The sequence below is a fragment of the Pleurodeles waltl genome, chromosome 4_1 (assembly GCF_031143425.1).
Source record: "Pleurodeles waltl isolate 20211129_DDA chromosome 4_1, aPleWal1.hap1.20221129, whole genome shotgun sequence".
In the NCBI taxonomy this organism is placed as follows: domain Eukaryota; kingdom Metazoa; phylum Chordata; class Amphibia; order Caudata; family Salamandridae; genus Pleurodeles; species Pleurodeles waltl.
This window is the reverse complement of record NC_090442.1, coordinates 37975180-38119358: the sequence shown is the minus strand read 5'-3', so window position 1 is coordinate 38119358 and position 144179 is coordinate 37975180. Positions and strand designations below refer to the sequence as shown.

The window sequence follows — 144179 nt, the reverse complement described above, 5'->3', positions numbered from 1 at the left end:
ACCTAATCATATTGTTTACTCTTCCTCGTAGCAGCTTGCCAGGGTGATAGTATATTGCAACAGAACCATTCCACTTCTTCAATGAAAAGTTTCATGCTGGTTACCCAAATGTGCAGCGTGTCATTTTATACAGCTTTCTTTATTGAAATTAAACTTGGACTCACTTGAAATATTCTCTTTCAAAATGAATGTTTTGAGCTGCTGTCAATTTTATTTCTAGAGGTGGTGACAGGCTTTCAGGTACGTGCTTAGGTCAAGGCCCTGTTCATGTCACTTGTATAAGCTAATTCAGGGAGCAAATTAGCAAGTCAAGAAATGGGAAGTCTGAACTACTGTCAAAGCAGTTTCATTCTCTTTTCAAAAATTCCAAAAATACCATTGCAGCATAAAACAGAGTATTCAATAAAAGAAGAAAGGAGGATTAACGGCAAAAAAGCACAGCATAAGATATGAAACTTTGGAAATTATCTAGATATTGTTTGAAAAAACTCCTTTGATGGAAAGAAGATGAAGAACGGTATGGGATCCTGTCCTGCGCACCTGTAATTGATATGTTCCACATCCATTCATACCACCTAACCCTAAACACCCAAACATATTGCAGTCAGTGACCATGTGCCTAATGGATGAGGCGTCTGACTTCGGATCAGAAGATTGAGGGTTCGAGTCTCTTCATGGTTGAGTCTTTTTCTCACAGCACCCAACTTATCTTTACATACAAACTGGAAACACACTCTTACAATACTCCTTTCACTCTCACTTATTAAGAAAGCCCAATGCAAACTGCACAATCAGTCACGTTATGCCTTGAGCATTGCTACTTTTCTGTCTTTCTGCCATACCAAAGTACCTCTTCATAAATGCCACGGATATGCAATACGTATACAACAATATGACATGGCACAATCATTCCGAACAGAACTGTGGGTAGATTCAGTGCAGGGAGTGTGTGCGTGCAGAAAGCAGAAACTATGCATGGGTAGAAGCTCTATGATTTTCTCCAGGAATAATGCAAATTGTCCCTCAGAAAAAGTATAGTACTAGAGAAGAATCATAAAGGATTGACACAATTGCTGCCTTTGCTGTTGCCCCAGTTGTGTAATCTGTCAAGGACTGGTCTCTTGCAGATTGAGGCACTTAGTTGCAATTGTGTGGTAAAAATCACCCTTACAACCATTTTTGCTATAAACTTGAGATCTTTCTGAGATACTATCTCACAGACTTCTTATGAATGAGGAACTCTGAAATTGTCACATTCCAATTTGTACGTCCTTAAAACTCTGCTGGTTATTCAAATGGGCAGATTGTTTTTTAAATTCCTTTCTGTCTCGAGATGTAGTTATATTGATACAGAGGCATAATTGTTGAATTATATTTATTGGTTTGATTGAAATATGTTCGTAGAGGTGGTGATAGGCTTTCTGTGTCTGTCTGAGAGCAAGGACCGGTTAACGTCTTTTTCCAAGAGCAATTTGTTGTGAAAGGTATCAGGCAAAGGAGTATGTATTGTGATGTGGTTCTCTGACTGCTTCTGTCCACTTGCCAAAAGTTCCAAGGCCCTATGATAGCACAAAAACGGTAAGATTGAAGTGGTGGGTGCCGGATGTTTAAAATGGTCAGTTTAATTAAAGACAGAAAAGTGAAACGAATGACTGCAGAAATACTGTATGTGGCCATGAACTGAGATGAAAGGATGATTTTGGAACTCTTTCTTGCAGATTACCCTCAATGCCGCAATGGATAGGGCACTACTCTCACAGACCAGGGGGTGTAAGTTTAAGTCTCTCTGAGGTGCACACCCTGAACTAATGCATTTTTGCTGAAACCTAATCATATTGTTTACTCTTCCTCGTAGCAGCTTGCCAGGGTGATAGTATATTGCAACAGAACCATTCCACTTCTTCAATGAACAGTTTCATGCTGGTTACCCAAATGTGCAGCGTGTCATTTTATACAGCTTTCTTTATTGAAATTAAACTTGGACTCACTTGAAATATTCTGTTTCAAAATGAATGTTTTGAGCTGCTGTCAATTTTATTTCTAGAGGTGGTGACAGGCTTTCAGGTACGTGCTTAGGTCAAGGCCCTGTTCATGTCACTTGTATAAGCTAATTCAGGGAGCAAATTAGCAAGTCAAGAAATGGGAAGTCTGAACTACTGTCGAAGCAGTTTCATTCTCTTTTCAAATAATCCAAAAATACCATTGCAGCATAAAACAGAGTATTCAATAAAAGAAGAAAGGAGGATTAACGGCAAAAAAGCACATCATAAGATATGAAACTTTGGAAATTATCTAGATATTGTTTGAAAAAACTCCTTTGATGGAAAGAAGATGAAGAACGGTATGGGATCCTGTCCTGCGCACCTGTAATTGATATGTTCCACATCCATTCATACCACCTAACCCTAAACACCCAATCATATTGCAGTCAGTGACCATGTGGCCTAATGGATAAGGTGTCTGACTTCGCATCAGAAGATTGAGGGTTCAAGTCCCTACATGGTAGAGTCTTTTTCTCGCAGCACCCAACTTATCTTTACATACAAACTGGAAATGCACTCTTACAATACTCCTTTCACTATCACTCATTAAGAAAGCCCAATGCAAACTGCACAATCAGTCACGTTATGCCTTCAGCATTGCTACTTTTCTGTCTTTCTGCCATACCAAAGTACCTCTTCATAAATGCCACGGATATGCAATACGTATACAACAATATGACATGGCACAATCATTCCGAACAGAACTGTGGGTAGATTCAGTGCAGGGAGTGTGTGCGTGCAGAAAGCAGAAACTATGCATGGGTAGAAGCTCTATGATTTTCTCCAGGAATAATGGAAATTGTCCCTCAGAAAAAGTATAGTACTAGAGAAGAATCATAAAGGATTGACACAATTGCTGCCTTTGCTGTTGCCCCAGTTGTGTAATCTGTCAAGGACTGGTCTCTTGCAGATTGAGGCACCTCGTTGCAATTGTGTGGTAAAAATCACCCTTACAACCATTTTTGCTATAAACTTGAGATCTTTCTGAGACACTATCTCACAGACTTCTTATGAATGAGGAACTCTGAAATTGTCACATTCCAATTTGTACGTCCTTAAAACTCTGCTGGTTATTCAAATGGGCAGATTGTTTTTTAAATTCCTTTCTGTCTCGAGTTGTAGTTATATTGATACAGAGGCATAATTGTTGAATGATATATATTGGTTTGATTGAAATATGTTCGTAGAGGTGGTGATAGGCTTTCTGTGTCTGTCTGAGAGCAAGGACCGGTTAACGTCTTTTTCCAAGAGCAGTTTGTTGTGAAAGGTATCAGGCAAAGGAGTATGTATTGTCATGTGGTTCTCTGACTGCTTCTGTCCACTTGCCAAAAGTTCCAAGGCCCTATGATAGCACAAAAACTGTAAGATTGAAGTGGTGGGTGCCGGAGGTTTAAAATGGTCAGTTTAATTAAAGACAGAAAAGTGAAACGAATGACTGCAGAAATACTGTATGTGGCCATGAACTGAGATGAAAGGATGATTTTGGAACTCTGTCCTGCAGATTACCCTCAATGCCTCAATGGATAGGGCACTACTCTCACAGACCAGGGTGTGTAAGTTTAAGTCTATCTGAGGTGCACACCCTGAACTAATACATTTTTGCTGAAACCTAATCATATTGTTTACTCTTCCTCGTAGCAGCTTGCCAGGGTGATAGTATATTGCAACAGAACCATTCCACTTCTTCACTGAAAAGAGTCATGCTGGTTACCCAAATGTGCAGCGTGTCATTTTATACAGCTTTCTTTATTGAAATTAAACTTGGACTCACTTGAAATATTCTCTTTCAAAATGAATGTTTGAGCTGCTGTGAATTTTATTTCTAGAGTTGGTGACAGGCTTTCAGGTACGTGCTTAGGTCAAGGCCCTGTTCATGTCACTTGTATAAGCTAATTCAGGGAGCAAATTAGCAAGTCAAGAAATGGGAAGTCTGAACTACTGTCAAAGCAGTTTCATTCTCTTTTCAAATAATCCAAAAATACCATTGCAGCATAAAACAGAGTATTCAATAAAAGAAGAAAGGAGGATTAACGGCAAAAAAGCACAGCATAAGATATGAAACTTTGGAAATTATCTAGATATTGTTTGAAAAAACTCCTTTGATGGAAAGAAGATGAAGAACGGTATGGGATCCTGTCCTGCGCACCTGTAATTGATATGTTCCACATCCATTCATACCACCTAACCCTAAACACCCAAACATATTGCAGTCAGTGACCATGTGCCTAATGGATGAGGCGTCTGACTTCGGATCAGAAGATTGAGGGTTCGAGTCTCTTCATGGTTGAGTCTTTTTCTCACAGCACCCAACTTATCTTTACATACAAACTGGAAACACACTCTTACAATACTCCTTTCACTCTCACTTATTAAGAAAGCCCAATGCAAACTGCACAATCAGTCACGTTATGCCTTGAGCATTGCTACTTTTCTGTCTTTCTGCCATACCAAAGTACCTCTTCATAAATGCCACGGATATGCAATACGTATACAACAATATGACATGGCACAATCATTCCGAACAGAACTGTGGGTAGATTCAGTGCAGGGAGTGTGTGCGTGCAGAAAGCAGAAACTATGCATGGGTAGAAGCTCTATGATTTTCTCCAGGAATAATGCAAATTGTCCCTCAGAAAAAGTATAGTACTAGAGAAGAATCATAAAGGATTGACACAATTGCTGCCTTTGCTGTTGCCCCAGTTGTGTAATCTGTCAAGGACTGGTCTCTTGCAGATTGAGGCACTTAGTTGCAATTGTGTGGTAAAAATCACCCTTACAACCATTTTTGCTATAAACTTGAGATCTTTCTGAGATACTATCTCACAGACTTCTTATGAATGAGGAACTCTGAAATTGTCACATTCCAATTTGTACGTCCTTAAAACTCTGCTGGTTATTCAAATGGGCAGATTGTTTTTTAAATTCCTTTCTGTCTCGAGTTGTAGTTATATTGATACAGAGGCATAATTGTTGAATGATATATATTGGTTTGATTGAAATATGTTCGTAGAGGTGGTGATAGGCTTTCTGTGTCTGTCTGAGAGCAAGGACCGGTTAACGTCTTTTTCCAAGAGCAGTTTGTTGTGAAAGGTATCAGGCAAAGGAGTATGTATTGTGATGTGGTTCTCTGACTGCTTCTGTCCACTTGCCAAACGTTCCAAGGCCCTAAAACGGTAAGATTGAAGTGGTGGGTGCCGGAGGTTTAAAATGGTCAGTTTAATTAAAGACAGAAAAGTGAAACGAATGACTGCAGAAATACTGTATGTGGCCATGAACTGAGATGAAAGGATGATTTTGGAACTCTGTCTTGCAGATTACCCTCAATGCTGCAATGGATAGGGCACTACTCTCACAGACCAGGGTGTGTAAGTTTAAGTCTATCTGAGGTGCACACCCTGAACTAATACATTTTTCCTGAATCCTAATCATATTGTTTACTCTTCCTCGTAGCAGCTTGCCAGGGTGATAGTATATTGCAACAGAACCATTCCACTTCTTCACTGAAAAGAGTCATGCTGGTTACCCAAATGTGCAGCATGTCATTTTATACAGCTTTCTTTATTGAAATTAAACTTGGACTCACTTGAAATATTCTCTTTCAAAATGAATGTTTTGAGCTGCTGTGAATTTTATTTCTAGAGGTGGTGACAGGCTTTCAGGTACGTGCTTAGGTCAAGGCCCTGTTCATGTCACTTGTATAAGCTAATTCAGGGAGCAAATTAGCAAGTCAAGAAATGGGAAGTCTGACCTACTGTCAAAGCAGTTTCATTCTCTTTTCAAATAATCCAAAAATACCATTGCAGCATAAAACAGAGTATTCAATAAAAGAAGAAAGGAGGATTAACGGCAAAAAATCACATCATAAGATATGAAACTTTGGAAATTATCTAGATATTGTTTGAAAAAACTCCTTTGATGGAAAGAAGATGAAGAACGGTATGGGATCCTGTCCTGCGCACCTGTAATTGATATGTTCCACATCCATTCATACCACCTAACCCTAAACACCCAAACATACTGCAGTCAGTGACCATGTGGCCTAATGGATAAGGCGTCTAACTTCGGATCAGAAGATTGAGGGTTCGAGTCCCTTCGTGGTTGAGTCTTTTTCTCACAGCACCCAACTTATCTTTACATACAAACTGGAGGCACACTCTTACAATACTCCTTTCACTCTCACTCATTAAGAAAGCCCAATACAAACTGCACAATCAGTCACGTTATGCCTTCAGCATTGCTACTTTTCTGTCTTTCTGCCATACCAAAGTACCTCTTCATAAATGCCACGGATATGCAATACGTATGCAACAATATGACACGGCACAATCATTCTTAACAGAACTGTGAGTAGATGCAGTGCAGGGAGTGTGTGCGTGCAGAAAGCAGAAACTATGCATGCGTAGAAACTCTATGATTTTCTCTAGGAATAATGCTAATTGTCCCTCAGAAAAAGTATAGTACTAGAGAAGAATCATAAAGGATTGACACAATTGCTGCCTTTGCTGCTGCCCCAGTTGTGTAATCTGTCAAGGACTGGTCTCTTGCAGATTGAGGCACCTAGTTGCAATTGTGTGGTAAAGATCACCCTTACAACCATTTTTGCTATAAACTTGAGATCTTTCTGAGATACTATCTCACAGACTTCTTATGAATGAGGAACTCTGAAATTGTCACATTCCAATTTGTACGTCCTTAAAACTCTGCTGGTTATTCAAATGGGCAGATTGTTTTTTAAATTCCTTTCTGTCTCGAGTTGTATTATATTGATACAGAGGCATAATTGTTGAATGATATATATTGGTTTGATTGAAATATGTTCGTAGAGGTGGTGATAGGCTTTATGTGTCTGTCTGAGAGGAAGGACCGGTTAACGTCTTTTTCCAAGAGCAGTTTGTTGTGAAAGGTATCAGGCAAAGGAGTATGTATTGTGATGTGGTTCTCTGACTGCTTCTGTCCACTTGCCAAAAGTTCCAAGGCCGTATGATAGCACAAAAACGGTAAGATTGAAGTGGTGGGTGCCGGAGGTTTAAAATGGTCAGTTTAATTAAAGACAGAAAAGTGAAACGAATGATTGCAGAAATACTGTATGTGGCCATGAACTGAGATGAAAGGATGATTTTGGAACTCTTTCTTGCAGATTACCCTCAATGCCGCAATGGATAGGGCACTACTCTCACAGACCAGGGGGTGTAAGTTTAAGTCTCTCTGAGGTGCACACCCTGAACTAATGCATTTTTGCTGAAACCTAATCATATTGTTTACTCTTCCTCGTAGCAGCTTGCCAGGGTGATAGTATATTGCAACAGAACCATTCCACTTCTTCACTGAAAAGTTTCATGCTGGTTACCCAAATGTGCAGCGTGTCATTTTATACAGCTTTCTTTATTGAAATTAAACTTGGACTCACTTGAAATATTCTCTTTCAAAATGAATGTTTTGAGCTGCTGTCAATTTTATTTCTAGAGGTGGTGACAGGCTTTCAGGTACGTGCTTAGGTCAAGGCCCTGTTCATGTCACTTGTATAAGCTAATTCAGGGAGCAAATTAGCAAGTCAAGAAATGGGAAGTCTGAACTACTGTCAAAGCAATTTCATTCTCTTTTCAAATAATCCAAAAATACCATTGCAGCATAAAACAGAGTATTCAATAAAAGAAGAAAGGAGGATTAACGGGAAAAAAGCGCAGCATAAGATATGAAACTTTGGAAATTATCTAGATATTGTTTGAAAAAACTCCTTTGATGGAAAGAAGATGAAGAACGGTATGGGATCCTGTCCTGCGCACCTGTAATTGATATGTTCCACATCCATTCATACCACCTAACCCTAAACACCCAAAGATAATGCAGTCAGTGACAATGTGGCCTAATGGATAAGGTGTCTGACTTTGGATCAGAAGATTGAGGGTTCGAGTCCCTTCCTGGTTGAGTCTTTATCTCAAAGCACTCAACTTATATTTACATACAAACTGGAAAAACACTCTTACAATACTCCTTTCACTCTCACTCATTAAGAAAGCCTAATGCAAACTGCACAATCAGTCACGTTATGCCTTCAGCATTGCTACTTTTCTGTCTTTCTGCCATACCAAAGTACCTCTTCATAAATGCCATGGATATGCAATACGTATACAACAATATGACATGGCACAATCATTCTGAACAGAACTGTGGGTAGATTCAGTGCAGGGAGTGTGTGCGTGCAGAAAGCAGAAACTATGCATGGGTAGAAGCTCTATGATTTTCTCCAGGAATAATGCAAATTGTCCCTCATAAAAAGTATAGTACTAGAGAAGAATCATAAAGGATTGACACAATTGCTGCCTTTGCTGTTGCCCCAGTTGTGTAATCTGTCAAGGACTGGTCTCTTGCAGATTGAGGCACCTAGTTGCAATTGTTTGGTAAAAATCACCCTTACAACCATTTTTGCTATAAACTTGAGATCTTTCTGAGATACTATCTCACAGACTTCTTATGAATGAGGAACTCTGAAATTGTCACATTCCAATTTGTACGTCCTTAAAACTCTGCTGGTTATTCAAATGGGCAGATTGTTTTTTAAATTCCTTTCTGTCTCGAGTTGTAGTTATATTGATACAGAGGCATAATTGTTGAATGATATATATTGGTTTGATTGAAATATGTTCGTAGAGGTGGTGATAGGCTTTCTGTGTCTGTCTGAGAGCAAGGACCGGTTAACGTCTTTTTCCAAGAGCAGTTTGTTGTGAAAGGTATCAGGCAAAGGAGTATGTATTGTGATGTGGTTCTCTGACTGCTTCTGTCCACTTGCCAAAAGTTCCAAGGCCCTATGATAGCACAAAAACTGTAAGATTGAAGTGGTGGGTGCCGGAGGTTTAAAATGGTCAGTTTAATTAAAGACAGAAAAGTGAAACGAATGACTGCAGAAATACTGTATGTGGCCATGAACTGAGATGAAAGGATGATTTTGGAACTCTGTCTTGCAGATTACCCTCAATGCCGCAATGGATAGGGCACTACTCTCACAGACCAGGGTGTGTAAGTTTAAGTCTATCTGAGGTGCACACCCTGAACTAATACATTTTTGCTGAAACCTAATCATATTGTTTACCCTTCCTCGTAGCAGCTTGCCAGGGTGATAGTATATTGCAACAGAACCATTCCACTTCTTCACTGAAAAGAGTCATGCTGGTTACCCAAATGTGCAGCGTGTCATTTTATACAGCTTTCTTTATTGAAATTAAACTTGGACTCACTTGAAATATTCTCTTTCAAAATGAATGTTTTGAGCTGCTGTGAATTTTATTTCTAGAGGTGGTGACAGGCTTTCAGGTACGTGCTTAGGTCAAGGCCCTGTTCATGTCACTTGTATAAGCTAACTCAGGGAGCAAATTAGCAAGTCAAGAAATGGGAAGTCTGAACTACTGTCAAAGCAGTTTCATTCTCTTTTCAAATAATCCAAAAATACCATTGCAGCATAAAACAGAGTATTCAATAAAAGAAGAAAGGAGGATTAACGGCAAAAAAGCACATCATAAGATATGAAACTTTGGAAATTATCTAGATATTGTTTGAAAAAACTCCTTTGATGGAAAGAAGATGAAGAACGGTATGGGATCCTGTCCTGCGCACCTGTAATTGATATGTTCCACATCCATTCATACCACCTAACCCTAAACACCCAAACATATTGCAGTCAGTGACCATGTGCCTAATGGATAAGGCGTCTGACTTCAGATCAGAAGATTGAGGGTTCGAGTCCCTTCATGGTTGAGTCTTTTTCTCACAGCACCCAACTTATCTTTACATACAAACTGGAAACACACTCTTACAATACTCCTTTCACTCTCACTTATTAAGAAAGCCCAATGCAAACTGCACAATCAGTCACGTTATGCCTTGAGCATTGCTACTTTTCTGTCTTTCTGCCATACCAAAGTACCTCTTCATAAATGCCACGGATATGCAATACGTATACAACAATATGACATGGCACAATCATTCCGAACAGAACTGTGGATAGATTCAGTGCAGGGAGTGTGTGCGTGCAGAAAGCAGAAACTATGCATGGGTAGAAGCTCTATGATTTTCTCCAGGAATAATGCAAATTGTCCCTCAGAAAAAGTATAGTACTAGAGAAGAATCATAAAGGATTGACACAATTGCTGCCTTTGCTGTTGCCCCAGTTGTGTAATCTGTCAAGGACTGGTCTCTTGCAGATTGAGGCACTTAGTTGCAATTGTGTGGTAAAAATCACCCTTACAACCATTTTTGCTATAAACTTGAGATCTTTCTGAGATACTATCTCACAGACTTCTTATGAATGAGGAACTCTGAAATTGTCACATTCCAATTTGTACGTCCTTAAAACTCTGCTGGTTATTCAAATGGGCAGATTGTTTTTTAAATTCCTTTCTGTCTCGAGTTGTAGTTATATTGATACAGAGGCATAATTGTTGAATGATATATATTGGTTTGATTGAAATATGTTCGTAGAGGTGGTGATAGGCTTTCTGTGTCTGTCTGAGAGCAAGGACCGGTTAACGTCTTTTTCCAAGAGCAGTTTGTTGTGAAAGGTATCAGGCAAAGGAGTATGTATTGTGATGTGGTTCTCTGACTGCTTCTGTCCACTTGCCAAACGTTCCAAGGCCCTAAAACGGTAAGATTGAAGTGGTGGGTGCCGGAGGTTTAAAATGGTCAGTTTAATTAAAGACAGAAAAGTGAAACGAATGACTGCAGAAATACTGTATGTGGCCATGAACTAAGATGAAAGGATGATTTTGGAACTCTGTCTTGCGGATTACCCTCAATGCCGCAATGGATAGGGCACTACTCTCACAGACCAGGGTGTGTAAGTTTAAGTCTATCTGATGTGCACACCCTGAACTAATACATTTTTGCTGAAACCTAATCATATTGTTTACTCTTCCTCGTAGCAGCTTGCCAGGGTGATAGTATATTGCAACAGAACCATTCCACTTCTTCACTGAAAAGAGTCATGCTGGTTACCCAAATGTGCAGCGTGTCATTTTATACAGCTTTCTTTATTGAAATTAAACTTGGACTCACTTGAAATATTCTCTTTCAAAATGAAAGTTTGAGCTGCTGTGAATTTTGCTGTGAGGTGGTGACAGGCTTTCAGGTACGTGCTTAGGTCAAGGCCCTGTTCATGTCACTTGTATAAGCTAATTCAGGGAGCAAATTAGCAAGTCAAGAAATGGGAAGTCTGAACTACTGTCAAAGCAGTTTCATTCTCTTTTCAAATAATCCAAAAATACCATTGCAGCATAAAACAGAGTATTCAATAAAAGAAGAAAGGAGGATTAACGGCAAAAAAGCACATCATAAGATATGAAACTTTGGAAATTATCTAGATATTGTTTGAAAAAACTCCTTTGATGGAAAGAAGATGAAGAACGGTATGGGATCCTGTCCAGCGCACCTGTAATTGATATGTTCCACATCCATTCATACCACCTAACCCTAAACACCCAAACATATTGCAGTCAGTGACCATGTGGCCTAATGGAAAAGGCGTCTGGCTTCGGATCAGAAGATTGAGGGTTCAAGTCCCTTCATAGTTGAGTCTTTTTCTCACAGCACCCAACTTATCTTTACATACAAACTGGAAAAACACTCTTACAATACTCCTTTCACTCTCACTCATTAAGAAAGCCCAATGCAAACTGCACAATCAGTCACGTTATGCCTTCAGCATTGCTACTTTTCTGTCTTTCTGCCATACCAAAGTACCTCTTCATAAATGCCACGGATATGCAATACGTATACAACAATATGACATGGCACAATCATTCCGAACAGAACTGTGGGTAGATTCAGTGCAGGGAGTGTGTGCGTGCAGAAAGCAGAAACTATGCATGGGTAGAAGCTCTATGATTTTCTCCAGGAATAATGCAAATTGTACCTCAGAAAAAGTATAGCACTAGAAAAGAATCATAAAGGATTGACACAATTGCTGCCTTTGCTGTTACCCCAGTTGAGTAATCTGTCAAGGACTGGTCTCTTGCAGATTGAGGCACCTAGTTGCAATTGTGTGGTAAAAATCATCCTTACAACCATTTTTGCTATAAACTTGAGATCTTTCTGAGATACTATCTCACAGACTTCTTATGAATGAGGAACTCTGAAATTGTCACATTCCAATTTGTACGTCCTTAAAACTCTGCTGGTTATTCAAATGGGCAGATTGTTTTTTAAATTCCTTTCTGTCTCGAGATGTAGTTATATTGATACAGAGGCATAATTGTTGAATTATATTTATTGGTTTGATTGAAATATGTTCGTAGAGGTGGTGATAGGCTTTCTGTGTCTGTCTGAGAGCAAGGACCGGTTAACGTCTTTTTCCAAGAGCAATTTGTTGTGAAAGGTATCAGGCAAAGGAGTATGTATTGTGATGTGGTTCTCTGACTGCTTCTGTCCACTTGCCAAAAGTTCCAAGGCCCTATGATAGCACAAAAACGGTAAGATTGAAGTGGTGGGTGCCGGAGGTTTAAAATGGTCAGTTTAATTAAAGACAGAAAAGTGAAACGAATGACTGCAGAAATACTGTATGTGGCCATGAACTGAGATGAAAGGATGACTTTGGAACTCTTTCTTGCAGATTACCCTCAATGCCGCAATGGATAGGGCACTACTCTCACAGACCAGGGGGTGTAAGTTTAAGTCTCTCTGAGGTGCACACCCTGAACTAATGCATTTTTGCTGAAACCTAATCATATTGTTTACTCTTCCTCGTAGCAGCTTGCCAGGGTGATAGTATATTGCAACAGAACCATTCCACTTCTTCAATGAAAAGTTTCATGCTGGTTACCCAAATGTGCAGCGTGTCATTTTATACAGCTTTCTTTATTGAAATTAAACTTGGACTCACTTGAAATATTCTCTTTCAAAATGAATGTTTTGAGCTGCTGTCAATTTTATTTCTAGAGGTGGTGACAGGCTTTCAGGTACGTGCTTAGGTCAAGGCCCTGTTCATGTCACTTGTATAAGCTAATTCAGGGAGCAAATTAGCAAGTCAAGAAATGGGAAGTCTGAACTACTGTCAAAGCAGTTTCATTCTCTTTTCAAAAATTCCAAAAATACCATTGCAGCATAAAACAGAGTATTCAATAAAAGAAGAAAGGAGGATTAACGGCAAAAAAGCACAGCATAAGATAAGAAACTTTGGAAACTATCTAGATATTGTTTGAAAAAACTCCTTTGATGGAAAGAAGATGAAGAACGGTATGGGATCCTGTCCTGCGCACCTGTAATTGATATGTTCCACATCCATTCATACCACCTAACCCTAAACACCCAAACATATTGCAGTCAGTGACCATATGGCCTAATGGATAAGGGGTCTCACTTCGAATCACAAGATTGAGGGTTCGAGTCCCTTCATGGTTGAGTCTTTTTCTCACAGCACCCAACTTATCTTTACATACAAACTGGGAACACACTCTTACAATACTCCTTTCACTCTCACTCATTAAGAAAGCCCAATGCAAACTGCAAAATCAGTCACGTTATGCCTTCAGCATTGCTACTTTTCTGTCTTTCTGCCATACCAAAGTACCTCTTCATAAATGCCATGGATATGCAATACGTATACAACAATATGACATGGCACAATCATTCCGAACAGAACTGTGGGTAGATTCAGTGCAGGGAGAGTGTGCGTGCAGAAAGCAGAAACTATGCATGGGTAGAAGCTCTATGATTTTCTCCAGGAATAATGCAAATTGTACCTCAGAAAAAGTATAGCACTAGAAAACAATCATAAAGGATTGACACAATTGCTGCCTTTGCTGTTGCCCCAGTTGAGTAATCTGTCAAGGACTGGTCTCTTGCAGATTGAGGCACCTAGTTGCAATTGTGTGGTAAAAATCATCCTTACAACCATTTTTGCTATAAACTTGAGATCTTTCTGAGATACTATCTCACAGACTTCTTATGAATGAGGAACTCTGAAATTGTCACATTCCAATTTGTACGTCCTTAAAACTCTGCTGGTTATTCAAATGGGCAGATTGTTTTTTAAATTCCTTTCTGTCTCGAGATGTAGTTATATTGATACAGAGGCATAACTGTTGAATTATATTTATTGGTTTGATTGAAATATGTTCGTAGAGGTGGTGATAGGCTTTCTGTGTCTGTCTGAGAGCAAGGACCGGTTAACGTCTTTTTCCAAGAGCAATTTGTTGTGAAAGGTATCAGGCAAAGGAGTATGTATTGTGATGTGGTTCTCTGACTGCTTCTGTCCACTTGCCAAAAGTTCCAAGGCCCTATGATAGCACAAAAACGGTAAGATTGAAGTGGTGGGTGCCGGAGGTTTACAATGGTCAGTTTAATTAAAGACAGAAAAGTGAAACGAATGACTGCAGAAATACTGTATGTGGCCATGAACTGAGATGAAAGGATGACTTTGGAACTCTTTCTTGCAGATTACCCTCAATGCCGCAATGGATAGGGCACTACTCTCACAGACCAGGGGGTGTAAGTTTAAGTCTCTCTGAGGTGCACACCCTGAACTAATGCATTTTTGCTGAAACCTAATCATATTGTTTACTCTTCCTCGTAGCAGCTTGCCAGGGTGATAGTATATTGCAACAGAACCATTCCACTTCTTCAATGAAAAGTTTCATGCTGGTTACCCAAATGTGCAGCGTGTCATTTTATACAGCTTTCTTTATTGAAATTAAACTTGGACTCACTTGAAATATTCTCTTTCAAAATGAATGTTTTGAGCTGCTGTCAATTTTATTTCTAGAGGTGGTGACAGGCTTTCAGGTACGTGCTTAGGTCAAGGCCCTGTTCATGTCACTTGTATAAGCTAATTCAGGGAGCAAATTAGCAAGTCAAGAAATGGGAAGTCTGAACTACTGTCAAAGCAGTTTCATTCTCTTTTCAAAAATTCCAAAAATACCATTGCAGCATAAAACAGAGTATTCAATAAAAGAAGAAAGGAGGATTAACGGCAAAAAAGCACAGCATAAGATAAGAAACTTTGGAAATTATCTAGATATTGTTTGAAAAAACTCCTTTGATGGAAAGAAGATGAAGAACGGTATGGGATCCTGTCCTGCGCACCTGTAATTGATATGTTCCACATCCATTCATACCACCTAACCCTAAACACCCAAACATATGGCAGTCAGTGACCATATGGCCTAATGGATAAGGCGTCTGACTTCGAATCAGAAGATTGAGGGTTCGAGTCCCTTCATGGTTGAGTCTTTTTCTCACAGCACCCAACTTATCTTTACATACAAACTGGGAACACACTCTTACAATACTCCTTTCACTCTCACTCATTAAGAAAGCCCAATGCAAACTGCAAAATCAGTCACGTTATGCCTTCAGCATTGCTACTTTTCTGTCTTTCTGCCATACCAAAGTACCTCTTCATAAATGCCATGGATATGCAATACGTATACAACAATATGACATGGCACAATCATTCCGAACAGAACTGTGGGTAGATTCAGTGCAGGGAGAGTGTGCGTGCAGAAAGCAGAAACTATGCATGGGTAGAAGCTCTATGATTTTCTCCAGGAATAATGCAAATTGTACCTCAGAAAAAGTATAGCACTAGAAAACAATCATAAAGGATTGACACAATTGCTGCCTTTGCTGTTGCCCCAGTTGAGTAATCTGTCAAGGACTGGTCTCTTGCAGATTGAGGCACCTAGTTGCAATTGTGTGGTAAAAATCATCCTTACAACCATTTTTGCTATAAACTTGAGATCTTTCTGAGATACTATCTCACAGACTTCTTATGAATGAGGAACTCTGAAATTGTCACATTCCAATTTGTACGTCCTTAAAACTCTGCTGGTTATTCAAATGGGCAGATTGTTTTTTAAATTCCTTTCTGTCTCGAGATGTAGTTATATTGATACAGAGGCATAATTGTTGAATTATATTTATTGGTTTGATTGAAATATGTTCGTAGAGGTGGTGATAGGCTTTCTGTGTCTGTCTGAGAGCAAGGACCGGTTAACGTCTTTTTCCAAGAGCAATTTGTTGTGAAAGGTATCAGGCAAAGGAGTATGTATTGTGATGTGGTTCTCTGACTGCTTCTGTCCACTTGCCAAAAGTTCCAAGGCCCTATGATAGCACAAAAACGGTAAGATTGAAGTGGTGGGTGCCGGAGGTTTAAAATGGTCAGTTTAATTAAAGACAGAAAAGTGAAACGAATGACTGCAGAAATACTGTATGTGGCCATGAACTGAGATGAAAGGATGACTTTGGAACTCTTTCTTGCAGATTACCCTCAATGCCGCAATGGATAGGGCACTACTCTCACAGACCAGGGGGTGTAAGTTTAAGTCTCTCTGAGGTGCACACCCTGAACTAATGCATTTTTGCTGAAACCTAATCATATTGTTTACTCTTCCTCGTAGCAGCTTGCCAGGGTGATAGTATATTGCAACAGAACCATTCCACTTCTTCAATGAAAAGTTTCATGCTGGTTACCCAAATGTGCAGCGTGTCATTTTATACAGCTTTCTTTATTGAAATTAAACTTGGACTCACTTGAAATATTCTCTTTCAAAATGAATGTTTTGAGCTGCTGTCAATTTTATTTCTAGAGGTGGTGACAGGCTTTCAGGTACGTGCTTAGGTCAAGGCCCTGTTCATGTCACTTGTATAAGCTAATTCAGGGAGCAAATTAGCAAGTCAAGAAATGGGAAGTCTGAACTACTGTCAAAGCAGTTTCATTCTCTTTTCAAAAATTCCAAAAATACCATTGCAGCATAAAACAGAGTATTCAATAAAAGAAGAAAGGAGGATTAACGGCAAAAAAGCACAGCATAAGATAAGAAACTTTGGAAATTATCTAGATATTGTTTGAAAAAACTCCTTTGATGGAAAGAAGATGAAGAACGGTATGGGATCCTGTCCTGCGCACCTGTAATTGATATGTTCCACATCCATTCATACCACCTAACCCTTAACACCCAAACATATTGCAGTCAGTGACCATATGGCCTAATGGATAAGGCGTCTGACTTCGAATCAGAAGATTGAGGGTTCGAGTCCCTTCATGGTTGAGTCTTTTTCTCACAGCACCCAACTTATCTTTACATACAAACTGGGAACACACTCTTACAATACTCCTTTCACTCTCACTCATTAAGAAAGCCCAATGCAAACTGCAAAATCAGTCACGTTATGCCTTCAGCATTGCTACTTTTCTGTCTTTCTGCCATACCAAAGTACCTCTTCATAAATGCCATGGATATGCAATACGTATACAACAATATGACATGGCACAATCATTCCGAACAGAACTGTGGGTAGATTCAGTGCAGGGAGAGTGTGCGTGCAGAAAGCAGAAACTATGCATGGGTAGAAGCTCTATGATTTTCTCCAGGAATAATGCAAATTGTACCTCAGAAAAAGTATAGCACTAGAAAACAATCATAAAGGATTGACACAATTGCTGCCTTTGCTGTTGCCCCAGTTGAGTAATCTGTCAAGGACTGGTCTCTTGCAGATTGAGGCACCTAGTTGCAATTGTGTGGTAAAAATCATCCTTACAACCATTTTTGCTATAAACTTGAGATCTTTCTGAGATACTATCTCACAGACTTCTTATGAATGAGGAACTCTGAAATTGTCACATTCCAATTTGTACGTCCTTAAAACTCTGCTGGTTATTCAAATGGGCAGATTGTTTTTTAAATTCCTTTCTGTCTCGAGATGTAGTTATATTGATACAGAGGCATAATTGTTGAATTATATTTATTGGTTTGATTGAAATATGTTCGTAGAGGTGGTGATAGGCTTTCTGTGTCTGTCTGAGAGCAAGGACCGGTTAACGTCTTTTTCCAAGAGCAATTTGTTGTGAAAGGTATCAGGCAAAGGAGTATGTATTGTGATGTGGTTCTCTGACTGCTTCTGTCCACTTGCCAAAAGTTCCAAGGCCCTATGATAGCACAAAAACGGTAAGATTGAAGTGGTGGGTGCCGGAGGTTTAAAATGGTCAGTTTAATTAAAGACAGAAAAGTGAAACGAATGACTGCAGAAATACTGTATGTGGCCATGAACTGAGATGAAAGGATGATTTTGGAACTCTTTCTTGCAGATTACCCTCAATGCCGCAGTGGATAGGGCACTACTCTCACAGACCAGGGGGTGTAAGTTTAAGTCTCTCTGAGGTGCACACCCTGAACTAATGCATTTTTGCTGAAACCTAATCATATTGTTTACTCTTCCTCGTAGCAGCTTGCCAGGGTGATAGTATATTGCAACAGAACCATTCCACTTCTTCAATGAACAGTTTCATGCTGGTTACCCAAATGTGCAGCGTGTCATTTTATACAGCTTTCTTTATTGAAATTAAACTTGGACTCACTTGAAATATTCTCTTTCAAAATGAATGTTTTGAGCTGCTCTGAATTTTATTTCTAGAGGTGGTGACAGGCTTTCAGGTACGTGCTTAGGTCAAGGCCCTGTTCATGTCACTTGTATAAGCTAATTCAGGGAGCAAATTAGCAAGTCAAGAAATGGGAAGTCTGAACTACTGTCAAAGCAGTTTCATTCTCTTTTCAAATAATCCAAAAATACCATTGCAGCATAAAACAGAGTATTCAATAAAAGAAGAAAGGAGGATTAACGGCAAAAAAGCACATCATAAGATATGAAACTTTGGAAATTATCTAGATATTGTTTGAAAAAACTCCTTTGATGGAAAGAAGATGAAGAACGGTATGGGATCCTGTCCTGCGCACCTGTAATTGATATGTTCCACATCCAATCATACCACCTAACCCTAAACACCCAAACATATTGCAGTCAGTGACAATGTGGCCTAATGGATAACGTGTCTGACTTCGGATCAGGAGATTGAGGTTTTGAGTTCCTTCGTGGTTGAGTCTTTTTCTCACAGCACCCAACTTATCTTTACATACAAACTGGAGGCACACTCTTACAATACTCCTTTCACTCTCACTCAGTAAGAAAGCCCAATACAAACTGCACAATCAGTCACGTTATGCCTTCAGCATTGCTACTTTTCTGTCTTTCTGCCATACCAAAGTACCTCTTCATAAATGCCACGGGTATGCAATACGTATGCAACAATATGACACGGCACAATCATTCTTAACAGAACTGTGGTTAGATGCAGTGCAGGGAGTGTGTGCGTGCAGAAAGCAGAAACTATGCATGCGTAGAAACTCTATGATTTTCTCCAGGAATAATGCAAGTTGTCCCTCAGAAAAAATTTTGTACTGGAGAAGAATCATAAAGGATTGACACAATTGCTGCCTTTGCTGTTGCCCCAAATGTGTAATCTGTCAAGGACTGGTCTCTTGCAGATTGAGGCACCTAGTTGCAATTGTGTGGTATAAATCACCCTTACAACCATTTTTGCTATAAACTTGAGATCTTTCTGAGATACTATCTCAAAGACTTCTTATGAATGAGGAACTCTGAAATTGTCACATTCCAATTTGTACGTCCTTAAAACTCTGCTGGCTATTCAAATGGGCAGATTGTTTTTTAAATTCCTTTCTGTCTCGAGTTGTAGTTATATTGATACAAGGCATAATTGTTGAATGATATATATTGGTTTGATTGAAATATGTTCGTAGAGGTGGTGATAGGCTTTCTGTGTCTGTCTGAGAGCAAGGACCGGTTAACGTCTTTTTCCAAGAGCAATTTGTTGTGAAAGGTATCAGGCAAAGGAGTATGTATTGTGATGTGGTTCTCTGACTGCTTCTGTCCACTTGCCAAAAGTTCCAAGGCCCTATGATAGCACAAAAACGGTAAGATTGAAGTGGTGGGTGCCGGAGGTTTAAAATGGTCAGTTTAATTAAAGACAGAAAAGTGAAACGAATGACTGCAGAAATACTGTATGTGGCCATGAACTGAGATGAAAGGATGATTTTGGAACTCTGTCTTGCACATTACCCTCAATGCCGCAATGGATAGGGCACTACTCTCACAGACCAGGGTGTGTAAGTTTAAGTCTATCTGAGGTGCACACCCTGAACTAATACATTTTTGCTGAAACCTAATCATATTGTTTACTCTTCCTCGTAGCAGCTTGCCAGGGTGATAGTATATTGCAACAGAACCATTCCACTTCTTCACTGAAAAGAGTCATGCTGGTTACCCAAATATGCAGCGTGTCATTTTATACAGCTTTCTTTATTGAAATTAAACTTGGACTCACTTGAAATATTCTCTTTCAAAATGAATGTTTTGAGCTGCTGTGAATTTTGCTGTGAGGTGGTGACAGGCTTTCAGGTACGTGCTTCGGTCAAGGCCCTGTTCATGTCATTTGTATAAGCTAATTAAGGGATCAAATTAGCAAATCAAGAAATGGGAAGTCTGAACTACTGTCAAAGCAGTTTCATTCTCTTTTCAAATAATCCAAAAATACCATTGCAGCATAAAACAGAGTATTCAATAAAAGAAGAAAGGCGGATTAACGGCAAAAAAGCACATCATAAGATATGAGCCTTTGGAAATTATCTAGATATTGTTTGAAAAAACTCCTTTGATGGAAAGAAGATGAAGAACGGTATGGGATCCTGTCCTGCGCACCTGTAATTGATATGTTCCACATCCATTCATACCACCTAACCCTAAACACCCAAACATATTACAGTCAGTGACCATGTGGCCTAATGGATAAGGCATCTGACTTCGGATCAGAAGATTGAGGGTTCGAGTCCGTTCATGGTTGAGTCTTTTTCTCACAGCACCCAACTTATCTTTACATACAAACTGGAAACACACTCTTACAATACTCCTTTCACTCTCACTCATTAAGAAAGCCCAATGCAAACTGCACAATCAGTCACGTTATGCCTTCAGCATTGCTACTTTTCTGTCTTTCTGCCATACCAAAGTACCTCTTCATAAATGCCATGGATATGCAATACGTATGCAACAACATGACATGGCACAATCATTCTTAACAGAACTGTGGGTAGATGCAGTGCAGGAAGTGTGTGCGTGCAGAAAGCAGAAACTATGCATGCGTAGAAGCTCTATGATTTTCTCCAGGAATAATGCTAATTGTCCCTCAGAAAAATATAGTACTGGAGAAGAATCATAAAGGATTTACACAATTGCAGCCTTTGCTGTTGCCCAAATTGTGTAATCTGTCAAGGACTGGTCTCTTGCAGATTGAGGCACCTAGTTGCAATTGTGTGGTATAAATCACCCTTACAACCATTTTTGGTATAATCTTGAGATCTTCCTGAGATACTATCTCACAGACTTCTTATGAATGAGGAACTCTGAAATTGTAACATTCCAATTTGTACGTCCTTAAAACTCTACTGGTTATTCAAATGGGCATATTGTTTTTTAAATTCCTTTCTGTCTCTAGTTGTAGTTATATTGATACAAAGGCATAATTGTTGAATGATATATATTGGTTTGATTGAAATATGTTCGTAGAGGTGGTGATAGGCTTTCTGTGTCTGTCTGAGAGCAAGGACCGGTTAACGTCTTTTTCCAAGAGCAGTTTGTTGTGAAAGGTATCAGGCAAAGGAGTATGTATTGTGATGTGGTTCTCTGACTGCTTCTGTCCACTTGCCAAAAGTTCCAAGGCCCTATGATAGCACAAAAACGGTAAGATTGAAGTGGTGGGTGCCGGAGGTTTAAAATGGTCAGTTTAATTAAAGACAGAAAAGTGAAACGAATGACTGCAGAAATACTGTATGCGGCCATGAACTGAGATGAAAGGATGATTTTGGAACTCTGTCTTGCAGATTACCCTCAATGCCGCATTGGATAGGGCACTACTCTCACAGACCAGGGTGTGTAAGTTTAAGTCTATCTGAGGTGCACACCCTGAACTAATACATTTTTGCTGAAACCTAATCATATTGTTTACTCTTCCTCGTAGCAGCTTGCCAGGGTGATAGTATATTGCAACAGAACCATTCCACTTCTTCACTGAAAAGAGTCATGCAGGTTACCCAAATGTGCAGCGTGTCATTTTATACAGCTTTCTTTATTGAAATTAAACTTGGACTCACTTGAAATATTCTCTTTCAAAATGAATGTTTTGAGCTGCTGTGAATTTTATTTCTAGAGGTGGTGACAGGCTTTCCGGTACGTGCTTAGGTCAAGGCCCTGTTCATGTCACTTGTATAAGCTAATTCAGGGAGCAAATTAGCAAGTCAAGAAATGGGAAGTCTGAACTACTGTCAAAGCAGTTTCATTCTCTTTTCAAATAATCCAAAAATACCATTGCAGCATAAAACAGAGTATTCAATAAAAGAAGAAAGGAGGATTAACGGCAAAAAAGCACATCATAAGATATGAAACTTTGGAAATTATCTGGATATTGTTTGAAAAAACTCCTTTGATGGAGGGAAGATGAAGAATGGTATGGGATCCTGTCCTGCGCACCTGTAATTGATATGTTCCACATCCAATCATACCACCTAACCCTAAACACCCAAACATATTACAGTCAGTGACCATGTGGCCTAATGGATAAGGCGTCTGACTTCGGATCAGAAGATTGAGGGTTCGAGTCCCTTCATGGTTGAGTCTTTTTCTCACAGCACCCAACTTATCTTTACATACAAACTGGAAACACACTCTTACAATACTCCTTTCACTCTCACTCATTAAGAAAGCCCAATGCAAACTGCACAATCAGTCACGTTATGCCTTCAGCATTGCTACTTTTCTGTCTTTCTGCCATACCAAAGTACCTCTTCATAAATGCCATGGATATGCAATACGTATGCAACAATATGACACGGCAAACTCATTCTTAACAGAACTGTGGGTAGATGCAGTGCAGGAAGTGTGTGCGTGCAGAAAGCAGAAACTATGCATGCGTAGAAGCTCTATGATTTTCTCCAGGAATTATGCTAATTGTCCCTCAGAAAAAATATAGTACTGGAGAAGAATCATAAAGGATTGACACAATTGCAGCCTTTGCTGTTGCCCAAATTGTGTAATCTGTCAAGGACTGGTCTCTTGCAGATTGAGGCACCTAGTTGCAATTGTGTGGTATAAATCACCCTTACAACCATTTTTTCTATAATCTTGAGATCTTCCTGAGATACTATCTCACAGACTTCTTATGAATGAGGAACTCTGAAATTGTCACATTCCAATTTGTACGTCCTTAAAACTCTGCTGGTTATTCAAATGGGCAGATTGTTTTTTAAATTCCTTTCTGTCTCGAGTTGTAGTTATATTGATACAAAGGCATAATTGTTGAATGATATATATTGGTTTGATTGAAATATGTTTGTAGAGGTGGTGATAGGCTTTCTGTGTCTGTCTGAGAGCAAGGACTGGTTAACGTCTTTTTCCAAGAGCAGTTTGTTGTGAAAGGTATCAGGCAAAGGAGTATGTATTGTGATGTGGTTCTCTGACTGCTTCTGTCCACTTGCCAAAAGTTCCAAGGCCCTATGATAGCACAAAAACGGTAAGATTGAATTGGTGGGTGCCGGAGGTTTAAAATGGTCAGTTTAATTAAAGACAGAAAAGTGAAACGAATGACTGCAGAAATACTGTATGTGGTCATGAACTGAGATGAAAGGATGATTTTGGAACTCTGTCTTGCAGATTACCCTCAATGCCGCAATGGATAGGGCACTACTCTCACAGACCAGGGTGTGTAAGTTTAAGTCTATCTGAGGTGCACACCCTGAACTAATACATTTTTCCTGAATCCTAATCATATTGTTTACTCTTCCTCGTAGCAGCTTGCCAGGGTGATAGTATATTGCAATAGAACCATTCCACTTCTTCACTGAAAAGAGTCATGCTGGTTACCCAAATGTGCAGCGTGTCATTTTATACAGCTTTCTTTATTGAAATTAAACTTGGACTCACTTGAAATATTCTCTTTCAAAATGAATGTTTTGAGCTGCTGTGAATTTTATTTCTAGAGGTGGTGACAGGCTTTCAGGTACGTGCTTAGGTGAAGGCCCTGTTCATGTCACTTGTATAAGCTAATTCAGGGAGCAAATCAGCAAGTCAAGAAATGGGAAGTCTGAACTACTGTCAAAGCAGTTTCATTCTCTTTTCAAATAATCCAAAAATACCATTGCAGCATAAAACAGAGTATTCAATAAAAGAAGAAAGGAGGATTAACGGCAAAAAAGCACATCATAAGATATGAAACTTTGGAAATTATCTAGATATTGTTTGAAAAAACTCCTTTGATGGAAAGAAGATGATGAACGGTATGGGATCCTGTCCTGAGCACCTGTAATTGATATGTTCCACATCCAATCATACCACCTAACCCTAAACACCCAAACATATTGCAGTCAGTGACAATGTGGCCTAATGGATAACGTGTCTGACTTCGGATCAGGAGATTGAGGTTTGGAGTTCCTTCGTGGTTGAGTCTTTTTCTCACAGCACCCAACTTATCTTTACATACAAACTGGAGGCACACTCTTATAATACTCCTTTCACTCTCACTCAGTAAGAAAGCCCAATACAAACTGCACAATCAGTCACGTTATGCCTTCAGCATTGCTACTTTTCTGTCTTTCTGCCATACCAAAGTACCTCTTCATAAATGCCACGGATATGCAATACGTATGCAACAATATGACACGGCACAATCATTCTTAACAGAACTGTGGGTAGATGCAGTGCAGGGAGTGTGTGCGTGCAGAAAGCAGAAACTATGCATGCGTAGAAACTCTATGATTTTCTCCAGGAATAATGCAAATTGTCCCTCAGAAAAAATTTAGTACTGGAGAAGAATCATAAAGGATTGACACAATTGCTGCCTTTGCTGTTGCCCCAATTGTGTAATCTGTCAAGGACTGGTCTCTTGCAGATTGAGGCACCTAGTTGCAATTGTGTGGTATAAATCACCCTTACAACCATTTTTGCTATAAACTTGAGATCTTTCTGAGATACTATCTCAAAGACTTCTTATGAATGAGGAACTCTGAAATTGTCACATTCCAATTTGTACGTCCTTAAAACTATGCTGGTTATTCAAATGGGCAGATTGTTTTTTAAATTCCTTTCTGTCTCGAGTTGTAGTTATATTGATACAAGGCATAATTGTTGAATGATATATATTGGTTTGATTGAAATATGTTCGTAGAGGTGGTGATAGGCTTTCTGTGTCTGTCTGAGAGCAAGGACCGGTTAACGTCTTTTTCCAAGAGCAATTTGTTGTGAAAGGTATCAGGCAAAGGAGTATGTATTGTGATGTGGTTCTCTGACTGCTTCTGTCCACTTGCCAAAAGTTCCAAGGCCCTATGATAGCACAAAAACTGTAAGATTGAAGTGGTGGGTGCCGGAGGTTTAAAATGGTCAGTTTAATTAAAGACAGAAAAGTGAAACGAATGACTGCAGAAATACTGTATGTGGCCATGAACTGAGATGAAAGGATGATTTTGGAACTCTGTCTTGCACATTACCCTCAATGCCGCAATGGATAGGGCACTACTCTCACAGACCAGGGTGTGTAAGTTTAAGTCTATCTGAGGTGCACACCCTGAACTAATACATTTTTGCTGAAACCTAATCATATTGTTTACTCTTCCTCGTAGCAGCTTGCCAGGGTGATAGTATATTGCAACAGAACCATTCCACTTCTTCACTGAAAAGAGTCATGCTGGTTACCCAAATGTGCAGCGTGTCATTTTATACAGCTTTCTTTATTGAAATTAAACTTGGACTCACTTGAAATATTCTCTTTCAAAATGAATGTTTTGAGCTGCTGTGAATTTTGCTGTGAGGTGGTGACAGGCTTTCAGGTACGTGCTTCGGTCAAGGCCCTGTTCATGTCACTTGTATAAGCTAATTCAGGGAGCAAATTAGCAAATCAAGAAATGGGAAGTCTGAACTACTGTCAAAGCAGTTTCATTCTCTTTTCAAATAATCCAAAAATACCATTGCAGCATAAAACAGAGTATTCAATAAAAGAAGAAAGGAGGATTAACGGCAAAAAAGCACATCATAAGATATGAAACTTTGGAAATTATCTAGATATTGTTTGAAAAAACTCCTTTGATGGAAAGAAGATGAAGAACGGTATGGGGTCCTGTCCTGCGCACCTGTAATTGATATGTTCCACATCCATTCATACCACCTAACCCTAAACACCCAAACATATTACAGTCAGTGACCATGTGGCCTAATGGATAAGGCATCTGACTTCGGGTCAGAAGATTGAGGGTTCGAGTCCGTTTATGGTTGAGTCTTTTTCTCACAGCACCCAACTTATCTTTACATACAAACTGGAAACACACTCTTACAATACTCCTTTCACTCTCACTCATTAAGAAAGCCCAATGCAAACTGCACAATCAGTCACGTTATGCCTTCAGCATTGCTACTTTTCTGTCTTTCTGCCATACCAAAGTACCTCTTCATAAATGCTACGGATATGCAATACGTATACAACAGTATGACATGGCACAATCATTCCGAACAGAACTGTGGGTAGATTCAGTGCAGGGAGTGTGTGCGTGCAGAAAGCAGAAACTATGCATGGGTAGAAGCTCTATGATTTTCTCCAGGAATAATGCAAATTGTCCCTCAGAAAAAGTATAGTACTAGAGAAGAATCATAAAGGATTGACACAATTGCTACCTTTGATGTTGCCCCAGTTGTGTAATCTGTCAAGGACTGGTCTCTTGCAGATTGAGGCACCTAGTTGCAATTGTGTGGTAAAAATCACCCTTACAACCATTTTTGCTATAAACTTGAGATCTTTCTGAGATACTATCTCACAGACTTCTTATGAATGAGGAACTCTGAAATTGTCACACTCCAATTTGTACGTCCTTAAAACTCTGCTGGTTATTCAAATATGCAGATTGTTTTTTAAATTCCTTTCTGTCTCGAGTTGTAGTTATATTGATACAGAGGCATAATTGTTGAATGATATATATTGGTTTGATTGAAATATGTTCGTAGAGGTGGTGATAGGCTTTCTGTGTCTGTCTGAGAGCAAGGACCGGTTAACGTATTTTTCCAAGAGCAGTTTGTTGTGAAAGGTATCAGGCAAAGGAGTATGTATTGTGATGTGGTTCTCTGACTGCTTCTGTCCACTTGCCAAAAGTTCCAAGGCCCTATGATAGCACAAAAACTGTAAGATTGAAGTGGTGGGTGCCGGAGGTTTAAAATGGTCAGTTTAATTAAAGACAGAAAAGTGAAACGAATGACTGCAGAAATACTGTATGTGGCCATGAACTGAGATGAAAGGATGATTTTGGAACTCTGTCTTGCAGATTACCCTCAATGCCGCAATGGATAGGGCACTACTCTCACAAACCAGGGTGTGTAAGTTTAAGTCTATCTGAGGTGCACACCCTGAACTAATACATTTTTGCTGAAACCTAATCATATTGTTTACTCTTCCTCGTAGCAGCTTGCCAGGGTGATAGTATATTGCAACAGAACCATTCCACTTCTTCACTGAAAAGAGTCATGCAGGTTACCCAAATGTGCAGCGTGTCATTTTATACAGCTTTCTTTATTGAAATTAAACTTGGACTCACTTGAAATATTCTCTTTCAAAATGAATGTTTTGAGCTGCTGTGAATTTTATTTCTAGAGGTGGTGACAGGCTTTCCGGTACGTGCTTAGGTCAAGGCCCTGTTCATGTCACTTGTATAAGCTAATTCAGGGAGCAAATTAGCAAGTCAAGAAATGGGAAGTCTGAACTACTGTCAAAGCAGTTTCATTCTCTTTTCAAATAATCCAAAAATACCATTGCAGCATAAAACAGAGTATTCAATAAAAGAAGAAAGGAGGATTAACGGCAAAAAAGCACATCATAAGATATGAAACTTTGGAAATTATCTGGATATTGTTTGAAAAAACTCCTTTGATGGAGGGAAGATGAAGAATGGTATGGGATCCTGTCCTGCGCACCTGTAATTGATATGTTCCACATCCAATCATACCACCTAACCCTAAACACCCAAACATATTACAGTCAGTGACCATGTGGCCTAATGGATAAGGCGTCTGACTTCGGATCAGAAGATTGAGGGTTCGAGTCCCTTCATGGTTGAGTCTTTTTCTCACAGCACCCAACTTATCTTTACATACAAACTGGAAACACACTCTTACAATACTCCTTTCACTCTCACTCATTAAGAAAGCCCAATGCAAACTGCACAATCAGTCACGTTATGCCTTCAGCATTGCTACTTTTCTGTCTTTCTGCCATACCAAAGTACCTCTTCATAAATGCCATGGATATGCAATACGTATGCAACAATATGACACGGCAAACTCATTCTTAACAGAACTGTGGGTAGATGCAGTGCAGGAAGTGTGTGCGTGCAGAAAGCAGAAACTATGCATGCGTAGAAGCTCTATGATTTTCTCCAGGAATTATGCTAATTGTCCCTCAGAAAAAATATAGTACTGGAGAAGAATCATAAAGGATTGACACAATTGCAGCCTTTGCTGTTGCCCAAATTGTGTAATCTGTCAAGGACTGGTCTCTTGCAGATTGAGGCACCTAGTTGCAATTGTGTGGTATAAATCACCCTTACAACCATTTTTTCTATAATCTTGAGATCTTCCTGAGATACTATCTCACAGACTTCTTATGAATGAGGAACTCTGAAATTGTCACATTCCAATTTGTACGTCCTTAAAACTCTGCTGGTTATTCAAATGGGCAGATTGTTTTTTAAATTCCTTTCTGTCTCGAGTTGTAGTTATATTGATACAAAGGCATAATTGTTGAATGATATATATTGGTTTGATTGAAATATGTTTGTAGAGGTGGTGATAGGCTTTCTGTGTCTGTCTGAGAGCAAGGACTGGTTAACGTCTTTTTCCAAGAGCAGTTTGTTGTGAAAGGTATCAGGCAAAGGAGTATGTATTGTGATGTGGTTCTCTGACTGCTTCTGTCCACTTGCCAAAAGTTCCAAGGCCCTATGATAGCACAAAAACGGTAAGATTGAATTGGTGGGTGCCGGAGGTTTAAAATGGTCAGTTTAATTAAAGACAGAAAAGTGAAACGAATGACTGCAGAAATACTGTATGTGGTCATGAACTGAGATGAAAGGATGATTTTGGAACTCTGTCTTGCAGATTACCCTCAATGCCGCAATGGATAGGGCACTACTCTCACAGACCAGGGTGTGTAAGTTTAAGTCTATCTGAGGTGCACACCCTGAACTAATACATTTTTCCTGAATCCTAATCATATTGTTTACTCTTCCTCGTAGCAGCTTGCCAGGGTGATAGTATATTGCAATAGAACCATTCCACTTCTTCACTGAAAAGAGTCATGCTGGTTACCCAAATGTGCAGCGTGTCATTTTATACAGCTTTCTTTATTGAAATTAAACTTGGACTCACTTGAAATATTCTCTTTCAAAATGAATGTTTTGAGCTGCTGTGAATTTTATTTCTAGAGGTGGTGACAGGCTTTCAGGTACGTGCTTAGGTGAAGGCCCTGTTCATGTCACTTGTATAAGCTAATTCAGGGAGCAAATCAGCAAGTCAAGAAATGGGAAGTCTGAACTACTGTCAAAGCAGTTTCATTCTCTTTTCAAATAATCCAAAAATACCATTGCAGCATAAAACAGAGTATTCAATAAAAGAAGAAAGGAGGATTAACGGCAAAAAAGCACATCATAAGATATGAAACTTTGGAAATTATCTAGATATTGTTTGAAAAAACTCCTTTGATGGAAAGAAGATGATGAACGGTATGGGATCCTGTCCTGAGCACCTGTAATTGATATGTTCCACATCCAATCATACCACCTAACCCTAAACACCCAAACATATTGCAGTCAGTGACAATGTGGCCTAATGGATAACGTGTCTGACTTCGGATCAGGAGATTGAGGTTTGGAGTTCCTTCGTGGTTGAGTCTTTTTCTCACAGCACCCAACTTATCTTTACATACAAACTGGAGGCACACTCTTATAATACTCCTTTCACTCTCACTCAGTAAGAAAGCCCAATACAAACTGCACAATCAGTCACGTTATGCCTTCAGCATTGCTACTTTTCTGTCTTTCTGCCATACCAAAGTACCTCTTCATAAATGCCACGGATATGCAATACGTATGCAACAATATGACACGGCACAATCATTCTTAACAGAACTGTGGGTAGATGCAGTGCAGGGAGTGTGTGCGTGCAGAAAGCAGAAACTATGCATGCGTAGAAACTCTATGATTTTCTCCAGGAATAATGCAAATTGTCCCTCAGAAAAAATTTAGTACTGGAGAAGAATCATAAAGGATTGACACAATTGCTGCCTTTGCTGTTGCCCCAATTGTGTAATCTGTCAAGGACTGGTCTCTTGCAGATTGAGGCACCTAGTTGCAATTGTGTGGTATAAATCACCCTTACAACCATTTTTGCTATAAACTTGAGATCTTTCTGAGATACTATCTCAAAGACTTCTTATGAATGAGGAACTCTGAAATTGTCACATTCCAATTTGTACGTCCTTAAAACTATGCTGGTTATTCAAATGGGCAGATTGTTTTTTAAATTCCTTTCTGTCTCGAGTTGTAGTTATATTGATACAAGGCATAATTGTTGAATGATATATATTGGTTTGATTGAAATATGTTCGTAGAGGTGGTGATAGGCTTTCTGTGTCTGTCTGAGAGCAAGGACCGGTTAACGTCTTTTTCCAAGAGCAATTTGTTGTGAAAGGTATCAGGCAAAGGAGTATGTATTGTGATGTGGTTCTCTGACTGCTTCTGTCCACTTGCCAAAAGTTCCAAGGCCCTATGATAGCACAAAAACTGTAAGATTGAAGTGGTGGGTGCCGGAGGTTTAAAATGGTCAGTTTAATTAAAGACAGAAAAGTGAAACGAATGACTGCAGAAATACTGTATGTGGCCATGAACTGAGATGAAAGGATGATTTTGGAACTCTGTCTTGCACATTACCCTCAATGCCGCAATGGATAGGGCACTACTCTCACAGACCAGGGTGTGTAAGTTTAAGTCTATCTGAGGTGCACACCCTGAACTAATACATTTTTGCTGAAACCTAATCATATTGTTTACTCTTCCTCGTAGCAGCTTGCCAGGGTGATAGTATATTGCAACAGAACCATTCCACTTCTTCACTGAAAAGAGTCATGCTGGTTACCCAAATGTGCAGCGTGTCATTTTATACAGCTTTCTTTATTGAAATTAAACTTGGACTCACTTGAAATATTCTCTTTCAAAATGAATGTTTTGAGCTGCTGTGAATTTTGCTGTGAGGTGGTGACAGGCTTTCAGGTACGTGCTTCGGTCAAGGCCCTGTTCATGTCACTTGTATAAGCTAATTCAGGGAGCAAATTAGCAAATCAAGAAATGGGAAGTCTGAACTACTGTCAAAGCAGTTTCATTCTCTTTTCAAATAATCCAAAAATACCATTGCAGCATAAAACAGAGTATTCAATAAAAGAAGAAAGGAGGATTAACGGCAAAAAAGCACATCATAAGATATGAAACTTTGGAAATTATCTAGATATTGTTTGAAAAAACTCCTTTGATGGAAAGAAGATGAAGAACGGTATGGGGTCCTGTCCTGCGCACCTGTAATTGATATGTTCCACATCCATTCATACCACCTAACCCTAAACACCCAAACATATTACAGTCAGTGACCATGTGGCCTAATGGATAAGGCATCTGACTTCGGGTCAGAAGATTGAGGGTTCGAGTCCGTTTATGGTTGAGTCTTTTTCTCACAGCACCCAACTTATCTTTACATACAAACTGGAAACACACTCTTACAATACTCCTTTCACTCTCACTCATTAAGAAAGCCCAATGCAAACTGCACAATCAGTCACGTTATGCCTTCAGCATTGCTACTTTTCTGTCTTTCTGCCATACCAAAGTACCTCTTCATAAATGCTACGGATATGCAATACGTATACAACAGTATGACATGGCACAATCATTCCGAACAGAACTGTGGGTAGATTCAGTGCAGGGAGTGTGTGCGTGCAGAAAGCAGAAACTATGCATGGGTAGAAGCTCTATGATTTTCTCCAGGAATAATGCAAATTGTCCCTCAGAAAAAGTATAGTACTAGAGAAGAATCATAAAGGATTGACACAATTGCTACCTTTGATGTTGCCCCAGTTGTGTAATCTGTCAAGGACTGGTCTCTTGCAGATTGAGGCACCTAGTTGCAATTGTGTGGTAAAAATCACCCTTACAACCATTTTTGCTATAAACTTGAGATCTTTCTGAGATACTATCTCACAGACTTCTTATGAATGAGGAACTCTGAAATTGTCACACTCCAATTTGTACGTCCTTAAAACTCTGCTGGTTATTCAAATATGCAGATTGTTTTTTAAATTCCTTTCTGTCTCGAGTTGTAGTTATATTGATACAGAGGCATAATTGTTGAATGATATATATTGGTTTGATTGAAATATGTTCGTAGAGGTGGTGATAGGCTTTCTGTGTCTGTCTGAGAGCAAGGACCGGTTAACGTATTTTTCCAAGAGCAGTTTGTTGTGAAAGGTATCAGGCAAAGGAGTATGTATTGTGATGTGGTTCTCTGACTGCTTCTGTCCACTTGCCAAAAGTTCCAAGGCCCTATGATAGCACAAAAACTGTAAGATTGAAGTGGTGGGTGCCGGAGGTTTAAAATGGTCAGTTTAATTAAAGACAGAAAAGTGAAACGAATGACTGCAGAAATACTGTATGTGGCCATGAACTGAGATGAAAGGATGATTTTGGAACTCTGTCTTGCAGATTACCCTCAATGCCGCAATGGATAGGGCACTACTCTCACAAACCAGGGTGTGTAAGTTTAAGTCTATCTGAGGTGCACACCCTGAACTAATACATTTTTGCTGAAACCTAATCATATTGTTTACTCTTCCTCGTAGCAGCTTGCCAGGGTGATAGTATATTGCAACAGAACCATTCCACTTCTTCACTGAAAAGAGTCATGCTGGTTACCCAAATGTGCAGCGTGTCATTTTATACAGCTTTCTTTATTGAAATTAAACTTGGACTCACTTGAAATATTCTCTTTCAAAATGAATGTTTTGTGCTGCTGTGAATTTTATTTCTAGAGGTGGTGACAGGCTTTCAGGTACGTGCTTTGGTCAAGGCCCTGTTCATGTCACTTGTATAAGCTAATTCAGGGAGCAAATTAGCAAGTCAAGAAATGGGAAGTCTGAGCTACTGTCAAAGCAGTTTCATTCTCTTTTCAAATAATCCAAAAATGCCATTGCAGCATAAAAAATAGTATTCAATAAAAGAAGAAAGGAGGATTAACGGCAAAAAAGCACAGCATAAGATATGAAACTTTGGAAATTATCTAGATATTGTTTGAAAAAACTCCTTTGATGGAAAGAAGATGAAGAACGGTATGGGATCCTGTCCTGTGCACCTGTAAGTGATATGTTCCACATCCAATCATACACCTAACCCTAAACACCCGAACATATTGCAGTCAGTGACCATGTGGCCTAATGGATAAGGCGTCTGACTTCGGATCAGAAAATTGAGGATTCGAGTCCCTTCATGGTTGAGTCTTTTTCTCACAGCACCCAACTTATCTTTACATACAAACTGGAGGCACACTCTTACAATACTCCTTTCACTCTCACTCATTAAGAAAGCCCAATACAAACTGCACAATCAGTCACGTTATGCCTTCAGCATTGCTACTTTTCTGTCTTTCTGCCATACCAAAGTACCTCATCATAACTGCCACGGATATGCAATACGTATGCAACAATATGACACAGCACAATCATTCTTAACAGAACTGTGGGTAGATGGAGTGTGGGCGTGCAGAAAGCAGAAACTATGCATGCGTTGAAACTCTATGATTTTCTCCAGGAATAATGCAAATTGTCCCTCAGAAAAAATATAGTACTGGAGAAGAATCATAAAGGATTGACACAATTGCTGCATTTGCTGTTGCCCCAATTGTGTAATCTGTCAAGGACTGGTCTCTTGCAGATTGAGGCACCTAGTTGCAATTGTGTGGTATAAATCACCCTTACAACCATTTTTGCTATAATCCTGAGATCTTTCTGAGATACTATCCCACAGACTTCTTATGAATGAGGAACTCGAAATTGTCACATTCCAATGTGTACGTCCTTAAAACTATGCTGGTTATTCAAATGGGCAGATTGTTTTTTAAATTCCTTTCTGTCTCGAGTTGTAGTTATATTGATACAGAGGCATAATTGTTGAATTATATATTGGTTTGATTGAAATATGTTCGTAGAGGTGGTGAAAGGCTTTCTGTGTCTGTCTGAGAGCAATGACCGGTTAACGTCTTTTTCCAAGAGCAGTTTGTTGTGAAAGGTATCAGGCAAAGGAGTATGTATTGTGATGTGGTTCTCTGACTGCTTCTGTCCACTTGCCAAAAGTTCCAAGGCCCTATGATAGCACAAAAACGGTAAGATTGAAGTGGTGGGTGCCGGAGGTTTAAAATGGTCAGTTTAATTAAAGACAGAAAAGTGAAACGAATGACTGCAGAAATACTGTATGTGGCCATGAACTGAGATGAAAGGATGATTTTGGAACTCTGTCTTGCACATTACCCTCAATGCCGCAATGGATAGGGCACTACTCTCACAGACCAGGGTGTGTAAGTTTAAGTCTATCTGAGGTGCGCACCCTGAACTAATACATTTTTGCTGAAACCTAATCATATTGTTTACTCTTCCTCGTAGCAGCTTGCCAGGGTGATAGTATATTGCAACAGAACCATTCCACTTCTTCACTGAAAAGAGTCATGCTGGTTACCCAAATGTGCAGCGTGTCATTTTATACAGCTTTCTTTATTGAAATTAAACTTGGACTCACTTGAAATATTCTCTTTCAAAATGAAAGTTTTGAGCTGCTGTGAATTTTATTTCTAGAGGTGGTGACAGGCTTTCAGGTGCGTGCTTAGGTTAAGGCCCTGTTCATGTCACTTGTATAAGCTAATTCAGGGAGCAAATTAGCAAGTCAAGAAATGGGAAGTCTGAACTACTGTCAAAGCAGTTTCATTCTCTTTTCAAATAATCCAAAAATACCATTGCAGCATAAAACAGAGTATTCAATAAAAGAACAAAGGAGGATTAACGGCAAAAAAGCACATCATAAGATATGAAACTTTGGAAATTATCTAGATATTGTTTGTAAAACTCCTTTGATGGAAAGAAGATGAAGAACGGTATGGGATCCTGTCCTGCGCACCTGTAATTGATATGTTCCACATCCATTCATACCACCTAACCCTAAACACCCAAACATAATACAGTCAGTGACCATGTGGCCTAATGGATAAGGCGTTTGACTTCAGATCAGAAGCTTGAGGGTTCGAGTCCCTTCATGGTTGAGTCTTTTTCTCAGAGCACCCAACTTATCTTTACATACAAACTGGAAACACATTCTTAAAATACTCCTTTCACTCTCACTCATTAAGAAAGCCCAATGCAAACTGCACAATCAGTCACGTTATGCCTTCAGCATTGCTACTTTTCTGTTTTTCTGCCATACCAAAGTACCTCTTCTTAAATGCCATGGATATGCAATACGTATGCAACAATATGACATGGCACAATCATTCTTAACAGAACTGTGGGTAGATGCAGTGCAGGAAGTGTGTGCGTGCAGAAAGCAGAAACTATGCATGCGTAGAAGCTCTATGATTTTCTCCAGGAATAATGCTAATTGTCCCTCAGAAAAAGTATAGTACTAGAGAAGAATCATAAAGGATTGACACAATTGCTGCCTTTGCGGTTGCCCCAGTTGTGTAATCTGTCAAGGACTGGTCTCTTGCAGATTGAGGCACCTAGTTGCAATTGTGTGGTAAAGATCACCCTTACAACCATTTTTGCTATAAACTTGAGATCTTTCTGAGATACTATCTCACAGACTACTTATGAATGAGGAAATCTGAAATTGTCACATTCCAATTTGTACGTCCTTAAAACTCTGCTGGTTATTCAAATGGGCAGATTGTTTTTTAAATTCCTTTCTGTCTCGAGTTGTAGTTATATTGATACAGAGGCATAATTGTTGAATTATATATATTGGTTTGATTGAAATATGTTCGTAGAGGTGGTGAAAGGCTTTCTGTGTCTGTCTGAGAGCAATGACCGGTTAACGTCTTTTTCCAAGAGCAGTTTGTTGTGAAAGGTATCAGGCAAAGGAGTATGTATTGTGATGTGGTTCTCTGACTGCTTCTGTCCACTTGCCAAAAGTTCCAAGGCCCTATGATAGCACAAAAACGGTAAGATTGAAGTGGTGGGTGCAGGAGGTTTAAAATGGTCAGTTTAATTAAAGACAGAAAAGTGAAACGAATGACTGCAGAAATACTGTATGTGGCCATGAAATGAGATGAAAGGATGATTTTGGAACTCTGTCTTGCACATTACCCTCAATGCCGCAATGGATAGGGCACTACTCTCACAGACCAGGGTGTGTAAGTTTAAGTCTATCTGAGGTGCACACCCTGAACTAATACATTTTTGCTGAAACCTAATCATATTGTTTACTCTTCCTCGTAGCAGCTTGCCAGAGTGATAGTATATTGCAACAGAACCATTCCACTTCTTCACTGAAAAGAGTCATGCTGGTTACCCAAATGTGCAGCGTGTCATTTTATACAGCTTTCTTTATTGAAATTAAACTTGGACTCACTTGAAATATTCTCTTTCAAAATGAATGTTTTGAGCTGCTGTGAATTTTGCTGTGAGGTGGTGACAGGCTTTCAGGTACGTGCTTAGGTCAAGGCCCTGTTCATGTCACTTGTATAAGCTAATTCAGGGAGCAAATTAGCAAGTCAAGAAATGGGAAGTCTGAACTACTGTCAAAGCAGTTTCATTCTCTTTTCAAAGAATCCAAAAATACCATTGCAGCATAAAACAGAGTATTCAATAAAAGAAGAAAGGAGGATTAACGGCAAAAAAGCACATCATAAGATATGAAACTTTGGAAATTATCTAGATATTGTTTGAAAAAACTCCTTTGATGGAAAGAAGATGAAGAACGGTATGGGATCCTGTCCTGCGCACCTCTAATTGATATGTTGCACATCCATTCATACCACCTAACCCTAAACACCCAAACATATTACAGGCAGTGACCATGTGGCCTAATGGATAAGGCGTCTGACTTCAGATCAGAAGATTGAGGGTTCGACTCCCTTCATGGTTGAGTCTTTTTCTCACAGCACCCAACTTATCTTTACATACAAACTGGAAACACATTCTTAAAATACTCCTTTCACTCTCACTCATTAAGAAAGCCCAATGCAAACTGCACAATCAGTCACGTTATGCCTTCAGCATTGCTACTTTTCTGTCTTTCTGCCATACCAAAGTACCTCTTCTTAAATGCCATGGATATGCAATACGTATGCAACAATATGACACAGCACAATCATTCTTAACAGAACTGTGGGTAGATGCAGTGCAGGAAGTGTGTGCGTGCAGAAAGCAGAAACTATGCATGCGTAGAAGCTCTATGATTTTCTCCAGGAATAATGCTAATTGTCCCTCAGAAAAAATATAGTACTGGAGAAGAATCATAAGGGATTGACACAATTGCAGCCTTTGCTGTTGCCCAAATTGTGTAATCTGTCAAGGACTGGTCTCTTGCAGATTGAGGCACCTAGTTGCAATTGTGTGGTATAAATCACCCTTACAACCATTTTTGCTATAAACTTGAGATATTTCTGAGATACTGTCCCACAGACTTGTTATGAATGAGGAACTCTGAAATTGTCACATTCCAATTTGTACGTCCTTAAAACTATGCTGGTTATTCAAATGGGCAGATTGTTTTTTAAATTCCTTTCTGTCTCGAGTTGTAGTTATATTGATACAAGGCATAATTGTTGAATGATATATATTGGTTTGATTGAAATATGTTCGTAGAGGTGGTGATAGGCTTTCGGTGTCTGTCTGAGAGCAAGGACTGGTTAACGTCTTTTTCCAACAGCAATTTGTTGTGAAAGGTATCAGGCAAAGGAGTATGTATTGTGATGTGGTTCTCTGACTGCTTCTGTCCACTTGCCAAAAGTTCCAAGGCCCTATGATAGCACAGAAACTGTAAGATTGAAGTGGTGGGTGCCGGAGGTTTAAAATGGTCAGTTTAATTAAAGACAGAAAAGTGAAACGAATGACTGCAGAAATACTGTATGTGGCCATGAACTGAGATGAAAGGATGATTTTGGAACTCTGTCTTGCACATTACCCTCAATGCCGCAATGGATAGGGCACTACTCTCACAGACCAGGGTGTGTAAGTTTAAGTCTATCTGAGGTGCACACCCTGAACTAATACATTTTTGCTGAAACCTAATCATATTGTTTACTCTTCCTCGTAGCAGCTTGCCAGGGTGATAGTATATTGCAACAGAACCATTCCACTTCTTCACTGAAAAGAGTCATGCTGGTTACCCAAATGTGCAGCGTGTCATTTTATACAGCTTTCTTTATTGAAATTAAACTTGGACTCACTTGAAATATTCTCTTTCAAAATGAATGTTTTGAGCTGCAGTGAATTTTGCTGTGAGGTGGTGACAGGCTTTCAGATACGTGCTTCGGTCAAGGCCCTGTTCATGTCACTTGTATAAGCTAATTCAGGGAGCAAATTAGCAAGTCAAGAAATGGGAAGTCTGAACTACTGTCAAAGCAGTTTCATTCTCTTTTCAAATAATCCAAAAATACCATTGCAGCATAAAACAGAGTATTCAATAAAAGAAGAAAGGAGGATTAACGGCAAAAAAGAACATCATAAGATATGAAACTTTGGAAATTATCTAGATATTGTTTGAAAAAACTCCTTTGATGGAAAGAAGATGAAGAACGGTATGGGATCCTGTCCTGCGCACCTGTAATTGATATGTTCCACATCCATTCATACCACCTAACCCTAAACACCGAAACATATTACAGTCAGTGACCATGTGGCCTAATGGATAAGGCGTCTGACTTCGGATCAGAAGATTGAGGGTTCGAGTCCCTTCATGGTTGAGTCTTTTTCTCACAGCACCCAACTTATCTTTACATACAAACTGGAAACACACTCTTACAATACTCCTTTCACTCTCACTCATTAAGAAAGCCCAATGCAAACTGCACAATCAGTCACGTTATGCCTTCAGCATTGCTACTTTTCTGTCTTTCTGCCATACCAAGGTACCTCTTCATAAATGCCATGGATATGCAATACGTATGCAACAATATGACACAGCACAATCATTCTTAACAGAACTGTGGGTAGATGCAGTGCAGGGAGTGTGTGAGTGCAGAAAGCAGAAACTATGCATGCGTAGAAGCTCCATGATTTTCTCCAGGAATAATGCTAATTGTCCCTCAGAAAAAATATAGTACTGGAGAAGAATCATAAAGGATTGACACAATTGCAGCCTTTGCTGTTGCCCAAATTGTGTAATCTGTCAAGGACTGGTCTCTTGCAGATTGAGGCACCTAGTTGCATTTGTGTGGTATCAATCACCCTTACAACCATTTTTGCTATAATCTTGAGATCTTTCTGAGATACTATCTCACAGACTTCTTATGAATGAGGAACTCTGAAATTGTCACATTCCAAGTTGTACGTCCTTAAAACTCTGCTGGTTATTCAAATGGGCAGATTGTTTTTTAAATTCCTTTCTGTCTCTAGTTGTAGTTATATTGATACAGAGGCATAATTGTTGAATGATATATATTGGTTTGATTGAAATATGTTCGTAGAGGTGGTGATAGGCTTTCTGTGTCTGTCTGAGAGCAAGGACCGGTTAACGTCTTTTTCCAAGAGCAGTTTGTTGTGAAAGGTATCAGGCAAAGGAGTATGTATTGTGATGTGGTTCTCCGACTGCTTCTGTCCACTTGACAAAAGTTCCAAGGCCCTATGATAGCACAAAAACTGTAAGATTGAAGTGGTGGGTGCCGGAGGTTTAAAATGGTCAGTTTAATTAAAGACAGAAAAGTGAAACGAATGACTGCAGAAATACTGTATGTGGCCATGAACTGAGATGAAAGGATGATTTTGGAACTCTGTCTTGCAGATTACCCTCAATGCCGCAATGGATAGGGCACTACTCTCACAGACCAGGGTGTGTAAGTTTAAGTCTATCTGAAGTGCACACCCTGAACTAATACATTTTTGCTCAAACCTAATCATATTGTTTACTCTTCCTCGTAGCAGCTTGCCAGGGTGATAGTATATTGCAACAGAACCATTCCACTTCTTCACTGAAAAGAGTCATGCTGGTTACCCAAATGTGCAGCGTGTCATTTTATACAACTTTCTTTATTGAAATTAAACTTGGACTCACTTGAAATATTCTCTTTCAAAATGAATGTTTTGAGCTGCTGTGAATTTTATTTCTAGAGGTGGTGACAGGCTTTCAGGTACGTGCTTCGGTCAAGGCCCTGTTCATGTCACTTGTATAAGCTAATTCAGGGAGCAAATTAGCAAGTCAAGAAATGGGAAGTCTGAACTACTGTCAAAGCAGTTTCATTCTCTTTTCAAATAATCCAAAAATACCATTGCAGCATAAAACAGAGTATTCAGTAAAAGAAGAAAGGAGGATTAACGGCAAAAAAGCACATCATAAGATATGAAACTTTGGAAATTATCTAGATATTGTTTGAAAAAACTCCTTTGATGGAAAGAAGATGAAGAACGGTATGGGATCCTGTCCTGCGCACCTGTAATTGACATGTTCCACATCCATTCATACCACCTAACCCTAAACACCCAAACATATTACAGTCAGTGACCATGTGGCTTAATGGATAAGGCGTCTGACTTCAGATCAGAAGATTGAGGGTTCGAGTCCCTTCATGGTTGAGTCTTTTTCTCACAGCACCCAACTTATCTTTACATACAAACTGGAAACAAACTCTTACAATACTCCTTTCACTCTCACTCATTAAGAAAGCCCAATGCAAACTGCACAATCAGTCACGTTATGCCTTCAGCATTGCTACTTTTCTGTCTTTCTGCCATACCAAGGTACCTCTTCATAAATGCCATGGATATGCAATACGTATGCAACAATATGACACGGCACAATCATTCTTAACAGAACTGTGGGTAGATGCAGTGCAGGGAGTGTGTGAGTGCAGAAAGCAGAAACTATGCATGCGTAGAAGCTCCATGATTTTCTCCAGGAATAATGCTAATTGTCCCTCAGAAAAAATATAGTACTGGAGAAGAATCATAAAGGATTGACACAATTGCAGCCTTTGCTGTTGCCCAAATTGTGTAATCTGTCAAGGACTGGTCTCTTGCAGATTGAGGCACCTAGTTGCATATTTGTGGTATCAATCACCCTTACAACCATTTTTGCTATAATCTTGAGATCTTTCTGAGATACTATCTCACAGACTTCTTATGAATGAGGAACTCTGAAATTGTCACATTCCAATTTGTACGTCCTTAAAACTCTGCTGGTTATTCAAATGGGCAGATTGTTTTTTAAATTCCTTTCTGTCTCTAGTTGTAGTTATATTGATACAGAGGCATAATTGTTGAATGATATATATTGGTTTGATTGAAATATGTTTGTAGAGGTGGTGATAGGCTTTCTGTGTCTGTCTGAGAGCAAGGACCGGTTAACGTCTTTTTCCAAGAGCAGTTTGTTGTGAAAGGTATCAGGCAAAGGAGTATGTATTGTGATGTCGTTCTCTGACTGCTTCTGTCCACTTTACAAAAGTTCCAAGGCCCTATGATAGCACAAAAACTGTAAGATTGAAGTGGTGGGTGCCGGAGGTTTAAAATGGTCAGTTTAATTAAAGACAGAAAAGGGAAAAGAATGACTGCAGAAATACTGTATGTGGCCATGAACTGAGATGAAAGGATGATTTTGGAACTCTGTCTTGCAGATTACCCTCAATGCCGCAATGGATAGGGCACTACTCTCACAGACCAGGGTGTGTAAGTTTAAGTCTATCTGAGGTGCACACCCTGAACTAATACATTTTTGCTGAAACCTAATCATATTGTTTACTCTTCCTCGTAGCAGCTTGCCAGGGTGATAGTATATTGCAACAGAACCATTCCACTTCTTCACTGAAAAGAGTCATGCTGGTTACCCAAATGTGCAGCGTGTCATTTTATACAGCTTTCTTTATTGAAATTAAACTTGGACTCACTTGAAATATTCTCTTTCAAAATGAATGTTTTGAGCTGCTGTGAATTTTGCTGTGAGGTGGTGACAGGCTTTCAGGTACGTGCTTCGGTCAAGGCCCTGTTCATGTCACTTGTATAAGCTAATTCAGGGAGCAAATTAGCGAGTCAAGAAATGGGAAGTCTGAACTACTGTCAAAGCAGTTTCATTCTCTTTTCAAATAATCCAAAAATACCATTGCAGCATAAAACAGAGTATTCAATAAAAGAAGAAAGGAGGATTAACGGCAAAAAAGGACATCATAAGATATGAAACTTTGGAAATTATCTAGATATTGTTTGAAAAAACTCCTTTGATGGAAAGAAGATGAAGAACGGTATGGGATCCTGTCCTGCGCACCTGTAATTGATATGTTCCACATCTATTCATACCACCTAACCCTAAACACCCAAACATATTACAGTCAGTGACCATGTGGCCTAATGGATAAGGCGTCTGACTTCGGATCAGAAGATTGAGGGTTCGAGGCCCTTCATGGTTGAGTCTTTTTCTCACAGCACCCAACTTATCTTTACATACAAACTGGAAACACACTCTTACAATACTCCTTTCACTCTCACTCATTAAGAAAGCCCAATGCAAACTGCACAATCAGTCACGTTATGCCTTCAGCATTGCTACTTTTCTGTCTTTCTGCCATACCAAGGTACCTCTTCATAAATGCCATGGATATGCAATACGTATGCAACAATATGACACGGCACAATCATTCTTAACAGAACTGTGGGTAGATGCAGTGCAGGGAGTGTGTGAGTGCAGAAAGCAGAAACTATACATGCGTAGAAGCTACATGATTTTCTCCAGGAATAATGCTAATTGTCCCTCAGAAAAAATATAGTACTGGAGAAGAATCATAAAGGATTGACACAATTGCAGCCTTTGCTGTTGCCCAAATTGTGTAATCTGTCAAGGACTGGTCTCTTGCAGATTGAGGCACCTAGTTGCATTTGTGTGGTATCAATCATCCTTACAACCATTTTTGCTATAATCTTGAGATCTTTCTGAGATACTATCTCACAGACTTCTTATGAATGAGGTACTCTGAAATTGTCACATTCCAATTTGTACGTCCTTAAAACTCTGCTGGTTATTCAAATGGGCAGATTGTTTTTTAAATTCCTTTCTGTCTCTAGTTGTAGTTACATTGATACAGAGGCATAATTGTTGAATGATATATATTGGTTTGATTGAAATATGTTCGTAGAGGTGGTGATAGGCTTTCTGTGTCTGTCTGAGAGCAAGGACCGGTTAACGTCTTTTTCCAAGAGCAGTTTGTTGTGAAAGGTATCAGGCAAAGGAGTATGTATTGTGATGTGGTTCTCTGACTGCATCTGTCCACTTGACAAAAGTTCCAAGGCCCTATGATAGCACAAAAACTGTAAGATTGAAGTGGTGGGTGCCGGAGGTTTAAAATGGTCAGTTTAATTAAATACAGAAAAGGGAAACGAATGACTGCAGAAATACTGTATGTGGCCATGAACTGAGATGAAAGGATGATTTTGGAACTCTGTCTTGCAGATTACCCTCAATGCCGCAATGGATAGGGCACTACTCTCACAGACCAGGGTGTGTAAGTTTAAGTCTATCTGAGGTGCACACCCTGAACTAATAAATTTTTGCTGAAACCTAATCATATTGTTTACTCTTCCTCGTAGCAGCTTGCCAGGGTGATAGTATATTGCAACAGAACCATTCCACTTCTTCACTGAAAAGAGTCATGCTGGTTACCCAAATGTGCAGCGTGTCATTTTATATAGCTTTCTTTATTGAAATTAAACTTGGACTCACTTGAAATATTCTCTTTCAAAATGAATGTTTTGAGCTGCTGTGAATTTTATTTCTAGAGGTGGTGACAGGCTTTCAGGTACGTGCTTAGGTCAAGGCCCTGTTCATGTCACTTGTATATGCTAATTCAGGGAGCAAATTAGCAAGTCAAGAAATGGGAAGTCTGAACTACTGTCAAAGCAGTTTCATTCTCTTTTCAAATAATCCAAAAATACCATTGCAGCATAAAACAGAGTATTCAATAAAAGAAGAAAGGAGGATTAACGGCAAAAAGGCACATCATAAGATATGAAACTTTGGAAATAATCTAGATATTGTTTGAAAAAACTCCTTTGATGGAAAGAAGATGAAGAACGGTATGGGATCCTGTCCTGCGCACCTGTAATTGATATGTTCCACATCCATTCATACCACCTAACCCTAAACACCCAAACATATTGCAGTCTGTGACCATGTGGCCTAATGGATAAGGCGTCTGACTTCGAATCAGAAGATTGAGGGTTCGAATCCCTTCATGGTTGAGTCTTTTTCTCACAGCACCCAACTTATCTTTACATACAAACTGGAAAAACACTCTTACAATACTCCTTTCACTCTCACTCATTAAGAAAGCCCAATGCAAACTGCACAATCAGTCACGTTATGCCTTCAGCATTGCTACTTTTCTGTCTTTCTGCCATACCAAGGTACCTCTTCATAAATGCCATGGATATACAATACGTATGCAACAATATGACACGGCACAATCATTCTTAACAGAACTGTGGGTAGATGCAGTGCAGGGAGTGTGTGAGTGCAGAAAGCAGAAACTATACATGCGTAGAAGCTCCATGATTTTCTCCAGGAATAATGCTAATTGTCCCTCAGAAAAAATATAGTACTGGAGAAGAATCATAAAGGATTGACACAATTGCAGCCTTTGCTGTTGCCCAAATTGTGTAATCTGTCAAGGACTGGTCTCTTGCAGATTGAGGCACCTAGTTGCATTTGTGTGGTATCAATCATCCTTACAACCATTTTTGCTATAATCTTGAGATCTTTCTGAGATACTATCTCACAGACTTCTTATGAATGAGGAACTCTGAAATTGTCACATTCCAATTTGTACGTCCTTAAAACTCTGCTGGTTATTCAAATGGGCAGATTGTTTTTTAAATTCCTTTCTGTCTCTAGTTGTAGTTACATTGATACAGAGGCATAATTGTTGAATGATATATATTGGTTTGATTGAAATATGTTCGTAGAGGTGGTGATAGGCTTTCTGTGTCTGTCTGAGAGCAAGGACCGGTTAACGTCTTTTTCCAAGAGCAGTTTGTTGTGAAAGGTATCAGGCAAAGGAGTATGTATTGTGATGTGGTTCTCTGACTGCATCTGTCCACTTGACAAAAGTTCCAAGGCCCTATGATAGCACAAAAACTGTAAGATTGAAGTGGTGGGTGCCGGAGGTTTAAAATGGTCAGTTTAATTAAATACAGAAAAGGGAAACGAATGACTGCAGAAATACTGTATGTGGCCATGAACTGAGATGAAAGGATGATTTTGGAACTCTGTCTTGCAGATTACCCTCAATGCCGCAATGGATAGGGCACTACTCTCACAGACCAGGGTGTGTAAGTTTAAGTCTATCTGAGGTGCACACCCTGAACTAATAAATTTTTGCTGAAACCTAATCATATTGTTTACTCTTCCTCGTAGCAGCTTGCCAGGGTGATAGTATATTGCAACAGAACCATTCCACTTCTTCACTGAAAAGAGTCATGCTGGTTACCCAAATGTGCAGCGTGTCATTTTATATAGCTTTCTTTATTGAAATTAAACTTGGACTCACTTGAAATATTCTCTTTCAAAATGAATGTTTTGAGCTGCTGTGAATTTTATTTCTAGAGGTGGTGACAGGCTTTCAGGTACGTGCTTAGGTCAAGGCCCTGTTCATGTCACTTGTATATGCTAATTCAGGGAGCAAATTAGCAAGTCAAGAAATGGGAAGTCTGAACTACTGTCAAAGCAGTTTCATTCTCTTTTCAAATAATCCAAAAATACCATTGCAGCATAAAACAGAGTATTCAATAAAAGAAGAAAGGAGGATTAACGGCAAAAAAGCACATCATAAGATATGAAACTTTGGACATTTTCTAGATATTCTTTGAAAAAACTCCTTTGATGGAAAGAAGATGAAGAACGGTATGGGATCCTGTCCTGCGCACCTGTAATTCATATGTTCCACATCCATTCATACCACCTAACCCTAAACACCCAAACATATTGCAGTCAGTGACCATGTGGCCTAATGGAAAAGGCGTCCGACTTCGGATCAGAAGATTGAGGGTTCGAGTCCCTTCATGGTTGAGTCTTTTTCTCACAGCACCCAACTTATCTTTACATACAAACTGGAAAAACACTCTTACAATACTCCTTTCACTCTCACTCATTAAGAAAGCCCAATGCAAACTGCACAATCAGTCACGTTATGCCTTCAGCATTGCTACTTTTCTGTCTTTCTGCCATACCAAAGTACCTCTTCATAAATGCCACGGATATGCAATACGTATACAACAATATGACATGGCACAATCATTCCGAACAGAACTGTGGGTAGATTCAGTGCAGGGAGTGTGTGCGTGCAGAAAGCAGAAACTATGCATGGGTAGAAGCTCTATGATTTTCTCCAGGAAAAATGCAAATTGTCCCTCAGAAAAAGTATAGTACTAGAGAAGAATCATAAAGGATTGACACAATTGCTGCCTTTGCTGTTGCCCCAGTTGTGTAATCTGTCAAGGACTGGTCTCTTGCAGATTGAGGCACCTAGTTGCAATTGTGTGGTAAAAATCACCCTTACAACCATTTTTGCTATAAACTTGAGATCTTTCTGAGATACTATCTCACAGACTTCTTATGAATGAGGAACTCTGAAATTGTCACATTCCAATTTGTACGTCCTTAAAACTATACTGGTTATTCACATGGGCAGATTGTTTTTTAAAATCCTTTCTGTCTCGAGTTGTAGTTATATTGATACAGAGGCATAATTGTTGAATGATATATATTGGTTTGATTGAAATATGTTCGTAGAGGTGGTGATAGGCTTTCTGTGTCTGTCTGAGAGCAAGGACCGGTTAACGTCTTTTTCCAAGAGCAGTTTGTTGTGAAAGGTATCAGGCAAAGGAGTATGTATTGTGATGTGGTTCTCTGACTGCTTCTGTCCACTTGCCAAAAGTTCCAAGGCCCTATGATAGCACAAAAACGGTAAGATTGAAGTGGTGGGTGCCGGAGGTTTAAAATGGTCAGTTTAATTAAAGACAGAAAAGTGAAACGAATGACTGCAGAAATACTGTATGTGGCCATGAACTGAGATGAAAGGATGATTTTGGAACTCTGTCTTGCAGATTACCCTCAATGCCGCAATGGATAGGGCACTACTCTCACAGACCAGGGTGTGTAAGTTTAAGTCTATCTGATGTGCACACCCTGAACTAATACATTTTTGCTGAAAACTAATCATATTGTTTACTCTTACTCGTAGCAGCTTGCCAGGGTGATAGTATATTGCAACAGAACCATTCCACTTCTTCACTGAAAAGAGTCATGCTGGTTACCCAAATGTGCAGCGTGTCATTTTATACAGCTTTCTTTATTGAAATTAAACTTGGACTCACTTGAAATATTCTCTTTCAAAATGAAAGTTTTGAGCTGCTGTGAATTTTGCTGTGAGGTGGTGACAGGCTTTCAGGTACGTGCTTAGGTCAAGGCCCTGTTCATGTCACTTGTATAAGCTAATTCAGGGAGCAAATTAGCAAGTCAAGAAATGGGAAGTCTGAACTACTGTCAAAGCAGTTTCATTCTCTTTTCAAATAATCCAAAAATACCATTGCAGCATAAAACAGAGTATTCAATAAAAGAAGAAAGGAGGATTAACGGCAAAAAAGCACATCATAAGATATGAAACTTTGGAAATTATCTAGATATTGTTTGAAAAAACTCCTTTGATGGAAAGAAGATGAAGAACGGTATGGGATCCTGTCCTGCGCACCTGTAATTGATATGTTCCACATCTATTCATACCACCTAACCCTAAACACCCAAACATATTACAGTCAGTGACCATGTGGCCTAATGGATAAGGCGTCTGACTTTGGATCAAAACATTGAGGGTTCGAGTCCCTTCATGGTTGAGTCTTTTTCTCACAGCACCCAACTTATCTTTACATACAAACTGGAAACACACTCTTACAATATTCCTTTCACTCTCACTCATTAAGAAAGCCCAATGCAAACTGCACAATCAGTCACGTTATGCCTTCAGCATTGCTACTTTTCTGTCTTTCTGCCATACCAAGGTACCTCTTCATAAATGCCATGGATATGCAATACGTATGCAACAATATGACACGGCACAATCATTCTTAACAGAACTGTGGGTAGATGCAGTGCAGGGAGTGTGTGAGTGCAGAAAGCAGAAACTATACATGCGTAGAAGCTCCATGATTTTCTCCAGGAATAATGCTAATTGTCCCTCAGAAAAAATATAGTACTGGAGAAGAATCATAAAGGATTGACACAATTGCAGCCTTTGCTGTTGCCCAAATTGTGTAATCTGTCAAGGACTGGTCTCTTGCAGATTGAGGACCTAGTTGCATTTGTGTGGTATCAATCACCCTTACAACCATTTTTGCTATAATCTTGAGATCTTTCTGAGATACTATCTCACAGACTTCTTATGAATGAGGAACTCTGAAATTGTCACATTCCAATTTGTACGTCCTTAAAACTCTGCTGGTTATTCAAATGGGCAGATTGTTTTTTAAATTCCTTTCTGTCTCTAGTTGTAGTTACATTCATACAGAGGCATAATTGTTGAATGATATATATTGGTTTGATTTAAATATGTTCGTAGAGGTGGTGATAGGCTTTCTGTGTCTGTCTGAGAGCAAGGACCGGTTAACGTCTTTTTCCAAGAGCAGTTTGTTGTGAAAGGTATCAGGCAAAGGAGTATGTATTGTGATGTGGTTCTCTGACTGCATCTGTCCACTTGACAAAAGTTCCAAGGCCCTATGATAGCACAAAAACTGTAAGATTGAAGTGGTGGGTGCCGGAGGTTTAAAATGGTCAGTTTAATTAAATACAGAAAAGGGAAACGAATGACTGCAGAAATACTGTATGTGGCCATGAACTGAGATGAAAGGATGATTTTGGAACTCTGTCTTGCACATTACCCTCAATGCCGCAATGGATAGGGCACTACTCTCACAGACCAGGGTGTGTAAGTTTAAGTCTATCTGAGGTGCACACCTTGAACTAATACATTTTTGCTGAAACCTAATCATATTGTTTACTCTTCCTCGTAGCAGCTTGCCAGGGTGATAGTATATTGCAACAGAACCATTCCACTTCTTCACTGAAAAGAGTCATGCTGGTTACCCAAATGTGCAGCGTGTCATTTTATATAGCTTTCTTTATTGAAATTAAACTTGGACTCACTTGAAATATTCTCTTTCAAAATGAATGTTTTGAGCTGCTGTGAATTTTATTTCTAGAGGTGGTGACAGGCTTTCAGGTATGTGCTTAGGTCAAGGCCCTGTTCATGTCACTTGTATATGCTAATTCAGGGAGCAAATTAGCAAGTCAAGAAATGGGAAGTCTGAACTACTGTCAAAGCAGTTTCATTCTCTTTTCAAATAATCCAAAAATACCATTGCAGCATAAAACAGAGTATTCAATAAAAGAAGAAAGGAGGATTAACGGCAAAAAGGCACATCATAAGATATGAAACTTTGGAAATAATCTAGATATTGTTTGAAAAAACTCCTTTGATGGAAAGAAGATGAAGAAGGGTATGGGATCCTGTCCTGCGCACCTGTAATTGATATGTTCCACATCCATTCATACCACCTAACCCTAAACACCCAAACATATCGCAGTCAGTGACCATGTGGCCTAATGGATAAGGCGTCTGACTTCGAATCAGAAGATTGAGGGTTCGAATCCCTTCATGGTTGAGTCTTTTTCTCACAGCACCCAACTTATCTTTACATACAAACTGGAAAAACACTCTTACAATACTCCTTTCACTCTCACTCATTAAGAAAGCCCAATGCAAACTGCACAATCAGTCACGTTATGCCTTCAGCATTGCTACTTTTCTGTCTTTCTGCCATACCAAGGTACCTCTTCATAAATGCCATGGATATACAATACGTATGCAACAATATGACACGGCACAATCATTCTTAACAGAACTGTGGGTAGATGCAGTGCAGGGAGTGTGTGAGTGCAGAAAGCAGAAACTATACATGCGTAGAAGCTCCATGATTTTCTCCAGGAATAATGCTAATTGTCCCTCAGAAAAAATATAGTACTGGAGAAGAATCATAAAGGATTGACACAATTGCAGCCTTTGCTGTTGCCCAAATTGTGTAATCTGTCAAGGACTGGTCTCTTGCAGATTGAGGCACCTAGTTGCATTTGTGTGGTATCAATCATCCTTACAACCATTTTTGCTATAATCTTGAGATCTTTCTGAGATACTATCTCACAGACTTCTTATGAATGAGGAACTCTGAAATTGTCACATTCCAATTTGTACGTCCTTAAAACTCTGCTGGTTATTCAAATGGGCAGATTGTTTTTTAAATTCCTTTCTGTCTCTAGTTGTAGTTACATTGATACAGAGGCATAATTGTTGAATGATATATATTGGTTTGATTGAAATATGTTCGTAGAGGTGGTGATAGGCTTTCTGTGTCTGTCTGAGAGCAAGGACCGGTTAACGTCTTTTTCCAAGAGCAGTTTGTTGTGAAAGGTATCAGGCAAAGGAGTATGTATTGTGATGTGGTTCTCTGACTGCATCTGTCCACTTGACAAAAGTTCCAAGGCCCTATGATAGCACAAAAACTGTAAGATTGAAGTGGTGGGTGCCGGAGGTTTAAAATGGTCAGTTTAATTAAATACAGAAAAGGGAAACGAATGACTGCAGAAATACTGTATGTGGCCATGAACTGAGATGAAAGGATGATTTTGGAACTCTGTCTTGCAGATTACCCTCAATGCCGCAATGGATAGGGCACTACTCTCACAGACCAGGGTGTGTAAGTTTAAGTCTATCTGAGGTGCACACCCTGAACTAATAAATTTTTGCTGAAACCTAATCATATTGTTTACTCTTCCTCGTAGCAGCTTGCCAGGGTGATAGTATATTGCAACAGAACCATTCCACTTCTTCACTGAAAAGAGTCATGCTGGTTACCCAAATGTGCAGCGTGTCATTTTATATAGCTTTCTTTATTGAAATTAAACTTGGACTCACTTGAAATATTCTCTTTCAAAATGAATGTTTTGAGCTGCTGTGAATTTTATTTCTAGAGGTGGTGACAGGCTTTCAGGTACGTGCTTAGGTCAAGGCCCTGTTCATGTCACTTGTATATGCTAATTCAGGGAGCAAATTAGCAAGTCAAGAAATGGGAAGTCTGAACTACTGTCAAAGCAGTTTCATTCTCTTTTCAAATAATCCAAAAATACCATTGCAGCATAAAACAGAGTATTCAATAAAAGAAGAAAGGAGGATTAACGGCAAAAAAGCACATCATAAGATATGAAACTTTGGACATTTTCTAGATATTCTTTGAAAAAACTCCTTTGATGGAAAGAAGATGAAGAACGGTATGGGATCCTGTCCTGCGCACCTGTAATTCATATGTTCCACATCCATTCATACCACCTAACCCTAAACAACCAAACATATTGCAGTCAGTGACCATGTGGCCTAATGGAAAAGGCGTCCGACTTCGGATCAGAAGATTGAGGGTTCGAGTCCCTTCATGGTTGAGTCTTTTTCTCACAGCACCCAACTTATCTTTACATACAAACTGGAAAAACACTCTTACAATACTCCTTTCACTCTCACTCATTAAGAAAGCCCAATGCAAACTGCACAATCAGTCACGTTATGCCTTCAGCATTGCTACTTTTCTGTCTTTCTGCCATACCAAAGTACCTCTTCATAAATGCCACGGATATGCAATACGTATACAACAATATGACATGGCACAATCATTCCGAACAGAACTGTGGGTAGATTCAGTGCAGGGAGTGTGTGCGTGCAGAAAGCAGAAACTATGCATGGGTAGAAGCTCTATGATTTTCTCCAGGAAAAATGCAAATTGTCCCTCAGAAAAAGTATAGTACTAGAGAAGAATCATAAAGGATTGACACAATTGCTGCCTTTGCTGTTGCCCCAATTGTGTAATCTGTCAAGGACTGATCTCTTGCAGATTGAGGCACCTAGTTGCAATTGTGTGGTATAAATCACCCTTACAAACATTTTTGCTATAATCCTGAGATCTTTCTGAGATACTATCCCACAGACTTCTTATGAATGAGGAACTCTGAAATTGTCACATTCCAATTTGTACGTCCTTAAAACTCTGCTGGTTATTCAAATGGGCAGATTGTTTTTTAAATTCCTTTCTGTCTCGAGTTGTAGTTATATTGATACAGAGGCATAATTGTTGAATGATTTATATTGGTTTGATTGAAATATGTTCGTAGAGGTGGTGATAGGCTTTCTGTGTCTGTCTGAGAGCAAGGACCGGTTAACGTCTTTTTCCAAGAGCAGTTTGTTGTGAAAGGTATCAGGCAAAGGAGTATGTATTGTGATGTGGTTCTCTGACTGCTTCTGTCCACTTGCCAAAAGTTCCAAGGCCCTATGATAGCACAAAAACTGTAAGATTGAAGTGGTGGGTGCCGGAGGTTTAAAATGGTCAGTTTAATTAAAGACAGAAAAGTGAAACGAATGACTGCAGAAATACTGTATGTGGCCATGAACTGAGATGAAAGGATGATTTTGGAACTCTGTCTTGCAGATTACCCTCAATGCCGCAATGGATAGGGCACTACTCTCACAGACCAGGGTGTGTAAGTTTAAGTCTATCTCAGGTGCACACCCTGAACTAATACATTTTTGCTGAATCCTAATCATATTGTTTACTCTTCCTCGTAGCAGCTTGCCAGGGTGATAGCATATTGCAACAGAACCATTCCACTTCTTCACTGAAAAGAGTCATGCTGGTTACCCAAATGTGCAGCGTGACATTTTATACAGCTTTCTTTATTGAAATTAAACTTGGACTCACTTGAAATATTCTCTTTCAAAATGAATGTTTTGAGCTGGTGTGAATTTTATTTCTAGAGGTGGTGACAGGCTTTCAGGTACGTGCTTAGGTCAAGGCCCTGTTCATGTAACTTGTATAAGCTAATTCAGGGAGCAAATTAGCAAGTCAAGAAATGGGAAGTCTGAACTACTGTCAAAGCAGTTTCATTCTCTTTTCCAATAATCCAAAAATACCATTGCAGCATAAAACAGAGTATTCAATAAAAGAAGAAAGGAGGATTAACGGCAAAAAAGCACATCATAAGATATGAAACTTTGGAAATTTTCTAGATATTGTTTGAAAAAACTCCTTTGATGGAAAGAAGATGAAGAACGGTATGGGATCCTGTCCTGCGCACCTGTAATTGATATGTTCCACATCCATTCATACCACCTAACCCTAAACACCCAAACATATTGCAGTCAGTGACCATGTGGCCTAATGGAAAAGGCGTCTGGCTTCGGATCAGAAGATTGAGGGTTCAAGTCCCTTCATAGTTGAGTCTTTTTCTCACAGCACCCAACTTATCTTTACATACAAACTGGAAAAACACTCTTACAATACTCCTTTCACTCTCACTCATTAAGAAAGCCCAATGCAAACTGCACAATCAGTCACGTTATGCCTTCAGCATTGCTACTTTTCTGTCTTTCTGCCATACCAAAGTACCTCTTCATAAATGCCACGGATATGCAATACGTATACAACAATATGACATGGCACAATCATTCCGAACAGAACTGTGGGTAGATTCAGTGCAGGGAGTGTGTGCGTGCAGAAAGCAGAAACTATGCATGGGTAGAAGCTCTATGATTTTCTCCAGGAATAATGCTAATTGTCCCTCAGAAAAAATATAGTACTGGAGAAGAACCATAAAGGTTTGAAACAATTGCAGCCTTTGCTGTTGCCCAAATTGTGTAATCTGTCAAGGACTGGTCTCTTGCAGATTGAGGCACCTAGTTGCATTTGTGTGGTAAAAATCACCCTTACAACCATTTTTGCTATAAACTTGAGATCTTTCTGAGATACTATCTCACAAACTTCTTATGAATGAGGAACTCTGAAATTGTCATATTCCAATTTGTACGTCCTTAAAACTATGCTGGTTATTCAAATGGGCAGATTGTTTTTTAAAATCCTTTCTGTCTCGAGTTGTAGTTATATTGATACAGAGGCATAATTGTTGAATGATATATATTGGTTTGATTGAAATATGTTCGTAGAGGTGGTGATAGGCTTTCTGTGTCTGTCTGAGAGCAAGGACCGGTTAACGTCTTTTTCCAAGAGCAGTTTGTTGTGAAAGGTATCAGGCAAAGGAGTATGTATTGTGATGTGGTTCTCTGACTGCTTCTGTCCACTTGCCAAAAGTTCAAAGGCCCTATGATAGCACAAAAACGGTAAGATTGAAGTGGTGGGTGCCGGAGGTTTAAAATGGTCAGTTTAATTAAAGACAGAAAAGTGAAACGAATGACTGCAGAAATACTGTATGTGGCCATGAACTAAGATGAAAGGATGATTTTGGAACTCTGTCTTGCGGATTACCCTCAATGCCGCAATGGATAGGGCACTACTCTCACAGACCAGGGTGTGTAAGTTTAAGTCTATCTGATGTGCACACCCTGAACTAATACATTTTTGCTGAAACCTAATCATATTGTTTACTCTTCCTCGTAGCAGCTTGCCAGGGTGATAGTATATTGCAACAGAACCATTCCACTTCTTCACTGAAAAGAGTCATGCTGGTTACCCAAATGTGCAGCGTGTCATTTTATACAGCTTTCTTTATTGAAATTAAACTTGGACTCACTTGAAATATTCTCTTTCAAAATGAAAGTTTGAGCTGCTGTGAATTTTGCTGTGAGGTGGTGACAGGCTTTCAGGTACGTGCTTAGGTCAAGGCCCTGTTCATGTCACTTGTATAAGCTAATTCAGGGAGCAAATTAGCAAGTCAAGAAATGGGAAGTCTGAACTACTGTCAAAGCAGTTTCATTCTCTTTTCAAATAATCCAAAAATACCATTGCAGCATAAAACAGAGTATTCAATAAAAGAAGAAAGGAGGATTAACGGCAAAAAAGCACATCATAAGATATGAAACTTTGGAAATTATCTAGATATTGTTTGAAAAAACTCCTTTGATGGAAAGAAGATGAAGAACGGTATGGGATCCTGTCCAGCGCACCTGTAATTGATATGTTCCACATCCATTCATACCACCTAACCCTAAACACCCAAACATATTGCAGTCAGTGACCATGTGGCCTAATGGAAAAGGCGTCTGGCTTCGGATCAGAAGATTGAGGGTTCAAGTCCCTTCATAGTTGACTCTTTTTCTCACAGCACCCAACTTATCTTTACATACAAACTGGAAAAACACTCTTACAATACTCCTTTCACTCTCACTCATTAAGAAAGCCCAATGCAAACTGCACAATCAGTCACGTTATGCCTTCAGCATTGCTACTTTTCTGTCTTTCTGCCATACCAAAGTACCTCTTCATAAATGCCACGGATATGCAATACGTATACAACAATATGACATGGCACAATCATTCCGAACAGAACTGTGGGTAGATTCAGTGCAGGGAGTGTGTGCGTGCAGAAAGCAGAAACTATGCATGGGTAGAAGCTCTATGATTTTCTCCAGGAATAATGCTAATTGTCCCTCAGAAAAAAAATAGTACTGGAGAAGAACCATAAAGGTTTGAAACAATTGCAGCCTTTGCTGTTGCCCAAATTGTGTAATCTGTCAAGGACTGGTCTCTTGCAGATTGAGGCACCTAGTTGCATTTGTGTGGTAAAAATCACCCTTACAACCATTTTTGCTATAAACTTGAGATCTTTCTGAGATACTATCTCACAAACTTCTTATGAATGAGGAACTCTGAAATTGTCACATTCCAATTTGTACGTCCTTAAAACTATGCTGGTTATTCAAATGGGCAGATTGTTTTTTAAAATCCTTTCTGTCTCGAGTTGTAGTTATATTGATACAGAGGCATAATTGTTGAATGATATATATTGGTTTGATTGAAATATGTTCATAGAGGTGGTGATAGGCTTTCTGTGTCTGTCTGAGAGCAAGGACCGGTTAACGTCTTTTTCCAAGAGCAGTTTGTTGTGAAAGGTATCAGGCAAAGGAGTATGTATTGTGATGTGGTTCTCTGACTGCTTCTGTCCACTTGCCAAAAGTTCAAAGGCCCTATGATAGCACAAAAACGGTAAGATTGAAGTGGTGGGTGCCGGAGGTTTAAAATGGTCAGTTTAATTAAAGACAGAAAAGTGAAACGAATGACTGCAGAAATACTGTATGTGGCCATGAACTAAGATGAAAGGATGATTTTGGAACTGTCTTGCGGATTACCCTCAATGCCGCAATGGATAGGGCACTACTCTCACAGACCAGGGTGTGTAAGTTTAAGTCTATCTGATGTGCACACCCTGAACTAATACATTTTTGCTGAAACCTAATCATATTGTTTACTCTTCCTCGTAGCAGCTTGCCAGGGTGATAGTATATTGCAACAGAACCATTCCACTTCTTCACTGAAAAGAGTCATGCTGGTTACCCAAATGTGCAGCGTGTCATTTTATACAGCTTTCTTTATTGAAATTAAACTTGGACTCACTTGAAATATTCTCTTTCAAAATGAAAGTTTGAGCTGCTGTGAATTTTGCTGTGAGGTGGTGACAGGCTTTCAGGTACGTGCTTAGGTCAAGGCCCTGTTCATGTCACTTGTATAAGCTAATTCAGGGAGCAAATTAGCAAGTCAAGAAATGGGAAGTCTGAACTACTGTCAAAGCAGTTTCATTCTCTTTTCAAATAATCCAAAAATACCATTGCAGCATAAAACAGAGTATTCAATAAAAGAAGAAAGGAGGATTAACGGCAAAAAAGCACATCATAAGATATGAAACTTTGGAAATTATCTAGATATTGTTTGAAAAAACTCCTTTGATGGAAAGAAGATGAAGAACGGTATGGGATCCTGTCCAGCGCACCTGTAATTGATATGTTCCACATCCATTCATACCACCTAACCCTAAACACCCAAACATATTACAGTCAGTGACCATGTGGCCTAATAGATAAGGCGTCTGACTTCGGATCAGAAGATTGAGCGTTCGAGTCCCTTCATGGTTGAGTCTTTTTCTCACAGCACCCAACTTATCTTTACAAACAAACTGGAAACACACTCTTACAATACTCCTTTCACTCTCACTCATTAAGAAAGCCCAATGCAAACTGCACAATCAGTCACGTTATGCCTTCAGCATTGCTATTTTTCTGTCTTTCTGCCATACCAAAGTACCTCTTCATAAATGCCATGGATATGCAATACGTATCCAACAATATGACACGGCACAATCATTCTTAACAGAACTGTGGGTAGATGAAGTGCAGGGAGTGTGTGCGTGCAGAAAGCAGAAACTATGCATGCGTAGAAGCTCTATGATTTTCTCCAGGAATAATGCTAATTGTCCCTCAGAAAAAATATAGTACTGGAGAAGAATCATAAAGGTTTGAAACAATTGCAGCCTTTGCTGTTGCCCAAATTGTGTAATCTGTCAAGGACTGGTCTCTTGCAGATTGAGGCACCTAGTTGCATTTGTGTGGTATCAATCACCCTTACAACCATTTTTGCTATAATCTTGAGATCTTTCTGAGATACTATCTCACAGACTTCTTATGAATGAGGAACTCTGAAATTGTCACATTCCAATTTGTACGTCCTTAAAACTCTGCTGGTTATTCAAATGGGCAGATTGTTTTTTAAATTCCTTTCTGTCTCGAGTTGTAGTTATATTGATACAGAGGCATAACTGTTGAATGATATATATTGGTTTGATTGAAATATGTTCGTAGAGGTGGTGATAGGCTTTCTGTGTCTGTCTGAGAGCAAGGACCGGTTAACGTCTTTTTCAAGGAGCAGTTTGTTGTGAAAGGTATCAGGCAAAGGAGTATGTATTGTGATGTGGTTCTCTGACTGCTTTTGTCCACTTGCCAAAAGTTCCAAGGCCCTATGATAGCACAAAAACTGTAAGATTGAAGTGGTGGGTGCCGGAGGTTTAAAATGGTCAGTTTAATTAAAGACAGAAAAGTGAAACGAATGACTGCAGAAATACTGTATGTGGCCATGAACTGAGATGAAAGGATGATTTTGGAACTCTGTCTTGCAGATTACCCTCAATGCCGCAATGGATAGGGCACTACTCTCACAGACCAGGGTGTGTAAGTTTAAGTCTATCTGAGGTGCACACCCTGAACTAATACATTTTTGCTGAAACCTAATCATATTGTTTACTCTTCCTCGTAGCAGCTTGCCAGGGTGATAGTATATTGCAACAGAACCATTCCACTTCTTCACTGAAAAGAGTCATGCTGGTTACCCAAATGTGCAGCGTGTCATTTTATACAGCTTTCTTTATTGAAATTAAACTTGGACTCACTTGAAATATTCTCTTTCAAAATGAATGTTTGAGCTGCTGTGAATTTTATTTCTAGAGGTGGTGACAGGCTTTCAGGTACGTGCTTAGGTCAAGGCCCTGTTCATGTCACTTGTATAAGCTAATTCAGGGAGCAAATTAGCAAATCAAGAAATGGGAAGTCTGAACTACTGTCAAAGCAGTTTCATTCTCTTTTCAAAAATTCCAAAAATACCATTGCAGCATAAAACAGAGTATTCAATAAAAGAAGAAAGGAGGATTAACGGCAAAAAAGCACAGCATAAGATAAGAAACTTTGGAAATTATCTAGATATTGTTTGAAAAAACTCCTTTGATGGAAAGAAGATGAAGAACGGTATGGGATCCTGTCCTGCGCACCTGTAATTGATATGTTCCACATCCATTCATACCACCTAACCCTAAACACCCAAACATATTGCAGTCAGTGACCATATGGCCTAATGGATAAGGCGTCTGACTTCGGATCAGAAGATTGAGGGTTCGAGTCCCTTCATGGTTGAGTCTTTTTCTCACAGCACCCAACTTATCTTTACATACAAACTGGGAACACACTCTTACAATACTCCTTTCACTCTCACTCATTAAGAAAGCCCAATGCAAACTGCAAAATCAGTCACGTTATGCCTTCAGCATTGCTACTTTTCTGTCTTTCTGCCATACCAAAGTACCTCTTCATAAATGCCATGGATATGCAATACGTATACAACAATATGACATGGCACAATCATTCCGAACAGAACTGTGGGTAGATTCAGTGCAGGGAGAGTGTGCGTGCAGAAAGCAGAAACTATGCATGGGTAGAAGCTCTATGATTTTCTCCAGGAATAATGCAAATTGTACCTCAGAAAAAGTATAGTACTAGAAAAGAATCATAAAGGATTGACACAATTGCTGCCTTTGCTGTTGCCCCAGTTGAGTAATCTGTCAAGGACTGGTCTCTTGCAGATTGAGGCACCTAGTTGCAATTGTGTGGTAAAAATCACCCTTACAACCATTTTTGCTATAAACTTGAGATCTTTCTGAGATACTATCTCACAGACTTCTTATGAATGAGGAGCTCTGAAATTGTCACATTCCAATTTGTACGTCCTTAAAACTCTGCTGGTTATTCAAATGGGCAGATTGTTTTTTAAATTCCTTTCTGTCTCGAGATGTAGTTATATTGATACAGAGGCATAATTGTTGAATTATATTTATTGGTTTGATTGAAATATGTTCGTAGAGGTGGTGATAGGCTTTCTGTGTCTGTCTGAGAGCAAGGACCGGTTAACGTCTTTTTCCAAGAGCAATTTGTTGTGAAAGGTATCAGGCAAAGGAGTATGTATTGTGATGTGGTTCTCTGACTGCTTCTGTCCACTTGCCAAAAGTTCCAAGGCCCTATGATAGCACAAAAACGGTAAGATTGAAGTGGTGGGTGCCGGAGGTTTAAAATGGTCAGTTTAATTAAAGACAGAAAAGTGAAACGAATGACTGCAGAAATACTGTATGTGGCCATGAACTGAGATGAAAGGATGATTTTGGAACTCTTTCTTGCAGATTACCCTCAATGCCGCAATGGATAGGGCACTACTCTCACAGACCAGGGGGTGTAAGTTTAAGTCTCTCTGAGGTGCACACCCTGAACTAATGCATTTTTGCTGAAACCTAATCATATTGTTTACTCTTCCTCGTAGCAGCTTGCCAGGGTGATAGTATATTGCAACAGAACCATTCCACTTCTTCAATGAAAAGTTTCATGCTGGTTACCCAAATGTGCAGCGTGTCATTTTATACAGCTTTCTTTATTGAAATTAAACTTGGACTCACTTGAAATATTCTCTTTCAAAATGAATGTTTTGAGCTGCTGTGAATTTTATTTCTAGAGGTGGTGACAGGCTTTCAGGTACGTGCTTAGGTCAAGGCCCTGTTCATGTCACTTGTATAAGCTAATTCAGGGAGCAAATTAGCAAGTCAAGAAATGGGAAGTCTGAACTACTGTCAAAGCAGTTTCATTCTCTTTTCAAAAATTCCAAAAATACCATTGCAGCATAAAACAGAGTATTCAATAAAAGAAGAAAGGAGGATTAACGGCAAAAAAGCACAGCATAAGATAAGAAACTTTGGAAATTATCTAGATATTGTTTGAAAAAACTCCATTGATGGAAAGAAGATGAAGAACGGTATGGGATCCTGTCCTGCGCACCTGTAATTGATATGTTCCACATCCATTCATACCACCTAACCCTAAACACCCAAACATATTGCAGTCAGTGACCATATGGCCTAATGGATAAGGCATCTGACTGCGGATCAGAAGATTGAGGGTTCGAGTCCCTTCATGGTTGAGTCTTTTTCTCACAGCACCCAACTTATCTTTACATACAAACTGGGAACACACTCTTACAATACTCCTTTCACTCTCACTCATTAAGAAAGCCCAATGCAAACTGCAAAATCAGTCACGTTATGCCTTCAGCATTGCTACTTTTCTGTCTTTCTGCCATACCAAAGTACCTCTTCATAAATGCCATGGATATGCAATACGTATACAACAATATGACATGGCACAATCATTCCGAACAGAACTGTGGGTAGATTCAGTGCAGGGAGAGTGTGCGTGCAGAAAGCAGAAACTATGCATGGGTAGAAGCTCTATGATTTTCTCCAGGAATAATGCAAATTGTACCTCAGAAAAAGTATAGTACTAGAAAAGAATCATAAAGGATTGACACAATTGCTGCCTTTGCTGTTGCCCCAGTTGAGTAATCTGTCAAGGACTGGTCTCTTGCAGATTGAGGCACCTAGTTGCAATTGTGTGGTAAAAATCACCCTTACAACCATTTTTGCTATAAACTTGAGATCTTTCTGAGATACTATCTCACAGACTTCTTATGAATGAGGAGCTCTGAAATTGTCACATTCCAATTTGTACGTCCTTAAAACTCTGCTGGTTATTCAAATGGGCAGATTGTTTTTTAAATTCCTTTCTGTCTCGAGATGTAGTTATATTGATACAGAGGCATAATTGTTGAATTATATTTATTGGTTTGATTGAAATATGTTCGTAGAGGTGGTGATAGGCTTTCTGTGTCTGTCTGAGAGCAAGGACCGGTTAACGTCTTTTTCCAAGAGCAATTTGTTGTGAAAGGTATCAGGCAAAGGAGTATGTATTGTGATGTGGTTCTCTGACTGCTTCTGTCCACTTGCCAAAAGTTCCAAGGCCCTATGATAGCACAAAAACGGTAAGATTGAAGTGGTGGGTGCCGGAGGTTTAAAATGGTCAGTTTAATTAAAGACAGAAAAGTGAAACGAATGACTGCAGAAATACTGTATGTGGCCATGAACTGAGATGAAAGGATGATTTTGGAACTCTTTCTTGCAGATTACCCTCAATGCCGCAATGGATAGGGCACTACTCTCACAGACCAGGGGGTGTAAGTTTAAGTCTCTCTGAGGTGCACACCCTGAACTAATGCATTTTTGCTGAAACCTAATCATATTGTTTACTCTTCCTCGTAGCAGCTTGCCAGGGTGATAGTATATTGCAACAGAACCATTCCACTTCTTCAATGAAAAGTTTCATGCTGGTTACCCAAATGTGCAGCGTGTCATTTTATACAGCTTTCTTTATTGAAATTAAACTTGGACTCACTTGAAATATTCTCTTTCAAAATGAATGTTTTGAGCTGCTGTCAATTTTATTTCTAGAGGTGGTGACAGGCTTTCAGGTACGTGCTTAGGTCAAGGCCCTGTTCATGTCACTTGTATAAGCTAATTCAGGGAGCAAATTAGCAAGTCAAGAAATGGGAAGTCTGAACTACTGTCAAAGCAGTTTCATTCTCTTTTCAAAAATTCCCAAAATACCATTGCAGCATAAAACAGAGTATTCAATAAAAGAAGAAAGGAGGATTAACGGCAAAAAAGCACAGCATAAGATAAGAAACTTTGGAAATTATCTAGATATTGTTTGAAAAAACTCCTTTGATGGAAAGAAGATGAAGAACGGTATGGGATCCTGTCCTGCGCACCTGTAATTGATATGTTCCACATCCATTCATACCACCTAACCCTAAACACCCAAACATATTGCAGTCAGTGACCATATGGCCTAATGGATAAGGCGTCTGACTTCGAATCAGAAGATTGAGGGTTCGAGTCCCTTCATGGTTGAGTCTTTTTCTCACAGCACCCAACTTATCTTTACATACAAACTGGGAACACACTCTTACAATACTCCTTTCACTCTCACTCATTAAGAAAGCCCAATGCAAACTGCAAAATCAGTCACGTTATGCCTTCAGCATTGCTACTTTTCTGTCTTTCTGCCATACCAAAGTACCTCTTCATAAATGCCATGGATATGCAATACGTATACAACAATATGACATGGCACAATCATTCCGAACAGAACTGTGGGTAGATTCAGTGCAGGGAGAGTGTGCGTGCAGAAAGCAGAAACTATGCATGGGTAGAAGCTCTATGATTTTCTCCAGGAATAATGCAAATTGTACCTCAGAAAAAGTATAGCACTAGAAAAGAATCATAAAGGATTGACACAATTGCTGCCTTTGCTGTTACCCCAGTTGAGTAATCTGTCAAGGACTGGTCTCTTGCAGACTGAGGCACCTAGTTGCAATTGTGTGGTAAAAATCATCCTTACAACCATTTTTGCTATAAACTTGAGATCTTTCTGAGATACTATCTCACAGACTTCTTATGAATGAGGAACTCTGAAATTGTCACATTCCAATTTGTACGTCCTTAAAACTCTGCTGGTTATTCAAATGGGCAGATTGTTTTTTAAATTCCTTTCTGTCTCGAGATGTAGTTATATTGATACAGAGGCATAATTGTTGAATTATATTTATTGGTTTGATTGAAATATGTTCGTAGAGGTGGTGATAGGCTTTCTGTGTCTGTCTGAGAGCAAGGACCGGTTAACGTCTTTTTCCAAGAGCAATTTGTTGTGAAAGGTATCAGGCAAAGGAGTATGTATTGTGATGTGGTTCTCTGACTGCTTCTGTCCACTTGCCAAAAGTTCCAAGGCCCTATGATAGCACAAAAACGGTAAGATTGAAGTGGTGGGTGCCGGAGGTTTAAAATGGTCAGTTTAATTAAAGACAGAAAAGTGAAACGAATGACTGCAGAAATACTGTATGTGGCCATGAACTGAGATGAAAGGATGACTTTGGAACTCTTTCTTGCAGATTACCCTCAATGCCGCAATGGATAGGGCACTACTCTCACAGACCAGGGGGTGTAAGTTTAAGTCTCTCTGAGGTGCACACCCTGAACTAATGCATTTTTGCTGAAACCTAATCATATTGTTTACTCTTCCTCGTAGCAGCTTGCCAGGGTGATAGTATATTGCAACAGAACCATTCCACTTCTTCAATGAAAAGTTTCATGCTGGTTACCCAAATGTGCAGCGTGTCATTTTATACAGCTTTCTTTATTGAAATTAAACTTGGACTCACTTGAAATATTCTCTTTCAAAATGAATGTTTTGAGCTGCTGTCAATTTTATTTCTAGAGGTGGTGACAGGCTTTCAGGTACGTGCTTAGGTCAAGGCCCTGTTCATGTCACTTGTATAAGCTAATTCAGGGAGCAAATTAGCAAGTCAAGAAATGGGAAGTCTGAACTACTGTCAAAGCAGTTTCATTCTCTTTTCAAAAATTCCAAAAATACCATTGCAGCATAAAACAGAGTATTCAATAAAAGAAGAAAGGAGGATTAACGGCAAAAAAGCACAGCATAAGATATGAAACTTTGGAAATTATCTAGATATTGTTTGAAAAAACTCCTTTGATGGAAAGAAGATGAAGAACGGTATGGGATCCTGTCCTGCGCACCTGTAATTGATATGTTCCACATCCATTCATACCACCTAACCCTAAACACCCAAACATATTGCAGTCAGTGACCATGTGCCTAATGGATGAGGCGTCTGACTTCGGATCAGAAGATTGAGGGTTCGAGTCTCTTCATGGTTGAGTCTTTTTCTCACAGCACCCAACTTATCTTTACATACAAACTGGAAACACACTCTTACAATACTCCTTTCACTCTCACTTATTAAGAAAGCCCAATGCAAACTGCACAATCAGTCACGTTATGCCTGGAGCATTGCTACTTTTCTGTCTTTCTGCCATACCAAAGTACCTCTTCATAAATGCCACGGATATGCAATACGTATACAACAATATGACATGGCACAATCATTCCGAACAGAACTGTGGGTAGATTCAGTGCAGGGAGTGTGTGCGTGCAGAAAGCAGAAACTATGCATGGGTAGAAGCTCTATGATTTTCTCCAGGAATAATGCAAATTGTCCCTCAGAAAAAGTATAGTACTAGAGAAGAATCATAAAGGATTGACACAATTGCTGCCTTTGCTGTTGCCCCAGTTGTGTAATCTGTCAAGGACTGGTCTCTTGCAGATTGAGGCACTTAGTTGCAATTGTGTGGTAAAAATCACCCTTACAACCATTTTTGCTATAAACTTGAGATCTTTCTGAGATACTATCTCACAGACTTCTTATGAATGAGGAACTCTGAAATTGTCACATTCCAATTTGTACGTCCTTAAAACTCTGCTGGTTATTCAAATGGGCAGATTGTTTTTTAAATTCCTTTCTGTCTCGAGATGTAGTTATATTGATACAGAGGCATAATTGTTGAATTATATTTATTGGTTTGATTGAAATATGTTCGTAGAGGTGGTGATAGGCTTTCTGTGTCTGTCTGAGAGCAAGGACCGGTTAACGTCTTTTTCCAAGAGCAATTTGTTGTGAAAGGTATCAGGCAAAGGAGTATGTATTGTGATGTGGTTCTCTGACTGCTTCTGTCCACTTGCCAAAAGTTCCAAGGCCCTATGATAGCACAAAAACGGTAAGATTGAAGTGGTGGGTGCCGGATGTTTAAAATGGTCAGTTTAATTAAAGACAGAAAAGTGAAACGAATGACTGCAGAAATACTGTATGTGGCCATGAACTGAGATGAAAGGATGATTTTGGAACTCTTTCTTGCAGATTACCCTCAATGCCGCAATGGATAGGGCACTACTCTCACAGACCAGGGGGTGTAAGTTTAAGTCTCTCTGAGGTGCACACCCTGAACTAATGCATTTTTGCTGAAACCTAATCATATTGTTTACTCTTCCTCGTAGCAGCTTGCCAGGGTGATAGTATATTGCAACAGAACCATTCCACTTCTTCAATGAACAGTTTCATGCTGGTTACCCAAATGTGCAGCGTGTCATTTTATACAGCTTTCTTTATTGAAATTAAACTTGGACTCACTTGAAATATTCTGTTTCAAAATGAATGTTTTGAGCTGCTGTCAATTTTATTTCTAGAGGTGGTGACAGGCTTTCAGGTACGTGCTTAGGTCAAGGCCCTGTTCATGTCACTTGTATAAGCTAATTCAGGGAGCAAATTAGCAAGTCAAGAAATGGGAAGTCTGAACTACTGTCGAAGCAGTTTCATTCTCTTTTCAAATAATCCAAAAATACCATTGCAGCATAAAACAGAGTATTCAATAAAAGAAGAAAGGAGGATTAACGGCAAAAAAGCACATCATAAGATATGAAACTTTGGAAATTATCTAGATATTGTTTGAAAAAACTCCTTTGATGGAAAGAAGATGAAGAACGGTATGGGATCCTGTCCTGCGCACCTGTAATTGATATGTTCCACATCCATTCATACCACCTAACCCTAAACACCCAATCATATTGCAGTCAGTGACCATGTGGCCTAATGGATAAGGTGTCTGACTTCGCATCAGAAGATTGAGGGTTCAAGTCCCTACATGGTAGAGTCTTTTTCTCGCAGCACCCAACTTATCTTTACATACAAACTGGAAATGCACTCTTACAATACTCCTTTCACTATCACTCATTAAGAAAGCCCAATGCAAACTGCACAATCAGTCACGTTATGCCTTCAGCATTGCTACTTTTCTGTCTTTCTGCCATACCAAAGTACCTCTTCATAAATGCCACGGATATGCAATACGTATACAACAATATGACATGGCACAATCATTCCGAACAGAACTGTGGGTAGATTCAGTGCAGGGAGTGTGTGCGTGCAGAAAGCAGAAACTATGCATGGGTAGAAGCTCTATGATTTTCTCCAGGAATAATGCAAATTGTCCCTCAGAAAAAGTATAGTACTAGAGAAGAATCATAAAGGATTGACACAATTGCTGCCTTTGCTGTTGCCCCAGTTGTGTAATCTGTCAAGGACTGGTCTCTTGCAGATTGAGGCACCTCGTTGCAATTGTGTGGTAAAAATCACCCTTACAACCATTTTTGCTATAAACTTGAGATCTTTCTGAGACACTATCTCACAGACTTCTTATGAATGAGGAACTCTGAAATTGTCACATTCCAATTTGTACGTCCTTAAAACTCTGCTGGTTATTCAAATGGGCAGATTGTTTTTTAAATTCCTTTCTGTCTCGAGTTGTAGTTATATTGATACAGAGGCATAATTGTTGAATGATATATATTGGTTTGATTGAAATATGTTCGTAGAGGTGGTGATAGGCTTTCTGTGTCTGTCTGAGAGCAAGGACCGGTTAACGTCTTTTTCCAAGAGCAGTTTGTTGTGAAAGGTATCAGGCAAAGGAGTATGTATTGTCATGTGGTTCTCTGACTGCTTCTGTCCACTTGCCAAAAGTTCCAAGGCCCTATGATAGCACAAAAACTGTAAGATTGAAGTGGTGGGTGCCGGAGGTTTAAAATGGTCAGTTTAATTAAAGACAGAAAAGTGAAACGAATGACTGCAGAAATACTGTATGTGGCCATGAACTGAGATGAAAGGATGATTTTGGAACTCTGTCTTGCAGATTACCCTCAATGCCTCAATGGATAGGGCACTACTCTCACAGACCAGGGTGTGTAAGTTTAAGTCTATCTGAGGTGCACACCCTGAACTAATACATTTTTGCTGAAACCTAATCATATTGTTTACTCTTCCTCGTAGCAGCTTGCCAGGGTGATAGTATATTGCAACAGAACCATTCCACTTCTTCACTGAAAAGAGTCATGCTGGTTACCCAAATGTGCAGCGTGTCATTTTATACAGCTTTCTTTATTGAAATTAAACTTGGACTCACTTGAAATATTCTCTTTCAAAATGAATGTTTGAGCTGCTGTGAATTTTATTTCTAGAGTTGGTGACAGGCTTTCAGGTACGTGCTTAGGTCAAGGCCCTGTTCATGTCACTTGTATAAGCTAATTCAGGGAGCAAATTAGCAAGTCAAGAAATGGGAAGTCTGAACTACTGTCAAAGCAGTTTCATTCTCTTTTCAAATAATCCAAAAATACCATTGCAGCATAAAACAGAGTATTCAATAAAAGAAGAAAGGAGGATTAACGGCAAAAAAGCACAGCATAAGATATGAAACTTTGGAAATTATCTAGATATTGTTTGAAAAAACTCCTTTGATGGAAAGAAGATGAAGAACGGTATGGGATCCTGTCCTGCGCACCTGTAATTGATATGTTCCACATCCATTCATACCACCTAACCCTAAACACCCAAACATATTGCAGTCAGTGACCATGTGCCTAATGGATGAGGCGTCTGACTTCGGATCAGAAGATTGAGGGTTCGAGTCTCTTCATGGTTGAGTCTTTTTCTCACAGCACCCAACTTATCTTTACATACAAACTGGAAACACACTCTTACAATACTCCTTTCACTCTCACTTATTAAGAAAGCCCAATGCAAACTGCACAATCAGTCACGTTATGCCTTCAGCATTGCTACTTTTCTGTCTTTCTGCCATACCAAAGTACCTCTTCATAAATGCCACGGATATGCAATACGTATACAACAATATGACATGGCACAATCATTCCGAACAGAACTGTGGGTAGATTCAGTGCAGGGAGTGTGTGCGTGCAGAAAGCAGAAACTATGCATGGGTAGAAGCTCTATGATTTTCTCCAGGAATAATGCAAATTGTCCCTCAGAAAAAGTATAGTACTAGAGAAGAATCATAAAGGATTGACACAATTGCTGCCTTTGCTGTTGCCCCAGTTGTGTAATCTGTCAAGGACTGGTCTCTTGCAGATTGAGGCACTTAGTTGCAATTGTGTGGTAAAAATCACCCTTACAACCATTTTTGCTATAAACTTGAGATCTTTCTGAGATACTATCTCACAGACTTCTTATGAATGAGGAACTCTGAAATTGTCACATTCCAATTTGTACGTCCTTAAAACTCTGCTGGTTATTCAAATGGGCAGATTGTTTTTTAAATTCCTTTCTGTCTCGAGTTGTAGTTATATTGATACAGAGGCATAATTGTTGAATGATATATATTGGTTTGATTGAAATATGTTCGTAGAGGTGGTGATAGGCTTTCTGTGTCTGTCTGAGAGCAAGGACCGGTTAACGTCTTTTTCCAAGAGCAGTTTGTTGTGAAAGGTATCAGGCAAAGGAGTATGTATTGTGATGTGGTTCTCTGACTGCTTCTGTCCACTTGCCAAACGTTCCAAGGCCCTAAAACGGTAAGATTGAAGTGGTGGGTGCCGGAGGTTTAAAATGGTCAGTTTAATTAAAGACAGAAAAGTGAAACGAATGACTGCAGAAATACTGTATGTGGCCATGAACTGAGATGAAAGGATGATTTTGGAACTCTGTCTTGCAGATTACCCTCAATGCTGCAATGGATAGGGCACTACTCTCACAGACCAGGGTGTGTAAGTTTAAGTCTATCTGAGGTGCACACCCTGAACTAATACATTTTTCCTGAATCCTAATCATATTGTTTACTCTTCCTCGTAGCAGCTTGCCAGGGTGATAGTATATTGCAACAGAACCATTCCACTTCTTCACTGAAAAGAGTCATGCTGGTTACCCAAATGTGCAGCATGTCATTTTATACAGCTTTCTTTATTGAAATTAAACTTGGACTCACTTGAAATATTCTCTTTCAAAATGAATGTTTTGAGCTGCTGTGAATTTTATTTCTAGAGGTGGTGACAGGCTTTCAGGTACGTGCTTAGGTCAAGGCCCTGTTCATGTCACTTGTATAAGCTAATTCAGGGAGCAAATTAGCAAGTCAAGAAATGGGAAGTCTGACCTACTGTCAAAGCAGTTTCATTCTCTTTTCAAATAATCCAAAAATACCATTGCAGCATAAAACAGAGTATTCAATAAAAGAAGAAAGGAGGATTAACGGCAAAAAATCACATCATAAGATATGAAACTTTGGAAATTATCTAGATATTGTTTGAAAAAACTCCTTTGATGGAAAGAAGATGAAGAACGGTATGGGATCCTGTCCTGCGCACCTGTAATTGATATGTTCCACATCCATTCATACCACCTAACCCTAAACACCCAAACATACTGCAGTCAGTGACCATGTGGCCTAATGGATAAGGCGTCTAACTTCGGATCAGAAGATTGAGGGTTCGAGTCCCTTCGTGGTTGAGTCTTTTTCTCACAGCACCCAACTTATCTTTACATACAAACTGGAGGCACACTCTTACAATACTCCTTTCACTCTCACTCATTAAGAAAGCCCAATACAAACTGCACAATCAGTCACGTTATGCCTTCAGCATTGCTACTTTTCTGTCTTTCTGCCATACCAAAGTACCTCTTCATAAATGCCACGGATATGCAATACGTATGCAACAATATGACACGGCACAATCATTCTTAACAGAACTGTGAGTAGATGCAGTGCAGGGAGTGTGTGCGTGCAGAAAGCAGAAACTATGCATGCGTAGAAACTCTATGATTTTCTCTAGGAATAATGCTAATTGTCCCTCAGAAAAAGTATAGTACTAGAGAAGAATCATAAAGGATTGACACAATTGCTGCCTTTGCTGCTGCCCCAGTTGTGTAATCTGTCAAGGACTGGTCTCTTGCAGATTGAGGCACCTAGTTGCAATTGTGTGGTAAAGATCACCCTTACAACCATTTTTGCTATAAACTTGAGATCTTTCTGAGATACTATCTCACAGACTTCTTATGAATGAGGAACTCTGAAATTGTCACATTCCAATTTGTACGTCCTTAAAACTCTGCTGGTTATTCAAATGGGCAGATTGTTTTTTAAATTCCTTTCTGTCTCGAGTTGTATTATATTGATACAGAGGCATAATTGTTGAATGATATATATTGGTTTGATTGAAATATGTTCGTAGAGGTGGTGATAGGCTTTATGTGTCTGTCTGAGAGGAAGGACCGGTTAACGTCTTTTTCCAAGAGCAGTTTGTTGTGAAAGGTATCAGGCAAAGGAGTATGTATTGTGATGTGGTTCTCTGACTGCTTCTGTCCACTTGCCAAAAGTTCCAAGGCCGTATGATAGCACAAAAACGGTAAGATTGAAGTGGTGGGTGCCGGAGGTTTAAAATGGTCAGTTTAATTAAAGACAGAAAAGTGAAACGAATGATTGCAGAAATACTGTATGTGGCCATGAACTGAGATGAAAGGATGATTTTGGAACTCTTTCTTGCAGATTACCCTCAATGCCGCAATGGATAGGGCACTACTCTCACAGACCAGGGGGTGTAAGTTTAAGTCTCTCTGAGGTGCACACCCTGAACTAATGCATTTTTGCTGAAACCTAATCATATTGTTTACTCTTCCTCGTAGCAGCTTGCCAGGGTGATAGTATATTGCAACAGAACCATTCCACTTCTTCACTGAAAAGTTTCATGCTGGTTACCCAAATGTGCAGCGTGTCATTTTATACAGCTTTCTTTATTGAAATTAAACTTGGACTCACTTGAAATATTCTCTTTCAAAATGAATGTTTTGAGCTGCTGTCAATTTTATTTCTAGAGGTGGTGACAGGCTTTCAGGTACGTGCTTAGGTCAAGGCCCTGTTCATGTCACTTGTATAAGCTAATTCAGGGAGCAAATTAGCAAGTCAAGAAATGGGAAGTCTGAACTACTGTCAAAGCAGTTTCATTCTCTTTTCAAATAATCCAAAAATACCATTGCAGCATAAAACAGAGTATTCAATAAAAGAAGAAAGGAGGATTAACGGCAAAAAAGCACAGCATAAGATATGAAACTTTGGAAATTATCTAGATATTGTTTGAAAAAACTCCTTTGATGGAAAGAAGATGAAGAACGGTATGGGATCCTGTCCTGCGCACCTGTAATTGATATGTTCCACATCCATTCATACCACCTAACCCTAAACACCCAAAGATAATGCAGTCAGTGACAATGTGGCCTAATGGATAAGGTGTCTGACTTTGGATCAGAAGATTGAGGGTTCGAGTCCCTTCCTGGTTGAGTCTTTATCTCAAAGCACTCAACTTATATTTACATACAAACTGGAAAAACACTCTTACAATACTCCTTTCACTCTCACTCATTAAGAAAGCCTAATGCAAACTGCACAATCAGTCACGTTATGCCTTCAGCATTGCTACTTTTCTGTCTTTCTGCCATACCAAAGTACCTCTTCATAAATGCCATGGATATGCAATACGTATACAACAATATGACATGGCACAATCATTCTGAACAGAACTGTGGGTAGATTCAGTGCAGGGAGTGTGTGCGTGCAGAAAGCAGAAACTATGCATGGGTAGAAGCTCTATGATTTTCTCCAGGAATAATGCAAATTGTCCCTCATAAAAAGTATAGTACTAGAGAAGAATCATAAAGGATTGACACAATTGCTGCCTTTGCTGTTGCCCCAGTTGTGTAATCTGTCAAGGACTGGTCTCTTGCAGATTGAGGCACCTAGTTGCAATTGTTTGGTAAAAATCACCCTTACAACCATTTTTGCTATAAACTTGAGATCTTTATGAGATACTATCTCACAGACTTCTTATGAATGAGGAACTCTGAAATTGTCACATTCCAATTTGTACGTCCTTAAAACTCTGCTGGTTATTCAAATGGGCAGATTGTTTTTTAAATTCCTTTCTGTCTCGAGTTGTAGTTATATTGATACAGAGGCATAATTGTTGAATGATATATATTGGTTTGATTGAAATATGTTCGTAGAGGTGGTGATAGGCTTTCTGTGTCTGTCTGAGAGCAAGGACCGGTTAACGTCTTTTTCCAAGAGCAGTTTGTTGTGAAAGGTATCAGGCAAAGGAGTATGTATTGTGATGTGGTTCTCTGACTGCTTCTGTCCACTTGCCAAAAGTTCCAAGGCCCTATGATAGCACAAAAACTGTAAGATTGAAGTGGTGGGTGCCGGAGGTTTAAAATGGTCAGTTTAATTAAAGACAGAAAAGTGAAACGAATGACTGCAGAAATACTGTATGTGGCCATGAACTGAGATGAAAGGATGATTTTGGAACTCTGTCTTGCAGATTACCCTCAATGCCGCAATGGATAGGGCACTACTCTCACAGACCAGGGTGTGTAAGTTTAAGTCTATCTGAGGTGCACACCCTGAACTAATACATTTTTGCTGAAACCTAATCATATTGTTTACCCTTCCTCGTAGCAGCTTGCCAGGGTGATAGTATATTGCAACAGAACCATTCCACTTCTTCACTGAAAAGAGTCATGCTGGTTACCCAAATGTGCAGCGTGTCATTTTATACAGCTTTCTTTATTGAAATTAAACTTGGACTCACTTGAAATATTCTCTTTCAAAATGAATGTTTTGAGCTGCTGTGAATTTTATTTCTAGAGGTGGTGACAGGCTTTCAGGTACGTGCTTAGGTCAAGGCCCTGTTCATGTCACTTGTATAAGCTAATTCAGGGAGCAAATTAGCAAGTCAAGAAATGGGAAGTCTGAACTACTGTCAAAGCAGTTTCATTCTCTTTTCAAATAATCCAAAAATACCATTGCAGCATAAAACAGAGTATTCAATAAAAGAAGAAAGGAGGATTAACGGCAAAAAAGCACATCATAAGATATGAAACTTTGGAAATTATCTAGATATTGTTTGAAAAAACTCCTTTGATGGAAAGAAGATGAAGAACGGTATGGGATCCTGTCCTGCGCACCTGTAATTGATATGTTCCACATCCATTCATACCACCTAACCCTAAACACCCAAACATATTGCAGTCAGTGACCATGTGCCTAATGGATAAGGCGTCTGACTTCAGATCAGAAGATTGAGGGTTCGAGTCCCTTCATGGTTGAGTCTTTTTCTCACAGCACCCAACTTATCTTTACATACAAACTGGAAACACACTCTTACAATACTCCTTTCACTCTCACTTATTAAGAAAGCCCAATGCAAACTGCACAATCAGTCACGTTATGCCTTGAGCATTGCTACTTTTCTGTCTTTCTGCCATACCAAAGTACCTCTTCATAAATGCCACGGATATGCAATACGTATACAACAATATGACATGGCACAATCATTCCGAACAGAACTGTGGATAGATTCAGTGCAGGGAGTGTGTGCGTGCAGAAAGCAGAAACTATGCATGGGTAGAAGCTCTATGATTTTCTCCAGGAATAATGCAAATTGTCCCTCAGAAAAAGTATAGTACTAGAGAAGAATCATAAAGGATTGACACAATTGCTGCCTTTGCTGTTGCCCCAGTTGTGTAATCTGTCAAGGACTGGTCTCTTGCAGATTGAGGCACTTAGTTGCAATTGTGTGGTAAAAATCACCCTTACAACCATTTTTGCTATAAACTTGAGATCTTTCTGAGATACTATCTCACAGACTTCTTATGAATGAGGAACTCTGAAATTGTCACATTCCAATTTGTACGTCCTTAAAACTCTGCTGGTTATTCAAATGGACAGATTGTTTTTTAAATTCCTTTCTGTCTCGAGTTGTAGTTATATTGATACAGAGGCATAATTGTTGAATGATATATATTGGTTTGATTGAAATATGTTCGTAGAGGTGGTGATAGGCTTTCTGTGTCTGTCTGAGAGCAAGGACCGGTTAACGTCTTTTTCCAAGAGCAGTTTGTTGTGAAAGGTATCAGGCAAAGGAGTATGTATTGTGATGTGGTTCTCTGACTGCTTCTGTCCACTTGCCAAACGTTCCAAGGCCCTAAAACGGTAAGATTGAAGTGGTGGGTGCCGGAGGTTTAAAATGGTCAGTTTAATTAAAGACAGAAAAGTGAAACGAATGACTGCAGAAATACTGTATGTGGCCATGAACTAAGATGAAAGGATGATTTTGGAACTCTGTCTTGCGGATTACCCTCAATGCCGCAATGGATAGGGCACTACTCTCACAGACCAGGGTGTGTAAGTTTAAGTCTATCTGATGTGCACACCCTGAACTAATACATTTTTGCTGAAACCTAATCATATTGTTTACTCTTCCTCGTAGCAGCTTGCCAGGGTGATAGTATATTGCAACAGAACCATTCCACTTCTTCACTGAAAAGAGTCATGCTGGTTACCCAAATGTGCAGCGTGTCATTTTATACAGCTTTCTTTATTGAAATTAAACTTGGACTCACTTGAAATATTCTCTTTCAAAATGAAAGTTTGAGCTGCTGTGAATTTTGCTGTGAGGTGGTGACAGGCTTTCAGGTACGTGCTTAGGTCAAGGCCCTGTTCATGTCACTTGTATAAGCTAATTCAGGGAGCAAATTAGCAAGTCAAGAAATGGGAAGTCTGAACTACTGTCAAAGCAGTTTCATTCTCTTTTCAAATAATCCAAAAATACCATTGCAGCATAAAACAGAGTATTCAATAAAAGAAGAAAGGAGGATTAACGGCAAAAAAGCACATCATAAGATATGAAACTTTGGAAATTATCTAGATATTGTTTGAAAAAACTCCTTTGATGGAAAGAAGATGAAGAACGGTATGGGATCCTGTCCAGCGCACCTGTAATTGATATGTTCCACATCCATTCATACCACCTAACCCTAAACACCCAAACATATTGCAGTCAGTGACCATGTGGCCTAATGGAAAAGGCGTCTGGCTTCGGATCAGAAGATTGAGGGTTCAAGTCCCTTCATAGTTGAGTCTTTTTCTCACAGCACCCAACTTATCTTTACATACAAACTGGAAAAACACTCTTACAATACTCCTTTCACTCTCACTCATTAAGAAAGCCCAATGCAAACTGCACAATCAGTCACGTTATGCCTTCAGCATTGCTACTTTTCTGTCTTTCTGCCATACCAAAGTACCTCTTCATAAATGCCACGGATATGCAATACGTATACAACAATATGACATGGCACAATCATTCCGAACAGAACTGTGGGTAGATTCAGTGCAGGGAGTGTGTGCGTGCAGAAAGCAGAAACTATGCATGGGTAGAAGCTCTATGATTTTCTCCAGGAATAATGCAAATTGTACCTCAGAAAAAGTATAGCACTAGAAAAGAATCATAAAGGATTGACACAATTGCTGCCTTTGCTGTTACCCCAGTTGAGTAATCTGTCAAGGACTGGTCTCTTGCAGATTGAGGCACCTAGTTGCAATTGTGTGGTAAAAATCATCCTTACAACCATTTTTGCTATAAACTTGAGATCTTTCTGAGATACTATCTCACAGACTTCTTATGAATGAGGAACTCTGAAATTGTCACATTCCAATTTGTACGTCCTTAAAACTCTGCTGGTTATTCAAATGGGCAGATTGTTTTTTAAATTCCTTTCTGTCTCGAGATGTAGTTATATTGATACAGAGGCATAATTGTTGAATTATATTTATTGGTTTGATTGAAATATGTTCGTAGAGGTGGTGATAGGCTTTCTGTGTCTGTCTGAGAGCAAGGACCGGTTAACGTCTTTTTCCAAGAGCAATTTGTTGTGAAAGGTATCAGGCAAAGGAGTATGTATTGTGATGTGGTTCTCTGACTGCTTCTGTCCACTTGCCAAAAGTTCCAAGGCCCTATGATAGCACAAAAACGGTAAGATTGAAGTGGTGGGTGCCGGAGGTTTAAAATGGTCAGTTTAATTAAAGACAGAAAAGTGAAACGAATGACTGCAGAAATACTGTATGTGGCCATGAACTGAGATGAAAGGATGACTTTGGAACTCTTTCTTGCAGATTACCCTCAATGCCGCAATGGATAGGGCACTACTCTCACAGACCAGGGGGTGTAAGTTTAAGTCTCTCTGAGGTGCACACCCTGAACTAATGCATTTTTGCTGAAACCTAATCATATTGTTTACTCTTCCTCGTAGCAGCTTGCCAGGGTGATAGTATATTGCAACAGAACCATTCCACTTCTTCAATGAAAAGTTTCATGCTGGTTACCCAAATGTGCAGCGTGTCATTTTATACAGCTTTCTTTATTGAAATTAAACTTGGACTCACTTGAAATATTCTCTTTCAAAATGAATGTTTTGAGCTGCTGTCAATTTTATTTCTAGAGGTGGTGACAGGCTTTCAGGTACGTGCTTAGGTCAAGGCCCTGTTCATGTCACTTGTATAAGCTAATTCAGGGAGCAAATTAGCAAGTCAAGAAATGGGAAGTCTGAACTACTGTCAAAGCAGTTTCATTCTCTTTTCAAAAATTCCAAAAATACCATTGCAGCATAAAACAGAGTATTCAATAAAAGAAGAAAGGAGGATTAACGGCAAAAAAGCACAGCATAAGATAAGAAACTTTGGAAACTATCTAGATATTGTTTGAAAAAACTCCTTTGATGGAAAGAAGATGAAGAACGGTATGGGATCCTGTCCTGCGCACCTGTAATTGATATGTTCCACATCCATTCATACCACCTAACCCTAAACACCCAAACATATTGCAGTCAGTGACCATATGGCCTAATGGATAAGGGGTCTCACTTCGAATCACAAGATTGAGGGTTCGAGTCCCTTCATGGTTGAGTCTTTTTCTCACAGCACCCAACTTATCTTTACATACAAACTGGGAACACACTCTTACAATACTCCTTTCACTCTCACTCATTAAGAAAGCCCAATGCAAACTGCAAAATCAGTCACGTTATGCCTTCAGCATTGCTACTTTTCTGTCTTTCTGCCATACCAAAGTACCTCTTCATAAATGCCATGGATATGCAATACGTATACAACAATATGACATGGCACAATCATTCCGAACAGAACTGTGGGTAGATTCAGTGCAGGGAGAGTGTGCGTGCAGAAAGCAGAAACTATGCATGGGTAGAAGCTCTATGATTTTCTCCAGGAATAATGCAAATTGTACCTCAGAAAAAGTATAGCACTAGAAAACAATCATAAAGGATTGACACAATTGCTGCCTTTGCTGTTGCCCCAGTTGAGTAATCTGTCAAGGACTGGTCTCTTGCAGATTGAGGCACCTAGTTGCAATTGTGTGGTAAAAATCATCCTTACAACCATTTTTGCTATAAACTTGAGATCTTTCTGAGATACTATCTCACAGACTTCTTATGAATGAGGAACTCTGAAATTGTCACATTCCAATTTGTACGTCCTTAAAACTCTGCTGGTTATTCAAATGGGCAGATTGTTTTTTAAATTCCTTTCTGTCTCGAGATGTAGTTATATTGATACAGAGGCATAACTGTTGAATTATATTTATTGGTTTGATTGAAATATGTTCGTAGAGGTGGTGATAGGCTTTCTGTGTCTGTCTGAGAGCAAGGACCGGTTAACGTCTTTTTCCAAGAGCAATTTGTTGTGAAAGGTATCAGGCAAAGGAGTATGTATTGTGATGTGGTTCTCTGACTGCTTCTGTCCACTTGCCAAAAGTTCCAAGGCCCTATGATAGCACAAAAACGGTAAGATTGAAGTGGTGGGTGCCGGAGGTTTACAATGGTCAGTTTAATTAAAGACAGAAAAGTGAAACGAATGACTGCAGAAATACTGTATGTGGCCATGAACTGAGATGAAAGGATGACTTTGGAACTCTTTCTTGCAGATTACCCTCAATGCCGCAATGGATAGGGCACTACTCTCACAGACCAGGGGGTGTAAGTTTAAGTCTCTCTGAGGTGCACACCCTGAACTAATGCATTTTTGCTGAAACCTAATCATATTGTTTACTCTTCCTCGTAGCAGCTTGCCAGGGTGATAGTATATTGCAACAGAACCATTCCACTTCTTCAATGAAAAGTTTCATGCTGGTTACCCAAATGTGCAGCGTGTCATTTTATACAGCTTTCTTTATTGAAATTAAACTTGGACTCACTTGAAATATTCTCTTTCAAAATGAATGTTTTGAGCTGCTGTCAATTTTATTTCTAGAGGTGGTGACAGGCTTTCAGGTACGTGCTTAGGTCAAGGCCCTGTTCATGTCACTTGTATAAGCTAATTCAGGGAGCAAATTAGCAAGTCAAGAAATGGGAAGTCTGAACTACTGTCAAAGCAGTTTCATTCTCTTTTCAAAAATTCCAAAAATACCATTGCAGCATAAAACAGAGTATTCAATAAAAGAAGAAAGGAGGATTAACGGCAAAAAAGCACAGCATAAGATAAGAAACTTTGGAAATTATCTAGATATTGTTTGAAAAAACTCCTTTGATGGAAAGAAGATGAAGAACGGTATGGGATCCTGTCCTGCGCACCTGTAATTGATATGTTCCACATCCATTCATACCACCTAACCCTAAACACCCAAACATATTGCAGTCAGTGACCATATGGCCTAATGGATAAGGCGTCTGACTTCGAATCAGAAGATTGAGGGTTCGAGTCCCTTCATGGTTGAGTCTTTTTCTCACAGCACCCAACTTATCTTTACATACAAACTGGGAACACACTCTTACAATACTCCTTTCACTCTCACTCATTAAGAAAGCCCAATGCAAACTGCAAAATCAGTCACGTTATGCCTTCAGCATTGCTACTTTTCTGTCTTTCTGCCATACCAAAGTACCTCTTCATAAATGCCATGGATATGCAATACGTATACAACAATATGACATGGCACAATCATTCCGAACAGAACTGTGGGTAGATTCAGTGCAGGGAGAGTGTGCGTGCAGAAAGCAGAAACTATGCATGGGTAGAAGCTCTATGATTTTCTCCAGGAATAATGCAAATTGTACCTCAGAAAAAGTATAGCACTAGAAAACAATCATAAATGATTGACACAATTGCTGCCTTTGCTGTTGCCCCAGTTGAGTAATCTGTCAAGGACTGGTCTCTTGCAGATTGAGGCACCTAGTTGCAATTGTGTGGTAAAAATCATCCTTACAACCATTTTTGCTATAAACTTGAGATCTTTCTGAGATACTATCTCACAGACTTCTTATGAATGAGGAACTCTGAAATTGTCACATTCCAATTTGTACGTCCTTAAAACTCTGCTGGTTATTCAAATGGGCAGATTGTTTTTTAAATTCCTTTCTGTCTCGAGATGTAGTTATATTGATACAGAGGCATAATTGTTGAATTATATTTATTGGTTTGATTGAAATATGTTCGTAGAGGTGGTGATAGGCTTTCTGTGTCTGTCTGAGAGCAAGGACCGGTTAACGTCTTTTTCCAAGAGCAATTTGTTGTGAAAGGTATCAGGCAAAGGAGTATGTATTGTGATGTGGTTCTCTGACTGCTTCTGTCCACTTGCCAAAAGTTCCAAGGCCCTATGATAGCACAAAAACGGTAAGATTGAAGTGGTGGGTGCCGGAGGTTTAAAATGGTCAGTTTAATTAAAGACAGAAAAGTGAAACGAATGACTGCAGAAATACTGTATGTGGCCATGAACTGAGATGAAAGGATGACTTTGGAACTCTTTCTTGCAGATTACCCTCAATGCCGCAATGGATAGGGCACTACTCTCACAGACCAGGGGGTGTAAGTTTAAGTCTCTCTGAGGTGCACACCCTGAACTAATGCATTTTTGCTGAAACCTAATCATATTGTTTACTCTTCCTCGTAGCAGCTTGCCAGGGTGATAGTATATTGCAACAGAACCATTCCACTTCTTCAATGAAAAGTTTCATGCTGGTTACCCAAATGTGCAGCGTGTCATTTTATACAGCTTTCTTTATTGAAATTAAACTTGGACTCACTTGAAATATTCTCTTTCAAAATGAATGTTTTGAGCTGCTGTCAATTTTATTTCTAGAGGTGGTGACAGGCTTTCAGGTACGTGCTTAGGTCAAGGCCCTGTTCATGTCACTTGTATAAGCTAATTCAGGGAGCAAATTAGCAAGTCAAGAAATGGGAAGTCTGAACTACTGTCAAAGCAGTTTCATTCTCTTTTCAAAAATTCCAAAAATACCATTGCAGCATAAAACAGAGTATTCAATAAAAGAAGAAAGGAGGATTAACGGCAAAAAAGCACAGCATAAGATAAGAAACTTTGGAAATTATCTAGATATTGTTTGAAAAAACTCCTTTGATGGAAAGAAGATGAAGAACGGTATGGGATCCTGTCCTGCGCACCTGTAATTGATATGTTCCACATCCATTCATACCACCTAACCCTTAACACCCAAACATATTGCAGTCAGTGACCATATGGCCTAATGGATAAGGCGTCTGACTTCGAATCAGAAGATTGAGGGTTCGAGTCCCTTCATGGTTGAGTCTTTTTCTCACAGCACCCAACTTATCTTTACATACAAACTGGGAACACACTCTTACAATACTCCTTTCACTCTCACTCATTAAGAAAGCCCAATGCAAACTGCAAAATCAGTCACGTTATGCCTTCAGCATTGCTACTTTTCTGTCTTTCTGCCATACCAAAGTACCTCTTCATAAATGCCATGGATATGCAATACGTATACAACAATATGACATGGCACAATCATTCCGAACAGAACTGTGGGTAGATTCAGTGCAGGGAGAGTGTGCGTGCAGAAAGCAGAAACTATGCATGGGTAGAAGCTCTATGATTTTCTCCAGGAATAATGCAAATTGTACCTCAGAAAAAGTATAGCACTAGAAAACAATCATAAAGGATTGACACAATTGCTGCCTTTGCTGTTGCCCCAGTTGAGTAATCTGTCAAGGACTGGTCTCTTGCAGATTGAGGCACCTAGTTGCAATTGTGTGGTAAAAATCATCCTTACAACCATTTTTGCTATAAACTTGAGATCTTTCTGAGATACTATCTCACAGACTTCTTATGAATGAGGAACTCTGAAATTGTCACATTCCAATTTGTACGTCCTTAAAACTCTGCTGGTTATTCAAATGGGCAGATTGTTTTTTAAATTCCTTTCTGTCTCGAGATGTAGTTATATTGATACAGAGGCATAATTGTTGAATTATATTTATTGGTTTGATTGAAATATGTTCGTAGAGGTGGTGATAGGCTTTCTGTGTCTGTCTGAGAGCAAGGACCGGTTAACGTCTTTTTCCAAGAGCAATTTGTTGTGAAAGGTATCAGGCAAAGGAGTATGTATTGTGATGTGGTTCTCTGACTGCTTCTGTCCACTTGCCAAAAGTTCCAAGGCCCTATGATAGCACAAAAACGGTAAGATTGAAGTGGTGGGTGCCGGAGGTTTAAAATGGTCAGTTTAATTAAAGACAGAAAAGTGAAACGAATGACTGCAGAAATACTGTATGTGGCCATGAACTGAGATGAAAGGATGATTTTGGAACTCTTTCTTGCAGATTACCCTCAATGCCGCAGTGGATAGGGCACTACTCTCACAGACCAGGGGGTGTAAGTTTAAGTCTCTCTGAGGTGCACACCCTGAACTAATGCATTTTTGCTGAAACCTAATCATATTGTTTACTCTTCCTCGTAGCAGCTTGCCAGGGTGATAGTATATTGCAACAGAACCATTCCACTTCTTCAATGAACAGTTTCATGCTGGTTACCCAAATGTGCAGCGTGTCATTTTATACAGCTTTCTTTATTGAAATTAAACTTGGACTCACTTGAAATATTCTCTTTCAAAATGAATGTTTTGAGCTGCTGTCAATTTTATTTCTAGAGGTGGTGACAGGCTTTCAGGTACGTGCTTAGGTCAAGGCCCTGTTCATGTCACTTGTATAAGCTAATTCAGGGAGCAAATTAGCAAGTCAAGAAATGGGAAGTCTGAACTACTGTCGAAGCAGTTTCATTCTCTTTTCAAATAATCCAAAAATACCATTGCAGCATAAAACAGAGTATTCAATAAAAGAAGAAAGGAGGATTAACGGCAAAAAAGCACATCATAAGATATGAAACTTTGGAAATTATCTAGATATTGTTTGAAAAAACTCCTTTGATGGAAAGAAGATGAAGAACGGTATGGGATCCTGTCCTGCGCACCTGTAATTGATATGTTCCACATCCATTCATACCACCTAACCCTAAACACCCAATCATATTGCAGTCAGTGACCATGTGGCCTAATGGATAAGGTGTCTGACTTCGCATCAGAAGATTGAGGGTTCAAGTCCCTTCATGGTAGAGTCTTTTTCTCGCAGCACCCAACTTATCTTTACATACAAACTGGAAATGCACTCTTACAATACTCCTTTCACTATCACTCATTAAGAAAGCCCAATGCAAACTGCACAATCAGTCATGTTATGCCTTCAGCATTGCTACTTTTCTGTCTTTCTGCCATACCAAAGTACCTCTTCATAAATGCCACGGATATGCAATACGTATACAACAATATGACATGGCACAATCATTCCGAACAGAACTGTGGGTAGATTCAGTGCAGGGAGTGTGTGCGTGCAGAAAGCAGAAACTATGCATGGGTAGAAGCTCTATGATTTTCTCCAGGAATAATGCAAATTGTCCCTCAGAAAAAGTATAGTACTAGAGAAGAATCATAAAGGATTGACACAATTGCTGCCTTTGCTGTTGCCCCAGTTGTGTAATCTGTCAAGGACTGGTCTCTTGCAGATTGAGGCACCTCGTTGCAATTGTGTGGTAAAAATCACCCTTACAACCATTTTTGCTATAAACTTGAGATCTTTCTGAGACACTATCTCACAGACTTCTTATGAATGAGGAACTCTGAAATTGTCACATTCCAATTTGTACGTCCTTAAAACTCTGCTGGTTATTCAAATGGGCAGATTGTTTTTTAAATTCCTTTCTGTCTCGAGTTGTAGTTATATTGATACAGAGGCATAATTGTTGAATGATATATATTGGTTTGATTGAAATATGTTCGTAGAGGTGGTGATAGGCTTTCTGTGTCTGTCTGAGAGCAAGGACTGGTTAACGTCTTTTTCCAAGAGCAGTTTGTTGTGAAAGGTATCAGGCAAAGGAGTATGTATTGTCATGTGGTTCTCTGACTGCTTCTGTCCACTTGCCAAAAGTTCCAAGGCCCTATGATAGCACAAAAACTGTAAGATTGAAGTGGTGGGTGCCGGAGGTTTAAAATGGTCAGTTTAATTAAAGACAGAAAAGTGAAACGAAAGACTGCAGAAATACTGTATGTGGCCATGAACTGAGATGAAAGGATGATTTTGGAACTCTGTCTTGCAGATTACCCTCAATGCCGCAATGGATAGGGCACTACTCTCACAGACCAGGGTGTGTAAGTTTAAGTCTATCTGAGGTGCACACCCTGAACTAATACATTTTTGCTGAAACCTAATCATATTGTTTACTCTTCCTCGTAGCAGCTTGCCAGGGTGATAGTATATTGCAACAGAACCATTCCACTTCTTCACTGAAAAGAGTCATGCTGGTTACCCAAATGTGCAGCGTGTCATTTTATACAGCTTTCTTTATTGAAATTAAACTTGGACTCACTTGAAATATTCTCTTTCAAAATGAATGTTTGAGCTGCTGTGAATTTTATTTCTAGAGTTGGTGACAGGCTTTCAGGTACGTGCTTAGGTCAAGGCCCTGTTCATGTCACTTGTATAAGCTAATTCAGGGAGCAAATTAGCAAGTCAAGAAATGGGAAGTCTGAACTACTGTCAAAGCAGTTTCATTCTCTTTTCAAATAATCCAAAAATACCATTGCAGCATAAAACAGAGTATTCAATAAAAGAAGAAAGGAGGATTAACGGCAAAAAAGCACAGCATAAGATATGAAACTTTGGAAATTATCTAGATATTGTTTGAAAAAACTCCTTTGATGGAAAGAAGATGAAGAACGGTATGGGATCCTGTCCTGCGCACCTGTAATTGATATGTTCCACATCCATTCATACCACCTAACCCTAAACACCCAAACATATTGCAGTCAGTGACCATGTGCCTAATGGATGAGGCGTCTGACTTCGGATCAGAAGATTGAGGGTTTGAGTCCCTTCATGGTTGAGTCTTTTTCTCACAGCACCCAACTTATCTTTACATACAAACTGGAAACACACTCTTACAATACTCCTTTCACTCTCACTTATTAAGAAAGCCCAATGCAAACTGCACAATCAGTCACGTTATGCCTTGAGCATTGCTACTTTTCTGTCTTTCTGCCATACCAAAGTACCTCTTCATAAATGCCACGGATATGCAATACGTATACAACAATATGACATGGCACAATCATTCCGAACAGAACTGTGGGTAGATTCAGTGCAGGGAGTGTGTGCGTGCAGAAAGCAGAAACTATGCATGGGTAGAAGCTCTATGATTTTCTCCAGGAATAATGCAAATTGTCCCTCAGAAAAAGTATAGTACTAGAGAAGAATCATAAAGGATTGACACAATTGCTGCCTTTGCTGTTGCCCCAGTTGTGTAATCTGTCAAGGACTGGTCTCTTGCAGATTGAGGCACTTAGTTGCAATTGTGTGGTAAAAATCACCCTTACAACCATTTTTGCTATAAACTTGAGATCTTTCTGAGATACTATCTCACAGACTTCTTATGAATGAGGAACTCTGAAATTGTCACATTCCAATTTGTACGTCCTTAAAACTCTGCTGGTTATTCAAATGGGCAGATTGTTTTTTAAATTCCTTTCTGTCTCGAGTTGTAGTTATATTGATACAGAGGCATAATTGTTGAATGATATATATTGGTTTGATTGAAATATGTTCGTAGAGGTGGTGATAGGCTTTCTGTGTCTGTCTGAGAGCAAGGACCGGTTAACGTCTTTTTCCAAGAGCAGTTTGTTGTGAAAGGTATCAGGCAAAGGAGTATGTATTGTGATGTGGTTCTCTGACTGCTTCTGTCCACTTGCCAAACGTTCCAAGGCCCTAAAACGGTAAGATTGAAGTGGTGGGTGCCGGAGGTTTAAAATGGTCAGTTTAATTAAAGACAGAAAAGTGAAACGAATGACTGCAGAAATACTGTATGTGGCCATGAACTGAGATGAAAGGATGATTTTGGAACTCTGTCTTGCAGATTACCCTCAATGCTGCAATGGATAGGGCACTACTCTCACAGACCAGGGTGTGTAAGTTTAAGTCTATCTGAGGTGCACACCCTGAACTAATACATTTTTCCTGAATCCTAATCATATTGTTTACTCTTCCTCGTAGCAGCTTGCCAGGGTGATAGTATATTGCAACAGAACCATTCCACTTCTTCACTGAAAAGAGTCATGCTGGTTACCCAAATGTGCAGCATGTCATTTTATACAGCTTTCTTTATTGAAATTAAACTTGGACTCACTTGAAATATTCTCTTTCAAAATGAATGTTTTGAGCTGCTGTGAATTTTATTTCTAGAGGTGGTGACAGGCTTTCAGGTACGTGCTTAGGTCAAGGCCCTGTTCATGTCACTTGTATAAGCTAATTCAGGGAGCAAATTAGCAAGTCAAGAAATGGGAAGTCTGACCTACTGTCAAAGCAGTTTCATTCTCTTTTCAAATAATCCAAAAATACCATTGCAGCATAAAACAGAGTATTCAATAAAAGAAGAAAGGAGGATTAACGGCAAAAAATCACATCATAAGATATGAAACTTTGGAAATTATCTAGATATTGTTTGAAAAAACTCCTTTGATGGAAAGAAGATGAAGAACGGTATGGGATCCTGTCCTGCGCACCTGTAATTGATATGTTCCACATCCATTCATACCACCTAACCCTAAACACCCAAACATACTGCAGTCAGTGACCATGTGGCCTAATGGATAAGGCGTCTAACTTCGGATCAGAAGATTGAGGGTTCGAGTACCTTCGTGGTTGAGTCTTTTTCTCACAGCACCCAACTTATCTTTACATACAAACTGGAGGCACACTCTTACAATACTCCTTTCACTCTCACTCATTAAGAAAGCCCAATACAAACTGCACAATCAGTCACGTTATGCCTTCAGCATTGCTACTTTTCTGTCTTTCTGCCATACCAAAGTACCTCTTCATAAATGCCACGGATATGCAATACGTATGCAACAATATGACACGGCACAATCATTCTTAACAGAACTGTGGGTAGATGCAGTGCAGGGAGTGTGTGCGTGCAGAAAGCAGAAACTATGCATGCGTAGAAACTCTATGATTTTCTCTAGGAATAATGCTAATTGTCCCTCAGAAAAAGTATAGTAATAGAGAAGAATCATAAAGGATTGACACAATTGCTGCCTTTGCTGCTGCCCCAGTTGTGTAATCTGTCAAGGACTGGTCTCTTGCAGATTGAGGCACCTAGTTGCAATTGTGTGGTAAAGATCACCCTTACAACCATTTTTGCTATAAACTTGAGATCTTTCTGAGATACTATCTCACAGACTTCTTATGAATGAGGAACTCTGAAATTGTCACATTCCAATTTGTACGTCCTTAAAACTCTGCTGGTTATTCAAATGGGCAGATTGTTTTTTAAATTCCTTTCTGTCTCGAGTTGTATTATATTGATACAGAGGCATAATTGTTGAATGATATATATTGGTTTGATTGAAATATGTTCGTAGAGGTGGTGATAGGCTTTATGTGTCTGTCTGAGAGGAAGGACCGGTTAACGTCTTTTTCCAAGAGCAGTTTGTTGTGAAAGGTATCAGGCAAAGGAGTATGTATTGTGATGTGGTTCTCTGACTGCTTCTGTCCACTTGCCAAAAGTTCCAAGGCCCTATGATAGCACAAAAACGGTAAGATTGAAGTGGTGGGTGCCGGAGGTTTAAAATGGTCAGTTTAATTAAAGACAGAAAAGTGAAACGAATGATTGCAGAAATACTGTATGTGGCCATGAACTGAGATGAAAGGATGATTTTGGAACTCTTTCTTGCAGATTACCCTCAATGCCGCAATGGATAGGGCACTACTCTCACAGACCAGGGGGTGTAAGTTTAAGTCTCTCTGAGGTGCACACCCTGAACTAATGCATTTTTGCTGAAACCTAATCATATTGTTTACTCTTCCTCGTAGCAGCTTGCCAGGGTGATAGTATATTGCAACAGAACCATTCCACTTCTTCACTGAAAAGTTTCATGCTGGTTACCCAAATGTGCAGCGTGTCATTTTATACAGCTTTCTTTATTGAAATTAAACTTGGACTCACTTGAAATATTCTCTTTCAAAATGAATGTTTTGAGCTGCTGTCAATTTTATTTCTAGAGGTGGTGACAGGCTTTCAGGTACGTGCTTAGGTCAAGGCCCTGTTCATGTCACTTGTATAAGCTAATTCAGGGAGCAAATTAGCAAGTCAAGAAATGGGAAGTCTGAACTACTGTCGAAGCAGTTTCATTCTCTTTTCAAATAATCCAAAAATACCATTGCAGCATAAAACAGAGTATTCAATAAAAGAAGAAAGGAGGATTAACGGCAAAAAAGCACATCATAAGATATGAAACTTTGGAAATTATCTAGATATTGTTTGAAAAAACTCCTTTGATGGAAAGAAGATGAAGAACGGTATGGGATCCTGTCCTGCGCACCTGTAATTGATATGTTCCACATCCATTCATACCACCTAACCCTAAACACCCAATCATATTGCAGTCAGTGACCATGTGGCCTAATGGATAAGGTGTCTGACTTCGCATCAGAAGATTGAGGGTTCAAGTCCCTTCATGGTTGAGTCTTTTTCTCACAGCACCCAACTTATCTTTACATACAAACTGGAAATGCACTCTTACAATACTCCTTTCACTATCACTCATTAAGAAAGCCCAATGCAAACTGCACAATCAGTCACGTTATGCCTTCAGCATTGCTACTTTTCTGTCTTTCTGCCATACCAAAGTACCTCTTCATAAATGCCACGGATATGCAATACGTATACAACAATATGACATGGCACAATCATTCCGAACAGAACTGTGGGTAGATTCAGTGCAGGGAGTGTGTGCGTGCAGAAAGCAGAAACTATGCATGGGTAGAAGCTCTATGATTTTCTCCAGGAATAATGCAAATTGTCCCTCAGAAAAAGTATAGTACTAGAGAAGAATCATAAAGGATTGACACAATTGCTGCCTTTGCTGTTGCCCCAGTTGTGTAATCTGTCAAGGACTGGTCTCTTGCAGATTGAGGCACCTCGTTGCAATTGTGTGGTAAAAATCACCCTTACAACCATTTTTGCTATAAACTTGAGATCTTTCTGAGACACTATCTCACAGACTTCTTATGAATGAGGAACTCTGAAATTGTCACATTCCAATTTGTACGTCCTTAAAACTCTGCTGGTTATTCAAATGGGCAGATTGTTTTTTAAATTCCTTTCTGTCTCGAGTTGTAGTTATATTGATACAGAGGCATAATTGTTGAATGATATATATTGGTTTGATTGAAATATGTTCGTAGAGGTGGTGATAGGCTTTCTGTGTCTGTCTGAGAACAAGGACCGGTTAACGTCTTTTTCCAAGAGCAGTTTGTTGTGAAAGGTATCAGGCAAAGGAGTATGTATTGTCATGTGGTTCTCTGACTGCTTCTGTCCACTTGCCAAAAGTTCCAAGGCCCTATGATAGCACAAAAACTGTAAGATTGAAGTGGTGGGTGCCGGAGGTTTAAAATGGTCAGTTTAATTAAAGACAGAAAAGTGAAACGAATGACTGCAGAAATACTGTATGTGGCCATGAACTGAGATGAAAGGATGATTTTGGAACTCTGTCTTGCAGATTACCCTCAATGCCGCAATGGATAGGGCACTACTCTCACAGACCAGGGTGTGTAAGTTTAAGTCTATCTGAGGTGCACACCCTGAACTAATACATTTTTGCTGAAACCTAATCATATTGTTTACTCTTCCTCGTAGCAGCTTGCCAGGGTGATAGTATATTTCAACAGAACCATTCCACTTCTTCACTGAAAAGAGTCATGCTGGTTACCCAAATGTGCAGCGTGTCATTTTATACAGCTTTCTTTATTGAAATTAAACTTGGACTCACTTGAAATATTCTCTTTCAAAGTGAATGTTTGAGCTGCTGTGAATTTTATTTCTAGAGGTGGTGACAGGCTTTCAAGTACGTGCTTAGGTCAAGGCCCTGTTCATGTCACTTGTATAAGCTAATTCAGGGAGCAAATTAGCAAGTCAAGAAATGGGAAGTCTGAACTACTGTCAAAGCAGTTTCATTCTCTTTTCAAATAATCCAAAAATACCATTGCAGCATAAAACAGAGTATTCAATAAAAGAAGAAAGGAGGATTAACGGCAAAAAAGCACAGCATAAGATATGAAACTTTGGAAATTATCTAGATATTGTTTGAAAAAACTCCTTTGATGGAAAGAAGATGAAGAACGGTATGGGATCCTGTCCTGCGCACCTTTAATTGATATGTTCCACATCCATTCATACCACCTAACCCTAAACACCCAAACATGTTGCAGTCAGTGACCATGTGGCCTAATGGATAAGGCGTCTGACTTCGGATCAGAAGATTGAGGGTTCGAGTCCCTTCATGGTTGAGTCTTTTCTCACAGCACCCAACTTATCTTTACATACAAACTGGAAACACACTCTTACAATACTCCTTTCACTCTCACTCATTAAGAAAGCCCAATGCAAACTGCACAATCAGTCACGTTATGCCTTCAGCATTGCTACTTTTCTGTCTTTCTGCCATACCAAAGTACCTCTTCATAAATGCCTTGGATATGCAATACGTATACAACAATATGACATGGCACAATCATTCTGAACAGAACTGTGGGTAGATTCAGTGCAGGGAGTGTGTGCGTGCAGAAAGCAGAAACTATGCATGGATAGAAGCTCTATGATTTTCTCCAGGAATAATGCAAATTGTCCCTCAGAAAAAGTATAGTACTAGAGAAGAATCATAAAGGATTGACACAATTGCTGCCTTTGCTGTTGCCCCAGTTGTGTAATCTGTCAAGGACTGGTCTCTTGCAGATTGAGGCACCTAGTTGCAATTGTGTGGTAAAAATCACCCTTACAACCATTTTTGCTATAAATGTGGGATCTTTCTGAGATACTATCTCACAGACTTCTTATGAATGAGGAACTCTGAAATTGTCACATTCCAATTTGTACGTCCTTAAAACTCTGCTGGTTATTCAAATGGGCAGATTGTTTTTTAAATTCCTTTCTGTCTCGAGTTATAGTTATATTGATACAGAGGCATAATTGTTGAATGATATATATTGGTTTGATTGAAATATGTTCGTAGAGGTGGTGATAGGCTTTCTGTGTCTGTCTGAGAGCAAGGACTGGTTAACGTCTTTTTCCAAGGGCAGTTTATTGTGAAAGGTATCAGGCAAAGGAGTATGTATTGTGATGTGGTTCTCTGACTGCTTCTGCCCACTTGCCAAAAGTTCCAAGGCCCTATGATAGCACAAAAACAGTAAGATTGAAGTGGTGGGTGCCGGAGGTTTAAAATGGTCAGTTTAATTAAAGACAGAAAAGTGAAACGAATGACTGCAGAAATACTGTATGTGGCCATGAACTGAGATGAAAGGATGATTTTGGAACTCTGTCTTGCAGATTACCCTCAATGCCGCAATAGATAGGGCACTACTCTCACAGACCAGGGTGTGTAAGTTTAAGTCTATCTGAGGTGCACACCCTGAACTAATACATTTTTGCTGAAACCTAATCATATTGTTTACTCTTCCTCGTAGCAGCTTGCCAGGGTGATAGTATATTGCAACAGAACCATTCCACTTCTTCACTGAAAAGTGTCATGCTGGTTACCCAAATGTGCAGCGTGTCATTTTATACAGCTTTCTTTATTGAAATTAAACTTGGACTCACTTGAAATATTCTCTTTCAAAATGAATGTTTTGAGCTGCTGTGAATTTTATTTCTAGAGGTGGTGACAGGCTTTCAGGTACGTGCTTAGGTCAAGGCCCTGTTCAGGTCACTTGTATAAGCTAATTCAGGGAGCAAATTAGCAAGTCAAGAAATGGGAAGTCTGAACTACTGTCAAAGCAGTTTCATTCTCTTTTCAAATAATCCAAAAATACCATTGCAGCATAAAACAGAGTATTCAATAAAAGAAGAAAGGAGGATTAACGGCAAAAAAGCACAGCATAAGATATGAAACTTTGGAAATTATCTAGATATTGTTTGAAAAAACTCCTTTGATGGAAAGAAGATGAAGAACGGTATGGGATCCTGTCCTGCGCACCTGTAATTGATATGTTCCACATCCATTCATACCACCTAACCCTAAACACCCAAACATATTGCAGTCAGTGACCATGTGCCTAATGGATGAGGCGTCTGACTTCGGATCAGAAGATTGAGGGTTTGAGTCCCTTCATGGTTGAGTCTTTTTCTCACAGCACCTAACTTATCTTTACATACAAACTGGAAACACACTCTTACAATACTCCTTTCACTCTCACTTATTAAGAAAGCCCAATGCAAACTGCACAATCAGTCACGTTATGCCTTGAGCATTGCTACTTTTCTGTCTTTCTGCCATACCAAAGTACCTCTTCATAAATGCCACGGATATGCAATACGTATACAACAATATGACATGGCACAATCATTCCGAACAGAACTGTGGGTAGATTCAGTGCAGGGAGTGTGTGCGTGCAGAAAGCAGAAACTATGCATGGGTAGAAGCTCTATGATTTTCTCCAGGAATAATGCAAATTGTCCCTCAGAAAAAGTATAGTACTAGAGAAGAATCATAAAGGATTGACACAATTGCTGCCTTTGCTGTTGCCCCAGTTGTGTAATCTGTCAAGGACTGGTCTCTTGCAGATTGAGGCACTTAGTTGCAATTGTGTGGTAAAAATCACCCTTACAACCATTTTTGCTATAAACTTGAGATCTTTCTGAGATACTATCTCACAGACTTCTTATGAATGAGGAACTCTGAAATTGTCACATTCCAATTTGTACGTCCTTAAAACTCTGCTGGTTATTCAAATGGGCAGATTGTTTTTTAAATTCCTTTCTGTCTCGAGTTGTAGTTATATTGATACAGAGGCATAATTGTTGAATGATATATATTGGTTTGATTGAAATATGTTCGTAGAGGTGGTGATAGGCTTTCTGTGTCTGTCTGAGAGCAAGGACCGGTTAACGTCTTTTTCCAAGAGCAGTTTGTTGTGAAAGGTATCAGGCAAAGGAGTATGTATTGTGATGTGGTTCTCTGACTGCTTCTGTCCACTTGCCAAACGTTCCAAGGCCCTAAAACGGTAAGATTGAAGTGGTGGGTGCCGGAGGTTTAAAATGGTCAGTTTAATTAAAGACAGAAAAGTGAAACGAATGACTGCAGAAATACTGTATGTGGCCATGAACTGAGATGAAAGGATGATTTTGGAACTCTGTCTTGCAGATTACCCTCAATGCTGCAATGGATAGGGCACTACTCTCACAGACCAGGGTGTGTAAGTTTAAGTCTATCTGAGGTGCACACCCTGAACTAATACATTTTTCCTGAATCCTAATCATATTGTTTACTCTTCCTCGTAGCAGCTTGCCAGGGTGATAGTATATTGCAACAGAACCATTCCACTTCTTCACTGAAAAGAGTCATGCTGGTTACCCAAATGTGCAGCATGTCATTTTATACAGCTTTCTTTATTGAAATTAAACTTGGACTCACTTGAAATATTCTCTTTCAAAATGAATGTTTTGAGCTGCTGTGAATTTTATTTCTAGAGGTGGTGACAGGCTTTCAGGTACGTGCTTAGGTCAAGGCCCTGTTCATGTCACTTGTATAAGCTAATTCAGGGAGCAAATTAGCAAGTCAAGAAATGGGAAGTCTGACCTACTGTCAAAGCAGTTTCATTCTCTTTTCAAATAATCCAAAAATACCATTGCAGCATAAAACAGAGTATTCAATAAAAGAAGAAAGGAGGATTAACGGCAAAAAATCACATCATAAGATATGAAACTTTGGAAATTATCTAGATATTGTTTGAAAAAACTCCTTTGATGGAAAGAAGATGAAGAACGGTATGGGATCCTGTCCTGCGCACCTGTAATTGATATGTTCCACATCCATTCATACCACCTAACCCTAAACACCCAAACATACTGCAGTCAGTGACCATGTGGCCTAATGGATAAGGCGTCTAACTTCGGATCAGAAGATTGAGGGTTCGAGTCCCTTCGTGGTTGAGTCTTTTTCTCACAGCACCCAACTTATCTTTACATACAAACTGGAGGCACACTCTTACAATACTCCTTTCACTCTCACTCATTAAGAAAGCCCAATACAAACTGCACAATCAGTCACGTTATGCCTTCAGCATTGCTACTTTTCTGTCTTTCTGCCATACCAAAGTACCTCTTCATAAATGCCACGGATATGCAATACGTATGCAACAATATGACACGGCACAATCATTCTTAACAGAACTGTGAGTAGATGCAGTGCAGGGAGTGTGTGCGTGCAGAAAGCAGAAACTATGCATGCGTAGAAACTCTATGATTTTCTCTAGGAATAATGCTAATTGTCCCTCAGAAAAAGTATAGTACTAGAGAAGAATCATAAAGGATTGACACAATTGCTGCCTTTGCTGCTGCCCCAGTTGTGTAATCTGTCAAGGACTGGTCTCTTGCAGATTGAGGCACCTAGTTGCAATTGTGTGGTAAAGATCACCCTTACAACCATTTTTGCTATAAACTTGAGATCTTTCTGAGATACTATCTCACAGACTTCTTATGAATGAGGAACTCTGAAATTGTCACATTCCAATTTGTACGTCCTTAAAACTCTGCTGGTTATTCAAATGGGCAGATTGTTTTTTAAATTCCTTTCTGTCTCGAGTTGTATTATATTGATACAGAGGCATAATTGTTGAATGATATATATTGGTTTGATTGAAATATGTTCGTAGAGGTGGTGATAGGCTTTATGTGTCTGTCTGAGAGGAAGGACCGGTTAACGTCTTTTTCCAAGAGCAGTTTGATTTGAAAGGTATCAGGCAAAGGAGTATGTATTGTGATGTGGTTCTCTGACTGCTTCTGTCCACTTGCCAAAAGTTCCAAGGCCGTATGATAGCACAAAAACGGTAAGATTGAAGTGGTGGGTGCCGGAGGTTTAAAATGGTCAGTTTAATTAAAGACAGAAAAGTGAAACGAATGATTGCAGAAATACTGTATGTGGCCATGAACTGAGATGAAAGGATGATTTTGGAACTCTTTCTTGCAGATTACCCTCAATGCCGCAATGGATAGGGCACTACTCTCACAGACCAGGGGGTGTAAGTTTAAGTCTCTCTGAGGTGCACACCCTGAACTAATGCATTTTTGCTGAAACCTAATCATATTGTTTACTCTTCCTCGTAGCAGCTTGCCAGGGTGATAGTATATTGCAACAGAACCATTCCACTTCTTCACTGAAAAGTTTCATGCTGGTTACCCAAATGTGCAGCGTGTCATTTTATACAGCTTTCTTTATTGAAATTAAACTTGGACTCACTTGAAATATTCTCTTTCAAAATGAATGTTTTGAGCTGCTGTCAATTTTATTTCTAGAGGTGGTGACAGGCTTTCAGGTACGTGCTTAGGTCAAGGCCCTGTTCATGTCACTTGTATAAGCTAATTCAGGGAGCAAATTAGCAAGTCAAGAAATGGGAAGTCTGAACTACTGTCAAAGCAGTTTCATTCTCTTTTCAAATAATCCAAAAATACCATTGCAGCATAAAACAGAGTATTCAATAAAAGAAGAAAGGAGGATTAACGGCAAAAAAGCACAGCATAAGATATGAAACTTTGGAAATTATCTAGATATTGTTTGAAAAAACTCCTTTGATGGAAAGAAGATGAAGAACGGTATGGGATCCTGTCCTGCGCACCTGTAATTGATATGTTCCACATCCATTCATACCACCTAACCCTAAACACCCAAAGATAATGCAGTCAGTGACAATGTGGCCTAATGGATAAGGTGTCTGACTTTGGATCATAAGATTGAGGGTTCGAGTCCCTTCCTGGTTGAGTCTTTATCTCAAAGCACTCAACTTATATTTACATACAAACTGGAAAAACACTCTTACAATACTCCTTTCACTCTCACTCATTAAGAAAGCCTAATGCAAACTGCACAATCAGTCACGTTATGCCTTCAGCATTGCTACTTTTCTGTCTTTCTGCCATACCAAAGTACCTCTTCATAAATGCCATGGATATGCAATACGTATACAACAATATGACATGGCACAATCATTCTGAACAGAACTGTGGGTAGATTCAGTGCAGGGAGTGTGTGCGTGCAGAAAGCAGAAACTATGCATGGGTAGAAGCTCTATGATTTTCTCCAGGAATAATGCAAATTGCCCCTCATAAAAAGTATAGTACTAGAGAAGAATCATAAAGGATTGACACAATTGCTGCCTTTGCTGTTGCCCCAGTTGTGTAATCTGTCAAGGACTGGTCTCTTGCAGATTGAGGCACCTAGTTGCAATTGTTTGGTAAAAATCACCCTTACAACCATTTTTGCTATAAACTTGAGATCTTTCTGAGATACTATCTCACAGACTTCTTATGAATGAGGAACTCTGAAATTGTCACATTCCAATTTGTACGTCCTTAAAACTCTGCTGGTTATTCAAATGGGCAGATTGTTTTTTAAATTCCTTTCTGTCTCGAGTTGTAGTTATATTGATACAGAGGCATAATTGTTGAATGATATATATTGGTTTGATTGAAATATGTTCGTAGAGGTGGTGATAGGCTTTCTGTGTCTGTCTGAGAGCAAGGACCGGTTAACGTCTTTTTCCAAGAGCAGTTTGTTGTGAAAGGTATCAGGCAAAGGAGTATGTATTGTGATGTGGTTCTCTGACTGCTTCTGTCCACTTGCCAAAAGTTCCAAGGCCCTATGATAGCACAAAAACTGTAAGATTGAAGTGGTGGGTGCCGGAGGTTTAAAATGGTCAGTTTAATTAAAGACAGAAAAGTGAAACGAATGACTGCAGAAATACTGTATGTGGCCATGAACTGAGATGAAAGGATGATTTTGGAACTCTGTCTTGCAGATTACCCTCAATGCCGCAATGGATAGGGCACTACTCTCACAGACCAGGGTGTGTAAGTTTAAGTCTATCTGAGGTGCACACCCTGAACTAATACATTTTTGCTGAAACCTGATCATATTGTTTACCCTTCCTCGTAGCAGCTTGCCAGGGTGATAGTATATTGCAACAGAACCATTCCACTTCTTCACTGAAAAGAGTCATGCTGGTTACCCAAATGTGCAGCGTGTCATTTTATACAGCTTTCTTTATTGAAATTAAACTTGGACTCACTTGAAATATTCTCTTTCAAAATGAATGTTTTGAGCTGCTGTGAATTTTATTTCTAGAGGTGGTGACAGGCTTTCAGGTACGTGCTTAGGTCAAGGCCCTGTTCATGTCACTTGTATAAGCTAATTCAGGGAGCAAATTAGCAAGTCAAGAAATGGGAAGTCTGAACTACTGTCAAAGCAGTTTCATTCTCTTTTCAAATAATCCAAAAATACCATTGCAGCATAAAACAGAGTATTCAATAAAAGAAGAAAGGAGGATTAACGGCAAAAAAGCACATCATAAGATATGAAACTTTGGAAATTATCTAGATATTGTTTGAAAAAACTCCTTTGATGGAAAGAAGATGAAGAACGGTATGGGATCCTGTCCTGCGCACCTGTAATTGATATGTTCCACATCCATTCATACCACCTAACCCTAAACACCCAATCATATTGCAGTCAGTGACCATGTGGCCTAATGGATAAGGTGTCTGACTTCGCATCAGAAGATTGAGGGTTCAAGTCCCTTCATGGTAGAGTCTTTTTCTCGCAGCACCCAACTTATCTTTACATACAAACTGGAAATGCACTCTTACAATACTCCTTTCACTATCACTCATTAAGAAAGCCCAATGCAAACTGCACAATCAGTCACGTTATGCCTTCAGCATTGCTACTTTTCTGTCTTTCTGCCATACCAAAGTACCTCTTCATAAATGCCACGGATATGCAATACGTATACAACAATATGACATGGCACAATCATTCCGAACAGAACTGTGGGTAGATTCAGTGCAGGGAGTGTGTGCGTGCAGAAAGCAGAAACTATGCATGGGTAGAAGCTCTATGATTTTCTCCAGGAATAATGCAAATTGTCCCTCAGAAAAAGTATAGTACTAGAGAAGAATCATAAAGGATTGACACAATTGCTGCCTTTGCTGTTGCCCCAGTTGTGTAATCTGTCAAGGACTGGTCTCTTGCAGATTGAGGCACCTCGTTGCAATTGTGTGGTAAAAATCACCCTTACAACCATTTTTGCTATAAACTTGAGATCTTTCTGAGACACTATCTCACAGACTTCTTATGAATGAGGAACTCTGAAATTGTCACATTCCAATTTGTACGTCCTTAAAACTCTGCTGGTTATTCAAATGGGCAGATTGTTTTTTAAATTCCTTTCTGTCTCGAGTTGTAGTTATATTGATACAGAGGCATAATTGTTGAATGATATATATTGGTTTGATTGAAATATGTTCGTAGAGGTGGTGATAGGCTTTCTGTGTCTGTCTGAGAGCAAGGACCGGTTAACGTCTTTTTCCAAGAGCAGTTTGTTGTGAAAGGTATCAGGCAAAGGAGTATGTATTGTCATGTGGTTCTCTGACTGCTTCTGTCCACTTGCCAAAAGTTCCAAGGCCCTATGATAGCACAAAAACTGTAAGATTGAAGTGGTGGGTGCCGGAGGTTTAAAATGGTCAGTTTAATTAAAGACAGAAAAGTGAAACGAAAGACTGCAGAAATACTGTATGTGGCCATGAACTGAGATGAAAGGATGATTTTGGAACTCTGTCTTGCAGATTACCCTCAATGCCGCAATGGATAGGGCACTACTCTCACAGACCAGGGTGTGTAAGTTTAAGTCTATCTGAGGTGCACACCCTGAACTAATACATTTTTGCTGAAACCTAATCATATTGTTTACTCTTCCTCGTAGCAGCTTGCCAGGGTGATAGTATATTGCAACAGAACCATTCCACTTCTTCACTGAAAAGAGTCATGCTGGTTACCCAAATGTGCAGCGTGTCATTTTATACAGCTTTCTTTATTGAAATTAAACTTGGACTCACTTGAAATATTCTCTTTCAAAATGAATGTTTGAGCTGCTGTGAATTTTATTTCTAGAGTTGGTGACAGGCTTTCAGGTACGTGCTTAGGTCAAGGCCCTGTTCATGTCACTTGTATAAGCTAATTCAGGGAGCAAATTAGCAAGTCAAGAAATGGGAAGTCTGAACTACTGTCAAAGCAGTTTCATTCTCTTTTCAAATAATCCAAAAATACCATTGCAGCATAAAACAGAGTATTCAATAAAAGAAGAAAGGAGGATTAACGGCAAAAAAGCACAGCATAAGATATGAAACTTTGGAAATTATCTAGATATTGTTTGAAAAAACTCCTTTGATGGAAAGAAGATGAAGAACGGTATGGGATCCTGTCCTGCGCACCTGTAATTGATATGTTCCACATCCATTCATACCACCTAACCCTAAACACCCAAACATATTGCAGTCAGTGACCATGTGCCTAATGGATGAGGCGTCTGACTTCGGATCAGAAGATTGAGGGTTTGAGTCCCTTCATGGTTGAGTCTTTTTCTCACAGCACCCAACTTATCTTTACATACAAACTGGAAACACACTCTTACAATACTCCTTTCACTCTCACTTATTAAGAAAGCCCAATGCAAACTGCACAATCAGTCACGTTATGCCTTGAGCATTGCTACTTTTCTGTCTTTCTGCCATACCAAAGTACCTCTTCATAAATGCCACGGATATGCAATACGTATACAACAATATGACATGGCACAATCATTCCGAACAGAACTGTGGGTAGATTCAGTGCAGGGAGTGTGTGCGTGCAGAAAGCAGAAACTATGCATGGGTAGAAGCTCTATGATTTTCTCCAGGAATAATGCAAATTGTCCCTCAGAAAAAGTATAGTACTAGAGAAGAATCATAAAGGATTGACACAATTGCTGCCTTTGCTGTTGCCCCAGTTGTGTAATCTGTCAAGGACTGGTCTCTTGCAGATTGAGGCACTTAGTTGCAATTGTGTGGTAAAAATCACCCTTACAACCATTTTTGCTATAAACTTGAGATCTTTCTGAGATACTATCTCACAGACTTCTTATGAATGAGGAACTCTGAAATTGTCACATTCCAATTTGTACGTCCTTAAAACTCTGCTGGTTATTCAAATGGGCAGATTGTTTTTTAAATTCCTTTCTGTCTCGAGTTGTAGTTATATTGATACAGAGGCATAATTGTTGAATGATATATATTGGTTTGATTGAAATATGTTCGTAGAGGTGGTGATAGGCTTTCTGTGTCTGTCTGAGAGCAAGGACCGGTTAACGTCTTTTTCCAAGAGCAGTTTGTTGTGAAAGGTATCAGGCAAAGGAGTATGTATTGTGATGTGGTTCTCTGACTGCTTCTGTCCACTTGCCAAACGTTCCAAGGCCCTAAAACGGTAAGATTGAAGTGGTGGGTGCCGGAGGTTTAAAATGGTCAGTTTAATTAAAGACAGAAAAGTGAAACGAATGACTGCAGAAATACTGTATGTGGCCATGAACTGAGATGAAAGGATGATTTTGGAACTCTGTCTTGCAGATTACCCTCAATGCTGCAATGGATAGGGCACTACTCTCACAGACCAGGGTGTGTAAGTTTAAGTCTATCTGAGGTGCACACCCTGAACTAATACATTTTTCCTGAATCCTAATCATATTGTTTACTCTTCCTCGTAGCAGCTTGCCAGGGTGATAGTATATTGCAACAGAACCATTCCACTTCTTCACTGAAAAGAGTCATGCTGGTTACCCAAATGTGCAGCATGTCATTTTATACAGCTTTCTTTATTGAAATTAAACTTGGACTCACTTGAAATATTCTCTTTCAAAATGAATGTTTTGAGCTGCTGTGAATTTTATTTCTAGAGGTGGTGACAGGCTTTCAGGTACGTGCTTAGGTCAAGGCCCTGTTCATGTCACTTGTATAAGCTAATTCAGGGAGCAAATTAGCAAGTCAAGAAATGGGAAGTCTGACCTACTGTCAAAGCAGTTTCATTCTCTTTTCAAATAATCCAAAAATACCATTGCAGCATAAAACAGAGTATTCAATAAAAGAAGAAAGGAGGATTAACGGCAAAAAATCACATCATAAGATATGAAACTTTGGAAATTATCTAGATATTGTTTGAAAAAACTCCTTTGATGGAAAGAAGATGAAGAACGGTATGGGATCCTGTCCTGCGCACCTGTAATTGATATGTTCCACATCCATTCATACCACCTAACCCTAAACACCCAAACATACTGCAGTCAGTGACCATGTGGCCTAATGGATAAGGCGTCTAACTTCGGATCAGAAGATTGAGGGTTCGAGTACCTTCGTGGTTGAGTCTTTTTCTCACAGCACCCAACTTATCTTTACATACAAACTGGAGGCACACTCTTACAATACTCCTTTCACTCTCACTCATTAAGAAAGCCCAATACAAACTGCACAATCAGTCACGTTATGCCTTCAGCATTGCTACTTTTCTGTCTTTCTGCCATACCAAAGTACCTCTTCATAAATGCCACGGATATGCAATACGTATGCAACAATATGACACGGCACAATCATTCTTAACAGAACTGTGGGTAGATGCAGTGCAGGGAGTGTGTGCGTGCAGAAAGCAGAAACTATGCATGCGTAGAAACTCTATGATTTTCTCTAGGAATAATGCTAATTGTCCCTCAGAAAAAGTATAGTAATAGAGAAGAATCATAAAGGATTGACACAATTGCTGCCTTTGCTGCTGCCCCAGTTGTGTAATCTGTCAAGGACTGGTCTCTTGCAGATTGAGGCACCTAGTTGCAATTGTGTGGTAAAGATCACCCTTACAACCATTTTTGCTATAAACTTGAGATCTTTCTGAGATACTATCTCACAGACTTCTTATGAATGAGGAACTCTGAAATTGTCACATTCCAATTTGTACGTCCTTAAAACTCTGCTGGTTATTCAAATGGGCAGATTGTTTTTTAAATTCCTTTCTGTCTCGAGTTGTATTATATTGATACAGAGGCATAATTGTTGAATGATATATATTGGTTTGATTGAAATATGTTCGTAGAGGTGGTGATAGGCTTTATGTGTCTGTCTGAGAGGAAGGACCGGTTAACGTCTTTTTCCAAGAGCAGTTTGTTGTGAAAGGTATCAGGCAAAGGAGTATGTATTGTGATGTGGTTCTCTGACTGCTTCTGTCCACTTGCCAAAAGTTCCAAGGCCCTATGATAGCACAAAAACGGTAAGATTGAAGTGGTGGGTGCCGGAGGTTTAAAATGGTCAGTTTAATTAAAGACAGAAAAGTGAAACGAATGATTGCAGAAATACTGTATGTGGCCATGAACTGAGATGAAAGGATGATTTTGGAACTCTTTCTTGCAGATTACCCTCAATGCCGCAATGGATAGGGCACTACTCTCACAGACCAGGGGGTGTAAGTTTAAGTCTCTCTGAGGTGCACACCCTGAACTAATGCATTTTTGCTGAAACCTAATCATATTGTTTACTCTTCCTCGTAGCAGCTTGCCAGGGTGATAGTATATTGCAACAGAACCATTCCACTTCTTCACTGAAAAGTTTCATGCTGGTTACCCAAATGTGCAGCGTGTCATTTTATACAGCTTTCTTTATTGAAATTAAACTTGGACTCACTTGAAATATTCTCTTTCAAAATGAATGTTTTGAGCTGCTGTCAATTTTATTTCTAGAGGTGGTGACAGGCTTTCAGGTACGTGCTTAGGTCAAGGCCCTGTTCATGTCACTTGTATAAGCTAATTCAGGGAGCAAATTAGCAAGTCAAGAAATGGGAAGTCTGAACTACTGTCGAAGCAGTTTCATTCTCTTTTCAAATAATCCAAAAATACCATTGCAGCATAAAACAGAGTATTCAATAAAAGAAGAAAGGAGGATTAACGGCAAAAAAGCACATCATAAGATATGAAACTTTGGAAATTATCTAGATATTGTTTGAAAAAACTCCTTTGATGGAAAGAAGATGAAGAACGGTATGGGATCCTGTCCTGCGCACCTGTAATTGATATGTTCCACATCCATTCATACCACCTAACCCTAAACACCCAATCATATTGCAGTCAGTGACCATGTGGCCTAATGGATAAGGTGTCTGACTTCGCATCAGAAGATTGAGGGTTCAAGTCCCTTCATGGTTGAGTCTTTTTCTCACAGCACCCAACTTATCTTTACATACAAACTGGAAATGCACTCTTACAATACTCCTTTCACTATCACTCATTAAGAAAGCCCAATGCAAACTGCACAATCAGTCACGTTATGCCTTCAGCATTGCTACTTTTCTGTCTTTCTGCCATACCAAAGTACCTCTTCATAAATGCCACGGATATGCAATACGTATACAACAATATGACATGGCACAATCATTCCGAACAGAACTGTGGGTAGATTCAGTGCAGGGAGTGTGTGCGTGCAGAAAGCAGAAACTATGCATGGGTAGAAGCTCTATGATTTTCTCCAGGAATAATGCAAATTGTCCCTCAGAAAAAGTATAGTACTAGAGAAGAATCATAAAGGATTGACACAATTGCTGCCTTTGCTGTTGCCCCAGTTGTGTAATCTGTCAAGGACTGGTCTCTTGCAGATTGAGGCACCTCGTTGCAATTGTGTGGTAAAAATCACCCTTACAACCATTTTTGCTATAAACTTGAGATCTTTCTGAGACACTATCTCACAGACTTCTTATGAATGAGGAACTCTGAAATTGTCACATTCCAATTTGTACGTCCTTAAAACTCTGCTGGTTATTCAAATGGGCAGATTGTTTTTTAAATTCCTTTCTGTCTCGAGTTGTAGTTATATTGATACAGAGGCATAATTGTTGAATGATATATATTGGTTTGATTGAAATATGTTCGTAGAGGTGGTGATAGGCTTTCTGTGTCTGTCTGAGAACAAGGACCGGTTAACGTCTTTTTCCAAGAGCAGTTTGTTGTGAAAGGTATCAGGCAAAGGAGTATGTATTGTCATGTGGTTCTCTGACTGCTTCTGTCCACTTGCCAAAAGTTCCAAGGCCCTATGATAGCACAAAAACTGTAAGATTGAAGTGGTGGGTGCCGGAGGTTTAAAATGGTCAGTTTAATTAAAGACAGAAAAGTGAAACGAATGACTGCAGAAATACTGTATGTGGCCATGAACTGAGATGAAAGGATGATTTTGGAACTCTGTCTTGCAGATTACCCTCAATGCCGCAATGGATAGGGCACTACTCTCACAGACCAGGGTGTGTAAGTTTAAGTCTATCTGAGGTGCACACCCTGAACTAATACATTTTTGCTGAAACCTAATCATATTGTTTACTCTTCCTCGTAGCAGCTTGCCAGGGTGATAGTATATTTCAACAGAACCATTCCACTTCTTCACTGAAAAGAGTCATGCTGGTTACCCAAATGTGCAGCGTGTCATTTTATACAGCTTTCTTTATTGAAATTAAACTTGGACTCACTTGAAATATTCTCTTTCAAAGTGAATGTTTGAGCTGCTGTGAATTTTATTTCTAGAGGTGGTGACAGGCTTTCAAGTACGTGCTTAGGTCAAGGCCCTGTTCATGTCACTTGTATAAGCTAATTCAGGGAGCAAATTAGCAAGTCAAGAAATGGGAAGTCTGAACTACTGTCAAAGCAGTTTCATTCTCTTTTCAAATAATCCAAAAATACCATTGCAGCATAAAACAGAGTATTCAATAAAAGAAGAAAGGAGGATTAACGGCAAAAAAGCACAGCATAAGATATGAAACTTTGGAAATTATCTAGATATTGTTTGAAAAAACTCCTTTGATGGAAAGAAGATGAAGAACGGTATGGGATCCTGTCCTGCGCACCTTTAATTGATATGTTCCACATCCATTCATACCACCTAACCCTAAACACCCAAACATGTTGCAGTCAGTGACCATGTGGCCTAATGGATAAGGCGTCTGACTTCGGATCAGAAGATTGAGGGTTCGAGTCCCTTCATGGTTGAGTCTTTTCTCACAGCACCCAACTTATCTTTACATACAAACTGGAAACACACTCTTACAATACTCCTTTCACTCTCACTCATTAAGAAAGCCCAATGCAAACTGCACAATCAGTCACGTTATGCCTTCAGCATTGCTACTTTTCTGTCTTTCTGCCATACCAAAGTACCTCTTCATAAATGCCTTGGATATGCAATACGTATACAACAATATGACATGGCACAATCATTCTGAACAGAACTGTGGGTAGATTCAGTGCAGGGAGTGTGTGCGTGCAGAAAGCAGAAACTATGCATGGATAGAAGCTCTATGATTTTCTCCAGGAATAATGCAAATTGTCCCTCAGAAAAAGTATAGTACTAGAGAAGAATCATAAAGGATTGACACAATTGCTGCCTTTGCTGTTGCCCCAGTTGTGTAATCTGTCAAGGACTGGTCTCTTGCAGATTGAGGCACCTAGTTGCAATTGTGTGGTAAAAATCACCCTTACAACCATTTTTGCTATAAATGTGGGATCTTTCTGAGATACTATCTCACAGACTTCTTATGAATGAGGAACTCTGAAATTGTCACATTCCAATTTGTACGTCCTTAAAACTCTGCTGGTTATTCAAATGGGCAGATTGTTTTTTAAATTCCTTTCTGTCTCGAGTTATAGTTATATTGATACAGAGGCATAATTGTTGAATGATATATATTGGTTTGATTGAAATATGTTCGTAGAGGTGGTGATAGGCTTTCTGTGTCTGTCTGAGAGCAAGGACTGGTTAACGTCTTTTTCCAAGGGCAGTTTATTGTGAAAGGTATCAGGCAAAGGAGTATGTATTGTGATGTGGTTCTCTGACTGCTTCTGCCCACTTGCCAAAAGTTCCAAGGCCCTATGATAGCACAAAAACAGTAAGATTGAAGTGGTGGGTGCCGGAGGTTTAAAATGGTCAGTTTAATTAAAGACAGAAAAGTGAAACGAATGACTGCAGAAATACTGTATGTGGCCATGAACTGAGATGAAAGGATGATTTTGGAACTCTGTCTTGCAGATTACCCTCAATGCCGCAATAGATAGGGCACTACTCTCACAGACCAGGGTGTGTAAGTTTAAGTCTATCTGAGGTGCACACCCTGAACTAATACATTTTTGCTGAAACCTAATCATATTGTTTACTCTTCCTCGTAGCAGCTTGCCAGGGTGATAGTATATTGCAACAGAACCATTCCACTTCTTCACTGAAAAGTGTCATGCTGGTTACCCAAATGTGCAGCGTGTCATTTTATACAGCTTTCTTTATTGAAATTAAACTTGGACTCACTTGAAATATTCTCTTTCAAAATGAATGTTTTGAGCTGCTGTGAATTTTATTTCTAGAGGTGGTGACAGGCTTTCAGGTACGTGCTTAGGTCAAGGCCCTGTTCAGGTCACTTGTATAAGCTAATTCAGGGAGCAAATTAGCAAGTCAAGAAATGGGAAGTCTGAACTACTGTCAGTTCATTCTCTTTTCAAATAATCCAAAAATACCATTGCAGCATAAAACAGAGTATTCAATAAAAAAAGAAAGGAGGATTAACGGCAAAAAAGCACAGCATAAGATATGAAACTTTGGAAATTATCTAGATATTGTTTGAAAAAACTCCTTTGATGGAAAGAAGATGAAGAACGGTATGGGATCCTGTCCTGCGCACCTGTAATTGATATGTTCCACATCCATTCATACCACCTAACCCTAAACACCCAAACATATTGCAGTCAGTGACCATGTGGCCTAATGGATAAGGCGTCTGACTTCGGATCAGAACATTGAGGGTTCGAGTCCCTTCATGGTTGAGTCTTTTTCTCACAGCACCTAACTTATCTTCACATACAAACTGGAAACACACTCTTACAATACTCCTTTCACTCTCACTCATTAAGAAAGCCCAATGCAAACTGCACAATCAGTCACGTTATGCCACCAGCATTGCTACTTTTCTGTCTTTCTGCCATACCAAAGTACTTTTTCATAAATGCCACGGATATGCAATACGTATACAACAATATGACATGGCACAATCATTCTGAACAGAACTGTGGGTAGATTCAGTGCAGGGAGTGTGTGCGTGCAGAAAGCAGAAACTATGCATGGGTAGAAGCTCTATGATTTTCTCCAGGAATAATGCAAATTGTCCCTCAGAAAAAGTATAGTACTAGAGAAGAATCATAAAGGATTGACACAATTGCTGCCTTTGCTGTTGCCCCAGTTGTGTAATCTGTCAAGGACTGGTCTCTTGCAGATTGAGGCACCTAGTTGCAATTGTGTGGTAAAAATCACCCTTACAACCATTTTTGCTATAAACTTGAGATCTTTCTGAGATACTATCTCACAGACTTCTTATGAATGAGGAACTCTGAAATTGTCACATTCCAATTTGTACGTCCTTAAAACTATGCTGGTTATTCAAATGGGCAGATTGTTTTTTAAATTCCTTTCTGTCTCGAGTTATAGTTATATTGATACAGAGGCATAATTGTTGAATGATATATATTGGTTTGATTGAAATATGTTCGTAGAGGTGGTGATAGGCTTTCTGTGTCTGTCTGAGAGCAAGGACTGGTTAACGTCTTTTTCCAAGAGCAGTTTATTGTGAAAGGTATCAGGCAAAGGAGTATGTATTGTGATGTGGTTCTCTGACTGCTTCTGCCCACTTGCCAAAAGTTCCAAGGCCCTATGATAGCACAAAAACGGTAAGATTGAAGTGGTGGGTGCCGGAGGTTTAAAGTGGTCAGTTTAATTAAAGACAGAAAAGTGAAACGAATGACTGCATAAATACTGTATGTGGCCATGAACTGAGATGAAAGGATGATTTTGGAACTATGTCTTGCAGATTACCCTCAATGCCGCAATAGATAGGGCACTACTCTCACAGACCAGGGTGTGTAAGTTTAAGTCTATCTGAGGTGCACACCCTGAACTAATACATTTTTGCTGAAACCTAATCATATTGTTTACTCTTCCTCGTAGCAGCTTGCCAGGGTGATAGTATATTGCAACAGAACCATTCCACTTCTTCACTGAAAAGTGTCATGCTGGTTACCCAAATGAGCAGCGTGTCATTTTATACAGCTTTCTATATTGAAATTAAACTTGGACACACTTGAAATATTCTCTTTCAAAATGAATGTTTTGAGCTGCTGTGAATTTTATTGCTAGAGGTGGTGACAGGCTTTCAGGTACGTGCTTAGGTCAAGGCCCTGTTCATGTCACTTGTATAAGCTAATTCAGGGAGAAAATTAGCAAGTCAAGAAATGGGAAGTCTGAACTACTGTCAAAGCAGTTTCATTCTCTTTTCAAATAATCCAAAAATACCATTGCAGCATAAAACAGAGTATTCAATAAAAGAAGAAAGGAGGATTAACGGCAAAAAAGCACATCATAAGATATGAAACTTTGGAAATGATCTAGATATTGTTTGAAAAAACTCCTTTGATGGAAAGAAGATGAAGAACGGTATGGGATCCTGTCCTGCGTACCTGTAATTGATATGTTCCACATCCATTCATACCACCTAACCCTAAACACCCAAACATATTGCTGTCAGTGACCATGTGGCCTAATGGATAAGGCGTCTGACTTCGGATCAGAAGATTGAGGGTTCAAATCCCTTCTTGGTTGAGTCTTTTTCTCACAGCACCCAACTTATCTTTACATACAAACTGGAAACACACTCTTACAATACTCCTTTCACTCACACTCATTAAGAAAGCCCAATGCAAACTGCACAATCAGTCACGTTATGCCTTCAGCATTGCTACTTTTCTGTCTTTCTGCCATACTAAAGTACCTCTTCATAAATGCCACGGATATGCAATACGTACACAACAATATGACATGGCACAATCATTCTGAACAGAACTGTGTGTAGATTCAGTGCAGGGAGTGTGTGCGTGCAGAAAGCAGAAACTATGCATGGGTAGAAGCTCTATGATTTTCTCCAGGAATAATGCAAATTGTCCCTCAGAAAAAGTATAGTACTAGAGAAGAATCATAAAGGATTGACACAATTGCTGCCTTTGCTGTTGCCCCAGTTGTGTAATCTGTCAAGGACTGGTCTCTTGCAGATTGAGGCACCTAGTTGCAATTGTGTGGTAAAAATCACCCTTACAACCATTTTTGCTCTAAACGTGAGATCTTTCTGAGATACTATCTCACAGACTTCTTATGAATGAGGAACTCTGAAATTGTCACATTCCAATTTGTACGTCCTTAAAACACTGCTGGTTATTCAAATGGGCAGATTGTTTTTTAAATTCCTTTCTGTCTCGAGTTGTTGTTATATTGATACAGAGGCATAATTGTTGAATGATATATATTGGTTTGATTGAAATATGTTCGTAGAGGTGGTGATAGGCTTTCTGTGTCTGTCTGAGAGCAAGGACCGGTTAACGTCTTTTTCCAAGAGCAGTTTGTTGTGAAAGGTATCAGGCAAAGGAGTATGTATTATGATGTGGTTCTCTGACTGCTTTTGTCCACTTGCCAAAAGTTCCAAGGCCCTATGATAGCACAAAAACGGAAAGATTGAAGTGGTGGGTGCCGGAGGTTTAAAATGGTCAGTTTAATTAAAGACAGAAAAGTGAAACGAATGACTGCAGAAATACTGTATGTGGCCATGAACTGAGATGAAAGGATGATTTTGGAACTCTGTCTTGCAGATTACCCTCAATGCCGCAATGGATAGGGCACTACTCTCACAGACCAGGGTGTGTAAGTTTAAGTCTATCTGAGGTGCACACCCTGAACTAATACATTTTTGCTGAAACCTAATCATATTGTTTACTCTTCCTCGTAGCAGCTTGCCAGGGTGATAGTATATTGCAACAGAACCATTCCACTTCTTCACTGAAAAGAGTCATGCTGGTTACCCAAATGTGCAGCGTGTCATTTTATACAACTTTCTTTATTGAAATTAAACTTGGACTCACTTGAAATATTCTCTTTCAAAATGAATGTTTTGAGCTGCTGTGAATTTTATTTCTAGAGGTGGTGACAGGCTTTCAGGTACGTGCTTAGGTCAAGGCCCTGTTCATGTCACTTGTATAAGCTAATTCAGGGAGCAAATTAGCAAGTCAAGAAATGGGAAGTCTGAACTACTGTCAAAGCAGTTTCATTCTCTTTTCAAATAATCCAAAAATACCATTGCAGCATAAAACAGAGTATTCAATAAAAAAAGAAAGGAGGATTAACGCCAAAAAAGCACAGCATAAGATATGAAACTTTGGAAATTATCTAGATATTGTTTGAAAAAACTCCTTTGATGGAAAGAAGATGAAGAACGGTATGGGATCCTGTCCTGCGCACCTGTAATTGATATGTTCCACAGCCATTCATACCACCTAACCCTAAACACCCAAACATATTGCAGTCAGTGACCATGTGGCCTAATGGATAAGGCGTCTGACTTCGGATCAGAAGATTGAGGGTTCGAGTCCCTTCATGGTTGAGTCTTTTTCTCACAGCACCCAACTTATCTTTACATACAAACTGGAAACACACTCTTACAATACTCCTTTCACTCTCACTCATTAAGAAAGCCCAATGCAAACTGCACAATCAGTCACGTTATACCTTCAGCATTGCTACTTTTCAATCTTTCTGCCATACCAAAGTACCTCTTCATAAATGCCACGGATATGCAATACGTATACAACAATATGACATGGCACAATCATTCTGAACAGAACTGTGGGTAGATTCAGTGCAGGGAGTGTGTGCGTGCAGAAAGTAGAAACTATGCATGGGTAGAAGCTCTATGATTTTCTCCAGGAATAATGCAAATTGTCCCTCAGAAAAAGTATAGTACTAGAGAAGAATCATAAAGGATTGACACAATTGCTGCCTTTGCTGTTGCCCCAGTTGTGTAATCTGTCAAGGACTGTCTCTTGCAGATTGAGTCATCTAGTTGCAATTGTGTGGTAAAAATCACCCTTACAACCATTTTTGCTATAAACTTGAGATCTTTCTGAGATACTATCTCACAGACTTCTTATGAATGAGGAACTCTGAAATTGTCACATTCCAATTTGTACGTCCTTAAAACTCTGCTGGTTATTCAAATGGACAGATTGTTTTTTAAATTCCTTTCTGTATCGAGTTGTAGTTATATTGATACAGAGGCATAATTGTTGAATGATATATATTGGGTTGATTGAAATATGTTCGTAGAGGTGGTGATAGGCTTTCTGTGTCTGTCTGAGAGCAAGGACCGGTTAACGTGTTTTTCCAAGAGCAGTTTGTTGTGAAAGGTATCAGGCAAAGGAGTATGTATTGTGATGTGGTTCTCTGACTGCTTCTGTCCACTTGCAAAAAGTTCCAAGGCCCTATGATAGCACAAAAACTGTAAGATTGAAGTGGTGGGTGCCGGAGGTTTAAAATGGTCAGTTTAATTAAAGACATTAAAGTGAAACGAATGACTGCAGAAATACTGTATGTGGCCATGAACTGAGATGAAAGGATGATTTTGGAACTCTGTCTTGCAGATTACCCTCAATGCCGCAATGGATAGGGCACTACTCTCACAGACCAGGGTGTGTAAGTTTAAGTCTATCTGAGGTGCACACCCTTAACTAATACATTTTTGCTGAAACCTAATCATATTGTTTACTCTTCCTCGTAGCAGCTTTCCAGGGTGATAGTATATTGCAACAGAACCATTCCACTTCTTCACTGAAAAGAGTCATGCTGGTTACCCAAATGTGCAGCGTGTCATTTTATACAGCTTTCTTTATTGAAATTAAACTTGGACTCACTTGAAATATTCTCTTTCAAAATGAATGTTTTGAGCTGCTGTGAATTTTATTTCTAGAGGTGGTGACAGGCTTTCAGGTACGTGCTTAGGTCAAGGCCCTGTTCATGTCACTTGTATAAGTTAATTCAGGGAGCAAATTATCAAGTCAAGAAATGGGAAGTCTGAACTACTGTCAAAGCAGTTTCATTCTCTTTTCAAATAATCCAAAAATACCATTGCAGCATAAAACAGAGTATTCAATAAAAGAAGAAAGGAGGATTAACGCCAAAAAAGCACAGCATAAGATATGAAACTTTGGAAATTATCTAGATATTGTTTGAAAAAACTCCTTTGATGGAAAGAAGATGAAGAACGGTATGGGATCCTGTCCTGCGCACCTGTAATTGATATGTTCCACATCCATTCATACCACCTAACCCTAAACACCCAAACATTTTGCAGTCAGTGACCATGTGGCCTAATGGATAAGGCGACTGACTTCGGATCAGAAGATTGAGGGTTCTACTCCCTTCATGGTTGAGTCTTTTTCTCACAGCACCCAACTTATCTTCTCATACAAACTGGAAACACACTCTTACAATACTCCTTTCACTCTCACTCATTAGGAAAGCCCAATGCAAACTGCACAATCTGTCACGTTATGCCATCAGCATTGCTACTTTTCTGTCTTTCTGCCATACCAAAGTACCTCTTCATAAATGCCACAGATATGCAATCCGTATACAACAATATGACATGGCACAATCATTCTGAACAGAACTGTGGGTAGATTCAGTGCAGGGAGTGTGTGCGTGCAGAAAGCAGAAACTATGCATGGGTAGAAGCTCTATGATTTTCTCCAGGAATAATGCAAATTGTCGCTCAGAAAAAGTATAGTACTAGAGAAGAATCATAAAGGATTCACACAATGGCTGCCTTTGCTGTTGCCCCAGTTGTGTAATCTGTCAAGGACTGGTCTCTTGCAGATTGAGGCACCTAGTTGTAATTGTGTGGTAAAAATCACCCTTACAACCATTTTTGCTATAAACGTGAGATCTTTCTGAGATGCTATCTCACAGACTTCTTATGAATGAGGAACTCTGAAATTGTCACATTCCAAATTATACGTCGTTAAAACTCTGCTGGTTATTCAAATGGGCAGATTGTTTTTTAAATTCCTTTCTGTCTCAAGTTGTAGTTATATTGATACAGAGGCATAATTGTTGAATGATATATATTGGTTTGATTGAAATATGTTCGTAGAGGTGGTGATAGGCTTTCTGTGTCTGTCTGAGAGCAAGGACCGGTTAACGTGTTTTTCCAAGAGCAGTTTATTGTGAAAGGTATCAGGCAAAGGAGTATGTATTGTGATGTGGTTCTCTGACTGCTTCTGTCCACTTGCCAAAAGTTCCAAGGCCCTATGATAGCACAAAAACGGTAAGATTGAAGTGGTGGGTGCCGGAGGTTTAAAATGGTCAGTTTAATTAAAGACAGAAAAGTGAAACGAATGACTGCAGAAATACTGTATGTGGCCATGAACTGAGATGAAAGGATGATTTTGGAACTCTGTCTTGCAGATTACCCTCAATGCCGCAATGGATAGGGCACTACTCTCACAGACCAGGGTGTGTAAGTTTAAGTCTATCTGAGGTGCACACCCTGAACTAATACATTTTTGCTGAAACCTAATCATATTGTTTACTCTTCCTCGTAGCAGCTTGCCAGGGTGATAGTATATTGCAACAGAACCATTCCACTTCTTCACTGAAAAGAGTCATGCTGGTTACCCAAATGTGCAGCGTGTCATTTTATACAACTTTCTTTATTGAAATTAAACTTGGACTCACTTGAAATATTCTCTTTCAAAATGAATGTTTTGAGCTGCTGTGAATTTTATTTCTAGAGGTGGTGACAGGCTTTCAGGTACGTGCTTAGGTCAAGGCCCTGTTCATGTCACTTGTATAAGCTAATTCAGGGAGCAAATTAGCAAGTCAAGAAATGGGAAGTCTGAACTACTGTCAAAGCAGTTTCATTCTCTTTTCAAATAATCCAAAAATACCATTGCAGCATAAAACAGAGTATTCAATAAAAGAAGAAAGGAGGATTAACGGCAAAAAAGCACAGCATAAGATATGAAACTTTGGAAATTATCTAGATATTGTTTGAAAAATCTCCTTTGATGGAAAGAAGATGAAGAATGGTATGGGATCCTGTCCTGCGCACCTGTAATTAATATGTTCCACATCCATTCATACCACCTAACCCTAAACACCCAAACATGTTGCAGTCAGTGACCATGTGGCCTAATGGATAAGGCGTCTGACTTCGGATCAGAAGATTGAGGGTTCGAGTTCCTTTATGGTTGAGTCTTTTTCTCACAGCACCCAACTTATCTTTACATACAAACTGGAAACACACTCTTACAATACTCCTTTCACTCTCACTCATTAAGAAAGCCCAATGCAAACTGCACAATCAGTCACGTTATGCCTTCAGCATTGCTACTTTTCTGTCTTTCTGCCATACCAAAGAACCTCTTCATAAATGCCATGGATATGCAATACGTATACAACAATATGACATGGCACAATCATTCTGAACAGAACTGTGGGTAGATTCAGTGCAGGGAGTGTGTGCGTGCAGAAAGCAGAAACTATGCATGGGTAGAAGCTCTATGATTTTCTCCAGGAATAATGCAAATTGTCCCTCAGAAAAAGTATAGTACTAGAGAAGAATCATAAAGGATTGACACAATTGCTGCCTTTGCTGTTGCCCCAGTTGTGTAATCTGTCAAGGACTGGTCTCTTGCAGATTGAGTCACCTAGTTGCAATTGTGTGGTAAAAATCACCCTTACAATCATTTTTGCTATAAACTTGAGATCTTTCTGAGATACTATCTCACAGACTTCTTATGAATGAGGAACTCTGAAATTGTCACATTCCAATTTGTACGTCCTTAAAACTATGCTGGTTATTCCAAATGGGCAGATTGTTTTTAAAATTCCTTTCTGTCTCGAGTTGTAGTTATATTGATACAGAGGCATAATTGTTGAATGATATATATTGGTTTGATTGAAATATGTTTGTAGAGGTGGTGATAGGCTTTCTGTGTCTGTCTGAGAGCAAGGACCGGTTAACGTGTTTTTCCAAGAGCAGTTTGTTGTGAAAGGTATCAGGCAAAGAAGTATGTATTGTGATGTGGTTCTCTGACTGCTTCTGTCCACTTGCCAAAAGTTCCAAGGCCCTATGATAGCACAAAAACGGTAAGATTGAAGTGGTGGGTGCCAGAGGTTTAAAATGGTCAGTTTAATTAAAGACAGAAAAGTGAAACGAATGACTGCAGAAATACTGTATGAGGCCATGAACTGAGATGATAGGATGATTTTGGAACTCTGTCTTGCAGATTACCCTCAATGCCGCAATGGATAGGGCACTACTCTCACAGACCAGGGTGTGTAAGTTTAAGTCTATCTGAGGTGCACACCCTGAACTAATAAATTTTTGCTGAAACCTAATCATATTGTTTACTCTTCTTCGTAGCAGCTTGCCAGGGTGATAGTATATTGCAACAGAACCATTCCACTTCTTCACTGAAAAGAGTCATGCTGGTTACCCAAATGTGCAGCGTGTCATTTTATACAACTTTCTTTATTGAAATTAAACTTGGACTCACTTGAAATATTCTCTTTCAAAATGAATGTTTTGAGCTGCTGTGAATTTTATTTCTAGAGGTGGTGACAGGCTTTCAGGTACGTGCTTAGGTCAAGGCCCTGTTCATGTCACTTGTATAAGCTAATTCAGGGAGCAAATTAGCAAGTCAAGAAATGGGAAGTCTGAACTACTGTCAAAGCAGTTTCATTCTCTTTTCAAATAATCCAAAAATACCATTGCAGCATAAAACAGAGTATTCAATAAAAAAAGAAAGGAGTATTAATGGCAAAAAAGCACAGCATAAGATATGAAACTTTGGAAATTATCTAGATATTGTTTGAAAAAACTCCTTTGATGGAAAGAAGATGAAGAACGGTATGGGATCCTGTCCTGCGCACCTGTAATTGATATGTTCCACATCCATTCATACCACCTAACCCTAAACAGCCAAACATATTGCAGTCAGCGACCATGTGGCCTAATGGATAAGGCGTCTGACTTCGGATCAGAACATTGAGGGTTTGAGTCCCTTCATGGTTGAGTCTTTTTCTCACAGCACCCAACTTATCTTCACATACAAACTGGAAACACACTCTTACAATACTCCTTTCACTCTCACTCATTAAGAAAGCCCAATGCAAACTGCACAATCAGTCAAGTAATGCCTTCAGCATTGCTACTTTTCTGTCTTTCTGCCATACCAAAGTACCTCTTCATAAATGCCACGGATATGCAATACGTATACAACAATATGACATGGCACAATCATTCTTAACAGAACTGTGGGTAGATTCAGTGCAGGGAGTGTGTGCGTGCAGAAAGCAGAAACTATGCATGCGTAGAAACTCTATGATTTTCTCCAGGAATAATGCAAATTGTCCCTCAGAAAAAGGATAGTACTAGAGAAGAATCATAAAGGATTGACACAATTGATGCCTTTGCTGTTGCCCCAGTTGTGTAATCTGTCAAGGACTGGTCTCTTGCAGATTGAGGCACCTAGTTGCAATTGTGTGGTAAAAATCACTCTTACAACCATTTTTGCTATAAACTTGAGATCTTTCTGAGATACTATCTCACAGACTTCTTATGAATGAGGAACTCTGAAATTGTCACATTCCAATTTGTACGTCCTTAAAACTATGCTGGTTATTCAAAATGGCAGATTGTTTTTTAAATTCCTTTCTGTCTCGAGTTGTAGTTATATTGATACAGAGGCATAATTGTTGAATGATATATATTGGTTTGATTGAAATATGTTCGTAGAGGTGGTGATAGGCTTTCTGTGTCTGTCTCAGAGCAAGGACCGGTTAACGTCTTTTTCCAAGAGCAGTTTGTTGTGAAAGGTATCAGGCAAAGGAGTATGTATTGTGATGTGGTTCTCTGACTGCTTCTGTCCACTTGCCAAAAGTTCCAAGGCCCTATGATAGCACAAAAACGGTAAGATTGAAGTGGTGGGTGCCGGAGGTTTAAAATGGTCAGTTTAATTAAAGACAAAAAAGTGAGACAAATGACTGCTGAAATACTGTATGTGGCCATGAACTGAGATGAAAGGATGATTTTGGAACTATGTCTTGCAGATTACCCTCAATGCCGCAATGGATAGGGCACTACTCTCACAGACCAGGGGGTGTAAGTTTAAGTCTATCTGAGATGCACACCCTGAACTAATACATTGTTGCTGAAACCTAATCATATTGTTTACTCTTCCTCGTAGCAGCTTGCCAGGGTGATAGTATATTGCAACAGAACCATTCCACTTCTTCACTGAAAAGAGTCATGCTCGTTACCCAAATGTGCAGCGTGTCATTTTATTCAGCTTTCTTTATTGAAATTAAACTTGGACTCACTTGAAATATTCTCTTTCAAAATGAATGTTTTGAGCTGCTGTGAATTTTATTTCTAGAGGTGGTGACAGGCTTTCAGGTACGTGCTTAGGTCAAGGCCCTGTTCATGTCACTTGTATAAGCTAATTCAGGGAGCAAATTAGCAAGTCAAGAAATGGGAAGTCTGAACTACTGTCAAAGCAGTTTCATTCTCTTTTCAAATAATCCAAAAATACCATTGCAGCATAAAACAGAGTATTCAATAAAAGAAGAAAGGAGGATTAACGGCAAAAAAGCACAGCATAAGATATGAAACTTTGGAAATTATCTAGATATTGTTTGAAAAAACTCCTTTGATGGAAAGAAGATGAAGAACGGTATGGGATCCTGTCCTGCGCACCTGTAATTGATATGTTCCACATCCATTCATACCACCTAACCCTAAACACCCAAACATATTGCAGTCAGTGACCATGTGGCCTAATGGATAAGGCGCCTGACTTCGGATCAGAAAATTGATGGTTCGATTCCCTTCATGGTTGAGTCTTTTTCTCACAGCACCCAACTTATCTTTACATACAAACTGGAAACACACTCTTACAATACTCCTTTCACTCTCACTCATTAAGAAAGCCCAATGCAAACTGCACAATCAGTCACGTTATGCCTTCAGCATTGCTACTTTTCTGTCTTTCTGCCATACCAAAGTACCTCTTCATAAATGCCACGGATATGCAATACGTATGCAACAATATGACACGGCACAATCATTCTTAACAGAACTGTGGGTAGATACAGTGCAGGGAGTGTGTGCGTGCAGAAAGCATAAACTATGCATGCGTAGAAGCTCTATGATTTTCTCCAGGAATAATGCTAATTGTCCCTCAGAAAAAATATAGTACTGGATAAGAATCATAAAGGATTGACACAATTGCTGCCTTTGCTGTTGCCCAAATTGTGTAATCTGTCAAGGACTGGTCTCTTGCAGATTGAGGCACCTAGTTGCAATTGTGTGGTATAAATCACCTTTACAACCATTTTTGCTATAAACTTGAGATCTTTCTGAGATACTATCTCACAGAATTCTTATGAATGAGGAACTCTGAAATTGTCACATTCCAATTTGTACGTCCTTAAAACTATGCTGGTTATTCAAATGGGCAGATTGCTTTTAAAATCCTTTCTGTCTCTAGTTGTAGTTATATTGATACAGAGGCATAATTGTTGAATGATGTATATTGGTTTGATTGAAAAATGTTCGTAGAGGTGGTGATAGGCTTTCTGAGTCTGTCTGAGAGCAAGGGCCGCTTAACGTCTTTTTCCAAGAGCAGTTTGTTGTGAAAGGTATGAGGCAAAGGAGTATGTATTGTGATGTGGTTCTCTGACTGCTTCTGTTCACTTGCCAAAAGTTCCAATGCCCTATGATAGCACAAAAACGGTAAGATTGAAGTGGTGGGTGCCGGAGGTTTAAAATGGTCAGTTTAATTAAAGACAGAAAAGTGAAACGAATGACTGCAGAAATACTGTATGTGGCCATGAACTGAGATGAAAGGATGATTTTGGAACTCTGTCTTGCAGATTACCCTCAATGCCGCAATGGATAGGGCACTACTCTCACAGACCAGGGTGTGTAAGTTTAAGTCTATCAGAGGTGCACACCCTGAACTAATACATTTTTGCTGAAACCTAATAATATAGTTTACTCTTCCTCGTAGCAGCTTGCCAGGGTGATAGTATATTGCAACAGAGCCATTCCACTTCTTCACTGAAAAGAGTCATGCTGGTTACCCAAATGTGCAGCGTGTCATTTTATACAGCTTTCTTCATTGAAATTAAACTTGGACTCACTTGAAATATTCTCTTTCAAAATGAATGTTTTGAGCTGCTGTGAATTTTATTTCTAGAGGTGGTGACAGGCTTTCAGGTACGTGCTTAGGTCAAGGCCCTGTTCATGTCACTTGTAAAAGCTAATTCAGGGAGCAAATTAGCAAGTCAAGAAATGGGAAGTCTGAAACATTCTCTTTTCAAATAATCCAAAAATACCATTGCAGCATAAAACAGAGTATTCAATAAAAGAAGAAAGGAGGATTAACGGCAAAAAAGCACATCATAAGATATGAAACTTTGGAAATTATCTAGATATTGTTTGAAAAAACTCCTTTGATGGAAAGAAGATGAAGAACGGTATGGGATCCTGTCCTGCGCACCTGTAATTGATATGTTCCACATCCATTCATACCACCTAACCCTAAACACCCAAACATGTTGCAGTCAGTGACCATGTGGCCTAATGGATAAGGCGTCTGACTTCGGATCAGAAGATTGAGGGTTCGAGTCCCTTCATGGTTGAATCTTTTTCTCACAGCACCCAACTTATCTTTACATACAAACTGGAAACACACTCTTAAAATACTCCTTTCACTCTCACTCATTAAGAAAGCCCAATGCAAACTGCACAATCAGTCACGTTATGCCTTCAGCATTGCTACTTTTCTGTCTTTCTGCCATACCAAAGTACCTCTTCATAAATGCCACGGATATGCAATACGTATACAACAATATGACATGGCACAATCATTCTGAACAGAACTGTGGGTAGATTCAGTGCAGGGAGTGTGTGCGTGCAGAAAGCAGAAACTATGCATGGGTAGAAGCTCTATGATTTTCTCCAGGAATAATGCAAATTGTCCCTCAGAAAAAGTATAGTACTAGAGAAGAATCATAAAGGATTGACACAATTGCTGCCTTTGCTGTTGCCCCAGTTGTGCAATCTGTCAAGGACTGGTCTCTTGCAGATTGAGGCACCTAGTTGCAATTGTGTGGTAAAAATCACCCTTACAACCATTTCTGCTATAAACTTGAGATCTTTCTGAGATACTATCTCACAGACTTCTTATGAATGAGGAACTCTGAAATTGTCACATTCCAATTTGTACGTCCTTAAAACTATGCTGGTTATTCAAATGGGCAGATTGTTTTTTAAATTCCTTTCTGTCTCGAGTTGTAGTTATATTGATACAGAGGCATAATTGTTGAATGATATATATTGGTTTGATTGAAATATGTTCGTAGAGGTGGTGATAGGCTTTCTGTGTCTGTCTGAGAGCAAGGACCGGTTAACGTCTTTTTCCAAGAGCAGTTTGTTGTGAAAGGTATCAGGCAAAGGAGTATGTATTGTGATGTGGTTCTCTGACTGCTTCTGTCCACTTGCCAAAAGTTCCAAGGCCCTATGATAGCACAAAAACGGTAAGATTGAAGTGGTGGATGCCGGAGGTTTAAAATGGTCAGTTTAATTAAAGACAGAAAAGTGAAACGAATGACTGCAGAAATACTGTATGTGGCCATGAACTGAGATGAAAGGATGATTTTGGAACTCTGTCTTGCAGATTACCCTCAATGCCGCAATGGATAGGGCACTACTCTCACAGACCAGGGTGTGTAAGTTTAAGTCTATCTGAGGTGCACACCCTGAACTAATACATTTTTGCTGAAACCTAATCATATTGTTTACTCTTCCTCGTAGCAGCTTGCCAGGGTGATAGTATATTGCAACAGAACCATTCCACTTCTTCACTGAAAAGTGTCATGTTGGTTACCCAAATGTGCAGCGTGTCATTTTATACAGCTTTCTTTATTGAAATTAAACTTGGACTCACTTGAAATATTCTCTTTCAAAATGAATGTTTTGAGCTGCTGTGAATTTTATTTCTAGAGGTGGTGACAGGCTTTCAGGTACGTGCTTAGGTCAAGGCCCTGTTCATGTCACTTGTAAAAGCTAATTCAGGGAGCAAATTAGCAAGTCAAGAAATGGGAAGTCTGAAACATTCTCTTTTCAAATAATCCAAAAATACCATTGCAGCATAAAACAGAGTATTCAATAAAAGAAGAAAGGAGGATTAACGGCAAAAAAGCACATCATAAGATATGAAACTTTGGAAATTATCTAGATATTGTTTGAAAAAACTCCTTTGATGGAAAGAAGATGAAGAACGGTATGGGATCCTGTCCTGCGCACCTGTAATTGATATGTTCCACATCCATTCATACCACCTAACCCTAAACACCCAAACATGTTGCAGTCAGTGACCATGTGGCCTAATGGATAAGGCGTCTGACTTCGGATCAGAAGATTGAGGGTTCGAGTCCCTTCATGGTTGAATCTTTTTCTCACAGCACCCAACTTATCTTTACATACAAACTGGAAACACACTCTTAAAATACTCCTTTCACTCTCACTCATTAAGAAAGCCCAATGCAAACTGCACAATCAGTCACGTTATGCCTTCAGCATTGCTACTTTTCTGTCTTTCTGCCATACCAAAGTACCTCTTCATAAATGCCACGGATATGCAATACGTATACAACAATATGACATGGCACAATCATTCTGAACAGAACTGTGGGTAGATTCAGTGCAGGGAGTGTGTGCGTGCAGAAAGCAGAAACTATGCATGGGTAGAAGCTCTATGATTTTCTCCAGGAATAATGCAAATTGTCCCTCAGAAAAAGTATAGTACTAGAGAAGAATCATAAAGGATTGACACAATTGCTGCCTTTGCTGTTGCCCCAGTTGTGCAATCTGTCAAGGACTGGTCTCTTGCAGATTGAGGCACCTAGTTGCAATTGTGTGGTAAAAATCACCCTTACAACCATTTCTGCTATAAACTTGAGATCTTTCTGAGATACTATCTCACAGACTTCTTATGAATGAGGAACTCTGAAATTGTCACATTCCAATTTGTACGTCCTTAAAACTATGCTGGTTATTCAAATGGGCAGATTGTTTTTTAAATTCCTTTCTGTCTCGAGTTGTAGTTATATTGATACAGAGGCATAATTGTTGAATGATATATATTGGTTTGATTGAAATATGTTCGTAGAGGTGGTGATCGGCTTTCTGTGTCTGTCTGAGAGCAAGGACCTGTTAACGTCTTTTTCCAAGAGCAGTTTGTTGTGAAAGGTATCAGGCAAAGGAGTATGTATTGTGATGTGGTTCTCTGACTGCTTCTGTCCACTTGCCAAAAGTTCCAAGGCCCTATGATAGCACAAAAACTGTAAGATTGAAGTGGTGGATGCCGGAGGTTTAAAATGGTCAGTTTAATTAAAGACAGAAAAGTGAAACGAATGACTGCAGAAATACTGTATGTGGCCATGAACTGAGATGAAAGGATGATTTTGGAACTCTGTCTTGCAGATTACCCTCAATGCCGCAATGGATAGGGCACTACTCTCACAGACCAGGGTGTGTAAGTTTAAGTCTATCTGAGGTGCACACCCTGAACTAATACATTTTTGCTGAAACCTAATCATATTGTTTACTCTTCCTCGTAGCAGCTTGCCAGGGTGATAGTATATTGCAACAGAACCATTCCACTTCTTCACTGAAAAGTGTCATGTTGGTTACCCAAATGTGCAGCGTGTCATTTTATACAGCTTTCTTTATTGAAATTAAACTTGGACTCACTTGAAATATTCTCTTTCAAAATGAATGTTTTGAGCTGCTGTGAATTTTATTTCTAGAGGTGGTGACAGGCTTTCAGGTACGTGCTTAGGTCAAGGCCCTGTTCATGTCACTTGTAAAAGCTAATTCAGGGAGCAAATTAGCAAGTCAAGAAATGGGAAGTCTGAAACATTCTCTTTTCAAATAATCCAAAAATACCATTGCAGCATAAAACAGAGTATTCAATAAAAGAAGAAAGGAGGATTAACGGCAAAAAAGCACATCATAAGATATGAAACTTTGGAAATTATCTAGATATTGTTTGAAAAAACTCCTTTGATGGAAAGAAGATGAAGAACGGTATGGGATCCTGTCCTGCGCACCTGTAATTGATATGTTCCACATCCATTCATACCACCTAACCCTAAACACCCAAACATGTTGCAGTCAGTGACCATGTGGCCTAATGGATAAGGCGTCTGACTTCGGATCAGAAGATTGAGGGTTCGAGTCCCTTCATGGTTGAATCTTTTTCTCACAGCACCCAACTTATCTTTACATACAAACTGGAAACACACTCTTAAAATACTCCTTTCACTCTCACTCATTAAGAAAGCCCAATGCAAACTGCACAATCAGTCACGTTATGCCTTCAGCATTGCTACTTTTCTGTCTTTCTGCCATACCAAAGTACCTCTTCATAAATGCCACGGATATGCAATACGTATACAACAATATGACATGGCACAATCATTCTGAACAGAACTGTGGGTAGATTCAGTGCAGGGAGTGTGTGCGTGCAGAAAGCAGAAACTATGCATGGGTAGAAGCTCTATGATTTTCTCCAGGAATAATGCAAATTGTCCCTCAGAAAAAGTATAGTACTAGAGAAGAATCATAAAGGATTGACACAATTGCTGCCTTTGCTGTTGCCCCAGTTGTGCAATCTGTCAAGGACTGGTCTCTTGCAGATTAAGGCACCTAGTTGCAATTGTGTGGTAAAAATCACCCTTACAACCATTTCTGCTATAAACTTGAGATCTTTCTGAGATACTATCTCACAGACTTCTTATGAATGAGGAACTCTGAAATTGTCACATTCCAATTTGTACGTCCTTAAAACTATGCTGGTTATTCAAATGGGCAGATTGTTTTTTAAATTCCTTTCTGTCTCGAGTTGTAGTTATATTGATACAGAGGCATAATTGTTGAATGATATATATTGGTTTGATTGAAATATGTTCGTAGAGGTGGTGATAGGCTTTCTGTGTCTGTCTGAGAGCAAGGACCGGTTAACGTCTTTTTCCAAGAGCAGTTTGTTGTGAAAGGTATCAGGCAAAGGAGTATGTATTGTGATGTGGTTCTCTGACTGCTTCTGTCCACTTGCCAAAAGTTCCAAGGCCCTATGATAGCACAAAAACGGTAAGATTGAAGTGGTGGATGCCGGAGGTTTAAAATGGTCAGTTTAATTAAAGACAGAAAAGTGAAACGAATGACTGCAGAAATACTGTATGTGGCCATGAACTGAGATGAAAGGATGATTTTGGAACTCTGTCTTGCAGATTACCCTCAATGCCGCAATGGATAGGGCACTACTCTCACAGACCAGGGTGTGTAAGTTTAAGTCTATCTGAGGTGCACACCCTGAACTAATACATTTTTGCTGAAACCTAATCATATTGTTTACTCTTCCTCGTAGCAGCTTGCCAGGGTGATAGTATATTGCAACAGAACCATTCCACTTCTTCACTGAAAAGTGTCATGTTGGTTACCCAAATGTGCAGCGTGTCATTTTATACAGCTTTCTTTATTGAAATTAAACTTGGACTCACTTGAAATATTCTCTTTCAAAATGAATGTTTTGAGCTGCTGTGAATTTTATTTCTAGAGGTGGTGACAGGCTTTCAGGTACGTGCTTAGGTCAAGGCCCTGTTCATGTCACTTGTATAAGCTAATTCAGGGAGCAAATTAGCAAGTCAAGAAATGGGAAGTCTGAACTACTGTCAAAGCAGTTTCATTCTCTTTTCAAATAATCCAAAAATACCATTGCAGCATAAAACAGAGAATTCAATAAAAGAAGAAAGGAGGATTAACGGCAAAAAACCACAGCATAAGATATGAAACTTTGGAAATTATCTAGATACTGTTTGAAAAAACTCCTTTGATGGAAAGAAGATGAAGAATGGTATGGGATCCTGTCCTGCGCACCTGTAATTGATATGTTCCACATCCATTCATACCACCTAATCCTAAACACCCAAACATATTGCAGTCAGTGACCATGTGACCTAATGGATAAGGGGTCTGACTTCGGATCAGAAGATTGAGGGTTCGAGTCCTTTCATGGTTGAGTCTTTTTCTCACAGCACCCAACTTATCTTTACATACAAACTGGAAACACACTCTTACAATACTCCTTTCACTCTCACTCATTAAGAAAGCCCAATGCAAACTGCACAATCAGTCACGTTATGCCTTCAGCATTGCTACTTTTCTGTCTTTCTGCCATACCAAAGTACCTCTTCATAAATGCCACGGATATGCAATACGTATACAACAATATGACATGGCACAATCATTCTGAACAGAACTGTGGGTAGATTCAGTGCAGGGAGAGTGTGCGTGCAGAAAGCAGAAACTATGCATGGGTAGAAGCTCTATGATTTTCTCCAGGAATAATGCAAATTGTCCCTCAGAAAAAGTATAGTCCTAGAGAGGAATCATAAACGATTGACACAATTGCTGCCTTTGCTGTTGCCCCAGTTGTGTAATCTGTCAAGGACTGGTCTCTTGCAGATTGAGGCACCTAGTTGCAATTGTGTGGTAAAAATCACCCTTACAACCATTTTTGCTATAAACTTGAGATCTTTCTGAGATACTATCTCACAGACTTCTTATGAATGAGGAACTCTGAAATTGTCACATTCCAATTTGTACGTCCTTAAAACTATGCTGGTTATTCAAATGGGCAGATTGTTTTTTAAATTCCTTTCTGTCTCGAGTTGTAGTTATATTGATACAGAGGTATAATTGTTGAATGATATATATTGGTTTGATTGAAATATGTTCGTAGAGGTGGTGATAGGCTTTCTGTGCCTGTCTGAGAGCAAGAACCGGTTAACGTCTTTTTCCAAGAGCAGTTTGTTGTGAAAGGTATCAGGCAAAGGAGTATGTATTGTGATGTGGTTCTCTGGCTGCTTCTGTCCACTTGCCAAAAGTTCCAAGGCCCTATGATAGCACAAAAACTGTAAGATTGAAGTGGTGGGTGCCGGAGGTTTAAAATGGTCAGTTTAATTAAAGACAGAAAAGTGAAACGAATGACTGCAGAAATACTGTATGTGGCCATGAACTGAGATGAAAGGATGATTTTGGAACTCTGTCTTGCAGATTACCCTCAATGCCGCAATGGATAGGGCACTACTGTTGGAAAATGGGTTATTGGTAGGGCAGGTAGGTACCTACACCTAGCAACAAGCCACTAACCTCCACATAGGTACAGTTAAGTCTCAGTAAATTAATCCCAGCTCAACCCTTGGTAGCTTGGCAACGAGCATCAAAGGCTTAATTTAGGAGACAAAGTGTAAAGCATTCAAATATCACAAAACAGTAATTAAATAAAACACAGGAAACAGTTTAAAAATCCAAAACCAATTTATAAAAATAGTTTATATTTTTATCTTTAAAATGACACAAAAACAATTAAAATCGGTTCAGGGGAACCGGGGATATGAATTTTTAAAGAATTATTACTTTTCTAGCGCTTAGAAACAAAAAGCGCCAATCGGGTCATCTGGTTGCACCTCGACCGGGGCAAAGTCAAACTTTCAGGCCGACCGCGATGGAGCCCTGCTCGGCTACAGGTCGCGGGAGGCCTCGGTTAAAAAGTTACCTTCTGACTTAGTCTTTATTTTGAAGTTTTTCTTCACCGGGACGAACCTGCCAGTTGAATCCGACCTCCTGGAGCCCTTGTCCGGATACGCGATGTGGGTTTCCTCGGTGGAGACTTTTACCTTCGGACTTAGTCGTTTTTTCGAGATGAAAATCCTTCTACCGGGGTAAACCTGGATCTTGATCCGACGTCCATGGAGCCCTTCTCGGATACGATGGCTGGGAGGTCCCGGTCAACTTTTTACGTTCGGACTTAGTCTCTTTTTTGGATGTTTTTCTTTACCGGGACGAACCACGAAGTCAGGCCGGGTCGCGGTTGAGGCAAGCCGGCTAGAATTTCCGCGGCGGGTCGGTCCCTCTCTCGAGCTTTTTTCCAAAAATTCTCAAATCTTTTCCAAACTTCTGGGGCTTCACCCAGATGTTCTTTTAAGGTTCTTTTGGGGTCCACAGCTCACCCCAAGGGTCCAGAAGTTCTGTGATGGTCCTTGGGGGGTGCAGACTTCAACTCCCAGAATGCACCTGGCGCAAACTCCTTTTTGACCACTGGACAGTGGTCAGCTGGTCGCTTTCTTCAGGAGTTGGTGCAGGGGACTCTGGTTTAGCAATTTTTCACCTGTAGCAAACAGGGAGTCCCTCCTTGAACCAGTTGAAGCCAGGCAAAGTCCTTCTTGTGGTGAAGCCCAAGTGTGCAGCTGGTGCAGTCCTTCTGAGTGAAGGGTCCAGGTGCAGGCCAGGGGTCCAGCAGGGCAGTCCTTCTTCTTCTTTAGTTCCTTTCTTGTTGAATTCTGGAGGGGATCTGAGGTGTGGGGGCAGGTCTGCCAGTTTTATTCTTGCTCCTGGGTGAAAAGCAGGGGGGACCCTGGTTCTCCAATCAGGTACAGGGTCGTCCCCCTGTGATGACCACTTCCTGGGAAGTGTGGCAAAAATCCATCCCAAAAGGCAACAGTCTCTAAAAATCCAACATGGCTGAATCTGATTTTTGGAGGTTACATCTGGCTGAGCCCACCCACTGGTGTGGCTAAAAATCATAAACACACCCCTCTCCTGCCCTCTCCTAATCTAATCAAGGGGGCACCTAGCTGTCTGGGGTTGCAGGATGTGGGGGTGTTGCTGGGTGCTCCAGATGTCCTTCTCTGCCTTTGAAGACCAGTTTGGCAGCCCTCCCCCTTCCTGCCTCACCATCTGCTGAGGGGAGATTCTCTCCCCCAAGCACATTCCTTTGTGTGAAGCTAGGCCACTTCACACCTCATCAAGGCAGCCTGGCAGAAGCTGCTGCAGGCTGGCCAATCAGAGCACAGCAGCAAAAACAATGCAGAGCTGAAATTGGCAACTTTTTAGGTAAAGTCTAAACTTTTTACCTGGACAAGTTATATTAACTCCAACAACTGGAAGTTGTGGGATTTATTACAACAATCAATTTGATACCAAATTCTTGGTATGTAACATTTAAGGAGACTTTAAAATTTAAAATAAAGTCTGCCCATTCTAGCCTATGAAGGCCATTTACTTCAATGAGGGAAAAACAAATTTGGCTGTTTTTACCTCACCAGGGCTTATAAATCTATTTTTATAAAGTCCCTGCTTATAGTTACATGGCACCCAGCCCTAGGGGCACATAGGGCACACCTTAGGGGTGACTTATATGTAAAAATAAGGTAGTTTAAGACTTTGGAAGTACCTTTAATTCCAAAGTCGAATTTGCATATAACTTTAATTTAAAAGCAGCCAGCAAGGCAGGCTTGCTTTTAAAATGACACTGGGCACCTCAGCAATGCACCTAGGTGTGCACCACCTATGCTGTGGTCCCTAAACCTACATGCCCTACCATATACTAGGGACTTATAGGTAGGTTAACTTAGCCAATTATAATTAGCCTAATTTGCATATCCATTTTACACAGAGCACAGGCCCTGGGACTGGTTAGCAGTACCCAGGGCACCTTTAAAGTCAGGAAAACACCAGCAAAAAGTGGAAAATGGGGGCAAAAAGTTATGGGGCCTCTGCAATCAGCCCTGTTTTCTCACACAACCCCCCCCCCCAGCCCACACGCCCAGGAGACTCAGCCCAACCCTGGGAGAGTCTTCCTGGCTTGTTAGGCGAGGAAGACAGTGAAGAAAACTGGCTGTCCCTTTGCAGGGCCTACTCTGCCTTACATCCTCCTGTCAGGGTCACTCCCTCTGGGTAGTGAAGCCACCCCAACAGTAAAAGGACCCAACTCAAACTCAAACTTCCCTCTAGGGGGGTCTTCCTCCTTTCTCTCTGCCAACTTGGGTAGTGAGGTGCCCACCTCCCCTACTCCAAACTTTGCTAGGGCAACACCTAGCTTACCCAAAGAGGTCACCCAACACTTGAGCAACCCCACCATGACCAATAGGGTCAGGGGGCCTACTTTGCTATTGGCCCTGGAGTCTGCCTCCCAGGCCAAGTACATTGCTGCCAGGAAGGCTAGCACCCAGCAGAGGCTACTGACAGCTGTCAGTACCCAGAACCACACCCTAAGCTCTCCACTGACAGGTGGCTGAGCTGCTTTAGGGGCATCTTTGGGGTCCTGGCACCCCTCTTGCTGTCTAGAGTGGGGGACTACCACCTCCTGTGGCAGACACCCTCCTTCCACTCTCTCTTCTGTCAGTGCAGGGGCAACACCTTGCATCTGGACAGCTGCCTGACTACTCAGGACTTCCTTGGGGTCAGGTGAGGCCTCACCAGTGCCAACTCTGGGCTCCCCCCCTACTGGGGCAGAAGGCCTTTGGCTCCCTGGAACTCTCTTTAAGAGTGGCCTACCCTTCCTTTTCTTCTTTCCTTTTCTTGGGGACCCCTGTCTCCTAACTGTAGGGACTGACTCCCCAGGACTTTGGGTTGGGGGGGCGCCCTGGGCGACCACCCCATCTGGGACCAGACTCACCTCTGGGAGGTCATTGCCCAGGATACAATCTAGGGGGAGGTCAGCACTGACTACCACCCTAATCCAGTCAAGGATACCCTCCCTCTCTAGGGACACTATGGCTACAGGTTTGGAGGTGACCTCCCCTGTGGCTATCCTGACTTTCTTTGTCTTTCCTGGGACATACATGTCTGGCGTCACTAACCGGTCACTCACTATAGTGTGACTGGCACAGGTGTCCCTCAGGCCAGTGGTAGGGATCCCATTCACTTGAATGTGGTGGAAGTGCCTACTCCCACCCTCAGGGATCACCAGCTTACCATCTGGTCCTGTCTCCCAGCACAATGCTAGGAGGACTTCATCATCTGAGGAATCCTCCTCTATGGCTACACTGGACAGCCCAGTGCTAACCACCTTCCTTGGACAGGCTGCATCTCCTCTGAAGTGACCTGTCTGCTGACAGTCAAAGCAAGCCCTACTGTCCAAGAGTTTTTTTAACCCTGGGTCTCCCTGTCTCTGCTTGTCAGAGTGGGAGTGGGATTTACTCTCCTCCTTCTTAGGGTTCTGGGGTACAGAGGGAGTCTCTGTGGTGGGCTTACCACCTCCCTCCTTAGGTTTTTGGGGACCTGTCCCCCCCTTCTTGGAGTCTCCCCCCTGGGACTTGACAACCACCCTGGTTCTCAACCACTCATCAGCTGCCTCCCCTAGCTCTCTAGGGTTGGTCTGCTTAGAGTCCACTAGATGCTGGCGTAACCTTTCTTGGGTACAATTGGTCAAGATGTGCTCTCTCATGATCAGATTGTATAACCCCTCATAAGTATCTACTTTGTTACCAATAATCCAGCCCTCTAGTGCCTTTAGTGAAATGTCCACAAAGTCAACCCAAGACTGGGTACTGACCTTCTGGGTGTCCCTGAACTTCATTCTATTTTGCTCTGGGGTCAGACCAAACTTCTTGGCTAAGCACCTCTTCATACTAGGGTATGAATCTGCCTCCTCCCCCCTTAAGGTCAGAAGCCTATCCCTCCCTGAGTTGGGGACCAACTCCCACAAAAGGGAACCCCAGTATTGAGGCCTAACCCTTCTCATTTGGAGTGCCCTCTCAAAGGCCCCCAGCCACTTATCTATGTCATCCCCCTCTACATAGGCAGGAACCACCCCTTTGGGTAATCTGGGGCAAACTCCCCCACCCATGGACACCTCAGCTTCTTTATCGCTGCTTCCATCTCTTTTCTCTTTGTATGCCCACTTTTTCTTTTCTAGGGCCAGCTTCTCTGCTTCCAAAGCTATGTATGCTAGCTGGGCCTCCAGCTCTCTTTCTCTGATGGATGGGTTCTCTCCTCCTGAAAGAACCCCCTTCCCACCACTAGCTTTGGGTCTGCCCCTAGTGACTGTATTTACTGAGGACCGTTCTTCCTCATCCTCACTTAGGCTCAGATGCCTTCCCTCCCCTGAGTGGTTAGAGCTTGCATCCTCCCTTCTTTCTCCCTCCTTTGGAGCTTCTTCTGACTCTACCTCTTGGGCCTCAGCCCATGCTGTCAGGGATGTGATCAGGATTTGCTTCCTGAGATCAGTGGTTGCAGGCAACCCTCTTTCAATACACAACCCCCTAAGCTGGACTACTGTCAGTGTGGGTAGGCTAGCCAGATCAAGCTCCATGGTTCCCTAGTTTTGTGTCAACAAAAACTTTTTGCAAAAATTGGAAACAAGAATTTAGAAAAATTACAAAAATTTAATAATTGAAATTAATCCAAATTAAAAATTAAAAGTTTTTTTGCACTAGGACAATTTAAAGGATTTTTAATTTGTTTTACCCAAAACTGTAACGTGATATTGAACACAAGTACAGGATCCCACCGCTGCCACCAATTATGTTGGAAAATGGGTTATTGGTAGGGCAGGTAGGTACCTACACCTAGCAACAAGCCACTAACCTCCACATAGGTACAGTTAGGTCTCAGTAAATTAATCCCAGCTCAACCCTTGGTAGCTTGGCAACGAGCGTCAAGGCTTAACTTAGGAGACAAAGTGTAAAGCATTCAAATATCACAAACAGTAATTAAATAAAACACAGGAAACAGTTTAAAAATCCAAAACCAATTTATAAAAATAGTTTATATTTTTATCTTTAAAATGACACAAGAACAATTAAAATCGGTTCAGGGGAACCGGGGATATGAATTTTTAAAGAATTATTACTTTTCTAGCGCTTAGAAACAAAAAGCGCCAATCGGGTCATCTGGTTGCACCTCGACCGGGGCAAAGTCAAACTTTCAGGCCGACCGCGATGGAGCCCTGCTCGGCTACAGGTCGCGGGAGGCCTCGGTTAAAAAGTTACCTTCTGACTTAGTCTTTATTTTGAAGTTTTTCTTCACCGGGACGAACCTGCCAGTTGAATCCGACCTCCTGGAGCCCTTGTCCGGATACGCGATGTGGGTTTCCTCGGTGGAGACTTTTACCTTCGGACTAAGTCGTTTTTTCGAGATGAAAATCCTTCTACCGGGGTAAACCTGGATCTTGATCTGACGTCCATGGAGCCCTTCTCGGATACGATGGCTGGGAGGTCCCGGTCAACTTTTTACGTTCGGACTTAGTCTCATTTTTGGATGTTTTTCTTTACCGGGACGAACCACGAAGTCAGGCCGGGTCGCGGTTGAGGCAAGCCGGCTAGAATTTCCGCGGCGGGTCGGTCCCTCTCTGGAGCTTTTTTCCAAAAATTCTCAAATCTTTTCCAAACTTCTGGGGCTTCACCCAGATGTTCTTTTAAGGTTCTTTTGGGGTCCACAGCTCACCCCAAGGGTCCAGAAGTTCTGTGATGGTCCTTGGGGGGTGCGGACTTCAACTCCCAGAATGCACCTGGTGCAAACTCCTTTTTGGCCACTGGACAGTGGTCAGCTGCTCGCTTTCTTCAGGAGTTGGTGCAGGGGACTCTGGTTTAGCAATTTTTCACCTGTAGCAAACAGGGAGTCCCTCCTTGAACCAGTTGAAGCCAGGCAAAGTCCTTCTTGTGGTGAAGCCCAAGTGTGCAGCTGGTGCAGTCCTTCTGAGTGCAGGGTCCAGGTGCAGGCCAGGGGTCCAGCAGGGCAGTCCTTCTTCTTCTTCAGTTCCTTTCTTGTTGAATTCTGGAGGGGATCTGAGGTGTGGGGGCAGGTCTGCCAGTTTTATTCTTGCTCCTGGGTGAAAAGCAGGGGGGCCCTGGTTCTCCAATCAGGTACAGGGTCGTCCCCCTGTGATGACCACTTCCTGGGAAGTGTGGCAAAAATCCATCCCAAAAGGCAACAGTCTCTAAAAATCCAACATGGCTGAATCTGATTTTTGGAGGTTACATCTGGCTGAGCCCACCCACTGGTGTGGCTAAAAATCATAAACACACCCCTCTCCTGCCCTCTCCTAATCTAATCAAGGGGGCACCTAGCTGTCTGGGGTTGCAGGATGTGGGGGTGTTGCTGGGTGCTCCAGATGTCCTTCTCTGCCTTTGAAGACCAGTTTGGCAGCCCTCCCCCTTCCTGCCTCACCATCTGCTGAGGGGAGATTCTCTCCCCCAAGCACATTCCTTTGTGTGAAGCTAGGCCACTTCACACCTCATCAAGGCAGCCTGGCAGAAGCTGCTGCAGGCTGGCCAATCAGAGCACAGCAGCAAAAACAATGCAGAGCTGAAATTGGCAACTTTTTAGGTAAAGTCTAAACTTTTTACCTGGACAAGTTATATTAAATCCAACAACTGGAAGTTGTGGGATTTATTACAACAATCAATTTGATACCAAATTCTTGGTATGTAACATTTAAGGAGACTTTAAAATTTAAAATAAAGTCTGCCCATTCTAGCCTATGAAGGCCATTTACTTCAATGAGGGAAAAACAAATTTGGCTGTTTTTACCTCACCAGGGCTTATAAATCTATTTTTATAAAGTCCCTGCTTATAGTTACATGGCACCCAGCCCTAGGGGCACATAGGGCACACCTTAGGGGTGACTTATATGTAAAAATAAGGTAGTTTAAGACTTTGGAAGTACCTTTAATTCCAAAGTCGAATTTGCATATAACTTTAATTTAAAAGCAGCCAGCAAGGCAGGCTTGCTTTTAAAATGACACTGGGCACCTCAGCAATGCACCTAGGTGTGCACCACCTATGCTGTGGTCCCTAAACCTACATGCCCTACCATATACTAGGGACTTATAGGTAGGTTAACTTAGCCAATTATAATTAGCCTAATTTGCATATCCATTTTACACAGAGCACAGACCCTGGGACTGGTTAGCAGTACCCAGGGCACCTTTAAAGTCAGGAAACAACCAGCAAAAAGTGGAAAATGGGGGCAAAAAGTTATGGGGCCTCTGCAATCAGCCCTGTTTTCTCACAACTACTCTCACAGACCAGGGTGTGTAAGTTTAAGTCTATCTGAGGTGCACACCCTGAACTAATACATTTTTGTTGAAACCTAATCATATTGTTTACTCTTCCTCGTAGCAGCTTGCCAGGGTGATAGTATATTGCAACAGAACCATTCCACTTCTTCACTGAAAAGAGTCATGCTGGTTACCCAAATGTGCAGCGTGTCATTTTATACAGCTTTCTTTATTGAAATTAAACTTGGACTCACTTCAAATATTCTCTTTCAAAATGAATGTTTTGAGCTGCTGTGAATTTTATTTCTTGAGGTGGTGACAGGCTTTCAGGTACGTGCTTAGGTCAAGGCCCTGTTCATGTCACTTGTATAAGCTAATTCAGGGAGCAAATTAGCAAGTCAAGAAATGGGAAGTCTGAACTACTGTCAAAGCAGTTTCATTCTCTTTTCAAATAATCCAAAAATACCATTGCAGCATGAAACAGAGTATTCAATAAAAGAAGAAAGGAGGATTAACGGCAAAAAAGCACAGCATAAGATATGAAACTTTGGAAATTATCTAGATATTGTTTGAAAAAACTCCTTTGATGGAAAGAAGATGAAGAACGGTATGGGATCATATCCTGCGCACCTGTAATTGATATGTTCCACATCCATTCATACCATCTAACCCTAAACACCCAAACAAATTGAAGTCAGTGACCATGTGGCCTAATGGATAATGCGTCTGACTTCGGATCAGAGGCTCGAGGGTTCGAGTCCCTTCATGGTTGAGTCTTTTTCTCACAGCACCCAACTTATCTTTACATACAAACTGGAAACACACTCTTAAAATACTCCTTTCACTCTCACTCATTAAGAAAGCCCACTGCAAACTGCACAATCAGTCACGTTATGCCTTCAGCATTGCTACTTTTCTGTCTTTCTGCCATACCAAAGTACCTCTTCATAAATGCCACGGATATGCAATACGTATACAACAATATGACATGGCACAATCATTCTGAACAGAACTGTGGGTAGATTCAGTGCAGGGAGTGTGTGCGTGCAGAAAGCAGAAACTATGCATGGGTAGAAGCTCTATGATTTTCTCCAGGAATAATGCAAATTGTCCCTCAGAAAAAGTATAGTACTAGAGAAGAATCATAAAGGATTGACACAATTGCTGCCTTTGCTGTTGCCCCAGTTGTGTAATCTGTCAAGGACTGGTCTCTTGCAGATTGAGGCACCTAGTTGCAATTGTGTGGTAAAAATCACCCTTACAACCATTTTTGCTATAAACTTGAGATCTTTCTGAGATACTATCTCACAGACTTCTTATGAATGAGGAACTCTGAAATTGTCACATTCCAATTTGTACGTCCTTAAAACTCTGCTGGTTATTCAAATGGGCAGATTGTTTTTTAAATTCCTTTCTGTCTCGAGTTGTAGTTATATTGATACAGAGGCATAATTGTTGAATGATATATATTGGTTTGATTGAAATATGTTCGTAGAGGTGGTGATAGGCTTTCTGTGTCTGTCTGAGAGCAAGGACCGGTTAACGTCTTTTTCCAAGAGCAGTTTGTTGTGAAAGGTATCAGGCAAAGGAGTATGTATTGTGATGTGGTTCTCTGACTGCTTCTGTCCACTTGCCAAAAGTTCCAAGGCCCTATGATAGCACAAAAACGGTAAGATTGAAGTGGTGGGTGCAGGAGGTTTAAAATGGTCAGTTTAATTAAAGACAGAAAAGTGAAACGAATGACTGCAGAAATACTGTATGTAGCCATGAACTGAGATGAAAGGATGATTTTGGAACTCTGTCTTGCAGATTACCCTCAATGCCGCAATGGATAGGGCACTACTCTCACAGACCAGGGTGTGTAAGTTTAAGTCTATCTGAGGTGCACACCCTGAACTAATACATTTTTGCTGAAACCTAATCATATTGTTTACTCTTCCTCGTAGCAGCTTGCCAGGGTGATAGTATATTGCAACAGAACCATTCCACTTCTTCACTGAAAAGTGTCATGTTGGTTACCCAAATGTGCAGCGTGTCATTTTATACAGCTTTCTTTATTGAAATTAAACTTGGACTCACTTGAAATATTCTCTTTCAAAATGAATGTTTTGAGCTGCTGTGAATTTTATTTCCAGAGGTGGTGACAGCCTTTCAGGTACGTGCTTAGGTCAAGGCCCTGTTCATGTCACTTGTATAAGCTAATTCAGGGAGCAAATTAGCAAGTCAATAAATGGAAAGTCTGAACTACTGTCAAAGCAGTTTCATTCTCTTTTCAAATAATCCAAAAATACCATTGCAGCATAAAACAGAGTATTCAATAAAAGAAGAAAGGAGGATTAACGGCAAAAAAGCACATCATAAGATATGAAACTTTGGAAATTATCTAGATATTGTTTGAAAAAACTCCTTTGATGGAAAGAAGATGAAGAACGGTATGGGATCCTGTCCTGCGCACCTGTAATTGATATGTTCCACATCCATTCATACCACCTAACCCTAAACACCCAAACAAGTTGCAGTCAGTGACCATGTGGCCTAATGGATAAGGCGTCTGACTTCGGATCAGAAGATTGAGGGTTGGAGTCCCTTCATGGTTGAATCTTTTTCTCACAGCACCCAACTTATCTTTACATACAAACTGGAAACACACTCTTAAAATACTCCTTTCACTCTCACTCATTAAGAAAGCCCAATGCAAACTGCACAATCAGTCACGTTATGCCTTCAGCATTGCTACTTTTCTGTCTTTCTGCCATACCAAAGTACCTCTTCATAAATGCCACGGATATGCAATACGTATACAACAATATGACATGGCACAATCATTCTGAACAGAACTGTGGGTAGATTCAGTGCAGGGAGTGTGTGCGTGCAGAAAGCAGAAACTATGCATGGGTAGAAGCTCTATGATTTTCTCCAGGAATAATGCAAATTGTCCCTCAGAAAAAGTATAGTACTAGAGAAGAATCATAAAGGATTGACACAATTGCTGCCTTTGCTGTTGCCCCAGTTGTGCAATCTGTCAAGGACTGGTCTCTTGCAGATTGAGGCACCTAGTTGCAATTGTGTGGTAAAAATCACCCTTACAACCATTTCTGCTATAAACTTGAGATCTTTCTGAGATATTATCTCACAGACTTCTTATGAATGAGGAACTCTGAAATTGTCACATTCCAATTTGTACGTCCTTAAAACTATGCTGGTTATTCAAATGGGCAGATTGTTTTTTAAATTCCTTTCTGTCTCGAGTTGTAGTTATATTGATACAGAGGCATAATTGTTGAATGATATATATTGGTTTGATTGAAATATGTTCGTAGAGGTGGTGATAGGCTTTCTGTGTCTGTCTGAGAGCAAGGACCGGTTAACGTCTTTTTCCAAGAGCAGTTTGTTGTGAAAGGTATCAGGCAAAGGAGTATGTATTGTGATGTGGTTCTCTGACTGCTTCTGTCCACTTGCCAAAAGTTCCAAGGCCCTATGATAGCACAAAAACGGTAAGATTGAAGTGGTGGATGCCGGAGGTTTAAAATGGTCAGTTTAATTAAAGACAGAAAAGTGAAACGAATGACTGCAGAAATACTGTATGTGGCCATGAACTGAGATGAAAGGATGATTTTGGAACTCTGTCTTGCAGATTACCCTCAATGCCGCAATGGATAGGGCACTACTCTCACAGACCAGGGTGTGTAAATTTAAGTCTATCTGAGGTGCACACCCTGAACTAATACATTTTTGCTGAAACCTAATCATATTGTTTACTCTTCCTCGTAGCAGCTTGCCAGGGTGATAGTATATTGCAACAGAACCATTCCACTTCTTCACTGAAAAGTGTCATGTTGGTTACCCAAATGTGCAGCGTGTCATTTTATACAGCTTTCTTTATTGAAATTAAACTTGGACTCACTTGAAATATTCTCCTTCAAAATGAATGTTTTGAGCTGCTGTGAATTTTATTTCTAGAGGTGGTGACAGGCTTTCAGGTACGTGCTTAGGTCAAGGCCCTGTTCATGTCACTTGTATAAGCTAATTCAGGGAGCAAATTAGCAAGTCAAGAAATGGGAAGTCTGAACTACTGTCAAAGCAGTTTCATTCTCTTTTCAAATAATCCAAAAATACCATTGCAGCATAAAACAGAGAATTCAATAAAAGAAGAAAGGAGGATTAACGGCAAAAAACCACAGCATAAGATATGAAACTTTGGAAATTATCTAGATACTGTTTGAAAAAACTCCTTTGATGGAAAGAAGATGAAGAATGGTATGGGATCCTGTCCTGCGCACCTGTAATTGATATGTTCCACATCCATTCATACCACCTAATCCTAAACACCCAAACATATTGCAGTCAGTGACCATGTGACCTAATGGATAAGGGGTCTGACTTCAGATCAGAAGATTGAGGGTTCGAGTCCTTTCATGGTTGAGTCTTTTTCTCACAGCACCCAACTTATCTTTACATACAAACTGGAAACACACTCTTACAATACTCCTTTCACTCTCACTCATTAAGAAAGCCCAATGCAAACTGCACAATCAGTCACGTTATGCCTTCAGCATTGCTACTTTTCTGTCTTTCTGCCATACCAAAGTACCTCTTCATAAATGCCACGGATATGCAATACGTATACAACAATATGACATGGCACAATCATTCTGAACAGAACTGTGGGTAGATTCAGTGCAGGGAGTGTGTGCGTGCAGAAAGCAGAAACTATGCATGGGTAGAAGCTCTATGATTTTCTCCAGGAATAATGCAAATTGTCCCTCAGAAAAAGTATAGTCCTAGAGAGGAATCATAAACGATTGACACAATTGCTGCCTTTGCTGTTGCCCCAGTTGTGTAATCTGTCAAGGACTGGTCTCTTGCAGATTGAGGCACCTAGTTGCAATTGTGTGGTAAAAATCACCCTTACAACCATTTTTGCTATAAACTTGAGATCTTTCTGAGATACTATCTCACAGACTTCTTATGAATGAGGAACTCTGAAATTGTCACATTCCAATTTGTACGTCCTTAAAACTATGCTGGTTATTCAAATGGGAAGATTGTTTTTTAAATTCCTTTCTGTCTCGAGTTGTAGTTATATTGATACAGAGGCATAATTGTTGAATGATATATATTGGTTTGATTGAAATATGTTCGTAGAGGTGGTGATAGGCTTTCTGTGCCTGTCTGAGAGCAAGAACCGGTTAACGTCTTTTTCCAAGAGCAGTTTGTTGTGAAAGGTATCAGGCAAAGGAGTATGTATTGTGATGTGGTTCTCTGACTGCTTCTGTCCACTTGCCAAAAGTTCCAAGGCCCTATGATAGCACAAAAACTGTAAGATTGAAGTGGTGGGTGCCGGAGGTTTAAAATGGTCAGTTTAATTAAAGACAGAAAAGTGAAACGAATGACTGCAGAAATACTGTATGTGGCCATGAACTGAGATGAAAGGATGATTTTGGAACTCTGTCTTGCAGATTACCCTCAATGCCGCAATGGATAGGGCACTACTGTTGGAAAATGGGTTATTGGTAGGGCAGGTAGGTACCTACACCTAGCAACAAGCCACTAACCTCCACATAGGTACAGTTAGGTCTCAGTAAATTAATCCCAGCTCAACCCTTGGTAGCTTGGCAACGAGCATCAAAGGCTTAATTTAGGAGACAAAGTGTAAAGCATTCAAATATCACAAAACAGTAATTAAATAAAACACAGGAAACAGTTTAAAAATCCAAAACCAATTTATAAAAATAGTTTATATTTTTATCTTTAAAATGACACAAAAACGATTAAAATCGGTTCAGGGGAACCGGGAATATGAATTTTTAAAGAATTATTACTTTTCTAGCGCTTAGAAACAAAAAGCGCCAATCGGGTCATCTGGTTGCACCTCGACCGGGGCAAAGTCAAACTTTCAGGCCGACCGCGATGGAGCCCTGCTCGGCTACAGGTCGCGGGAGGCCTCGGTTAAAAAGTTACCTTCTGACTTAGTCTTTATTTTGAAGTTTTTCTTCACCGGGACGAACCTGCCAGTTGAATCCGACCTCCTGGAGCCCTTGTCCGGATACGCGATGTGGGTTTCCTCGGTGGAGACTTTTACCTTCGGACTTAGTCGTTTTTTCGAGATGAAAATCCTTCTACCGGGGTAAACCTGGATCTTGATCCGACGTCCATGGAGCCCTTCTCGGATACGATGGCTGGGAGGTCCCGGTCAACTTTTTACGTTCGGACTTAGTCTCTTTTTTGGATGTTTTTCTTTACCGGGACGAACCACGAAGTCAGGCCGGGTCGCGGTTGAGGCAAGCCGGCTAGAATTTCTGCGGCGGGTCGGTCCCTCTCTCGAGCTTTTTTCCAAAAATTCTCAAATCTTTTCCAAACTTCTGGGGCTTCACCCAGATGTTCTTTTAAGGTTCTTTTGGGGTCCACAGCTCACCCCAAGGGTCCAGAAGTTCTGTGATGGTCCTTGGGGGGTGCAGACTTCAACTCCCAGAATGCACCTGGCGCAAACTCCTTTTTGACCACTGGACAGTGGTCAGCTGGTCGCTTTCTTCAGGAGTTGGTGCAGGGGACTCTGGTTTAGCAATTTTTCACCTGTAGCAAACAGGGAGTCCCTCCTTGAACCAGTTGAAGCCAGGCAAAGTCCTTCTTGTGGTGAAGCCCAAGTGTGCAGCTGGTGCAGTCCTTCTGAGTGAAGGGTCCAGGTGCAGGCCAGGGGTCCAGCAGGGCAGTCCTTCTTCTTCTTTAGTTCCTTTCTTGTTGAATTCTGGAGGGGATCTGAGGTGTGGGGGCAGGTCTGCCAGTTTTATTCTTGCTCCTGGGTGAAAAGCAGGGGGGACCCTGGTTCTCCAATCAGGTACAGGGTCGTCCCCCTGTGATGACCACTTCCTGGGAAGTGTGGCAAAAATCCATCCCAAAAGGCAACAGTCTCTAAAAATCCAACATGGCTGAATCTGATTTTTGGAGGTTACATCTGGCTGAGCCCACCCACTGGTGTGGCTAAAAATCATAAACACACCCCTCTCCTGCCCTCTCCTAATCTAATCAAGGGGGCACCTAGCTGTCTGGGGTTGCAGGATGTGGGGGTGTTGCTGGGTGCTCCAGATGTCCTTCTCTGCCTTTGAAGACCAGTTTGGCAGCCCTCCCCCTTCCTGCCTCACCATCTGCTGAGGGGAGATTCTCTCCCCCAAGCACATTCCTTTGTGTGAAGCTAGGCCACTTCACACCTCATCAAGGCAGCCTGGCAGAAGCTGCTGCAGGCTGGCCAATCAGAGCACAGCAGCAAAAACAATGCAGAGCTGAAATTGGCAACTTTTTAGGTAAAGTCTAAACTTTTTACCTGGACAAGTTATATTAACTCCAACAACTGGAAGTTGTGGGATTTATTACAACAATCAATTTGATACCAAATTCTTGGTATGTAACATTTAAGGAGACTTTAAAATTTAAAATAAAGTCTGCCCATTCTAGCCTATGAAGGCCATTTACTTCAATGAGGGAAAAACAAATTTGGCTGTTTTTACCTCACCAGGGCTTATAAATCTATTTTTATAAAGTCCCTGCTTATAGTTACATGGCACCCAGCCCTAGGGGCACATAGGGCACACCTTAGGGGTGACTTATATGTAAAAATAAGGTAGTTTAAGACTTTGGAAGTACCTTTAATTCCAAAGTCGAATTTGCATATAACTTTAATTTAAAAGCAGCCAGCAAGGCAGGCTTGCTTTTAAAATGACACTGGGCACCTCAGCAATGCACCTAGGTGTGCACCACCTATGCTGTGGTCCCTAAACCTACATGCCCTACCATATACTAGGGACTTATAGGTAGGTTAACTTAGCCAATTATAATTAGCCTAATTTGCATATCCATTTTACACAGAGCACAGGCCCTGGGACTGGTTAGCAGTACCCAGGGCACCTTTAAAGTCAGGAAAACACCAGCAAAAAGTGGAAAATGGGGGCAAAAAGTTATGGGGCCTCTGCAATCAGCCCTGTTTTCTCACACAACCCCCCCCCCCAGCCCACACGCCCAGGAGACTCAGCCCAACCCTGGGAGAGTCTTCCTGGCTTGTTAGGCGAGGAAGACAGTGAAGAAAACTGGCTGTCCCTTTGCAGGGCCTACTCTGCCTTACATCCTCCTGTCAGGGTCACTCCCTCTGGGTAGTGAAGCCACCCCAACAGTAAAAGGACCCAACTCAAACTCAAACTTCCCTCTAGGGGGGTCTTCCTCCTTTCTCTCTGCCAACTTGGGTAGTGAGGTGCCCACCTCCCCTACTCCAAACTTTGCTAGGGCAACACCTAGCTTACCCAAAGAGGTCACCCAACACTTGAGCAACCCCACCATGACCAATAGGGTCAGGGGGCCTACTTTGCTATTGGCCCTGGGGTCTGCCTCCCAGGCCAAGTACATTGCTGCCAGGAAGGCTAGCACCCAGCAGAGGCTACTGACAGCTGTCAGTACCCAGAACCACACCCTAAGCTCTCCACTGACAGGTGGCTGAGCTGCTTTAGGGGCATCTTTGGGGTCCTGGCACCCCTCTTGCTGTCTAGAGTGGGGGACTACCACCTCCTGTGGCAGACACCCTCCTTCCACTCTCTCTTCTGTCAGTGCAGGGGCAACACCTTGCATCTGGACAGCTGCCTGACTACTCAGGACTTCCTTGGGGTCAGGTGAGGCCTCACCAGTGCCACCTCTGGGCTCCCCCCCTACTGGGGCAGAAGGCCTTTGGCTCCCTGGAACTCTCTTTAAGAGTGGCCTACCCTTCCTTTTCTTCTTTCCTTTTCTTGGGGACCCCTGTCTCCTAACTGTAGGGACTGACTCCCCAGGACTTTGGGTTGGGGGGGCGCCCTGGGCGACCACCCCATCTGGGACCAGACTCACCTCTGGGAGGTCATTGCCCAGGATACAATCTAGGGGGAGGTCAGCACTGACTACCACCCTAATCTAGTCAAGGATACCCTCCCTCTCTAGGGACACTATGGCTACAGGTTTGGAGGTGACCTCCCCTGTGGCTATCCTGACTTTCTTTGTCTTTCCTGGGACATACATGTCTGGCGTCACTAACCGGTCACTCACTATAGTGTGACTGGCACAGGTGTCCCTCAGGCCAGTGGTAGGGATCCCATTCACTTGAATGTGGTGGAAGTGCCTACTCCCACCCTCAGGGATCACCAGCTTACCATCTGGTCCTGTCTCCCAGCACAATGCTAGGAGGACTTCATCATCTGAGGAATCCTCCTCTATGGCTACACTGGACAGCCCAGTGCTAACCACCTTCCTTGGACAGGCTGCATCTCCTCTGAAGTGACCTGTCTGCTGACAGTCAAAGCAAGCCCTACTGTCCAAGAGTTTTTTTAACCCTGGGTCTCCCTGTCTCTGCTTGTCAGAGTGGGAGTGGGATTTACTCTCCTCCTTCTTAGGGTTCTGGGGTACAGAGGGAGTCTCTGTGGTGGGCTTACCACCTCCCTCCTTAGGTTTTTGGGGACCTGTCCACCCCTTCTTGGAGTCTCCCCCCTGGGACTTGACAACCACCCTGGTTCTCAACCACTCATCAGCTGCCTCCCCTAGCTCTCTAGGGTTGGTCTGCTTAGAGTCCACTAGATGCTGGCGTAACCTTTCTTGGGTACAATTGGTCAAGATGTGCTCTCTCATGATCAGATTGTATAACCCCTCATAAGTATCTACTTTGTTACCAATAATCCAGCCCTCTAGTGCCTTTAGTGAAATGTCCACAAAGTCAACCCAAGACTGGGTACTGACCTTCTGGGTGTCCCTGAACTTCATTCTATTTTGCTCTGGGGTCAGACCAAACTTCTTGGCTAAGCACCTCTTCATACTAGGGTATGAATCTGCCTCCTCCCCCCTTAAGGTCAGAAGCCTATCCCTCCCTGAGTTGGGGACCAACTCCCACAAAAGGGAACCCCAGTATTGAGGCCTAACCCTTCTCATTTGGAGTGCCCTCTCAAAGGCCCCCAGCCACTTATCTATGTCATCCCCCTCTACATAGGCAGGAACCACCCCTTTGGGTAATCTGGGGCAAACTCCCCCACCCATGGACACCTCAGCTTCTTTATCGCTGCTTCCATCTCTTTTCTCTTTGTATGCCCACTTTTTCTTTTCTAGGGCCAGCTTCTCTGCTTCCAAAGCTATGTATGCTAGCTGGGCCTCCAGCTCTCTTTCTCTGATGGATGGGTTCTCTCCTCCTGAAAGAACCCCCTTCCCACCACTAGCTTTGGGTCTGCCCCTAGTGACTGTATTTACTGAGGACCGTTCTTCCTCATCCTCACTTAGGCTCAGATGCCTTCCCTCCCCTGAGTGGTTAGAGCTTGCATCCTCCCTTCTTTCTCCCTCCTTTGGAGCTTCTTCTGACTCTACCTCTTGGGCCTCAGCCCATGCTGTCAGGGATGTGATCAGGATTTGCTTCCTGAGATCAGTGGTTGCAGGCAACCCTCTTTCAATACACAACCCCCTAAGCTGGACTACTGTCAGTGTGGGTAGGCTAGCCAGATCAAGCTCCATGGTTCCCTAGTTTTGTGTCAATAAAAACTTTTTGCAAAAATTGGAAACAAGAATTTAGAAAAATTACAAAAATTTAATAATTGAAATTAATCCAAATTAAAAATTAAAAGTTTTTTTGCACTAGGACAATTTAAAGGATTTTTAATTTGTTTTACCCAAAACTGTAACGTGATATTGAACACAAGTACAGGATCCCACCGCTGCCACCAATTATGTTGGAAAATGGGTTATTGGTAGGGCAGGTAGGTACCTACACCTAGCAACAAGCCACTAACCTCCACATAGGTACAGTTAGGTCTCAGTAAATTAATCCCAGCTCAACCCTTGGTAGCTTGG

The 144179-nt window shown here is 40.2% G+C and overlaps 29 non-coding genes across 29 annotated transcripts; all 29 read left to right on the top strand.

Annotated features, from left to right (window-relative positions):
- Positions 1–6070: 6070 nt before the first annotated feature.
- TRNAR-UCG (transfer RNA arginine (anticodon UCG)) lies at positions 6071–6143 on the top strand. The gene has a single exon. It is a non-coding gene; the product is annotated as a tRNA-Arg (tRNA).
- Positions 6144–15179: 9036 nt separating this feature from the next.
- Positions 15180–15252, top strand: TRNAR-UCG (transfer RNA arginine (anticodon UCG)). The gene has a single exon. It is a non-coding gene; the product is annotated as a tRNA-Arg (tRNA).
- A 1752-nt stretch (positions 15253–17004) lies between these two features.
- On the top strand, positions 17005–17077 carry TRNAR-UCG (transfer RNA arginine (anticodon UCG)). The gene has a single exon. It is a non-coding gene; the product is annotated as a tRNA-Arg (tRNA).
- Positions 17078–22475: 5398 nt separating this feature from the next.
- TRNAR-UCG (transfer RNA arginine (anticodon UCG)) lies at positions 22476–22548 on the top strand. Its single transcript has one exon. It is a non-coding gene; the product is annotated as a tRNA-Arg (tRNA).
- Positions 22549–27947: 5399 nt separating this feature from the next.
- TRNAR-UCG (transfer RNA arginine (anticodon UCG)) lies at positions 27948–28020 on the top strand. The gene has a single exon. It is a non-coding gene; the product is annotated as a tRNA-Arg (tRNA).
- A 10855-nt stretch (positions 28021–38875) lies between these two features.
- TRNAR-UCG (transfer RNA arginine (anticodon UCG)) lies at positions 38876–38948 on the top strand. Its single transcript has one exon. It is a non-coding gene; the product is annotated as a tRNA-Arg (tRNA).
- A 3575-nt stretch (positions 38949–42523) lies between these two features.
- TRNAR-UCG (transfer RNA arginine (anticodon UCG)) lies at positions 42524–42596 on the top strand. The gene has a single exon. It is a non-coding gene; the product is annotated as a tRNA-Arg (tRNA).
- A 1752-nt stretch (positions 42597–44348) lies between these two features.
- On the top strand, positions 44349–44421 carry TRNAR-UCG (transfer RNA arginine (anticodon UCG)). The gene has a single exon. It is a non-coding gene; the product is annotated as a tRNA-Arg (tRNA).
- A 1752-nt stretch (positions 44422–46173) lies between these two features.
- TRNAR-UCG (transfer RNA arginine (anticodon UCG)) lies at positions 46174–46246 on the top strand. The gene has a single exon. It is a non-coding gene; the product is annotated as a tRNA-Arg (tRNA).
- A 3574-nt stretch (positions 46247–49820) lies between these two features.
- On the top strand, positions 49821–49893 carry TRNAR-UCG (transfer RNA arginine (anticodon UCG)). Its single transcript has one exon. It is a non-coding gene; the product is annotated as a tRNA-Arg (tRNA).
- A 1752-nt stretch (positions 49894–51645) lies between these two features.
- On the top strand, positions 51646–51718 carry TRNAR-UCG (transfer RNA arginine (anticodon UCG)). Its single transcript has one exon. It is a non-coding gene; the product is annotated as a tRNA-Arg (tRNA).
- A 7218-nt stretch (positions 51719–58936) lies between these two features.
- TRNAR-UCG (transfer RNA arginine (anticodon UCG)) lies at positions 58937–59009 on the top strand. Its single transcript has one exon. It is a non-coding gene; the product is annotated as a tRNA-Arg (tRNA).
- Positions 59010–60761: 1752 nt separating this feature from the next.
- TRNAR-GCG (transfer RNA arginine (anticodon GCG)) lies at positions 60762–60834 on the top strand. The gene has a single exon. It is a non-coding gene; the product is annotated as a tRNA-Arg (tRNA).
- Positions 60835–62586: 1752 nt separating this feature from the next.
- Positions 62587–62659, top strand: TRNAR-UCG (transfer RNA arginine (anticodon UCG)). The gene has a single exon. It is a non-coding gene; the product is annotated as a tRNA-Arg (tRNA).
- A 7213-nt stretch (positions 62660–69872) lies between these two features.
- Positions 69873–69945, top strand: TRNAR-UCG (transfer RNA arginine (anticodon UCG)). The gene has a single exon. It is a non-coding gene; the product is annotated as a tRNA-Arg (tRNA).
- Positions 69946–78981: 9036 nt separating this feature from the next.
- Positions 78982–79054, top strand: TRNAR-UCG (transfer RNA arginine (anticodon UCG)). The gene has a single exon. It is a non-coding gene; the product is annotated as a tRNA-Arg (tRNA).
- A 1752-nt stretch (positions 79055–80806) lies between these two features.
- On the top strand, positions 80807–80879 carry TRNAR-UCG (transfer RNA arginine (anticodon UCG)). Its single transcript has one exon. It is a non-coding gene; the product is annotated as a tRNA-Arg (tRNA).
- Positions 80880–88092: 7213 nt separating this feature from the next.
- TRNAR-UCG (transfer RNA arginine (anticodon UCG)) lies at positions 88093–88165 on the top strand. The gene has a single exon. It is a non-coding gene; the product is annotated as a tRNA-Arg (tRNA).
- A 1751-nt stretch (positions 88166–89916) lies between these two features.
- TRNAR-UCG (transfer RNA arginine (anticodon UCG)) lies at positions 89917–89989 on the top strand. Its single transcript has one exon. It is a non-coding gene; the product is annotated as a tRNA-Arg (tRNA).
- A 3564-nt stretch (positions 89990–93553) lies between these two features.
- TRNAR-UCG (transfer RNA arginine (anticodon UCG)) lies at positions 93554–93626 on the top strand. The gene has a single exon. It is a non-coding gene; the product is annotated as a tRNA-Arg (tRNA).
- A 9037-nt stretch (positions 93627–102663) lies between these two features.
- On the top strand, positions 102664–102736 carry TRNAR-UCG (transfer RNA arginine (anticodon UCG)). Its single transcript has one exon. It is a non-coding gene; the product is annotated as a tRNA-Arg (tRNA).
- Positions 102737–104487: 1751 nt separating this feature from the next.
- TRNAR-UCG (transfer RNA arginine (anticodon UCG)) lies at positions 104488–104560 on the top strand. Its single transcript has one exon. It is a non-coding gene; the product is annotated as a tRNA-Arg (tRNA).
- Positions 104561–106305: 1745 nt separating this feature from the next.
- Positions 106306–106378, top strand: TRNAR-UCG (transfer RNA arginine (anticodon UCG)). The gene has a single exon. It is a non-coding gene; the product is annotated as a tRNA-Arg (tRNA).
- A 1752-nt stretch (positions 106379–108130) lies between these two features.
- Positions 108131–108203, top strand: TRNAR-UCG (transfer RNA arginine (anticodon UCG)). Its single transcript has one exon. It is a non-coding gene; the product is annotated as a tRNA-Arg (tRNA).
- A 1752-nt stretch (positions 108204–109955) lies between these two features.
- TRNAR-UCG (transfer RNA arginine (anticodon UCG)) lies at positions 109956–110028 on the top strand. Its single transcript has one exon. It is a non-coding gene; the product is annotated as a tRNA-Arg (tRNA).
- Positions 110029–119062: 9034 nt separating this feature from the next.
- TRNAR-UCG (transfer RNA arginine (anticodon UCG)) lies at positions 119063–119135 on the top strand. Its single transcript has one exon. It is a non-coding gene; the product is annotated as a tRNA-Arg (tRNA).
- A 1735-nt stretch (positions 119136–120870) lies between these two features.
- TRNAR-UCG (transfer RNA arginine (anticodon UCG)) lies at positions 120871–120943 on the top strand. The gene has a single exon. It is a non-coding gene; the product is annotated as a tRNA-Arg (tRNA).
- A 1735-nt stretch (positions 120944–122678) lies between these two features.
- TRNAR-UCG (transfer RNA arginine (anticodon UCG)) lies at positions 122679–122751 on the top strand. Its single transcript has one exon. It is a non-coding gene; the product is annotated as a tRNA-Arg (tRNA).
- A 13116-nt stretch (positions 122752–135867) lies between these two features.
- On the top strand, positions 135868–135940 carry TRNAR-UCG (transfer RNA arginine (anticodon UCG)). Its single transcript has one exon. It is a non-coding gene; the product is annotated as a tRNA-Arg (tRNA).
- The last annotated feature ends 8239 nt before the right edge of the window (positions 135941–144179 follow it).